Source organism: Aplidium turbinatum, chromosome 3 (assembly GCF_918807975.1).
Source record: "Aplidium turbinatum chromosome 3, kaAplTurb1.1, whole genome shotgun sequence".
NCBI lineage: Eukaryota > Metazoa > Chordata > Ascidiacea > Aplousobranchia > Polyclinidae > Aplidium > Aplidium turbinatum.
In genome coordinates this window covers 5,335,677-5,442,207 of record NC_137474.1, presented here as the reverse complement: position 1 = coordinate 5,442,207, position 106,531 = coordinate 5,335,677, and the positions used below count along the sequence as shown (strand labels likewise).

Here is a 106,531-nt window from a genome sequence, read left to right as displayed (position 1 = left end):
AACAGAATCCAGAGAATCATGTGACGTCACATAAAAATCATGCAGAAGAAAATAGTGTTTCCTATCGTTGTTAGGCCCACACTTACGACAGTTATTTGCATGAACGCAATCCCTAACCATATGCTGGCGCAAACAATTCAAGCATTTGCCAGCTTTCACAATGACATCTCTCCGATCTTTAGGTGTCAAGCGCAAAAATTCTTTACAATTAGACAAAAAATGATATTCAACTTGACCACGTGACGAACAACAAAGGCATGCCGGTAGGTTTTTACGTCTGGCTTCACCACCGCGCGGTGCGCCAACAACAGTCGAGTACTGCGAACTCCCTGACATCACATCATCGTGGGGTTTTACGGACGTCTGCCTAACCGGACATGAAGGCAATTTTCCTTTGCCAAACTTTTTAAATTGCTGCGACTCACCAGAATCGCCCATTAGCATAATGCTAAAATCAGTCGACTTACGCGTTTCCTCCCGTACTACAAATTCAAACAAACTCTGAAAAGTAGGCTCATCAGTGCCACCATACTGATCACCTAAAAAGTCAAGATAACGCTGCTTAGCGTCAAACGGGAGTCGCTTAGCCAAATCCAAAACAAAATGTCCTTCCAATTTGTCACGCTGACCATAAGCTTGCGCGTAAAGCAAACACTGCGATAATTCATCTTTAAACTCTTTCAGATCACTGGAAGAGGTCGAAGTCAATTTGCTACCATAGCGATACTTTCTAATTTCCGGTTCTGCAAAAAGACCTCCACGAACCCCAAAACGCTGGGACAAGCGAGCTAACGACATTTCTATCCTGTCTTCCTCTGACAAGCCAGGGGTGTCAGAAACCAAATTAGCAATCGTTTGCGCAGCTGTTCTAACACAAGCTGCTTGTAACAAAGTCAAACAAGTCCCCTTAAAGGGCGAAGCTGCCATTAAGGCCGTAACACGATTTTTAAAGAAGATAAATGGCATATTATTACCATCGTAACCAATCAAAGCCGCCTTATCGAAAAACGTCCTACTATTTTGGTATTCAAAAAAGCAATCCTGCTGTTGAGAACTCGATTTAGCGGGAGAAGACAAGCTATATCCCTTAAGGGGCTGAGTGGGCTCAGTCACATGCACAGCCCGATCAGACGCGATACGCCTCTCACAACCACCCAAATTACGTGTAGCTGGGCGATCAAAACCTAGCGGCGCAGAGAACTGTGAAGGGGGCAAAGCATTACTACTAATGGCGGCCCCGTGACCTGTACGCTCTGGGGGAGAAGTTCGGTTGTAATTCGCAGACCTTGGCTCTACAGCATTCGGAAGACCCTTAGCCGCGGCCCCGAGACCTCCTGAAACAGCTGGAAAACGTGTGGATTGCCCTGGTCCACTCACAGGTTGAACGGGTGTTTGGAAAAGGTTATGTAAATTAAACTGCGATTGATGTTCATTTCTGGAATGCCTAGAAGAGCCCTTCTTAGAGCTACGCCGAGAGCCCACCTCTGATCGATATTCAGCTAAAACTACCTCTTTACGTTGTTCAGCCCTCAACTGAGCGTCTTTGAATGCGAACTCAGCAGCTCTCGCTTCGGCTCTCGCGGCGGCCTCAGCTGCTCTCGCTTCAGCCTCAGCTCTCGCGGCAGCCTCAGCTCGAATGGCCTCAGCAGCTCTCGCTTCGGCCTCAGCTCTCGCGGCGGCCTCAGCAGCTCTCACGGCAGCCTCAGCTCGTATGGCCTCAGCTCTCGCGGCAGCCTCAGCAGCTCTTGCTTCGGCCTCAGCTTGGATCTGGAGCTCCTCTCGTCTTAGCTGTAGGTTAATTTGTGCAACTACCCGAGACGAACTCTTAGACATCCTAGTGCTTACATTTGAGGCGCTATCCTCAGGATGTGTGTCAGCATCCAACATATCTGAGAGCTCACTTTCTTTTTGTTCAAAGTTATTTTTTAACGAGTTAAATTCGGGATCTACCCTATCACGAAGTTCTGCCAAGATTGCAGAGTTAAAGATTGTAGTCAAAAGAGCATGGAAATGCCGTAATTCCTCTTCTAAAGTAGATAAGTTAGATCGAAAAATTAACAGTTCCTGCTTATCACTCAAAGAACCTAGGGCTACAGAAAGTTCCCCAATTTGAGTCAAAATATCCCGTCTAAGATGCCGGGCCTCTCGAACTGACTTAGCCTCATCGTTATTGGGTCCCTCCCCAGAATGGCCTGCCCGACCGCAAAGAACATCATCAGGCTTAAACTCAGTCGAGTCTACGGCGGTCGAGTCCTTGTCGCCACCGAGTGTAGACATATTAAATGTTGGGGCTAAATTTAACAATTAAAAAAATTAAGTTACACAAACACACAAAATTATTAGGCTACAGTAGTTATAAAAAACTTAACTGCAAAGACCGTAAAAAATACAAAAAAGAATTTAAATGCACGATACCGTAGCTGTACGAGTATGAAGTCCTAAAGTCCACAAAACTTGCTTGGATTCTTCCACTTGAATCTACAAGCACAGATGGATTGTCTTTTAATCTTCTTTCTTGCCAATGATTGTCAAAGTTATTTTTCTTCTGTACCAAACTGAGAAGAAATGTCTTTACTTTTCTTTGCTTCTGTAAGAGTGTAGACTACCAACCAACAAATCTTCTTTTATTATTTCTTGTACTTCTAATTAGTTCTTCTGCACTAGCTGACAACAAACACGTCGTTTATTTTTATGCCTTCAAGTGCTTCTTGGCCTACCAGCTAACAAATTCGTTTTTTATTTTTCTTGCTTTAATTTCTTCTTGACCTACCAACTGACAAGAACTCGTCTTTTATTTTTATTTTTTGCTTTAATTTCTTCTTGACCTATGTTAGAAACGATTCCCCGCCCATTTAATATTATTGTTGTATCTCTGCTCCATTCTATTTTCATGCTTGAGTGACCCGGCCATGCATTAACAATTTTTGCTAGTTGATCTTCCTTTTTACGTTTTGGCATGGACTGGAGTGGTCATTGTTTTATAAAACTGGAGAACTGGAGATTTGGAGTGACTAGGGAATATGTAAGAATTCGGTAAGCAACTGTTTGTTTCGTTTTATTATTGTCGTTTTCAATACACCATTTCTTCTAATAAGTAAGGCCTGCACTTTATCCAGTCTAGGCAAAAAACGTTTTAGACAACATTTATAAAACATACCTTTGCTTGGTGCAAGGTTATGCCTGTCTAGTTAACTCTAGCTAGTTGTGTAATTTGTTTGTTATCCTAGGGTAGTCTTTTCAGGTCTGCCAAGGATTCATTTATGGTATGTGCCTTTGTCTAGCTCACTTTAGCTAGTTGTGTAATTTGTTTTGTTATCCTAGGGTAGTCTTGTCAGGTCTGCCAAGGATTCACTATTGGTTTGTGCCTTTGAGCCTGCCATGCTGTAAAGTTTGTTTGAATTTTGTAATTTGTTTGTTATCCTAGGGTAGTCTTTTCAGGTCTGCCTAGGATTCATTTTGTTGGTGTGTGCCTTTGAGCCTGCCATGCTGTAAAGTTTCTTTGAACTTTGTAACTAGTTGTTTGTTATCCTAGGGTAGTCTTTTCAGGTCTGCCAAGGATTCATTTTTTGGTTTGTGCCTTTGAGCCCGCCACGTTGTAAACTTTGTTTAAATTTTGTAAATAGATCTTCACTTTGGGCAGTCTTGTCAGGTCTGCCAAAGATTGAAGCTTCTAAGCCTGTACTCTGTCAGGCCATTGTTCTAGTCAGGTAGAACTGGTTACCGTTAAACCCTGTAATTTTAGTAGGTTGCTTACTGACATTCTCCGTAACATCGTGAAGGTCAATTGTCACCTCACCAAAGGTAAGTACCATACAGATTTTGTTTTTTGTAGCTTGTATATTGCTGTGTGTTAATTATGGCTCGTAAAAAGCCCAAGCAAACTCCAAGACGGAGTAAGCCAAATGGTTATGCTAGTGGCTCAACAGAGCAGCATGAGGCCGCCTCTAATATTAGTGGTCAACATGACAGTAGCGAAGAGCTGCCAGGTCTTGTTGTGTTAGAACAAGAGCTGGTTGAAATCGAGCTTGGCATAACTTCCATCGACATGGAGCTATGCTCAAGTGATGATTTCCTGAGTTCTTCTGAAGTTTTGGAGGTAAAGAAAAGATGCCTTGAACTTCAAAGGAAGCTCTCCCTTAAACGTTTAGATTTACTCAAATGCAAACCACAGCAATCAGGCTCAATAGAATCTAGGATGAACCGTATGGGGGAAAGCATTTATGGTTTGCTTGAAGCATGCTCTACCCTCATTCGAAGCTGTCGAGAGCAATCCAAGCAAGTGTCACATCAAACATCATCTGTAGTTATGGATGCAGGCAGTGACACAGGCAAAGCTGCTGAGTCTAGCAGTCACGTGACACCCCGTGAGAGTGGTGTAAAGATACCACCTGTAAAAGCAGAACAGGGTATCCTTCAGGGCAGCAGTAGTGCTAGTAATATTCTTAATCCTTACACATCTCCCTTTCGCACTGAAGCTAATAATAGTAGTGAATTTCCCATCGTCGTGCCTCAACCCCAGCTCAGTGCAGGGTTTCAAAATGTTCATGGTCCTCGATTATCGCTTGAGAAATTTGACGGCAATGTGTTAAAGTTCTTTAACTTTAAAAGGCGTTTTGAGCGATACATTGAGTCAAATTATCTAAGTTTTGAAGATCGCATCGCCTTTTTGGAGGACAATTGTGTAGGCCAGGCCTTGGAAGTAATATCTGGCCTGAGTTGCTTGCAAAATAGTGAAAGAGCATATGGAATGGCATGGGATAGATTGAGAAAAAGGTTTGGCAACCCTGGAAAACTCATGGCCAAAGTGAAGGAAGATTTGCTGCAAGGACCCCCTATTTCAGAGTGGGATGCGCCGGGCCTCACAAAGCTTTGCGACAAGATGTATAAGTGTGAAGTCAGTTTCGATGGCTGGGGTAAGTCCCATCTTTTAAACAGTGATGAGGTGCTTCAACGGCTGTTCCTGCGACTTCCTTATAAGTTAAAGGAGCAGTTTGTTAATGTTAATCACTTGGGATCGGACTGTGCCACGTTTGGCGATTTAAGAGTCTTGGTCGAGGATGCAGCCTCTCGAGCCGACAGCCAATATGGCCATCTTATGCAACCAGGCAAAGATGTTAAAAGAGCTCTACAACCAACGATGGCTCGATCTAATCCGCAAGGTGGCTACAAGCGTGCTTCGGTTTGCACAACCCAAGAGCAGATTTCCCAATCTGCTAACCATAAGCAAGAGTCCTGTTGTTTGTGTGCAGAGTCGCATGCCCTATGGAAGTGTGAGATGTTTAAACAAAAGCCTGTTGCAGAAAGAAGAACCCTGGTGCAAAAGCATAGACTGTGTTTTTGTTGCTTGAGAGCAGGCCACAGAGTGGTTGATTGCAGATTTAAGAAATCTTGTGCAACGTGTGGATCGAGGCATAATTCACTTCTGCATGTAAACCGTGTGGAAGAGGAAAGCCCCTCTGCTCTGAAGAAGGGCATCTCAGCAACAACGTCCGCAACTGTGCCAGCAACATCTGGGACAACAATTTTTAAGGTTTTGCCAGTTAAGGTATGGGCTGGGGACCCCTCCAACTATACCTATACTTATGCTTTTATCGATGAAGGTTCTAGCGTCAGTCTATGCTCCTCAAGCCTCGTATCTCGCTTAGGGGTTGCTGCGACAAAAAGCAATGTGGAGTTGCTGACCACCAATGCTGTCTCCTTTCATGACAAGAAAATTGATTTTTTGGCTGTGCAGGGAATGGAAGAGCAGGCTGTGTTTTCCGTTGCAGATGCTCTGGTGATGGACCAGATTGTGGATGTCAGCCACAGTATTCCCACCGAAGCACTTAGTAGTGCATATAGTCATTTGGAGGACTTAAAGTTCCCTGAACTAAAAGATAGGAAGGTTGAGTTGTTATTGGGCAGCGATCTTCACCAGGCTTATCTTTTGCAGGAAGTTCGTACTGGCGCACCAGGAGAACCATGTGGACTGCACACTCTTCTGGGTTGGACCATTTATGGGAAAGATGGTGGCGATAGGCAACTCAACTCACCAGTAATGGTAAACTTTCTTAGCGTAAAGGAGTCTTGCGATAGAATGTTAAATGTATTGTTGCAGGATTTTAATGACATCGATGAGCCACAGGCCCCCTGTCCTTCAATTGAGGATAAACGTGCGCTGCAGATCATGCAGGACACGGTGAAGAAGGTGGATGGACACTATTCTGTAGGGCTGTTGTGGAAGGATGAAGACCCGGACTTGTGCAATAATCGCTCTATGGCACTCAAGCGCCTAGAGGGAATGAAGCGCCGATTTATTACTGACCCGGTGTTATTCAATAAGTATCGTGATAAAATGCAGGAATATGTTAAATGTGGCTATGCTGTGCCACTTGAAACTGGTGTGGTAGACACACCAGGGAAGACGTGCTATGTGCCCCATCACTGCACGACCAATGCGGCCAAGTTTAGAGTCGTTTTCGACTGCAGCGCGAAGTTTAAAGGCGTGTCATTAAATGACAAGCTGCTTCATGGCCCAGATCTCACCAATAACCTTGTAGGAACATTGTTTCGCTTCAGGCAACATCCGATCGCTGTTGTGGGCGATATTAAGGCCATGTTTTCCCAAGTACGTGTAGACGAAGGAGACAGGGATGCCTTTCGATTCTTATGGTATCCGGACGATGATCTCAAGCGGGAACCTGTCGACTACCGTATGCAAACTCATGTGTTTTGAGCAAAGTCGTCGCCATGCTGTGCTGCCTTCGCACTTCGGATGACTGCCAAAGACAATGAAGCAGGTGCTGATCAAAACACTGTTAACACAGTTTTAAAAAATGTTTATGTTGACGATATTTGTCATTCATGTGAATCGCCGGATCAGGCTATCGAACTAATACAACAACTGCGTGAACTATTACAAAGTGGCGGCTTCCATTTAACTAAATTCCTGTCTAACAGTGCAGAGGTCTTGAGTTCTGTGTTGCAGGAAGACTTGGCGTCGAAGGTCGATTTGCCTCAGTGCCAGCTTCCAACGCAGAAAACCCTTGGTGTTGTGTGGAATGCTGCGAGCGATTGCATGGAGGTGAGGGTGAGTATCCAACAAAAGCCTAACACCCGGAGAGGCGTTCTCTCCATGATTTCGCAAACATACGACCCACTAGGTCTAATACAACCCTTCATTTTACCTGCTAGGCAACTCCTGCAGCAGGCATGTGACGCTCAACTTGATTGGGATGAACCCCTTAATGGCCTTGGGCCAGTAAACATTAATTGGGAAGCTTGGTTAAAGGCCCTTCCAGAGCTTGAATGTGTTTCCATCGCTAGAAGCCTGACTCCTTTTGGTAAATGTGCTATCCGCTTTGAATTGCATGGTTTTTGTGATGCCAGTACCAGTGGCTATGGGGTCGTGTTTTATGTTAAAGTGTTTTATGATGATTCTGTAGTAATTTGTAATTTTCTATTTGGCAAGTCTCGAGTGGCTCCATTAAAGCCTGTTAGCGTACCTCGCCTGGAGCTCACTGCTGCTGTGCTCGCTGCCAAAGTCTGCAATTTTATTCTGACAGAGTGTGATTTTAAATTCAATAGTGTTGTCTTATGGACAGACTCAACTGTTGTGCTGCGTTACATTAATAATACTTCGACTCGTTTCCACACCTTTGTGGCTAATAGGCTGAGCACTATTCACATGCTTACCAGTGTCAATCAATGGCATTATGTACCGACTACCTTAAACCCCGCTGATCTCGCGTCTCGGGGAGTTTGGCCTGATAAAGTTAATACCGCTAAGCTTTGGTTCAATGGGCCTAAGTTTTTGCATGATGTCACGAGCAATTGGCCAAACCAGCCCGACTTTGTTGGCGGAATTTCGTCAGACGATCCAGAGGTTAAAAACATTGAACATTGCTCAGCCCAACAACACGCGATTACGGACTCGGACTCTCTCTGTCGGTTGTTTACCCGCTACTCGAACTCCCACGATCTACAAAGAACGGATGTTTGTATTTTTAATTGTTTGGCGACCCGTGCTGTGCACTTTGAGGTCGTGCAATCCCTGGAGGCAAGTGCATTCATTCAAGCCTACCGAAGATTCTGCAGCCGTAGAAACGTTTGTCCTACTGATCTGTACAGTGACAACGGAGGAAACTTTGTTGCTGCAGACCGCGAACTTCGGCAAGGACTCAAGAACCTCCATCAAACGAAAGTCACCGATGCCTTACTTCGGCATGAAACGAACTGGCACTTCAACCCTCCGCGTGCTTCACATCAAGGCGGCTTCTACGAAATATTTTTTCGTTTATTAAGAAAATTGATGCGGTCGCTGGTAGGAAACGCTACGTTGGATGAGTTCGACCTTCTAACGCTGGTAGCAGAGATTGAAAGAATTTTAAACGATCGTCCCATCACTTCGCTCCCATCGTCACCAGATGATCTGCAAGCCCTGACTCCAAGTATGATATTCACCGGATCAGCTTGTGACACCCTACCGCCAGATGTTTTTATGAAGGCTGACGGTTATCGACGCTCTTGGAGAAAGACCCAATACCTCACAAACAAGTTTTGGGAACAATGGCTGTTGCAATATCTCCCTCTGTTGCAGCCCCGACAAAAGTGGTTTGGCACATCTCCAAGCTTGAAACCAGGCGATTTGGTACTGGTAGCGGACGAGGCAACTAAACGTGGGCACTGGCCCAAGGCTATTGTAAAGGAAGTTATGCCGGACACTAACAAACTTGTCAGACGCGTGCGAGTAAAGGTTGCTGACGGTACAGAGTTTGTTCGCGACATCAGAAAGATCTGCCTGCTAGAGGGCAGTATGGACTTTTAAAATGACAATTTTGTTTTCTAGGCTGGCTGGTTGGCACGATTGCACAACTGACATTGCTCATGCTGCTTAGGTTTCATATTTGAATTGTATTGCGTGTTTGTGTTTATTTTACTATTATTATTCTTGTGCTCCTCACTACCGCAGCTAGCGCGGCGTCGTCGATGCATTTGCATCCAGCAGTTCTGCCATAACTGTGTTATTGACTCCCATTAATAGTGTTGTTTCTATTTGCATCCTGCAGTTATTTACACTGTAGCAGTCTAGCTCTGTTTTTGGTCTGACTATTTCACACACCTGTCTCACTACTAATGCTTTTGCTATGTGCGATATTATTTTTTGTGTTTTGTCAATTCATTGTTTAATTATCACGACTCGACTTAACAGTCGCGTGTTTTTTTTTTTTCTGGTAGCCTACTTTTTCTCTGACGTTAATGTCACTTGCGCTGGTCATAGCATTGTGCAGTATTAGGTTGTATGTGTGCTTTTGTTTATGCCATATCCCCACTTCTGCCACTGGTACCATGTATGCTATCATTTGTTTTTCGTGTATCCGTTTATGCTGACTTCCAGTTGTCGGTAGACTTATGTTTTTGTGCTTAATTTTAGCAATCGCTAAGCATGTTGGTCAAAAGGGTTTTTTAACTCCTCTTGGGCGTGTCTTCGATGTCCTTCTGTAGGCTACTGTTATGCATGTTCTATTAAGTTTGTGTGTAATGCAAGCCAGCCTTTGTGTTGCAATTGTGATCCTTGCTAACCGCGAATATTTTTGATTCTGGTCGACATTTGCATAATTCATGTTAATTGTCGTTTATGTGGCCACCTTGTGGCAATTAATTGGTTTGTGTTTTGCTTCGTTTTAATCGTTTTACATTGGTAAAACCCTCATTTGTTAAACTCTGGTTTTGGGGGTGGGTATGTTAGAAACGATTCCCCGCCCATTTAATATTATTGTTGTATCTCTGCTCCATTCTATTTTCATGCTTGAGTGACCCGGCCATGCATTAACAATTTTTGCTAGTTGATCTTCCTTTTTACGTTTTGGCATGGACTGGAGTGGTCATTGTTTTATAAAACTGGAGAACTGGAGATTTGGAGTGACTAGGGAATATGTAAGAATTCGGTAAGCAACTGTTTGTTTCGTTTTATTATTGTCGTTTTCAATACACCATTTCTTCTAATAAGTAAGGCCTGCACTTTATCCAGTCTAGGCAAAAAACGTTTTAGACAACCTACCAACTGACAAAAATCGTCGTTTATTTTTTATGGTCACAGCGGTAAACCATAATCTCTTCGTGGGAAAATTGTAACATAAAGTTCCCGAATCCGTTTGTCTGCATATAGTGACCGAAGAAACACACACTTGAACTTCTTTTCAAACAGTGTATTTCTGTAAAATTAGCCCGCGGCTATCGAAATGGGTATGCAATGCCGTACACCTCTAAAACTGTCACTACGATACAGATTACTTGGATAAAAGACGGAGAATTTGTCCAGCTAGCAAGCACCAAATAAACCAGTTAAATGTGCGACCGACTTCCAACAAACAACTTCGAGAATGAATCAGAAAAATTTGTGATAACTCAAAGGCACGAGAGCAGTTCGTGACGCAATATTTCATGTCCAAACAGGTCTCAAACTGAAACAGGTTTAAACCGGTCTGACACGAGTCTTACGGACGATGGTGCAATTTTGGCTCATGTTTTAGGAATTTCCATGACGTAATATTCAGTAGACCCGAACGGTTTCTACATGACGTTTGACCAGGCGAACAACCGTCTGTAACAATATGGGATAATAAAGCTATTGCCTGAATGTGTGTTGTTGCTTTTGTTTTTGTTTGTAATTTTTTCTTGTTTTATTTCCTTTTCTATCTTAAATTTTTCTGAAGGCGTTGCGCCCGTGCCGAATTTCTTTCAACTTAATAATTTATTTCGGTCAAAAGCACGTTTTAGCATTCGCGTTTTGTCACTTCTACTTTTTTCTCGACCTTTTCTATGTTGACGTTTATTGTTTTTGCTGTGGTGGTCAGAAATAGAAACAACTGAATTGAAACCCCTTTCAAAATGACTGTGTTTCTTTCAAGCTTTTGATGTTTCCGTCGCATAGCAACGCAGTGTTGACTTCAGGAAAATTAGAGACAGTGTGAGTCGTTATATCCACAGTTGTTGTTTGTAAAAATACGATTTTGTCGCTTTTTCCAACTGGATAGCTGCAAAGAAGCAAGCATGGTTAGTGATATTTGCATATGTAATGGTAATGAAATAATTTTATAATGTTTTTTCATACTTGATAACCTTAGTCGGTAGCCTACTGTAATCTCCAGGCTCCAATCAACGTTTTTACAAGAACGCCTTCAATCAGAAATTCTTCTTCTCAAAGAACAAGAAAATGTTGATAAACATATCTTTCAATCATATTTTTAATTTTGAAACTTTTTACCAAACATTATGTGGCTATGGTGGAAACATTTACTTAATATTACTTTGCCTATTGGTGTGTTTAACATAATATTCATTCGTTCATTCTCATTTGAATCAACAAAGTCATTTTTGTAGTATTGTCAAACATATTTTGCAATAACTATGTATGTTGATAATTGATGCTATAAAATAAAAGCTTTTCAATGGTTGGCTTATTGTTTAGTCTGTGCAAATAACTCAATTTACTCAGATATAATAAAATGGTAAGCTAGAATGACAAAGTTCCCCTTCTGAGGTCGCTTCGCACGCTATTGCGCCATCTCTTTTTTGGCTGTCCACATAGTAGATTATGCACTTCCACTAACTGAACCTTCTTAGGCCAAGAGTCCTTTTCGATTTGTTGTATGTGGCCGTACCAACAGAGTTATCTCCAAGAGTGACAAAGAAGTACAAAGTGGCTATTTTTCCCAGCGATCAAAAAGCATTTTTTTGTGACAGGTGTTGCCAGAGTTAAGGTTAGGGTACGAGGTCTTTGTTTTTTGCAGGGATATCTAGAGAAGGGGATATGAAGGCTCGCCTTATTCTCATGACACTACCAGGGCGGTAGTTTGTAGTGCTTTAAACATGTGGTTCTTTTTAAAATCGTAGAAAGTTTTATAGTGCAGCTGGTACAACGAGCTACAGAAGACCGTTAGCAAATGTTACGTAGAGTATATTTAAAGAATACTTGTTTACAAGACAGTTGAAAAGTTGCTAGTAAGCTGTTTTTATAACAAAGCCTTTGCAGGAGGCTAGATGTAAAGCAAATATACGGATAGTTGAATTAACAAGCAACCACGAGTAGCCTATGCTGTGAATATCCAGGCCTGATGTTAATAGCGCAATGCAAGTTATTATAACAAGATTTATTAAATTACTATCGGTGCCAAGTGTCATTTTACGATAAACACCTTATATATTATAAAAGCCTTCGTATCCCCTTCTTTAAATATCCCTGGTTTTTGCCCAGGACTTCAACATTTTTGAAATTACAAATTTTGTATTCAATGGCTTTAAATTTTTTTTAAATTAGGACAAAGTTTCTTTTTAGCAACAGTGATAGCGTATAGTGATAAGATAACAAATTGATACGTTTAACCAATTTGTTCAAAAAGAGAGGTTCATTGTGCTCAGTCGTTATTGTTAGGAATGTGTGTATGCTAACTCGGTTGCATTCGGCTTCACAAAGTTCTGTGTGGTTTATTCCTACAACGGTTTGAAAGTCTAATTAAACTCAAAGGAGTTTATTAGTGCTTTGTTACACAACACAATACATTCAGTTGTACAATTAAAGCATTTTTCGCAAATTGTGGCAATCACACTCTTTTTTATCTTTAACGATCTCTGTGACGTCACAAGACAAACTTTGACCACCTGCGTCTTTGTTTCAAGTTTGTAAGCAAAGACAATGATACGATTAAGTGAATAAATTATACAAACAAGAAGCGAATGCTGACACCCTTATCCAATATATATTCCTTTAAGTGTGATACTTTAAACCAATACTTTTTCTTAACGTTAGATAGAATTTGGTTTGAGATTTCAGATTTTGATACCATAAAATGATTGATATGTTTAAGCAGTATGCACTTAACCGATTTCGTCTGTATATCAGAATTATACAAAAAAATAGAGTGATCTCAGTTTAAGTTCCTATGGTGCAAGTTAAATTAAATTATGCATTTGGTTTAGCTATATTCTTACATTAATTTTGTTGCTTTCATTATAATATTGTATTTACAGTTCCTTGAATAAACTGTTTCTTGTCTTTCTAGCCTGGCAGCCGTGTTCAATCTGTATCTTCAGCTGGAAGTCTTGGCTCACGCTATTCTAAAAGATATCGTACAAAATCAAAACAGTCAAATGTGGATGAAACTTTATTTGCAAGTCCAACTAAGGCACCGGTGTGTAAGGTTTTGTTTTGTGCATCATTTTCATACCTCAAAAGTGTGCTACCTTGTATGTTTTTTGCATAGTTTAAAATTTGATTGTAGGTTACTTAAGCAGTAACACACGTGATAATATGTAGGTAAATAATGCTTGGTATATCCTTGTACCGTACAGATTTAATGCCCAACTAAGGAATTTATCTCATTACCAAACTAACATATCGTCACCCTCATAACAAAACTGCCTAACTCACTTTTTGACAATTTTGAGATTTTCAGCCCAAGTCACTGGTTTTAACTTTAGTGATGCCTGGAAAAATGCTCAAGACGCTTCACACTCACTAAAGTACTGTAGGCTACTTTTTTTGCAAAAATTCATTAATAAAAACATTATCTTTGCTGAAGTTTTTTGTGTTTTTCTCAAAAGCTAAAAAATGAGTTAGGCAGTTTTGTTATGAGGGTGACGATATGTTATTGTTTTAACTTCTGTTATGGTAATTTGCTCATTTGAAGACATTAAAATACGTGCAGATTCTTATAAATGTGAGATGACACTAAATATATTTTGAATTGAATAAAAAGCAATCACGATTAGTAACTTGAATACATATATAATTTAATGCAATTAAAGTTATAGCCTGATCAGTAATGATATATGAATAGAGTAGGGTAATTTTATTTGACGTATGACAAAATAAAAATTGTATAAGATTGTACTGACTAGTCCACTTTTACAGTTACTGAACTTCCCTGCTTTATTTACTTCATATTTTTTTGAATTTTGAAGTGAGTTTCTGACAGCTTGTGCAATATGAGCATTCCAATTAAGTTTGATGTGACTAGTTTATTTCTTGTTGTATTATTTTTTCAAGCATTGTGTGTGTGTTACATGTTTGTGATCAAAGGTTTACAAATACAGTTACACTTAACAAAAAATGTTGATGTCAAATCGTATGTTTTTTAAATGTTGTTATATTTTTGCTTTGTGTGAAGGCCAAGGTAGAAGAAAAACTTGTTTTGCCTGAACGACCCCTACCTGGCCCTCGTCGTAATGGACTGAGGTCTAAAGCTCAAAAACATGAAACAATTCAAGTTATTACAAAAGATCTTATAAGAAATGTTATGTAAGTTTTATGTTGTTAGTTCCAAGCTGTACACTGGTTCTGAGATGTACATTTAGTAGACAACATAATTAAAACAACTATATATATATACACTGAAGAGAAAAATGGTTGGAACGCCTGGTCTATCCAAGCCCAAAATGTATATACTAAACAGATGTTTAGCAAACATGTCGAAAACTAAACTATTTTCTTGTGCTAAAGAGGAAAACAGTTTAGTTTTTGAAAGTTTTGTTTTCTGCTTGCACAGGAAACTATTATTTTATTTTGCCGAGAAACAGTATTCTACTTTCATTGGATGTCAGATCAGCCAAGTGTTTGTCCGTACCACACTGCCTTCTTGCAATTATCTGATTGTATCCTAAAAGGAAAAGTGTTTTATTTGTCTTTCTTATTACCATAAACTTACTAAAAAAGTTTGACTGAATAATAGTCATTTTACAAAAGGCTCTGGGGAAAGACAACTTCATGGTTTTCTAGTCTAGATGATGTCACATACCAAGTCTCTTTCTCTTCAATAATTAATTGATTCACCTTTGATGTTCTTGTGTGTATAAGTGTTGCTTGTTTGTAGTATTCATGTGGTATAAAATGAATTTGTTTCTTGCAGTGTTCCTAATGATGATCCTTCTGGCCTAACAGTGGTTTTAGATCCGTCTAAATTTTCACGCATCTCTAAAGCAGCCAAGGTTCGCACAAAGGAAGAGATTCAGAGGGAATACGAGATGACCAAACTTGAAAAAGAACAAGCAATGGTACGTATGCGAAATTTGAGTAATAATATTTTTAGTGTAAGAAATGTAAGCAGAAAAAAAACAGAAAATGCCAATGAACCACGAAGAGCAAGATATCGTTTATACAGATATACCGTATAGTGAATGTTAGTTATGAGTTTGTCGAGAGAGAGAAAACTCTAGGAAAAATTTGTGTCGATGCTGTGAAAACGAGTGACATTAAATACAGTATAAATCTACATAAAAACGTTAAAGTATGAAAACACATATTGTGTTGGTGTAATAGCTGCAATCTGTTATTGTCACATTGTGTGTCAGTGATTCATTATGTTTCATTTCCAAATTTTAACAGTCACACCTTTTCTTTCAATGTAAAACTCCCATGTGCATTACCCATTTTTACCCAGATCACAAAGCAGTCGATATTTACATTGATTCAACGAAAAACGACTGATTTGCTGTCTGGGTAGTTACTTTTACTATCCTTTCCAGGAAGCTGCACAGAAACGCAAGGAAGACATGAAACAAAGAGAGTTGATGCGGAAGCAAAATGTAAAACTTAATGATTTAGAAATGGAGGCAAAGCAGCAAGCAGAATATTTGCTTGAAAATGCATCGAACCAACGTTTGGAACAGGAAGACGAAGTGAAACACTTGAATGAGGTGAGAACCTAATGTTACGTTGCTCAAAATCCAACAAGGCCTAAATGTCAGACATCCTACATGCTTTATAATTTGCCACTTACCACAATATAAGAATGTAAATCAGTCTTCCAGCATCTAGCTACGACTCTCATTCAGAATTGGCCATGACTGAGACATTGCTGTGATGATGTTTTTGGTCTTCTCCGATAAATGTTAGCTTATCCCACCATAAGTGGTGTGCATGAACTGGATGACGAATCTATTCAGTGGCTGCTCGACACCTGCCCAAACATCTAGATTCTAGATGGAGCTGCCGTCACTGCCCAAGGGTGGTTGAAGCCAGAGCCCCTCGACCCCTGGAGTGCCGAGGAAGGTTCAAACGAAGAAGAAGTAGGCTATGTTAGCTTTTTAACTTTTGTTTCTTTTTTTTCAGTTGATCCTAAATGCCAAGTGCCATGCCATTCGTGATGCTCAAATACTGGAGAAGAAATCCATACAAACAGAAATGGAGACCGAAGAAAAGCGACTGGACACCATGATGGAGATAGATCGAATTAATGCGATAAAAACTCAAGAAGAAATTGAAGACTTACGCAAAAAGCAAAGATACGCGTATGTGATGTTTTTATATAATCATTAATCATACTGTTGAAACGATGAGATAGCCGCATTTTTTTGCATTCATCTATTATTTCTCTAGCTCTGTAAAGCGACAAAAGCATATATAAATTTTTTTTCCTCAAAAAATGACTTTATAATCCTTTACTGCATTTACACTACTGTATTTCCAAACACGTCGTGTAGCTAAAATTAAACAGTTTTTATTGCAACACTTCAGGGGAGCCATACAAATCATGACACAGATTGACAAGAATGCCCAGGATAAGATGTTGGAGCAGGAAAAGAAGGATCAAGAGACACAACAGATGCTGAAGTATCTTGAAAAGTTGCAGATGGAAGACATGGCGTAAGTTGGGATCAAACACACAAAAGAAACAAAAGATTTCTGTAATCATGTTATTTGAATGTAATTCTAACGCACTTATAGTGACAGTAAAAATTGTACTCGCACTAAACCTCGCGAAACTTGGTTGATTTTATTGTCGTCGTGTGAGCCTCTGGGTCCGAGGGTCTATCCTTTTACCACCCCAGATTCACGATCTTCCAGTACTTCACTGGTAGGCTCATCGAGAGCAGCCAGTCTTTGCTTTTATCAACACACGCGGACCTTCCACTCCCTTTGGTGGTTTGAACATGGTACAGTTACTTTTTATGTAATTTATTAACGCTCAACAGCATTTTCCATCTTATTGTTTCCTGTATATTTTAATTGTTTTTTGATGGGGAGGGTAAAAACAGTCGGCGTAGGTTGTGTGGTGTAGTATTCCTTCTCCGAATCGAGTTCAACAGACACCATCATTTCCAACTTTGTTTCATCACAAACTGAAGTGTCTGTGTCAAAATCTCGATATTTCGATAGCTCAGTTGGCTGAGCGTCCGACTTTCTGCATGAGGAGACTGCAAGTTCAAGCAGCGATGGTCCATCTTTCGTGGTGTGCGTTTGAGCAACGCACTCCAAGGACAGCTTTCCATTCAGTGTCACTTATTAGAATGATTAGTTCAGACAACTACACTTCAACAAGCAGAAACTCCATTTTGTCAAGCTTGGTGACTGGGCCTGCGTCAGTGGTTCAAAGCCTCTGCAACCATGCGTAACTGCCAGAATAAAGCTTCTTCCCAGTCCGAAGATAAGGATTCTTGAACCAATCAATCAAAAAAAGACACGTAAATTGCTAAGTTGTCTTGTTTGCACGATGTTTTTAACTTTTTAGTTTGGTTCACAAAAAATATATTTACCACTAGACACAGCACGAATCATTGGTAAGCTCAGGCTTTATCAAACAAAAATATAACTCATCCATTCAACACTAAAACAATTACCGTACTTGATAACATTAACTTGCTAGGCCTGAAAATATTAATAGTCCTATTATGTTGCTTTTGTTGGCGGTTCATCATATAATCTAACATTGAAGTGCCTTGGAGAAAAAAATCGACGATCAAAAGAACATGCAGCATGAAATTGACGAAATCAACCAAGAGCATCAACGCCAGAAGGAACTCCGCAGTGATCAGGAGAAGTTGGCAGACCATAAAGTCCTTGAATACATGCAAAAGAAAGCGGTACGTTATCTTCAGCTGGTTTAACACTTAAAGCATGTACCTTTATCATCATCATGTGCCGTCTCCGAGCCGAAGGTTGGCTGTTAATTGCTCCATACGTCACGTTCTTCTTCTATTCTTTTGCTTCTGCGACACTTGACAAGTCGGGCCACTGTTTTAAACCACCCTCCCCCCAAGTTTGTCTTCCTCTTCCCCTGCACCTCTTTCCTTCCACCGTACCTTCACAAGTTTATACCTTTATACGTAAAATATATTCTTTTTATGAAGTATATGAAAAATTGAAAACTGCTGAAACGAACTTTCTTTTGCTTGGGCAATATTTTGATGACAATTCCCACCCAAGGTTCGAACAACCGGCTTTGTTGTTTGTGCTTAGGAGCGAGAGGCGGAGTTTGAAGGTGAGCAAGAGCGCTTGAAGAAAGAAAAGGAGAAGGAAGTTGCTCGCCTTCGCGCCATGCAGGAGAGAGCACGTGACCACCAAGCCGAGCAAGATGCCCTCCGAGCGAAGAGAAATCAAGTAAATACGTAACTATGTAGTAGGGACTTTACTATGTAGGCCTACAATGTGCATGTTAAGCAACGAACTCCCACAAGCGTTGGAAATCCCATATCTAAGATTTCACCGGCGTGGAGACAAACCTGCCTAGAAGAATGCAAAAAATAATGATTATTCTCTTATATGTTGTATTGAAAATGCAGTCAATGGCCCTTTTTCAATTACGTTTACCTTTTCCGGCCCAAACTTGACCCTGGTAGCAAAATACCCCTTTGCATATCGCATTAACATCTGCAGATTCAACATCTTGGGTTATGTGCTTCTCTTTTAGAATTTTCCATAACAACAACTATTTGCTAAACATGTTAACCTGTGTGACGTCAGGCGCAAGTTAGTCTAAAACTTGGCGATTGCTTTCCTTCAATAGAATTAAAAATAAAAACAGTTTAGTTGTCGAAATGTTTGCTGAACATTAGTTTAGCATCCACGCTTTGGGTTCTTTATTTTTTGGGATAAAGACGAGGCTTTTTGAAGCAAAATATATGGTGATGATGATGATTTAAGCGTACTAACTTTGCAACATGTCGGCAGCAGTTGCCGAGTGGTTAGCGCGTTGGGCTCGCAGTCGAGAGCCTGCATGTTCGACTCCAGCCACCTGCACTTGCTGTTGTTTCTCTGGGCAAGAAACTTTACGATAATTGCCTTTACCCAGCGATCGATTTCGAGTAATGGGTAGTACCAAATTTCAGTAATAAGTAGAGTAGACAACCGGAAACAGACATTGCCGTCGGCTGCAGCGTGGGTCAGGTGTACGTCGGAAGGCGTACACCGATGCATAGCGTTCAAGTCCGCTTTCCCGCAATGCAGGATAAAGATATGAAACAAACAAACAAAACCAACTAAACAACAAATGCAAGAATCCTTTCTAAGCATTTCTTTTTAAAATAAACTTTTCCGCAGGAACAAGCGGAAAGGGAGTGGCGGCGCAAGGAACAGATGGAAGCGGAAAAGAAGGCCAGAATCGATGAGATTATGAAACAGGCGCGAACCGAACAAATCCAGTCTAAGGAACATTTCATGGCTGTTCAGGCCCAGCGAGAACGAATGGAGTTTGAGAGAGTTCTTGCGTAAGTTTTGTCTTGTTCTTAATTATTTCAGCAAAATCAAAGCTTGATGATAACCAGCTTCCAACGATTCCTTTCCAATTTATCCTTTCCATTGCTTTTGATGTTTTTTATTTTTTGTGGTGAACATTTCATTGTTGGAAAAGAAAGTAGAAGTTACAATAAGCAATACACCAGCATCACACCAATGAGTGGGAAAAGATGGCATAACTAATGTGTGGTTTTAAAGCTTGCCGGAACAATTGTGTAGCAAGGCAATGCTTTCGGTTAGCAAATTTACTACTGCCACAAAATCTAAAACCAAATATTTAGATATGTCCAGTAGCCTTGACAGGGTGTACTTTTGGACCCGGGCTCGGGATTGTTTTAGGGGCCCGGAACCTTTCCAAAGGGGCCGGGAACTTGAAAACACCATCGCATGTTCTTTGTTTCTCATGCGCTTTTTTCTCGAAGTGTCTTGATTTAGGAAATCTCATTTTAGGAATCTATTTCTATTTTAATCAAAAAATAAAGAGCCCAAAATGTAGATACCAAACTCATGTTCAGCAAACAAACGCTTCGAAAACTATACTGTCTTCATCTTCAGTGTTATAAATGATTTTATATTATGAGTTTGGTATCTAACATGAGTTTGGTATCTACATTTTGGGCTCTTTATTTTTTGATTAGATTAACCAGGCGTTCCAACCAATTTGCTCATATATTTCTATTTTATTTTTAAAGAATCTATTTTAAGAAAGTTTTAAGATCTCATGGGTACCGGGCCCAAATTATGCTCTGAACCGCCCTGAATATGTCTGCCACAGTTCAAGGCTGCGTTGACACGACGTGTTTTGACGTTTACCATCTCACAACCTATTGCTTTGAAACAGAGAGCAGCAACGCGTTCTTGAAAAAGAAAGACTCAAGGACACAGTGGCTTGGAAGGAGCGACGCTGCCACGCCGATGACGTCAGACAACAGATCGTGGACAAGGAAACTTTGAAACTGAGCGAGAGGAAAGCGTTCTTTGAAGAAGGCATCAAAATGGAAGAGGAAGCGAGACAGAGACGAGCTAAACTTGACGAGGTACCGCTTCAATCCAGTTTGTACCAGTTTGTCACAGCCAGATCTTTGTGTCATGATTTCATAAGCATCAAAAGGATCTATTCCCTGACATTGATTCACTGTCTGCAGACGTTTAATTAATGTAAAAAATGGTTGCTTTGCTCTCTTGGTTCCAATTGCTCTCACCAATGACAAAGCAGTTTTGTGCCACAGCAAGACCTCTATAACCATTTTCAGTATTTTTGAGAGTTTATAATTTATTAGCATAAAAGATACAAGACTCACTCTAACAATAAACATTTTACAATCTATCTCACATCAAGTTACGCACAGAAACATAGTTTGCACTGTGAATATGGCGCTATATAAATGCTGTTACTATCATTATTAAGTTATGATTCATATTAATTTCTAATCATCTAAAGTAAATATCAATAATATCATAAAAAGGAATATTTTCATGTTGTAATGTTAATTATAAAATTACTCATTTAGTTTGCAAACTTTGTTTTAAAAATTAATGCTTTGTGTTAGCTTTAAAATCTATCACCTATTTTTTCTTTCTAAAGGTTAAAAAGAAGAAGCTCGACGCCTTGCGCAAGGCTGGGGTTCCTGCTAAATACTGTGCTGAGGTGGAACGCCAGATTGGCCAGCCAGAAGGAATTGCGTTTTAAATATTTTCCGAGTATCTCTGTCAAACTTTCGACGTAATTATTCATAGGGCACACTGACAACACTATGGTCCACTTCATACAGCGTCTGCAGACGTTGGATTAATATAAAAACCGATTGATTTGCTGTCTGGGTGGCGGCATCTACTTTTTTACATTCATCCAACATTTTAAAACGATTAATTAAAGTTAGATGGAGGACGTTGTCAGCAATGGCCGTTGTTTTCTTATTTTTTATTATCTTTGCTTCGATAGGCTACAGAATAGGCGGCACTAAGATACCGACCTTTGTATGACGATATTTCATACAACTTATGTTGTAGTTATTGCGTGTGACTTGCGCACTTTTTATTGTTGTTCCAGGAGTGCCTTGGCAACATGCACAGTATTTTCGTGAAAGTCTTTCATTACAACTTACGTCATTGGATATCGTTTATTTTTATTTGTTTGCTGTTTGTTTTATTCAGAGATGCTCTGACTTGAGAGGAAATGGTGAAATTAAGTCCATGGGTTGGAAAGCCGTGTCAATCTAATAAAAAAAGCCCAAAATGAATGCTGAATATTAGTGTAATATCTACGCTACATTTTGAACTTTATTTTTTAATCAGCTGTGACTTGGTTTATCACATGCCTATACTGGCATATGATGAGAATTTACCAACCATCAAAATGAAAAATTTCTTGAACGTAGCGTACTATGAAACATGTGAACAGATTTACTGTGCCTTGTTTATAGCTTTATCATTAGGCCCAAGTGAAATACAGATTACTTTACATATTTGAAAAACGGGATTTTTCTTTCAGAAATCAGTATAAATGTGAGCAAAGATTGGTAGCGAAAGCTGGCGAGGCAAAATTACTTGAATCCTCCGCTTTCAACACAGTTGTTGAACGGTAGCCTGGCAATAGTTTGCAGCAATCCAAAATCTTTATCCCTGCATGAGTTAGTTCAAAGCAACTTCTCATCAATTTATCAGTGCAATGGTATTTGTAACTTTACTCATAGAATTTTAACTTGAAAAGGTATTAGGTTATGCAATACCACATAACGCACTTCTTTAATATGGCTAGGAGAGATTTTTTCGTTGCTCCTAAAGTTTTTGAAATATCTTACAAAACTACATCTAAAAATGCGAAGAATCAATTGTTATATTCGCTTACGGTGCGTTTTGGGTACTTACGTTCCACAATGCACTTTGGGATAAAATTTAAACATCTGACTACAATGCTGCGCTGGCATCCGGCTGTCAGTCTCAAATGTGCCATGTCATGTGTCTTTTTCTTTCAAGCTTCTGGATTATAATCTGGAAGTTGAGCAAAAGCAATCTATGCTGGAGGTGAACTTGATAACCAAAGTTCCGCTGTCAGTAGTTTTGTACTAATCGAAAATCATGCCATTTCGCCAACAGCCATGTCCAAACTCGACAAAATCCTCACCGTAGCACCAGAGAGTTAACACTCCGGTTGTTGGATGCAATTTTTTTTTCCAAAAAAACATAATTTGAAATAACAATAACATAATGAAACATAATTCTATTTGAATAAGGACCTTCTGATGATCCCCCTTTGAGGGTGAAACATGCTGCCAAGGGTTTAGAGAGTAATAACTATATTTGATTTAATTTCAAATAAAAACTAAGAAATTTGTCTGAAAACAAAACAATTTGATTGGAGGTGCAGCTATTCCAGATTCTTTTCTTAGAGACTTAGAAACTACTTTTTTATTGAAAAATTACCTCTTCTCTTGAGCTAACCATAGTAGTCTAACGTTGACAAGGGGGTCCAGAGGGTACTTTTGGACTCAGGCCTAGGATGATTTTAAGGGCCTGGGAACTTGAAAAAACGACCGCGCATTTATTCGATATAGTGCGTTTTTTGGAAGTGTCTTGTTTTGAGCCCGAAGATCTTATTGGTACGGGTACCTGGCACAAATTATCCTCTCAACAGCCCTGAAGATCACGTCTTGTGTTTGTTTTTTTCAGAAATAGCCTATCTTGTTTTGGGTATCATATCTCTATTGGGCCCACAGTTTCTCCTTGGCTATCACTGGATCTTTCTCTTGTGGCCTACCATGGGCCAGAACAATAGGAGTTTCAAGATATAGCCCGATTTTCTCACCAAGACGCTATCACTACCGGTAACGTTTTTATAAAACAGAAATTAAAGTATAGAAATGAAGCCAACTAATTTGTTCGGCGCGTAATCACAATAAACTAATGATACGATTATGTACGCCGAGACAACAACTCAAGGATTTGAATCATTTCAGAAATTATCTTCATTCTATTTTAAACTAAGCCTTTCGTGCGCCCAAACAAAAGAAGCCTATGCTGCAGCTAGCCTATATGGAAGGAAAGCTTCTACTACCTAATTGGATTTTAATTTGGTCCTACAAAGTAGGTAGCCTAGGCCAATTGTAACTTACGTAAGCCTATTTTGTGTTGCATCACTGGCAGCTCGTGGTCAGTTATAATGGAGGGGCTGCGATGTAGATAGACCAATAACAGTAGGCCTACCTTAATGTATATAGCTCTCTAAGTAGGCTAATCACCCACTATATCAAAAACTCACAAATCTCAGTACCAACATCACCTCCTAATCAACATAAGTTAAATACACTCTAGTCTACCATATAACTCTTCCCTACTATCAATGCCATCTAGTTTTTCATTTTCTAACGCTCAGCAAGACATAGCTAGCCTACCTGTTTTTCATTAGCCTTAAAACAAACCGACAAAATGACACATCCGAAATCGGTCGAGTGACTTTCACAGTCAGCCACAACCTAGAAACAGCAAAATGGACAAGTTTCTTGAATCAAAATTTAGAATTTGGAAATAAAAAGAAATCGAAAAGAATTTTTTTTGTTTTACAATCCAGGGGGGCTGCAGCCCCTCCGCACGAGCCTCCACTGTGTTGCATCGTTATAATTTAGAATCGAATTGGAATATTTTTTGGAAGTTTAGAAAAATCTGTGATGTCACTTTCTATTTCATTTCAGTGTGTCATAAACCATATATTATTCAATGTGGATCTTATTTCGAGTCTGAAGCAAGCTACTTCAAATTACAATGGTAAAGATCTATATAGGTTCAAAAGCGTTTTTAAAGTTTAAATCGTGTTCAAATACTGTCGCATGGCGCCATTTTCTTGCTTTAATAGCTCCATCTCACATATCAAATCTTGCCAAACTAAGCAATAAATGCTTTATGACGTTTCTGGAAAACCCTACCCAGTTTGAACAGTCTCTGAAACAAATCATTCCCAAACTGAGCATGTGTAAGATTTATTCATCGCAAGGATCAAAATCCGCTGAGTGGCGTTCTGACTTTAACATGTAGGCTACTGAATCTAATTCACTTTCCTAACAAAACCATCTCAGTATTCATCTTCGCCTTCTTCACCCTCTCCTTCGACAGAATCAACGCCAACTTCTTCGTAATCCTTCTCGAGAGCTGCCAAATCTTCACGTGCTTCAGAGAATTCACCTTCTTCCATTCCTTCTCCGACGTACCTGCGCGAATGGGAAAATTCATTTGCCATCACTTTTTATAGTATTCTGTACTTTCAAAATAAACTTTGCAGTGCACTTGAACTTACCAATGCACGAAAGCTCGCTTGGCGTACATCAGATCAAACTTGTGGTCCAGACGAGCCCAAGCTTCAGCAATGGCGGTTGTGTTGCTCAACATGCAAACTGCACGTTGCACTTTAGCGAGATCTCCACCAGGAACCACAGTTGGTGGTTGGTAGTTGATTCCGACCTTGAAACCAGTTGGGCACCAATCCACAAACTAAACAGCAAATAGATTTTTAACAGCGGCGATAACCACCAATCAGGGACGTGGCCACAGAGGGCAGGGCAATCGCTCTCCCAAAATTTTATCTTGCTTCCCACCCAAAAAAAATGTTTTAATACTATCCTATTACAATGTTGTAATGCTATTGTCATTCATGTTGAATGACGATTGCCTACCAAACAGTTGCTTTTTTTCCCTTAACACTTTCCTTCTGTTCTAGCTACGTTACTGCCATTAATCATTCTATTAATCGACATTGTGTTTACCTGAATTGTACGTTTAGTCTTGATCGTCGCGATTGCAGCATTCACGTCCTTGGGTACAACGTCACCTCGATACAACATGCAACAAGCCATGTATTTCCCATGGCGAGGGTCGCACTTCACCATCTGGTTGGCTGGCTCGAAGCAAGCGTTAGTGATTTCGGCAACGGAGAGTTGCTCGTGGTAAGCCTTCTCAGCTGAAATAACTGGAGCGTATGTCACCAAGGGGAAATGGATTCGAGGATAAGGCACCAAGTTGGTTTGAAACTCAGTCAAATCGACATTCAAAGCACCGTCGAATCGCAATGAAGCGGTGATCGATGAAACGATTTGACCGATGAGGCGATTCAGATTTGTGTAGGTTGGTCGTTCGATGTCGAGATTCCTGCGGCAAATATCATAGATAGCTTCGTTGTCTACCATGAACGCACAATCCGAGTGCTCGAGAGTGGTGTGGGTGGTCAAGATGGAATTGTATGGTTCCACCACTGCTGTGGAGATCTAAAGAAAAAGATGCAGCGTTAAATTGCAGTTTGAATTCTGCTTTAAAAGCTATACAGGCGATAACGCCAATCACTAAATAAATCAGAAACCCTGAATTAAATAGCGAGGCAGCAGCTTAGCCTACACACCACTGTCGCCAACATATCTATAGGGTATACTAACTTACAACTTACAGACTACAGTAGATTGGAATTCAAATAATCTGTAATATTTCACAATATTTTGAGAGGAAAACAAACATTCGCACCTGAGGAGCTGGATAAATGGCAAATTCCAGTTTTGATTTCTTGCCGTAGTCAACAGAAAGGCGTTCCATCAGAAGTGAAGCAAACCCGGATCCAGTGCCGCCTCCGAAAGAATGAAATATGAGGAAGCCTTGGAGGCCAGTGCATTGATCGGCAAGCTTACGTATGCGATCGAGAACTAAGTCAACGATTTCCTTTCCTGTAAGAAAATACATTGTTTCTGTTGCTACATGTTGGTAACCTTTCCTAACTAGAACGAATAATAAATATTTTGCAAAGGATGCCTGAAGGTTTGGGTGACGTCCAAAAGATTTAAAGCTCATTCCTGATAGTCAATCAACGTTCTACTTAAGAAACGATGGTAACGTTAGATCAAACAAAATGGTTTAATCTTTAATATACTGTTACTTGACTGCCATCAGTAGTGCAAAACGTTAACAATCTTACAAATGTTCCAATCTTGGGAAGAGACCACATCATTTTGCGAATTAATGTTAGGCTACAACAATTCACAGAGTAAACCGTCAGTTGGCGATAAGTCCGCCACGTTAGCTCAGTGATTAGCCTACGCGCCCGACTCAAGATAAGCGGCCCTGGTTAGACGTTTGGGGTGTGCGCTTGAGCAACACATTTCAAGACTGCTCTCCATTCAGCGGCACCAAGTAGATGGAATAATTCCCCGGCAACAACAAGCAGAAACTTCACTCTATCAATCTCGGTGACCGGGCCTGCGTCAGTGGTTCACAGTCTCTACAAGTATGCGAAACTGCCAGAATTAAGTTCCTTAGAAATCTTTCCCAGTCCGAGGATAAAGATCAAATCAATCGAATCACAAAATGATGTTGACAATATTAATACAACTACTAAAAAAATGAAAAAGCGATTTTATTCTGTAGAGTGTAGACACTCAAGCAGAATAGATTTCTTTGTTATTGATATGTTTGTTTAAGAACTAATTTAAACGTAAAGAGCGCAGGCGACTACACAAACTGGGAGTCTGGTCGATTGCACTTATGTAACCGGCTGGCTGCGGACCACGAACAAACACATTGTTGGTAAGGACCTCAGCAAATAGTGTTTCGAACATTCGCGAATATGTTAACAACACTTGGCAAACAACTGACCGTCATCAAAGAGCAAACAACCTGAATCGATTTTTTCTTCTAACTTAACCTTTGTAAAGCGTAAAGGTAGTTTATTCAGAAGTTTAAAAAGGGTTTACTCACCGATGGTGTAGTGGCCTCGAGCGTAATTGTTGGCAGCATCCTCTTTACCAGTGATGAGTTGTTCTGGATGGAAAAGTTGGCGATAGGTCCCAGTTCGAACCTCGTCTAAAAATGAAAAGTTTCGTATATGTTCATAAACGTAAGGTTAACAAACAAACATTTAAAGCGATAAACATTATACTTTAAAGTGTACCAGCAAGATGCTCCGATGTTTCGGGATAAAGATCAAATTGGAGAGGGAGAGAGACAGAAACAAGATGGACTACTTACCAACAACAGTTGGTTCCAAGTCTACAAATACCGCTCTTGGGACATGTTTTCCAGCTCCAGTCTCACTAAAGAAAGTGTTAAAGGAATCATCTCCCCCTCCAATGGTCTTGTCACTCGGCATCTGTCCATCTGGTTGGATGCCATGCTCGAGACAATACAACTCCCAGCAAGCGTTTCCAATCTGAACTCCGGCTTGGCCGACGTGGATAGAGATACATTCACGCTGAAAAGAAAATAATTTATTCCAAAGCATAGTACATAAAAAGGCCACAAATAATCTAAACTTTTCGTCTCGTTGTAGTTACAAAACCAGCATCAAATTTAAACAATGTAAGCACTCCACCAAAAGAACAAATTAAACTTGAGCAATTTGAATTATTATTGGTTGTAGGCCCGTTGAAATTATTGTTTGGTCGAAAAATTTTTTTCACAAACGTTAAATTGGAAATGCTTTTGTGCTGGACGCACCTAGACTAGGCCTGAATAATTGCGAAAACTTTGTTTTAAATTTGCAACAAAAGGAAATTTCTCGAAACGAAAGAAAAAGAACTGCAATATTATTTTGAATACCTTTTCTTTAAGTTTAAAGAAATAAACTCATAGGCTTCACGCAACTTTTAGGATACATTTCTCTTACATTTTCACCAAACGTTTAGTCGTAACCCACTGCTCATATTTTGCATGGAAATGTATAGTCGTAAACTTTTAGCTATGTTTTCCCGTGTAACAAACGTCTTCAGAACCGTTACGAAAGCTCCCTTTTTCATGAAAAAGTTGGTCCGTAACTAGGCAACCCCGCTGAGCACTAGTTCAAACAGAATCTTTAAAAAAAAATGTTGAAACAAACTAAATCCACCAATTTAAATCTTTGTAACAAGAAACTAGGCATGCATTGACACATTGTTTGGTGATCTTTTACTAAAAATGCGCTGAACTCACCATATTGAAAGATTGAAGAACTGAGTAAGAAAATAACAGTGATTTACCACACAGGGCTTGCAGCAACTTTACGTAGCTTCTATACCGTTGAACTGATAAAGCGAGTTACTCTTCGCGGCTTTATATTCCATGAAAATTCCAGAAGAGGAGATAAAGTGCGTGACGTCACAAGTCCTTGTAACTCGCGCCAATTTTATGAAAGTTGAAATCATTCCGCGCTTTGACAAGCCAATCAGATAAAAGACGCGCTTCAGCATTCAAACCCGGCAAAATGTCTCCTTGCGCGTAGCTAATTATTATTTACAAATTCATCATAATCGTGTTTGACGTTTTTCTTTTCAAAATGTGCCGTAATAATGGAAAATAGAGTGAAGCGCTATGGCAACAACTAAAGTTGAGCAGGTTGCTTGAAAACTGCCAATTACAGTAGTAGGCTACTTATATCTGAAAAGTAATTCAGAAAACAACTTTTGTCGACATGAAATTTTACTCTAAAAAAATCGTTTGCAAGGAAATTAAACTGTTCACAATAACAATAATTAGAAACGAAATTACAGTATACCAAAAACTTTCTGCTCGCTGTACTAGTGAGTGCTCAGCCTTGTGCTGATAGCCGGGAAGAACGCCCCTTTCTTCACAATGTCCTCTGCCCTGGCGCCTGCTGGTTTTGTTGGCTCTTTTCTTTCCACAGGGATGGGAGTTAAACTGACTGGTAAAGCGGTGGTCGAATAAATTTGTGGCTAGAATACGATGCGATACTGATGAGCCCAGCCTCATGGGCGAAACACGTGTCTATCGCTGTCAATTCTTGCTACAAATCGGCTGCCGAGAAACAAAAACTTTATATTGAAACAAAAATATTTTTTTCGTATTTAGAAGCGTTTTATGTCACATTTTAAAAGAACAATTTTGCAAAGTGGTATAAATTTGTTTCGATCACTCACCAACCTTAACACAGTCTTCTGCGATTAGCTAAAATTAAGGTAAGCCACTTTAATTGCAGTTCTAATGAATGTACTTTTCGCGCTTGGAAATTTTGGTACATTTCGTTTTTGTTTCGAGCTAACAAAAAAAAAACGAATTCTCGAGCTATCAAAAAAAAAGGAAGTCTTCACTAACAAACTTGAATATTATGGCAAAAAAGTAGCTATAAATGAAAAGTATATTTGTTTCAACAGTCCTACTCAGTAGCCTACATGGCAATTTTAAAGCACAAGTTTTGTAATTCATGCGGCTGAGAACTATGAGTGTTTGAATAGAAGTAAGAAGTAACAAAAATTTCTTGAAGATATTTAGTTTTGCTTTGACCATCCACGGCTAATTTTGGACACAAAAGTTGTTTTTTCGATTTTACTTCAACAGTTTGGTTTTACAATACAGTAGCCTACTTCGTTTGGACAATTAAAATGTTCGGAAAGATTCTTGTTAGCTCAAGATGTTTTTACAAATTTGTAGGACTTGATATATGAATTGTACAGTAGCCTACATTCGTTGTGTTTGAACAATTTATGTAAAACTTATAGTTTATTCAATTGAATAACCACACTTTCTCGGACGGTTTCCACTCTGAGCATGACGTTGAATGTCAGTCTGCAGACATTGAATAAATGTAAAAGTGACGAATTTTGCTGTCTGGGTGATTGTTGCTGCATAATGAATGAATCTCGTTAAAACAGAACAAAGCACAGTTGTACGATAACGAATTCAATTATGCCACAGTTGGCTGTTGACATCTACTTCAATTTTTGCCCAAAGCACATGGAAAGTGCATTTAGTGCTACGTAAGCACTTCTCCAACCAAAGCAATCAAACAGGATAAATGGAATTTAGCGGTAGAATTTGTGTAAGGTTTCCAAACGTTCAATCAACGTAAACAGTTTGAACTTAGCAAACCTTGTATCATGAAAACATGTTGCTTAACTGAAAGTTTTGGCAGGTTAGGTTTGTGAGTTCTAGACTGTTACTTCAGTCTGACACAAGAACTTTAGCTTTGTGAATCAAAAGTTCCGTCACAAACCTACGTAGAGACACGACCAAGGTCACCGCTTGTGGCAATCAGGGAATGGGGTGGAATGGAATGGAATGGAATGGAAGATGGAATGGAATGGAAAACAGATTTTGGGATGGAAGATGGAAAATGCCAAGGATGGAAAGAAACGATAGTGCTTGATAGTGCTTCAAATTATACGGTAACATTGTAGTATAAAATGCTGGTATGCCCTTTGCTCGCACAGCAGAGGGCAACACACTATTCTAAGAAAAGACAAACCGCTTTTGAACGCCATTTAATTTGTTTTAATCACGCACAATGAATGAAGAAGAATCAAAAATGGAATTTTAATTTGCCGTTGTCACTATGAAACTAAATGAAGCGTCGTCTTGTTTGCCCACTTTCGCTGAGATTGTAGGCAACTGTATTGTGATATGAAAGTGGCGTTTCTTTCTCAAATAATGGCATCTCCAAAGGTGAATACATATTTATAAAATGCCAATTTGGCATAGTTGCTATGGCAACGGGAAATCATGTGTTTTCGGATCATAAATTGTCTATTCAGGCCTAAAATTGCTAGCGTGGTGCTGTGTAGTAAATCCACCTATTCATAGAACAAGTTTGATTAAACCGTTGTCATGTTGTTTTCGTTTTGTTTAACAAGACCTTCAACTGTTTTCAACAAGTATTGTCCATTTGCCAAGCTTAGTTTGGCACTCAAACGCAATTTTCTTATCATCAGTTCACACACATTTGTAATTACTTTGATAGACAAAAGTAAGACACTGTCGCAGGTTTGGTTGTTTGACTTTGAATCTTTACCCTCGGACTGACAAAGCCTTGATAGGTTATTCCTGGTAGTTTAGCATACTTTTTGTAGAGGCTTTTGACACTGTTGTTGCCGGGGAATTATTCCATCCATTAGGTACCGCTGAATGGAGAGCAGTCCATAGAATGTATTGCTCAAGCGCACAACCCGAGAGTCGAACCAACGCCGCTTGATCTTGAAGCTTCTTCGTTCAGGAAGTCACGCGCTAACCAACTGAGCTATCGGGGCGAACCGGAGAACAACGAACATAGAAAACGGAGAAACGACATTCATGTAACTATGAAAAATTTCATTGCAACAAAAGGTCAATGACGATAAAGTAGGCACTATCGAATTTCAAATCAAACAATCGGTATTGTTGGCACGGGAATCCAGGGGGTACTTTTCGGCTCTGGACCAGCATGATATTGGAGGTCGTAATCTTTCAAAGAGCCGAGAACTTGAAGAAACCACCGCGTATTGATTGGATAGCTTATAGTGCGATTTTCTGAAAAGTGTGTTGATTTGGGGCCCGAAAATCCCATTGGTACCGGGCCCTCTCTCAACTGCCCTGCAAACAACATTCTCTAGTCAAAAAATTTAAAAAACACAATATAGCAAAAATTTTGTGTAAAGATGATCAATAGAACAAAATAGACAAAATTAAATTATAAAAGTGCAGTACGAATAACCCATGATTCTGGATAGCGACGCAATACCTCGAACTTTCCACAAGACAAAGAGACATATTGATGATGAGTGAGAGGACACAACAGAATTAAATATCATTGATTTAAGCTAAAGCTAGCAAAATTGATTTTAAAAGAAGTTTTTTTTTCGACCTGTATTTTTCTCAAAAAGTTAGACGATTATTTTATTATGTTTGGTGTAGGCTACCGGTAGCCTACAGTATAGAAGGTTTTGTACTTGACCTATTATGGCCCCCCTTTGGTGACTGCTACAGAGAACATCAAAACATAGCTTACCGCTGTGATACCTTTGTTTGGTACGTTAAAGGTGTACAGTACGGTATTGTATTTATTTTGCATTTGTGTTTATTCTTAATACAACTTTTTGAATGGTCGCCATCAATGATTTAGACTTGTAGCCATGGGCCATAGGTTTAAAATCCTATTCACTTATGCGTCGAGCCAAAATAAGTTTTAGAGTGTTAAGAGTCTGGGGCAGGCTTGTGTATCATTCAACGACTTTCAAGGCGTCAAGACAAAAATTAAACTTATAGCAAGAATCGAATTTGATAGCCACACTATAGCCCTATTCGCGGTAGACCGCTCCCCCGTATGCTTTGTTCCATTGTTTTTAATACATTGCATTTTTACAAGTTTCGTGTCCAAATCAACTCGAATTACAATTCCATCTGTAATTCACAAAAGATAATTTGTTTTCATATTATTACATCTTCATCTTTCAGACAGCTTCATGTAAACATAATTTTTCTTTGTCACACTGTGTTTAGTTTTGACACTAAATGTTATGTTGTGAATTAGATCTGACTGTCCTTCAAAAACGTAAATATATTGGTCACTCAAATGACAAAAAGAAACTTTTTTGAAAGCTTCAACAGTTAAAGGGCACACGTAAGCAGGGACGGATTTAGCTGATGGGAAGCCCGGAGCATTATTAGATCAGGGGGCCCTTGTGCAAAAAAAATTTTCGCGCCTTCGGCGCGAAAACCACTTCTACGTCTACTGTAGCATTAATCCACCACTGCACAACATTTTGCAGAAACTTCAAGGGCTGAAAGAAAAAAAATAACACAAAATCACATTTTTTCCAGGTAGGGGGCTTTTTAAAAGTTGGGGGGGGGAGCCGGGGCACCTGCCCCCCCTAAATCTGGGCCTGCACGTAGGTTAGGCTACCAATTGCCTACTAGCCTACTAGCCAAGTCAAAGACACACTAATATCAAATTTGGAAGTATGAAAAAGAAACTTTACTTTGATCGTTGCCTACCTAGGCTAATTGATTTTACAACATTTTTATCACAAAACTTTATCAATGATAATAGCCTACACTGCTTTAATAAAACACATGGTAGGTAATAGGGGTGACAAGGGGTCCAGGGGGTACTTTGAGACGTTGGCTCGAGATGATTTTAGGGCCCGGAAACTTAAGAAACCACCGCGTATTTTTGGATATAAAGTGACCGTACCAACTTATTACAATTTACAACTACTGAGATGTGACATCAGAAAAGCTGGCCTGGGATCCCTAAGTTTGCAAAGAAAATATTGGGCTTGTTCTGTTCAACATATTTGTTTGAGCATAGGCCGGCTGCATAGACGAGTGGCGAGAGCCCCGGTTCGACATTCGATATGGCGTCGGTTTAACACCGCTCAATAGCATGCGGCCGTGTGTTTGACAAGACGCTTAATGACATGTCGTCGATTGCGGTGTAGTGCCCCTTTTGACTATAGCGCTAAATTTCTCTAATGATTATGAACAGTAGCCTAGACCCTATAGACTGCTCCATAGAGAAATGTGGTCACAACGGTAAACCATAATCTCTTCGTGGGAAAATTGTAACATAAGATTCGCGGATCCGTTCGTCTGTATGCAATGACCGAAAAGAAACACTCTTTTGAAACGGCTATTCAAGAATTGTATTTCTGTAAAAAATAGCCCACTGGCCGTCGAAACTGGGATGCAACGCGATACACCACTAAACTTGTCACTACAAAACAAATTACTTGGATAAAGACGGAAATTCGTCCAGCTGGCAAGCACTAAGCAAACAGTTAAATATTCGACCAATCTTCAAGCAACAATTTAAAAAATGACGAGAATAAATTACGATATTTCAAACGCACGTAAGCAGTTACTGTGACGTAATAATGATAAGCAATGATAAGCTATTCAAGCACCTGATCAAGTTTGGCTCATGCCTGTTCAAGCCTGGCTCACACCTGCTTAAGTTTGGCTTACACCTGTTCAAGTAATTAAAGATTTAACGATGATGTAATGTTATGCTGCAGCTGCAAACGGTTGTGCAATTCAAGATTTAACGATGATGTAATCTTTGCTATTTTCTAGCAACAGTCCATGACGTAAGACGTCAGGTTTAGTAGACAACGGTTCTATGTGACGTTTGATATGGAAAGTGTCCGTAACAAATGCCTACGGCCCTTCTTAGGGCTATGACCTGCTGAACTAGACTGTGTAAGCATACCTTCTCGGGCAGGCATATAAACTTGAACTGCAACCGCTTGAAATCAAAGCTGAGTGACTCCTGCCTTCGTGATGTGTTACGCTTGTCTATCACTAACCTCGAAGTCGAACCAGACCTGACCTGGGTAGAGAAATCAAGGCGTCAGTTTCATCCTTCACATCAACACGGCTGTATTTTACAAAGTTGCTGGATGTGTTAATTTCTGATAGAAAAGCAGATAACTTATACAGCCTAACTTAGCCTATCATATCCCGTGATATGTAGGCTACAGGCTACAACAATACACTTAAACCTGCATATTATATTTATTGAGTTCCATTAAGGATAGGGGATCTCCTGACTACGAAGCAGCAGGCCAGCGATTCTCCATCAAGTATCAGTTCAGCATTTTTTATTAAAAATACTGAACCTGCATATTTGTATACGGTACCTTCATATTAACCTTGCTTTGTTGTATGAAAATGACATTAGAGAGAGAGAGAGAGAAACCTTTTATTTTGTCTGCTGCGAAAAATAGTATACGGTACAAATATAAACCGGTACATATATATTCAACAACAGACAGGAAGCAGCGAAAGACCATAGTCATCGAGTCAGCTACTTCCCGTGTTTTTAATGTGACAAATGTAAAGCATCGGCGTTACGTTGCAAACAAGATAAACATAAGTTCCGCAAAAATGTAAACAAAAAAGTGGATTCCTGTGGTTTCATTGTAACATCAAAAAATATCATGCCCTACAAAAGTAAGTTAGTATGAGAAAAAAAACACCTATGCAAAAACAACAACTGTTAACTGCTAGCATAAAGGACGAAGCAAAGACACTAAATGTAGGCCTATCTATATAAATTCATACTTTAACAAAATCAGTCAGTTTATAGGCCGACTTGAGTACAGTACATTGCAGTCGTTAATAAGTAGTACCGTACGTAGCACAAGTTTGTGAGAAGTAAGCCTATACGTATAGTACTAACAATGTTCAATCCGAAATAATCGTCAATGTTGTGACAATAAAAACAGTCACGGACCAAGTTCATTCATATAATACAATATTCATATAATATACAATATACATTAAATAATACAATATTGCTGTTATGCATCTTTCTTCACGCCAAACAAGATTATCAGAGGCTGTTGGCCTGAGGGCACTTCCACGTTATCAAATATGGCCCGCCTCATAAAAAGTTTGGACACCCCTTCACTAGCGGATCAAAATCGGTTTTTCAGATGCTTTAAAATTGAACTGATTCAGTGAAAATAAACTTTACGGTTTGAAATTATTCTAGAAAACAAAGAAGCCAATCACATTGTGTGATTTGTTTCGTCATAGTAAATACAAGACAGAAAAACGAATAATGATAAAAACGTCGTATCATTTAGGTAGAAGTTTGCAACGTAAAAGCTGCTGGCCTTCGATTGTAAGTAACAAACCATCGAGTTATCTATTTCAACTATTTTCCGAACAACTAAAAAATGGTAAGTGGTTGCGATTGAAAAAGTTTTAATTAGCATTATGTTTGATAGGTAGGCTGCGGTACTGCAGGCCCAGTGATTTAATGCAAGTAAAATTAAACCGATTCGGTTTTGGTCAAAATAAAGTCAAGGTGGAAGAACTTTGCACCAAATCTAAATTTCGTTTCGAAACATTGTTGTATTGAACACTCCAAAGGCTGAATATCGTAATTGGTATCTTTGAAGAAAACTACACAAGGCCGACTAGCCTATTTTAAATTAGCACTTTCTGTGATACTCGCGTTTGTTCAAGCGATTCAATTCAAAATTTGTCAAGAAACTTCGGTTTCAAAGCAAACAAAAAAAATTGCGTCAAAACAAAAGATTTCAAATGTTCTTGGTTGGAGCAACCTACTGATCACCTCTTTTTAAGAAGCCTAGGTTAACATTACATCTAGCTGAAAATACAATTACTTTCATGCAGTGGCGGCTGGTGGTGTTTGTGAGCAGCGGAACTGCAATAGATAGTCCCGGGGGGGGCGAAGCCCGTCGCTGAGTTTGCCGAAGGCGAACGACTTCCCGGGGGGTCTGGCCCCCCCTAGAAAATTTTGAAAAATTAAATTAAATTTAGAGCGTTCTGAGCATGTTTTTACCCCAAATTTTAAATGCATTCAAACTTTGTTAAAAAGTTGATGTATTCCTAAGCTATAATTTGAAAAAACTAACAGTAGGCTATTGCTTTGGAGACAAACTTTACTAGTATTGAGCTTAGTCTTGACTAGCCTAGCCGTTGCAAACAAAGTTTAAGTGGTTTTGAGATGCCCTAGGCTGGACTAGGTCCAGCACTTCCTATAACCTGTTGAATACCCTAACTCTACAGCTAACACTTCAACACTCATGGCTCATCGCTACTCTGCGAAATAAAAGCTAACTTTAAAAAGTCTGTTAAGTTATTCGGTTAGGTGGGGCTGTTTTCCATGCAGCCCCAACAGATTCAAAAATTGCTGTAAAATACCAAAAGAGGTGGAGTTTCAAAGATAATTTTTAGCCAATTAGTGCGCTTGAAATCCAGAATCTCGGGCTGCAGAGCAGTTTGCCCAATACCGGTGTAACTTTTAAGATTTTAATTTTCTATCTGCAATTCTTAAGTGAAAAAAGCAATCGGGTCGGACAAACACAGAGCAAAACATATTTTCCCTCTTCTCGTTCTTTCAGGTGGGGCTGCAGCCCCATGGCACGAGCCGCCACTGCTTCCATGCATTTGTTAAGTTGTCAGTAAAAAGAACGGATTTTGCTGTCTGGTGTAAGAATTTGCAAATTGTTGATATGGAAACTATCTTTTTGAACCCTAAGCAAACTAACTTGTGAGAAATGCTCTTTGATGTGCTTTGCAAATAGGAGGGCTCAAAAGTTTTATGACTTTTTGTATTTTTTTGGTTTAAATTAATTAGGCTATAGTTTTTGCAACCTACTTAGAAATAGTGTCGTTTTTTTCTCAGCGTGAATGTATCTCTATCCACATTGGCCAAGCCGGAGTTCAGATAGGAAACGCTTGCTGGGAGTTGTATTGTCTGGAGCATGGTATTCAACCAGATGGACAAATGCCAAGTGACAAGACCATTGGAGGAGGGGACGATTCCTTTAACACTTTCTTTAGTGAGACTGGAGCTGGAAAACATGTCCCAAGAGCCGTATTTGTAGACTTGGAACCAACTGTTGTTGGTGAGTACTGCGTCTTGTTCATACCTAGAAGTATGAACTTTATCGATTTTAAGGTTTGTTTGGATGGGATGGTGCAGCGGATAAGGTGTTGGCTTTCCAGTGAAGCAATCCTGGTTCGACACCCGGCTTAAACTGGTTTTTGATAAGCATGGCTCATCTCTACCTAGTCCTAGAGTGTAGTAAATAGGATGGACAGAGTTGCTGAAGCAAAGGCGTCGAGAGAAAAGAACTGACCGTCCTACTTTCGTTAGTGCCGAAGGCCCAGTGGCATAGAAACTCGTAGAATTCGCCTATAACGGCTTCGTTTATAACGTCAATTCGCCTATTACGTCACATTTCGCTCTGTCCCGGCAGAATTCCTATCTTTTACATACATTGTAGTTCGGCTACAACAGCATCGCATATATCGTCAATTCGCATGTAACAGCACCTTTTATTGATCCAAAGACGTCTTTTTTTCGTTTATAACGTCACTTTAAACTATCACCTTCACCACGAACGGTCAGTCTTTTAATCCAGTTAGCGCTGCTGCTTGCAAAATGTCTTCCTTTTATTTCGCTACGTCGTTCTCAGTAGGGACTTTAACTGAATTAACTTTTTTCCCGCGTGAAAAACTATCACGTGTAAAAAAGCAGCTTTACAGGTGACCTTTAAACAACCCAAAGCAACAGTTGTACAATGTAGCCTACGTGCAGTAGGCTACTGTATAAACTAATTAACTTTTTTTTCCGCGTGGAAAACTATCACGTGTAAAAAACAGCTCTACAGCTGTGTCAAATCCGTGTCAAAACCGAAACAGCTCAAGATCAATGCCTTTTTTGCTAATAAACAATGAACTTTTCTACTACTGTATGTAACGAGCTGTATTGCGCAAATTTCCTGTACCTTTCGCTGTAGGTTATTTTTTTTAAACAATTTTTTTGTTTACTGTATTTTCTGCGTGCCCTTTGTCAGTTTAGTAGTACACAGTAACCCTGATTGGATTATACACCTCTTTCTTTAATCAAAAAACAGTAGTGGAATAGTTTGCGGTAGTTCGTCTATAACGTCAATTCGGCTATAACGTCAGTTTTTGCAAATCCCCTAGAGGTGCTGTTATAGGCGAATTCTACTGTATTTTCATTCCCCAAAACTGAGTATTTGAATTAACCTTTTTATTATAAGCATTCAAGAAACTTTTTGTTTTTAGACGAGGTTCGAACTGGGACCTATCGCCAACTTTTCCATCCAGAGCAACTCATCACTGGTAAAGAAGATGCTGCCAACAATTACGCTCGAGGCCACTATACCATCGGTAAGTGAATCACTTTTAAACTTCGAAATAGAAAAAATACCTCAATAAATATAAAGTTCCTTGCTTTGTTTTATTGAATTCATCTTAAATTACTTTGTTACTAACCTATTACATTTAAATGATTTCTAATATAAAGTTTGCTATTTCGCAGGAAAGGAAATCGTTGACTTAGTTCTCGATCGCTTACGTAAGCTTGCCGATCAATGCACTGGCCTCCAAGGCTTCCTCATATTTCACTCTTTCGGAGGCGGCACTGGATCCGGGTTCGCTTCACTTCTCATGGAACGCCTTTCTGTTGACTACGGCAAGAAATCAAAACTGGAATTTGCCATTTATCCGTCACCACAGGTATCAACATGAAATATATTATCTTGATGCGGCATTTTGTTTAAATTCATTTGATAAATTAGTTACAGGTTAAAAAACGATGTGTCCAGTGAATTCGGCTCAGCAGCTTTTAAGGTAGACATCAAACTGCAATTTAGCGCTGCGTCTGTTCTAGGTCTCCACAGCAGTGGTGGAACCATACAATTCCATCTTGACCACCCACACCACTCTCGAGCACTCGGATTGTGCGTTCATGGTAGACAACGAAGCTATCTACGATATTTGCCGCAGGAATCTCGACATCGAACGACCAACCTACACAAATCTGAATCGCCTCATCGGTCAAATCGTTTCATCGATCACCGCTTCATTGCGATTCGACGGTGCTTTGAATGTCGATTTGACTGAGTTTCAAACCAACTTGGTGCCTTATCCTCGAATTCATTTCCCCTTGGTGACATACGCTCCAGTTATTTCAGCTGAGAAGGCTTACCACGAGCAACTCTCCGTTGCCGAAATCACTAACGCTTGCTTCGAGCCAGCCAACCAGATGGTGAAGTGCGACCCTCGCCATGGGAAATACATGGCTTGTTGCATGTTGTATCGTGGTGACGTTGTACCCAAGGACGTGAATGCTGCAATCGCGACGATCAAGACTAAACGTACAATTCAGGTAAACACAATGGCGATCGATAGGTAAATGATTGGTGATTATCGCCACTGTTTAATAATCCATTTGCTTTTTAGTTTGTGGATTGGTGCCCAACTGGTTTCAAGGTCGGAATCAACTACCAACCACCAACTGTGGTTCCTGGTGGAGATCTCGCTAAAGTGCAACGTGCAGTTTGTATGTTGAGCAACACAACCGCCATTGCTGAAGCTTGGGCTCGTCTGGACCATAAGTTTGATCTGATGTACTCCAAGCGAGCTTTCGTACATTGGTAAGTTCAAGTGCACTGCAAAGTTTATTTTGAAAGTACTATAGAATACTATAAAAAGTGATGGCTAAAGATTTTTTTGATTCGCGCAGGTACGTCGGAGAAGGAATGGAAGAAGGTGAATTCTCTGAAGCACGTGAAGATTTGGCAGCTCTCGAGAAGGATTACGAAGAAGTTGGCGTTGATTCTGTCGAAGAAGAGGCTGATGAAGTCGAGGATGAATATTGAACATCGTTGGCAATTTTTTTCTAAACATGGTACCGGAAAGCCTTGCAGTGTAGGGAAATACTAAACAAATTATTGGTGGTCCTGCTGATGAAATGAATAATTTTTTATCAGTATGAAAATAAAATTTCCAAAAATTTGTTTGTGACTCTTGAAATACAGTAAAGACGTGTGCGTAGTTATGCAGTGGAATAGCAAAGGTAATACAATAATACATATTACATAGCCTACATGGTGTAGGGTGGGCTACTGGTAATAGGCTACTCTTATGGAAGGTGGTGGTTTAAACAAGTTGGAAGTGGACAGCGTGCTATCTGATACATAGTTGAACAACTTGATGTGCTTCTTTGGTAAGCCTTGTCATGGAATGGAAGACAGATTTATCAAGACATGCAAATTGCAAAATATTAAGTTGTTTGCTGAAATGATTCGAACGGTAGGCCTACGTTCAAACGGTACGTAATCCTTAGGAAAATGCTGCTGTTAAATTTTTAGCTTAAATTTGGCCTATGGTGTTTAGGTTTATTTATGGCATATTCAACGCGGAGATCACAAAATGTTAAGATGGAATGGAAGAAAATCTCGATGGAAAAAACGTCTTCCATCTCATACCCTGAGCCGGGGTCTGCTACTATTCGGTGAGTTCCTAACCCTGAAACGGCAATGATAATTAGGCTACGGTACCAGATAGTTAAAAAAAAAAATTGAAAAAATCCCCCGTTAAGGGATCGGACTCACCGAAACGGGCCATTCCGCCTGAGCCGTGTGTTGACGTTTTGACAAGAAGATAGCAAAAAGCTTTAGCACTTTTTGAAAGATGCAATTGCATATGTCAAAGCTTAAGTAATGAAGTGACGCTTTGTGTTTCGGTCTCAAAATGTTCAGAAGTTTATATATCGGATCCATCAAGGCACAACTAGAATCAGGATGCAAACGAATGAAAGCTCAGTCAATAAAACCAGCAAGAAGCAGTAGGTAAAGGTAAGTCCCATACTTGATCGGAGGATTAGAAGATAAGGTTGTCATTGTACTAACCCTTCGGCACTAATTAGAGTAGGATGGCCAGTTTCTTCCTTTCAGCAACTATACCCACCCAATTTATTACTCCCTGGGGTAGAGGTGAGCGGTGTTTTCAACAACCAGCTGAAACCCGGAGTCGAACCAGGATTGCATGATTGGAAAGCAAACGCCTCATCTGTTGTGCCATCCCAAGAATCAATAACTTGTATAATTTATTAATAAAGCTTTCGCCACCGTATAGGCGGCTTCAATATTTTTATTCTAACAAAACTATAATTAATATTTCCATTTGAATAATCTACCGTGTATCAGTTTTGGACGTCAACGTCACTGCTGTGATATTCAGAATTACAGAGTACCCGTGAGAAGTCAGTTTTTAGTCGCCTTTTTAACGTTTTGATAAGTCGAATCTGCAATGCAGTTGAGAGCCTTATCCAAACATCGGGAAGACTCCAATGTACAAGAATAGTGATTTATTCGTACGTTGAAAAACAAACTTAGTGAAAACCGTATAGGCAAAAACAACATCAACACTATTCACTAAAACTTAAAGCAAATACACATCAGATTCTATCGCAGTTTGCATATTTTGGATCTTCGTCGTCAAATGGATAATCTGGTACACGATTCAGTAGTGCCTGAAAAAGGGCATGCGTGTTATGAAAAAAAATAACAAGAACAGTATTTCCAAATATTTATTGACGTAGAAAAAGTATGGCTAAGAAATTGCTTTGTAGAACCATAAGAAGACAACACCAATCAAAAAAAGCATGAATCTTGATAGCCTACAATAAAGCAAACATAAATGCAAGAAGGTCTTCAGCTATTCTATGTGTCTAACTCTTGCAAAGCATGATTTACATTACACTGGCAACAAATAAAGGTAGGCTACAGCAAATTTTGATAAACAGCGTTTCAAAATTTTTTATACAAAACTTGATTATCTAATTGCGAACCTTATGATTCTTAGCAAGGGGAAGAGCTGCTAAAGTGCTAAATACCTACCTACAACCAAAAATGTTTAGGCTACATACTTTTTTGGTTTGAATTGAATTTCCCGTTACTGTTCGGGTTCGTATAGCCTACTTATTCATATTTCAGCTACCATTTAATACGTTTTTTGTGATACCAAATTATAAATATACTCTAATATAACAAGTGAAATAATATGTTTTTATAATACCGATTTACTAAATATGCAGGCACACGCGTGTTCAACTCACAAGTAATGGAAAAATTGTCTATGGGGCCATACGAAAGACTGCTTCAACCCAATATCGCTTTATCTTGTTCTAAATTACGTTTCTTGATGAATTTTATTACGAATCGCCGTTTGCTGAATAAAATTTTGACAATAAAGAAAATGTTTCGAACAACTCAACTTTAAAGCAATAATAATTAATTAATTATAGGCTACCTGCTGCAATTTTTTTTAGATGCACATAAAAGCTAGATAACGATTTGTATCATTGAAAAAACAAAACAGAAGACAATCTAACCATTTAACACCAAAGCATTTTTTCTTACCATTAACAAAAAAGCGAGTGTGCCGAACACAAAAGTAAGCAAAAAAAAGATGAAACAAAGTCGGTCCCAAACGTTGGCCACAAAATGCCAATCCTCAAGCGTCTGAAAAATAAAAAACACAACTCTTTACGGCTGTTGAGATATTATGAAACGTAGCCTAATTCTTTTGTTTGTTTACCAAACCTTATGAAAGCCAAATCAGGCAGCTCCAACAACTTCTTTTCTAAGGTTAGTAGCGTTGACAGGGGTGTTTTTGGATCCGGGAACGGGGTGATTTTCGGGGCCGGTAATTTTTCTAAGGGGCCTGGGAACTTAAAAAAGCCACCTTGTATTTTCTAGGTCCGCTACGTTTTTTTACACAGGTGTCTTGATTTGGCGTCCGAAAATGTCATTGTTACCGGGCCCTAATCTCAACCATGCTGCCTAAGGGTGATGCCAAATAAGATATTTGAATATGACCAGCTAATATTTTCCCAACTGCCAGCACACTACTTTTAATGCACAAATTTCCTTATAATGTGGGCTCTGCGAAGAGTCGTATAGCAGTTGAAGTGTTGAAATTTAGACCATGCATGGCCAGAAGCTTAGCTTAACTTATCTGTTGACTGGGTGGTAGACAAAAAAGAAGCACTTCTTTAAATTGGAAATACAATCACACCCGAATTGCTGTTCAAGAAATGCTTAGTATGCTGGGTTCATCAGCAAACGTCCTTGCAATAGGGCGCGATCGGTGCGATCGCTCCCCTAAAAAACAAAAAGTAACGTTATTTACGGTGTGTTTGTAAGGTCGGATTAATGTAGACACATACATATCATGGTGTTTTATTGAAATTCTCCCCTACTCGCTGGATCTACTCCTACGTCCTTACGCAGCCTCATTGAATTCACTGAGACTATAACGGTAAGGTAGCAATTTAATAGCAGAATAGCATCGCTTACAACATCTTTTTCATCGGCTGATCGCATCGCATCGGAAATATATTTGACAGACTCCATTGCAACAGCAACGGCCTGTGAGAAGTTTAATGGATCTCCAGCACTCGTTAGGTCAAAATGGTTTTGATCCAGAGCATGGCTTGAGCTGTGAGAGAAAACATACTTTCAATTAATAAATCAAGCATTTAAAAAAAAGTTATCAACTGTTTTTAAAGTAATATCATTTTACGAATTAAAATAAACGCAATTAATGAACACCCAATTCTAACAAACCACAGTTTAAAACAGTCTAATGAGTTGTGAACCATAATTTCACAACTTGGACAAGATCGATTAATGGATTGGTTTTTGTGTTATTCAGACTTCCACTCAATATGTGGAAGTCTGTGAAGTGTCAAAACATATGAACTGTGTCAAAACATATGAAGGTTTTAGGATCTGTAATTGAAGATTTAGAGTAAACGTAAAGACAAGGAAGTCAATTTTTATGTCCACATTCAGGGACGTCATTTAAATCCTGCCAAAGACACAGTCACATGGCCTTCAGCGGTGTCGAACTGGCGTCCTTTTCTCATCAATCGTCTATGCCGCCGACAGAGTTTGTTAATGTGGACAGAAGGCAAGTAAGCCATTTTAGTTATTGCCTTTAAACTGTCAATAAATCCACTTCTGAATGGAGAGCTGCCATGGAAGAGAACAGCACACGCCGAGATTCAAACATTTTGTTGCTTGATTTTACCGTTTCTTTGATCGCAAACTGCAGAGTCAGAAGAACGAGATTTGAAGCAAAAACGTTTTCATTGAATCAAATCGGACATGTCGGACAGTGTGAGCACAGAATAAGTTCGATTTATAAATGTCCCTGTGATAGGGCTACAATTAACCAGTGTTGTACGCGTCAATGAAATAAATTGACGGCGTCAGCGCGAATTGCCTAAAAACTTTACGACGTAAAGTATTGCGTAAGCTCTTAAAGAAATTGACGGCGTCAGCGCTAATTTTTAGCGCTATTTTAGCCAGGGTCTCACAAAACCAGGGCCGGATTAAGGTTTTGATGGACCTGGGGCTATATGATAATCTGAGGCCTATATTTCATTTCCCTCATTGAATAAAATAACAAAAATTATACCCAAAGTAGGCCTACAGTATTTACTGATAAAACACATTCAAATGACATGTTTTCTAGATTTAGACAAAGAAAAGCTGTGAATAACATTATCGGTGTCTATTTTTCCAAAATTTCGTTTTCAATGCAGAGTAGAGCAAAGAAATGCATCCTTTTCTGGCCCATGAATGAACGCAGTTGATTCTTTACTCTTTTAAGCACTGAAAATGAGCGCTCGCCTGAACAATTCGAAATCATCAGACAAAGATATATTCCTAGTAGCCTACCCTACAACATATACGTTAGAAAATGCATGCATAAACTCATTTTCATTGATGAATCTAAACATTTGAGTTTCTTTGCTGCATTCGCTATTAAAATGGTGTTGTTTTAGCAGTGCAGAAAAATGAAGCATATCTTCATAGGCAGTGATTCTTCTAGATCATCTGGCTGGATAATAGTGAAGCCATGTTTTAGCACTCTCTTCAATTTTACATTTAGACATGGTGTTTAATTTTGCCAGAAACGAAAATCTTATTTGAAGACGATCGTATGCTGCAATTCGGGATTTCATACGCAGAATAATTTAGTCAATGATTGGAAAATATGAGTCTACTTTAAGTCTGCTCGATTGATCAAGTGATGTGTCTTCAGATCCACCTTCGCTATCCAAGCATACTTTTCTTCTCTTCCTTCTTGAAATTTCGTCAATATAATGATGACAGCCACTTAACTCTACCCTTTTCTTCGAATTCTTGAAATTGGGATCTTAATGTATGAACAAAGTCATGTAGACCCTGAAGCAAATTTGTTGCCTTATTTGAATTAATTTTGCTATCTTGCAGCGCCCGACTAGTTTTATGAAACCGTTCCATTGTGCACGACCATAACTCAATTAAAATAACGGTTTCAAGCTTTTCCATTGACAATGATAAACCCCTTGGCTGTTTCTTTAGTCTGTGATTGTTGGTCATTGTTATCGGTGGGCCTTTTTTTTGGTGGGCCTGGGGCTGCAGCCCCATCAGCCTCCGCCCTAATCCGGCCCTGCACAAAACGGAAGTATTGCAACCAAGTTTAGGCGAACAATGGCTATAAATAAAGAGCAGGTTTTATGTTTTGAGACGGTATTGTAATTAGTTGCTTAGCTTATTAGTTATTTCCTTGTAGAAACACAAGCATTTCAAAACGTTTGTCTGACGATCTGCTGCGTTTGGGACGCATGATGTCCTTTCCAAGTGAAAACATGCGTTCCACAGTAGCGCTGAATGGTATTGGTGTGTTGTATTACAAGAACAAGTCTTGAAAACGTTTACTCGGAAAGGGATCATTGTTCCAAGCGTGCTGTGATGGTTTAGCATATATAAATTTTTTAACGAGGTCCACTGCACCAACATCGCTGTTTTCAAGGTTATAGAGCTCTTGAAATAATGTATCTTCAACCTACGCGATGACATTCATTGATTTTCTTCTTTCTCTCTTTGATCCCTCCTTCTCGATACTGCTCACGATATGAGTGATCACCATTTGGCGAACTTCTTTCGCTTGTATTTTCCAGGTAGCCATTCCAACCAACGCGAAAACGGGTAATTCGGATGAGCCGCGATGGCCAGAATACATCGTGATACTCTGATTGTGAAACCAGATTTTCCATGAAAACAAAAAATGGCGCGTAGCGCTTGACGCTTAAAATCAGCCAAATAGTTGATGGCGCTATCACTTCCGTCAACTAAAAAATAAATTGACGGCGCTAGCCTCAGCGTCAACAAAAAGTTGACGCCGTCAAATGACGCCGTCAAATTGACGGCGTCAACGTACAACACTGCAATTAACCTAATGGTTTTTGAACACTGAGGCATGAAAACACAAATAGAAACATAAAATGAATCTACTACCTTGTTATTGTTTCTGTCGATTTGGAGGATTCTTGAACAAAGCTTGACCGTCCGTTACTTCTACATAACGTGGGTGGGGATTTTTGCTTCAATCTAAACTTGGGTGTGAAAGATTTATTCAGGGCAGCTTCACAAGAAACACATTCAGTTTTTGCGGATGAATGTCGCTTTCTCGACAAAGTTAAATTTGATAGTCTGCCGCTACAAGAAGCGGTTTTGTGATTACTGATGCATAGATTGATATTTCCGGTTGATATCATTTGGTTTTGCCTTGAACAGCAAAATTTATGAGCAACTTCCCTTTTTTTGGAGATTTTAGAATTACAATCTTCAAAAGAAGTTGAAAAGGAAGACCGGGAGAAATTAAATTTTCCATTGTCGAGTGTTTGTGCCACACTCAAAAGGCTGCCAATCTTGTTTTTGTTTTGAAGCTCATTTTTTACACTTCGGTTATTTTTGAACTGGCCCCAAGGGTTGTTATTCGTTTGTAAATGTTCCGCGTGGTGGTGACAAAGAGAAGGTATTCCTGACACTGTTGCACATCGTTTTATGGACGGTTGCAAAAGAGGTTCCAGATGTCTTTTGTTAAATTTCTTCTTATCGCACAAGCAGGAAAGTTCAGAAGCATCGCTTTGCTCTGCTTTTTCTAAAGTGCTCCTTGCTTCCAAAGATTGCTGGTTTTTGGAAAACGTTTTTTGGCTTTTGCCTCTGTTTTTGTGATATCGTTCAATAACTGGTAAAAGAGTTTCGTTATTAGGAATTTGAAGATATTTTTTGAAGTTTTTGTCATAGTTTTTATACAGAGTGTTAACTACACAATTTTTTTCTTCATCTTTTGGGAAAGGTCCATTTCTTTTTTTTGTTTTCAGTAAATTTTTCTGGTCTGAATTTCGGACAACACGTTGAAAATGTGGCATGCGTTGCTTTCTGCTATATCTCTTCTTTTTCAAACAGTCAGACTTCGAAAGGGTTTCTTTTTTCAAAACACAGTTACTTTGGCTTGATAATGAATGTTTAGGCTCTGCTTTATATCTGCAAACCTTTATTTCATCCGTCTTGCTGTCATAACGATCGTCGCATTCGTTCTAAAATCATCACAAAAGTAAAGTTACAGCCTAAAACTAATCAATGTGACAACCTCAGAATTTAAGTTTGATTTTGTATACGGAGTATACAGTAGTAGTAGCTTAATTGCAATAAAAATGGAAGGTGTCCGTATACTCAAGCCTAGGGTGCCACAGGCGCCCTCATGTGGCCGAAATCACCTGAACTTTTTTTCTGGTGTGACATTTCACATATTAAGGCACTTTGCAAAGTTTGATTGAGATTGGACAAAAATTGGATGTGCAGATTGAAAACGAAAGTCTAAACTGAAATGCAGTAAAATTAGGGGATTTCCCTAGTTTGAACATCAGTTTTTTTGCTATTTCTCATCTTTTTCTCAACATTGAAACAAGGTAAATTCAAAAATTAGGTTAGGAGACCAGTGCCAGTATGTCAAGATCTCAATTGAGGTCACGCATGACAGCTCCGCCCCTGTTACATTGATTCACCATCTTGCAACATTGAATCAACATAGCTGGTTTGACCTCACTCAGGGTCTTGGAATAAAGGCTTCCGATATTACTATCAGGTATTGGAGGCTCAAAACTGCTTGGTGTTCCTTATTTGCCTGCACAAACATCCGATCCAAACGGAAAGCAAATAGCCAATGCAAGCATGGAATTGTTAAACAATTGGAACTGTACTGCATGTCTTGCTGCAATGGTGTTTGACACCACAAGTAGCAATACGGGCCACAAAACTGCGGCCTGTATCCAGTGCTGTATTCGTAAAAAAAAGCACAGGGTATACTGTCAGATTTTCCAAAATGATAAATAATACACAACTTACAAAATAGTCTTTATTCTACCATAACATGAATTATAAACATCAAAATTATACTAGTACGGAATTAAGTTCATGGTACACCCAGGTACCATTGGTCCTCAAATGGTTAAGTAGTTAGTTAGTAGTTGTCAACAATCAGTAAGGATAGCATAAGCACTCTCTTTGGAAAACCAGAGGGTATACCATAATTGCTCGAAAAAGCAGAGAGTATACTGTGTATACCGCCGTATACCCTCGAACACAGCACTGCCTGTATCCAAATACAAGATCATCTTGGAAAAGGCCTACTTTGGGCAGCATGCAGGCATCATATTGGGGAGATAATAGGCTACTGACGCATGTTTGGGAAGAACTCAAAATAGAAAGCAGCAGTGGACCCAACATTTCCATATTTCAGCGCTTTAAAAGCAATTTTCAAACTCTTTCTGATAGCGCATCAGGTTGTTTTCATACATCAAAATCGCACGAGGAAATTGATCTGCTTGCCAGCAAGCGGGAAGAATTGTCTGAGCTGATAAATCAGATGAAGCTCAATCCAGAATCATCCAAATTTTTAAGAAGCGACTAATTAAAACTTTTGAATTTGTATCAATTGTACTTGAACATTGAGCCACCTACCAGTAAAGATATGTCTCTCTAAAGACCTGGTGCATTACACAGAGCCAGGTGGATGAGCAAACTTATATATTCACTGAAAATTGTGCTCTTACAAGACGAAATTCATAAATTGCCCCAAAAAAATGCCATCATGAAAGCATCTCAACTCAAAAAGTTAAAGAGGTTTCTACAATTTACAGTTTATTTCTATGTAGGCTATTATGGTGGTTTACATGTTGAGGCGAAAAAGAAAGTTGAGGCTTTCAGAGTCGTTAATGATGCCGCTGAGCTAGGCGTCAAGTTGGCCCATGACTTCTTGTCAACTTCAAACCTTGAAGAACGCTACCAAAACATTCTCCAAGTAGTCGAAAATGCGAGGAAGGTATTACCTAATCAACGCACTCGACAACTACAGTCTGAGGGCACATAGTTTTTAACCATGTAATTGTCAAAGTACTGACTGTATAACTCCATAAAGTGTTGTCAGCTTACACAACGTTGCAATCAGCATTATTTGCAGACTGTCATAGCATACCAGTAGCCTATTATGCTGCATTTTACTTCGTAATTAGATACTAGATAGTTGTGTGTTATTAATTGCCATTTTACCTTTCCATTTCAGTATTATTGCGAGACTTAAAATAAATGTAGGCCTCCATAAATTTTACGCTATTGTGATTTTGTTGTTAAGTAGTGGATGTCTGGACTTTAAGCATTGTGCTTCGTGTTTATCTTTCTGTGTTACGTTTTTACTGACTATGTTTAGCGCGTAAAGATCCAAATTTTTGTTTTTGAGTCCAAGTTCCGTACAAACATAGCTGAGATTTGATCTTCAAAGACCAAAAAGTTTTCAATAAACACAAACGATTAGTTAATGAATGTACTTTTGATTCTTCAAATGCTGTAGTAATTTCATCTCAATAGGCATTTTCTTTACATGGATCCTTTTTTATAATGCATGAAACCTCATATTTTTAGGCATTTTTCATAAATTGTTGAACATATACAATTGACACATGGTCTGTACGATTGTAAATTAGTAAGTAAGTTCACCAGAAAGTGTTCGAAGTTCAAATACTCCGTAACTGAGAAGAAATATCTGAGTTTTGATGATCTAGAGAGGGTTTTACTATTGAAATTGTGAAAATTTACCTTTAAAAACTTTAAACTTAATCTGCACGTCCAAATTTTATCAAAACTTATTGAAACTTCTCACATATGCTTTTTTTACCAAGTATCACATATAAAAAAAAGTTCAGGTGTATCGGACGCAATTTTAATTTTTGAGGGGCGCCTGTGTCACCCTAATGGCCATGTTTGTAAACAGCAGTTAAAAATTTGCGTAGAAAATTCATATGTTTGCTTTGTACAAATTCTTCCACCAGAGTCTGACATCGAACTTGTAGATTTGATAGTTTGGCAACACTTTAAAATATAGTTTCGGGAGAGAGTTTGCTTTTTTTATACCAAAGACAGGCAAGACACAACAATACCACAGGGTTGAGCATTACAACAGTATATATTTTACATATTTACAAAATAGTTTAACATTCGAACGTTTTCGGCTTAACCTAAGCCCTCATCAGGAATCTGAAAATATTAATAAAATGCAATAAATTTCAACTTCTTGAAGGTAACTAGCTAACTAATTGTAAGCATCAAGAAATACGCAGCGGTTAAAAGCAATAGTGTGGAAAACAAACAGACGGACGGAAAACAAAATTACATTAGAAAAAGGCAACCACATGACTACAAAAGAATTAGCACCACAGGGTATGTGATCCATCTAACTTAGTAAATGTTTAGTAGAATGGCCGCGCCGCCAGCAAATAATTGTTTGTTTAAATTTGGGTTGTAGCGTTTGATTAATAGTGCTTCCTGAATTTTTGTGTCAAATTGGGATTTGCCTTTGCGTAAAATTTTAAATGAGTTAGCAGAGAATTTTCGATTTGTGCAAAAGGAACGCTCCATAATATGGTCTTTGATGGCACTTTTCTTTAAGTCTTTAAAGTTCAAATGCTCCCGTACTCTCGTGGTCAAATGTCTGGTGGACATACCGATGTACGTCAATGCCGAATCACACGGACATGTAAAACTGTATACGACATTTGAACAGAGAGGCGAAGGCGTCTGGGACTTTAGTTGAAAATACGAACTAATTTTGAATGTTTTATAAACAGGAAAAACGTCCACATCAAATTTACTTTTCATAAACTGTCCGATTTTACGAGCAAACGTTTTAGAATCTTTTCCCACAAACGGAATGGACAAACAATGCTTCATATTTAACTCATTTTCAGCCTTTTCTTGTTGGTCGGAATTCGTGGAGATAAAGCGATTCAATATTTTTTCAAAGTATAATTTTGGATAACCATTATTATAGAACATTTGTTTTAATTTCTCTGTTTCAATATTAAAAAGAGCATCATTACAGCAAATCATTTTAGCCCGAGCTAATAGGCACATGATCAGACCAGATTTCCATTTCGATGGGCATAGTGCATCAAAATTCAAAAACAAACCAGTATGGGTTGGTTTGCGCCAAACCCAAGTATCAAATTCGGTGGCATTAATTTTAATTTCAACGTCCAAAAAGGCAAAGTTTTGCGTGCTTTTTCAATTGTAAATTTGATGTTTTTTTTTTTAAATATCCAAAACAAAACTTCGAATTCGATACTAAGCTTTTCATCACATTTTTCTTATGATCGTACTGATAATGATCCAATAGGATGCGTAGTGTGATAAAATATTTAAAACAAAGTAGACAGTATCACAATAAATCTGAAAAATCAACTTTATTGAATAAAACTTTCGCCACATGAGTGTGGCTTCGTTAGTTACCGTCTTACAGTACTTTGTAATCTTATAGTACTTACTTTCAAATATCTTTATTTTCTTTCTGCATACACCCAAAAATTATTAATTTGTACCATCGACGACTGCACTAACTAAATCAGGGGTTCCAACCTTTTTTACACCGTGGCCTCTTTCGAAATTTTTGAAAAATCAATGGCCCCCCTATTTTTTCAACCCAATAAAAAAATTAAGAAACGTCATTTTAATTAAAAAATTTGTTTATACAGCAACTGGTAGGCTAATTAGAATCATAAAATGATATACATACAACACACTATCATAATTATTCAATCATTTATAATTATTAAATTTTAATTTATTTATTTTGTTATATATTGTTGGAGTGGACATAGAGATGATAAATTAAAAAAATTTGCATTTTTTAAATTTTTCCATGGCCCCCTTGAAAAAGGCGCATGGCCCACTAGGGGGACATGCCCCGCAGGTTGGGAACCCTGAACTAAATTGTACTTTTGTTTAAGATTTGATCACCTGAAAAAGATTTGCTTTTGATTGTTCAACCAGCAACCGCCTCGCGCTTTTTGGCTTTTCCATTCCAAGTATTCGAGGAAGAACCACGATGAACACATAATAGAACAATGGCGACATTTTGCAGGAGGATTTTGAGCGGTGGTGAAGCTTCAACACAAATACACTGCAGCAACAAAAAGTGTTTCTGTGTTTGCCTTACTGCTGACCAAGATAAATATGATAAAAGTTACATAATAGATTGAGTTGCGCTTTTAGCAGCATGATTGCTGTTTACTTCACAAATGTAGATACTAAAAACGAGCTGTTTTAGCCTGACGAGGCCCGTTTGCTGTGTTGGTAGCGGTTTGTCGCTAGATTTCGGAACACAGTTCCCTAGTCCCTATAGTCATATGCAATGTAATGACGAACGTGTTCCAAAAACTAGCAACAAACCGCTACTACCACAGCAAACCTGCAGCATCTGGCTAAAACAGTTCGTTTGTATCTACACTTGTAAAATATTTAAAACAAGTTTAAAAAATCCGATAGAGAACTGTTGGTCGTACTTTAACTATGAAAATTAGCAAGCAAAACTGCATGAAACAGGATTCTAGAACAAACTTAGCAAGTTGTTTACGATGACATTGAGCTCACTGTTTTCGCTCTTCACGTAACAAGTTTGTTAACACATAGAAATCAAGTTCGGAAAAACACTTTTTCTGTCTTTTTTTTAAAACATTTTTGACAGTAAAAACCGCTAAAGAGTCCATCTTCATAAAAAGCACTTTTTATGAAACTTTTGTGATAATTAAGTATCAAAAAAATAACAATTGTTTTTTCATTTAAAATTTCTACATCTAACAGAAACACGCTCACACCAACTGACCTGAACACAATTGAAAGAGTAACGGTAACCATGGTGAACAATAGGTATGCTCCGATAAGGGGAATTCCCAATGAGGTTTCAGGAACTCTTCTTGCCAAGAGGAGAAGGTAGACAGTTAGATCTAGAGAAGATGCAAAGTCATTGACTAAGATTTCGTCGCTTAATTTTACGTATGATAATTTTTTTAGCATTTTTAACATTAACATTTTTTTGGTCCCGATGAAGTAATGGTCAGTAAATCTAAGCTAGCTATGACAACTTGGTTGTAGGAATATTCATTCTCGGATTGGGAAAGCTTCTTTGAGAATTAAACTTGGCAGTTTTGCATCCTTGTAGAGGCTTTGAATCACTGAAGCAGGCGCGGCCATTGAGCCTGACTGTAAAGTTTCCGATTTTAGGTGTGTTGTTGTCTGTGAATTATTCTACCACCTAAATGCCGTTGCATGGAGAGCAGTCTTTGAAATGCGTTGCTCAAGCACCCAAGCCAACAGTCGAACTAGCAACACTTGATCTTGCCGTGTCTTTGTGCACAAAGTCGACGCTTAACCAACTGAGTTAACCTTCACTAAAAAAAAGATATCATAGTTAGTAATATAGGGATATTATTTGTTTCGCGAGGCGAACTAGCTTCTTTGTATGACTGTCCGAGTTTAGCTTATCATTTACTTTTCTTGATGTGTAAATTTATTGCATTTTTTTTCAGTTCGTTTTCTGGTGTGACATCTGTAACTTTTGTATGATAATGAAGCGAGAAGTTACTGGAGAGTAAGTAGCCTACTTCAGAAAGATTTTGATAAGTTTGACCGTATGTTCAGGCCTCCAGAATGTTCACATAATTATTTTTCACATCATTAGAAAAACATAACAAAGTTTGGAAGACATTAACGTTTGCTTACAGCCTATTTGAATTTTTTATTGTAAGGTACTCTGAATCGGATTCTTTTCATCGAGACATAAAACGTTTGACGTCTTTTTGGTTTACATCAAAAATACTAAACTTTGTTATGTTGCTGAGTTTTATATGTTTGCGGTGCAGTCACTTCAGTGAGGGTTACGCAAACGGAAACTAGGAGTGATAAACGTTCGACGAAACCACTCAAGAGTAAAGCGCTTCCGCCTTAATGGGTTTGATGCATGTTTTGAGAGCACAGTTTTATCTTTATATTTCATTCAAGTATCAAAGATATTGATCTGTGTTTGCGATTTTAGTTGTAATTGCGTCTTAATAATCCATTTGACGTCATGGGACTGTTGTGCAAAAGCGAACGCGGAAGTAATTTACAGAACCAAACACCTTTTACATTCTTAGGCACAACAAATCAAAGTATCAACCAAAATTCTATTTTACAACTTTTTTAAGAATAGAAAACCGAGAAGTTTAAACATTTTTGTCATACAAACAGGGGGTTTAAGACAATATTGTGCCATACTTTTTTGTATGATGATTGGGATACGTGGCGTACGACGGTACGATGACCATTCTTTTGTATGTTCACTTTTTTCAACAGACCTTGAACATTGTTTAAACACACACTAGGTTTGCAATTTCTTAATAGCTGCTGTTCAGATCCTATCAAAATCAACTGATGTGATATGATATAAAGTGTCACTGTGCAAATCAAACACGTGTAGGTGACCAATCAGTATGTGTATGGGATCCTATCAAGCATGTGTTTGAAACTTTCTATAAAATGTAACCACACAAAAAATAGTCACTGTAAGCCACTGGAGGATACTAACCAAGCAAAACAGAAATTCCCATTGTCATCTTTTCACTTGACGCGCTGGGAAGAATGAACACTAGGACAGCCAACCAAGATATGAGCACACATGGACATATGATCTGATTGACGTAGAACAAAGGCCTTCTCTTCAAGATGAAATTCACTGTAATGTCTTGATACTTATCGTTAGAAGGATCTTCAACTGTCTTTATGGGACAATGTACGATGGTCCATTCGCCTGTATGCAGTGATGGGCATTATCGGCGATAATTTATCGGCGATAAATTTTTATCGCTTATCGTTATCGCTTAATTATTTTTTCAGTTATCGTTTATCGTTATCGCCAAAGGCAATATTTGATTATCGCCGATAATTAATCGCCGATAAATTTTATTTCGGATCAACACAAGTGGAAAGACCATGAAAAGTAATATTTTTACTAGCCACCTAATTCATGAAACTAAAATTAAAACCAGTTCTTCTTCAGTGCCTGAAGTGTGTGTGCACAGGTCGTTGTCATGGGAGGGGCACGCCCCGTGTAGCGACGGCCCTGACAACACAATAATTTTTAGAGTTGCAAATTGCAATGCAATGAAATGCATGCAACAAGTCTCTTGTTGTTTTGCTGCAATCTGCAATCGCGAGTGAGTTTTACAATTAAAATGTAAGCGCACAGGCGGTACAGATTCCTTTGAAGCGAAGCGAAAGAAATTGGCAAGTGGTTTATGAAAGCGTCGCAATACGACTCCGCTTTTACATCGGAAACATGGTCTTTCGCGCCACCATCACTGAAACAAGTCATTGCAAAATATGATATTGCTTGAAGCATTTGACATGCAGACCGACATCACACTTTTTTGCATCTTGTAGTAGTTTTTGCATGACAACAGGCGCATCGAGTTGCGTGGTAAAATTATGCTAAATACAGTATAACCTTTCTCATTTACCTATACTGCATAGCCGAGTGGTGAGAGCTCTTGAACGGCAATCGAAAGGGCGCCGGTTCGACACCGCTCATGAGCATACAGCTGTGTCTTTAGCAGGACACTTAAAGGCATACCTGAAGGTGGACATGAAGATTGGCTTCCTTGCCTTCCCGTCCACTTAATCTAAATCTTCAACCACCGGGCGTAAGCCTGGATACGACGACGATTTACCTATGCGACATAGCCTACCTCAATCAAATATTTTTATTCCCACTAATAATACAGTGCCTATATTGTAATTCTTATCTCAACAACTCAGCGTTCTGCAATTGCTTTAATGATGGTGTTCACGAAGAAAACAGAAAAATTTATCTGGAATTATCAGTAAATTACGATAATTATGTTATTGTTCTTAAACAAACACGACTAATTTGACAAGCTTGATGGATTTCACAGTATGCACATTTTTACTACCAATAATGCTTAAGATTACTGATAAATTTTCAAGCATTTTGCGTTTTTTGGAATTTTTTCAATTATTGCTGACTTTGCTGTAAACAGCTCGCAGAAAGCAAAATACAAAGTTTGGAATTTTTTATGGTATTTTCATTTGATTTAATTATTTTGCCTACTGCACGTAAGCGATAAGCACGGCGGTTACCTCAGTGGTTTGATTCTGGATCAAGAGGTTGAAGATTCGATACCTACTGCCGCTGTTGCGATTCTATTCATGCATAACTTACAAAAAGTTTTGTCCCTTTACAGTATATTATGTTCGATTTTTCGTCATGTTGATGAAAACAGTTTGTGCTGCATGGGATAGGGCAGCGATAATCAAGAAAAAAAAATTATCGTTATCGGACATTATCGGCGATAATTTATCGTTTATCGTTATCGCTTAACTTTTTTTTGATTTATCGTTTATCGTTATCGCTTTAGGCATTTTTCGTTTATCGATTATCGTTATCGCTTAACTGAAAAATGAGTTATCGCGCCCAACACTGCCTGTATGACATCACAAAACTGCAATCAATCAACTGGAGGATTTTGATGCTTAAGAGAAGTTTATTTCAATTATTACAAACAAAGGTTTTCGAAAAATCTTTTTTCTTGTTACCTTCACTCAAGTAGCTGGTAACGAGAAAGGAACATTCAGCCTATTTGAGAATACAAACTGTTTCTGTAGCTTGTAGCACGGGTCTTTGAACTTGTTTCAGTGGAGCGCTAGGTGAAGTTTGCACAAAAACACATATTGGCAATTTACGACAGTCCGTATGTCCATGGACTTCTAAATAGTAGCACCTGGACTTGACACGCAGTGACCAACATGTGGCCAAACAGTTGGTACAACAGTTGGCCAACAGTGGGCCAACAGCCAAGTAACTAACCCTGTTGGCCCACTGTTGGCCAACTGTTGTACCAACTGTTTGGCCTCATGTTGGCCACTGCGTGTCCAGTCCAGGTGCTACTATTTAGAAGTCCATGGTATGTCACTGCGACCTAACTTAATCCATTTCTTTTAATTTGTTTAAAAATTGTTCAGGACAAGTTACAATTGCTGTACTTTCACAAGAAAAATAAAAATCGATTTATTTTCCCTTGACTTAGTTTTAATCGTCTTTTGCGCAAAATCGATTTCAACCTATTCGAAGAGAGATTTTTTAGCCAAGCATAAAGCAGATAATTATCCATCGACCATCACTATGATAAAGGCACATAAAAGCTGAAGTGGTAAAACACCCAGTATAAACTTTTGGTTTCCTAAATTAAACTGATATTTGTAAGTAGGCTATTTGCTTTCCGCTTGACTGAATTGAATTCTGAATGAAAATCGAATTTCAGCTAAATAAAGTTGAATTGATCCGAGACAAAATAAATCTAATTATAATACAAGACATTTTTAGCTGAGTACTTTGTAACAGGCCTTCGACACCTTTCAGAAGAGTAGCCTTTTCTTAAAAGAATAATCTTTTTTTTTTAATTACGTTTGATACAACGCCATTGCAAAATCAAAACGATAGTTTTGAGCGTCTACATACGCACAACTTGAAAAGCACTCTTGGTTTTGAGAAGGTTATATGTTAGCGAAAAGTATCGAATTATAAAAGCTATTTGTCGGTTTGCAACCAAAAATAAGTTGAAATGTTGCTGTAATACAAAGAACGATAAAGAAAATGATCAAGTTATGGAAATCGTTCTTCTACTACTTCTAAAAAGTTAATGTCAATCTTTCTTTGCCCGATTTTGATATTGAATGGTAGAATAACAACGTTTGCAAGCTCACACTCATATCAAATCGTCACTGTAACTGCTTGATATTATAAACTATAACTTACATTATATGTAAAAACAGTGGAAACACGTTCATGCTTTGGTGGTGCAAGCATTTATTACTTGCAAGACAATTACCAGCATGCGCTGCACATTTTAAAATGAAGACACAAATTTATAGTTAATGAGTTGTTGATTTAAGTAAGATTCATGCAGTTTTGAAAACTTTATGTTGCGATTACAATGAATAAATGTGGAGTTATATGATGGTTAAAATGCTCAGTTTTAATAAAATATAGAGCTTCATTGAAATATATAAAAAAGTTGTTTGAAGTAGGAATTATAAAAGAAATGTTAGCCCCGTTAGCTCAGCTGGTTAGCGCGTGACTTTGTGACCGAAGAAGCTTCAAGATCAAGTGACGCTGGTTCGACTCTCGGGGTGTGCGCTTGAGCAGCGGACGTTAAGAACTGCTCTCCATTCAGCGGCATCTAATGGATGGAATAATTATCCGGCAACGAGACTTCAACAATCGGAATTTTCACTTTGTCAATCTCGGTAACCGACTGTGCTTTAAAAGCCTCTGCAAGTAGGCTATGCGAAACTACCAGGATTACCCTATCAAGGCTTTGTTAGTCCGATGATAAAGATTCAAAACCAAACCAACCATGTTCTCTAAAATCTAAATAACGTTGTGCTTTGTACCGTCAGCTGAGCTCGGAAGATTCAATAAAGCGGTTATAAATTATCATCATTTTTAAAATAAAATAAAACAAGTTTCTTTTCATTCCAAAGCCTTTCATGCTCTGTATAATTAGGCCCGTTACGTTTTCATGAAACAACAATTTACAAATTATGTTTTCGATCTCCGTGGCACGCAAAGTCGTCAGAGACTCTCATCAAAACAGCATTGCGATTTCAGGTGAAAAATAATATGTGATCAAATGCAAAAGTATATTTTCTGAAAGGCAAGATGAAAAAATAGTAGATAGTTGTGATAAAAGATTTCTTTCCATCGATCGCCCATTCGTTGATCTGTTTCAATCGATACAATCTTATAAGGATTGATTAGCTTGGTGAACTAAAACCACATCACAATGCAGCTAAAAAGAGAAATTCAAAAAGCCACCGTTTTAGATCTAATCTCTACAGATTCCTAAAATCTTTGAAAGCTCACTTTTGCATTGGATGTGCTGATATCTTTATTTAAATTTCACAATTTCAATAAAGCCGTAACGCGCATCAGCCCCGACAGCAAATTAGTCGTTTTCTACATTGAATCAACGTCTGCAGACGTTGATTCAGTGCACAAAGCGACTGATTTGCTGTTTGGGAGAGTTCTGCTCTAACTGTTGTTCACACAATGGTTTCCTTGAAAAAGTTCCACAGCCATTGGAAAACCAATGTAAAATTTAAAACGTCGTTTAGAAATTAGTTAAAAAAATAATTTTTATTTTTTCAACACACAAGTAGGCTATGGCAAAGAAAATATTTATATTTTTTAGGGGTTTCGAACACTCTGAACGTGAATTCATAACGCTCGAGTTGGAGTCTTAAATTTCTCAAGCTTTTGTGACCATGTCAAACCTTGTATTTAGAGAATTAGTTTGGTCTCGAGCACGTTACGTTTTACGTTATTTTTTACGGTTTTGTTAAATGTTATGGCAAGAAATAGTTTTCGCTCTTCTGGTCGGAAGCCAAACATGTAATTGAAACAGAGTAGGCCTACCAGAAAATGAATGCAATTTAATTGCTATGAATTGAAATCGAAACTATGTCTAAGATAGTTTTACAAAGAATTCAACATTATAACATAAAGATTCGTTGTATAAGTGTAGATGAAATAGCAATCTCTCATGCACGAGCTGCATAAACGTTACCGTTATCCATGTATGCTTCTTTGTCCAGCACGACTTTATTGTAAGCGCTTTTTATGAACAGTTCAGACTTGTCATAAGCAAAACTCTTAAACCTGAAATATTTACCAGAATTCAAAAAGTTGTACAACATTATAATAGTGCATGTATTGTACAATGCTATAATAATAGCATACTTTTGAAGTCCACGAAAGAACGGGAAAGTGAAGCTAGTCTCCGTGTACACTCGCCACAAAAACTAACTAAAATAAACTAAGCTTGATCAAGAAGTGGTACGCATTGATACGGGCTGCCCAAGGTGTGTGATCGTAAAAGGTTGGGAACCACTTAAAACATATCGTTAAACTAAAACAGCCTATTTTTGGAAAGCATGTTGTTTATTAGTCGTATGCTACTAATGGACACCGAACTGATTCTCTGTCAAACTTCTGATATTCTCTCTTACCAATCAACTAGTCAGCACAAAGTTGCTGTTGCACGACAAATGTAGGGCACACAGTCATTTTCGTAAAGTATTTTGTCTCCTGTATGGAGAACATAATTGCTTTCCTCCATTTAAAAGTGCAAGACCACACTTCTATACGTAGTGCTACAAAAACTGTGTTGTTCAAATCTTCTTTTTTGTTCACTCTAAAACAACGAAAAGTGGTTCCTCAAAATCAAAGGATTTAAAAATCATACTGCCCAAACAGGGCCTGATTAAAGCTCACGAGGGCCCGAGGCACAGCTAATTTTAGGGGCCCCTATTGGCAATCGCTTTCGATGCAGAGCAGCAGTGATCAACTGAAGCCTAGCATAACAAGTAACTTTCCAAGTAGCAAATCTGCCCAAGACCATGAAAGCATTAATAATGATAGAATATAGGTGCAATCTATTTCGTACCCTGAACACTTCGTACCCCCATTTCGTACCATGAAAAGACCGAGAGAATAATAGAACAAAGCCGAAGTCGCTGATCGGAGTTTCCGCAAACATTCAAAACTAACTGAACTACACTTTCTTCCTCTCAATGCTAGACTGCAGTTTTATTATTGTTGTTTGGCTTACTCTAACCATGTTTTCCTTCTTTTTGCTATTCGAAAATGCGTTGTTTCAATAAAAACGTGAATCCTGGGCCGTATTGCATGACAGCCCCCATGAACGACTTTTGCTCATTGTGACGTCACCTACCCTAACAGGAAAGAAGCAAGACAGTGGGGTGCATTGGCATTGGAATTTTCTAGCTGTAGGCTAGTATAGCATTGGTAACACAACGTAAGCTAATGACAGTGTTAAAATGTTTGCGGAAACTCCGATCAGCTACTTCGGCTTAATTCTATTATTTCTCTCGATCTTTTCAGGGTACGAAATCGGGGGACAAAGTGTTCAGGGGACGAAATAGGCTGCATCCATATAATATTATGCCTCGATGGACATCTCAGTGGATGATAACATGAAATTCTACATTAAAAGTGAAATAACAGAAATATTGTGTACAATGTAGGCTACAACATTTTAACACCAAAAATTGGGGGCCCCCAAAAGCAGGGGGCCTGAGGCCTGTGCCTTGTGTGTCTCATGGTTAATCGGGCCCTGTGCCCAAAGTAGGTTTAAACTTTTATTAACTTTGAAAAGGTTGCAGAAGTAGCTACAATAATTTTGTTATTTTTTTTTTAATATCAAAATGAAAATTTTTAAGTAAATTTTTTTCAAATGCATCAACAAAGAGAAAAAAATTTTAATTTCAAAAACAAAATTACGAAAAAGCCTGGAAGTAGCCTACTGGATAAAACTTATATGTTCAAAGATCTCAAAAAGGTCGTTTTTGCATAGGCACTATGATTCTTTTCATTGTTTTGGTAAGCCTTATGCAAATCCAAAACGACGATGGATCAGTCAAGTGATATCAAACCGAAAGAAAATAATCTCAAATGGGAATCACAAAGCAAGTGTGAAGCCAAAACGAATTTCTTTGATGCTTCAGTTTAATGAAAAACCAGCAGCTGAGAAGTATTTTGTCTTGATCGATAAAAGCTAAAACAAAAAGACAAGGCAATGTCTTGAAATAGCGGGAAGATTATTATTGATCCTATGAAAAAAAAAAACGTTTTTATGGTGTTAAAAAGCAATTATCATGAACAGATCAATTCAGCCATGAACCAAACTCTGATTAAGCCAAAGACGAGGAAAATGATTGAACGGCATGCTACTACTGATAGCCTAGTTCACTCAAGTTCATTTTAAACCTTTATTTAAAAAAAACAACTCTCCTGCTTATTTCTACCCCAATTACAAAGAAGTGCAGGTGTGAAAACGCTTGGTCCCATACCTAGTAAGGTAACTGAGGGTCTCAGAAATTCAATAAGGCCAATCACCAGCTAATGAATTTTTTATGATTCAAAAGTAGATTATTTAGGTGTGACAAAGAAACTTCTAAAAAGTTGTAATCTCCAGCTGAAAAGATCGTCATGTAACACGTGAGATTTTGATTTTAAAAATGCTTTGTTGCATAGGAGGTGGGGATTTAGTCCAATTTTATTTTTAAAACAGTTTCACAAAAGAGTAACACCAATCTTATACTTACAACAATAATTAATATTTATATAAAGGCATGTCGCCTAAAATATGGTGAACAGTCGTATGCTAAGTCCAATACACTTAAGCTATACGGTATTGAACTTATGACAATTCAACACATTAGTAACAATTTCATTGTTTTTTTATTAGAGGTAAAATAAACTTGGCAATAAACCCACAAATAAAAAATAAAAGCAAGCTTTAGTACAGTGTTTCTCAACCTTTTTTGGCCCAACACCCCCTTTATAAACTGGCGAAAATTTATCGCCCCCCAACAAAAACGATTAATTACGAAAAGCCAATATATATTTGCGAGTAGGAAAACATTATACTGGTAGTAGTGGTTACGTCATAATGGAACTCACCAGATTTTGTGATATACTGAAAAATTACTGAATTTAAATTTTAAACAGATAGCGTTTGTACACAAAACGGTTGGTCAATCAAATACGACGATGGTGTAAGAGAAATTGTTGGCTATCCTGCGAGCATGTAGAGTAGATGCCCAGGCAGCCATGCCACTAATAATCAAAACGCCCCCCTTAGCCGAGGTAATCATACCGCTCCCCTGCTAAAGCAAAACGCCCCCGGGGGGCGGTACCGTCCCCGTTGAGAACCACTGCATTAGTATAACAACTGGGCCATTCGGCCCAAAAGAAAAAGGGATAACCTACTTCAGTGTGCAGTTCTGCCAATCGAAGGGAAATAATCCAACTTTAATTTTACAGGCACTTCTGTACAAAGCAGCAGGAAGCCATTCTATCTTTCCAGTGTAGTTCAAAAGAGCATTCACTGGCACTGATGTGTCGTAATTCCCATCGTTGCTAAGTAAAGTGATAATATTAATTGCGACTGAAGCATAAAGTATATTTTTCTCTTCAAGACTGTTGTTTTTAAGATAAAGTGCAGCAATCGATCATCACTGGAGTTGATATTAAAACAACAATGTGATTTAAACTTCTTACATCTATTAAATTACAATTAAAAATCGACTAAATTAATTTCTGTATAAATAACTCGTTCAAAGGTAATTCATAAACCTCGGGTAGGAGCCAGAAGAAAGGGTCGAGAAAACTAAAAGTGAACCAATAGCCATATTTCTGAAGCAAATGTAATATTTGACAACAAGGAAAAGCTTAACAATTTGTTTTTGTCCTTGATGGAGGTAGTCTTTCTTCTACTTCTTGTCAGCTACACTCCTCCTCTTGAGGTGCAATAGCGCACGATATCTTTTTTTTTAACTTACTTGTTATGTAAAGCAAGATCTGGCTTCCATATTTTATGAGAAGGAACACGAATCTGCGAAATCCCTCCAAACACCTTTGGATTCCAAGTTAACCTGGGATCTTCCCAGCGGATTGTGACGTATTGAGATGTCGTCATTTCCTCTGTTTTTTCAGTTACACTAAACACATACTCAGCTTTAGACACTGCAAGAACGCTTTTAATATGGTTCATGCTAGTACCACAGAGCCATGTTAGTTTCAGCATGGGTAACAAGTGTAGTCTATGAAGCTACCACACACGATCATCATGACAAGAAACAGCTTGACAGCAAAAGTAAGGTAAAGGACCCACGCGGCCTTTGCTTGTGGCCCGAACCAATGGGAAATAGATAAATCATCGCGACAAAAAATGACAGACATCAAGCATACAGTAATGATGAGCATACAGTAATTTGTTTAAATAAATTTAGACGTTTTTTTTTTTTTATTTAAATGCAAACAGTCAACAGATTCCATGTTAGAGTAAGAAAGATGCTAAAGTTTGTCTGATAAACAATGATTTTATTATTTGCAGACTACTGCATAGTTATGAATAGTTGCCACATCCTTGCCAACCTGAAGACCCAGTATGTAGTAGGCTCTTGATATTATTTCTTTTTCCAGACATACAATTGAACGGACAAAACAAAATGTGAACAAAGTAGGTCTACAACGCCGAAACAAATTGTCCTTCTATTTCTATTTTGGTTCTTAATTAAAATAATATCATTGAGCTAAAGTACATTGTGTTGTTGAAGATCTGGTTAAGTTTTTGAAACAGGTTAGATTGTGCTTCCAACCTGATAAGTTGTAGAAGTGTCAGATAGAAGGTTACGTTGGTCACATCTCCAAGATGACGTACAGGTCGGATGTGTTTGTTGTAATTACGAAACAACCGATGAAACAATTGCTCTCCGTCTGTAGAGGCAGAAGACATTCCTGAAATTGTGCAAGTAGATAAGTCTATCACCTACTAGTTTAAGAAATGGTAGGGCCTACGCATGGGAGAGGATAACACCCATCATCAGTACGGAAACTATCGAAATGGGCCTCACGACTATGGGTCAGTCAAGCGGCCAGTATTTTGTACAAGAGATGGTAAAAGTATGTTTTGAGACGAGAATACTTTCAACTGAAGTATACAAACTTTCATATCCTAAGGAAGTGAATGTTTTTCAGTACTTTAATAAAAATCCGGATTCATAATAAAGAGACAGTTTTTTATTTCCAAATTCTTCTGTTGATTCACTTTCTTATTGCGCAATCGATAATTGTGCATTTTTACCACACGGTTAAGTGATTTTTGAAGGACAAAAAACTACCAAGGAAAAAACGTAGCATTCGCATCTTGATGTTGTTATTTAGTTACAACAAAAAATAACAATTTTTTCTTCATCCATTTCGACCCCCAGTCTCTGCTTCATCTCTCATCATCTATTTTCACAGCTCCCTATCCCTTGCAAAAAAAAAAAAAAATGGAAAAGTCTACAGCCTATTGCAAAATACTGGCGTCTGTTGGCCACAAACCATTTATATATTTGTCTGATCAACCAATTGTTTTACGTCCATTGCTCTTTCAAATAACTGGAGCAGCGTTCTTCAACCTGGGCAGTCGATACGTCACAGGGGTGTTTGAGTACGAAGGGGGCATGGGGATTAAAAAAAAAAGATGTAGTGCATCGGAGTCACAAAGGTTGTGAGCATGCACCAGTTGTACTATTGTTGCATAAACTGAAATCATATATTGCTTGATTGAGAGAGTGCTTTATAAAGGCCGGAGGGACAAAAAGTCTTATTGTTATATTGCAATAAGTAGGCTAATAACCACAATTTTGCAAGGGTGCATCATGGAATAGCAGCATTAGTTCTGAAGGGTGCGTGAAAGGAAAAGATAGGTTGAAGGTCACTAGACTGGAAGACCGCAAATTGTTTGGTGCAATAATAAAGGTGTCGTATAAAGCCAATGACTTTAAAACATAAACATTACCTCCTCTTGATAAGAAAAATAAACCGCCACCGACAATCGATACGGAAAACCACGACCATTTCTTCATAGTGCTGTCAATCGCAATTTAAAAGAGAAAGTATGGAAGAGTTGCAAAAATAATCAAAGCTGTAACACCTGAAATCCAACTTGTTAAAAAAGGTGTGAATATAAAAACGAAGTAGGCTTTCTGATAGCATACCTAGTTTTGAAGCAATAAGTTACTTTTATAAATTTGTAGGTTAGGCCCACAGTCTGGACGTCTACTATTACCAGCGCGGGTCAATATTTTAAAAGCTCGCACAAACAAGGTTTTGAGCGGCATAACTTGCCAGTATACGAATTATAATGATACCGGTATACGACGTCTTTAGTAATCTAATCGGTAAAAATACATACGCAAAAAGTCCATACAAAAAATATCTAGCCTACATACCTACGGATAATTTCCCCACTGGAAAATATTTCCTCTCTTGAAAAATAAGAACATTTTCTGGTCTGAATATTTTCTGTAAGGATATTTTCCTTTTGTATACTTTCTGTATGGATTTTTACCTAAATTCGATTTTTTTTATCTTCAAATATAGTGGAAATTTTCTAAACCTTAACCCTGACAGTAGCGCTGCCAAGTGGTTTGGAAAATTTCCAACCTGGCCCAAAAGTAAATTTTAGCATGTTAACACAAGCCCAAAATCAAAAAAAAATTACGCAAGGAAAAGAAACTGTCTATCAACTAATTAACACGTTCGGTAAATAATAAAGTTTTATCACAAAGAATTCCATTCGAAATGAAAGCAAAAGAAAGAGTTTTGTGTTGTTTCGATTCGATTCACAAGAATTTTTTTTTACTGTAGCCTACTTACAAAAAGCGAGACCGAAAAAAAGAATTTTGCACCTAAATAAAGAAAACCTTTTCATTTCTTTTACGTTGAAAATACTTTAAAGTATTTTTGTTTGAACGGTCCTACTATAAGAGTGATGAAAGAACACTTTTGTTAGGCTTGGAAGCCTAAGAGTGTTGGAAATGAAATTTCTTTGGCCTAAGGGAGATTTTAGGTAGGTTAATTGGTAAAATCTACACGGACACAATCCATACAGAAAATATCAATAAGTAAAATATCTTGACTGGAAAATATCTACATAGAAAATATTTCGATTAGAAAATACCCATAGCCTACGGAAAAATATCTACCAAGAAAATATCCCCTCTCTCAAAAAGTAGGCTAAGGATATTTTCAGTAGGCTATAGACTTTACCTATAGCAGGGGTTCTTAACCTTTTTTACACCGTGGCCACCATTTGAAAAATCAATGGCCCACCTATTTTTTTCAACCTTTTGAAAAAATTAAGAAAGGTCATTTTAATTAAAAAACTTGTTTACACAATATACAATAAAGTACAGTAAAATGTACCAGTATTTTTTATAAAATTTTAATTTAATTCTTTTGTTATATAGTGTTGGAGTGGACTTAGCCTAGAGATGATAAATTAAAAAAATTAATATTATTCAAATTTTTCCATGGCCCCCAGGTTAGGAACCCCTGACCTATAGGCTACATGTAAAATTTCATTCTCTATTCCAGGGGTTCTTAACCTTTTTTCCCTTATTACCCATTTCTGTCCAGATCAAAGTCCCATTACCCAAAATCTAATTTTATCTATTTTACCATATTAAAAATATAAAACAGCGTTATTCAACAAAAACAACATTTAATGTAAAGAACGGCATCAATAGTTTCAGTGAGACATTTGCGCTTTTTTTTGTGTACAATTGATGCAATATTGGGTGCGATTTTGGATACTGCACAAAGCAAATCTGACTTCAGATCTAACAGCTTGTTTCGAAATTTTGACTTCAAAGCAACAACACTTGGAAATGCTGATTCACAGAGATAAGTGGAAGGGAACATAGTCAACAATGTTAGTGGTTTTGCACAACTTTTGGATATGCTTTCCCTATCATTTTCCCAAGCTTTCACCTTCAAAAGAATATAGCTCGCTCGTCTCAACACTAACTCTAAATGTACACTTAGCTATATAAACTACTTCAAACAACTGCTAACAGCAACGCAGCCATCAAGCTTGCTTATAAAACAACTGTAACTGAACTGATTATACAAGAAAAATCTTACTATTATGTCACAAAAATGAAATACATAAAACCGTAGCTAACTGCTCTAGGCTGCTCCTGAGCTGAGTCGGAGTCTGCCTCGCTTTCTGACCTAGTCTTGTTCTGAAACGATCCCTGTTCCATATCTAGAAAGCTAAAACCTCAATTGCTAAGGTAACAGGGATCAGTAGTCAGTAGATGTAACAGAAAATATATTTCGCACTTGTTAGTGCATCGTCAGTTCTGATAAGGGCAGTTAAAACCTACAAGTAATGTTTTAAATAACAACTTAACTGCCCTTTATCAGAACTGACGATGCACTAACAAGTGCGAAATATATTTTCTGTTACATCTACTGACTTACTGATCCCTGTTACCTTAGCAATTGAGGTTTTAGCTTACATAAAACCGGCAACAAAAATGATGCGAAAAATAAATCACTATGACGAAACAATTCTAAAAATGATAAAATATCACTGTGCTTGTTTGGTTGTTTTGAACGGACTCAAATAATAAAAAAAGCATAAGTAATAAAGCAACTTTACCACTTACAGCTGTGACATTGTTTGTTACATCTATAATTCTAAATATTCTGGTTCAGCTGATTACCCACCTGCTATCCTGAAATTACCCACATGTGGGTAATTACCCATAGGTTAAGAACCACTGCTCTATTCCAAATGAAAAAAAACGAAATCAAGACAAAGACGTTGACAACACGTTTCAAAACAACTTTGTTAAACATGAAGTCCATGGCATGGACACACAGTCAATCGCCCTACTTTTGTAAAAAATAAAACTTTTTAAAAGTCGTGAGCAAATTTTTTCTACATTGCCAGCTGCTGCTCTGGAGTGAAATAGATAAAAACAGTCAATATTAGTTCACTTACAAACAAACAGTAGCTTAAGCTATCAGTGACTATGCAGTAAAAACCAAATCAAGGAACTGGCAAGTCCGCTCTGAACTATTTCATAATGCTACTAGGAAGTTGTCTGACTGCTGATTTCAGAACTGAACGGCGATCTCATTGATCAACTGCGCACGTGTCTGGAGTTTAAGCAGCTTCGCTTAACCTTGCTCCTTTTTGTTCACAACTTCGAGTGATGGCCGGATTAAAAGCTTTGTGTCCAATCAGTTGGAACTCGCTCATTTGAAACTTAAACAAATTCCAAATTTGTTCAACAGCATTACTGAACACTATGATAGTGAATCATTTTCTTATCACCATCACACTACAACGCCTAAGTACAGCACCGTTGACAGGGGGTACTTTTGGACCAGGGATCATTTTAAAGGCCCGGAATTTTTCAAACGACCCAGAGAACAAATAAAACATTCCGTGATCTTTAGAGTCCTGTTGTTTTCTTTAGAAATATCGTACTAAGGGGCCCCAAGCCTCTCATTGATACGAGATCCAAATTATTCTCACAACGGCTTTGCCTAGGAGCAATGTTTGTAGCCTACAGTAGATGTAGCGCGATATAAATGCTATCTGTATTATTTAATGTGATTGCTCATTGATTAAATGTACAGTATGACAAATAGAGAACAGCCTACATTAGGCCTGCACATATAACAACATAGCAACTTGTTATTCAAAAAGGACTATTATTTTTGTAACAACCTTTATAAAAAGGTACTGCATGGCAGCTTAGGCTTACTAATCTACAAGCTACATAACATCTGATGCGCTGCTGTTTTGTTTTTTATAATACAAAAATAAAGTGAAATAAAATAGCATAGGCGACGAGTAGCCTACGGTAGCTTAAGTGTTAAAACGTATTTTTACACATAAATAGGTTACAATTCTACAAAAATTTTATAGGTACAGTAACTAGGCTACTGCTTCGATAAAAGTTATGCGGTAAATAGCGACACTATTCTTTTAATTTAAACAACTATTGGTGAACTAGTGGTGCGGTACTGATGAGCCCAGCCTCGTGGGCAAAACACGTGTCTATCTCTGAGTTCTTGCTACACTCGTCTGCCGAGAAAGACACTTTGTTTTATCAATTAGGCACACCTTTGACCCCAGTTTTAATAAAAACAGCAGGCTTTAGAAGACTAACTTGGCGAATTAGCCTTTAGTGAAATTACGCTTATCCCCTTGTCAATTTTACTACAGTATTTCAGCAAGCATACAGCACAGTAGCCTACAGGGCTGTTGAAAGAATATTTTGGACCCGGTAGGCCTACCATTGAAATCCTTGGGCCCAAATCAAGATGTTTAAAGAAACGCACTGCATCCAAAGAATACGCTGTTTTTTTATGTTTTCGGGCCCCTAAAATTACCCTGAGCCCTGGTCAAAAAGTACCCCTGTCAATGATACTGGTAGCCTAGGCCAGGGTTTCCCAAACTTTTTTTGCTCGCGACCCCTTTTAATCTCCTAAAATGTTTCGCGACCCCTTACGATTAAAATGAAGAACAGGGCGAAATATACATTTGTGATATTTATTGAAAAGTTTAAATTTAACGAAAACCAAAAACAATTTACCGTTTTCAGTTCAGTTTGTTTTTATTTATTTGTGACCAGAACAACGAAGCCTATGGGCACTGGGTAGCCTACCGGAAACAAAACAAAAAAGCAAACACATTTATTCAGTGTGATGGGTGTGACTGCTTTCCAGTTTGCCACAAAGCAAGTCCAGCCATGACTCAGTATTTGTTAATGCAGGTCTCAAGGCGGTTTCAATGCTGTTTAAAAGTTTAAGCAATTTAAGCTGGAACGGTGGGCTAGTTGTGAGAACATTTCAGATAAATCATTTTGAAATTTTTGTTTCCAGATGTTCAATTTTGTGATGAATGCATCAATTTTAGATTTCAATGCAAAATATTAATGTTTTTTCTCCTTTGTTTTCTGTTGATGTTTTCTAATTCGTTCAGTTTTTCAACCAAATCTGACATTTGGCATAATTCCAAATGCTAGGTGATATTGCGAAAATGGTTGACCAAGACTGAATTTTATTCTGTTGGAAAAATCACAATTTCGGTTTTCAACGTTAATTGGCTAGCCATTTTAAAGCTTTGACTTTTGAAAGCCACATCACTTCACGATGCAGTAAAAGAGTTTTTAACTCCGATTCCATTTCACCTCATAAATTTTCAAAAATACGGACAGCCTATTGAGTGCGCGACTCTTAATACAATTAATAACTGTCATAGCATCTTGCACAGAAGTGTATGCAGTACCTTGTGCAAATTGGTATACTCTCTGCGACCCCCTGAAGTTCGTTACGCGACCCCTTGGGGGGTCGCGACCCCCAGTTTGGGAAGCCCTGGCCTAGGCCATTTTTGATAGGTAGGTTAGTTTGAATCTTTATTCTCGTAGTGAAAATGCTTATTCGTGGCAGTTTTGTGCACACGTAGAGGCTTTGAATCACTAGCGCAGGACTGATTACTGAGATTGGCGGATTAAAGTTTCCGAGTTTTATTGTCTGAGAATTAGCCTCTTCCATCTACTATACGTGCCGCTGAATAGATAGTAGTTCTTAACGCGTTGCTCAAGCGTACATCCCGAAAACCGAACCAGCGCTGCTTGATTGTGAAGTTTCTTTGTGCGTGAGCGCTTAAACCAACTGAGCTATCGGGGCGGAAGTATGTCAAAGAGCTAAACTTCATTCCGTTGAATCGCTGCACTTTTTTTGCCTATAAATAATTAAACATTTAAAGCAATAGCTGAAGACACTCTTTCGTCAAAATATAATTTTACAAAATCAACTTTTACTTTTGTAAAATCCACTCGCCTTTCTCACTGTGAAGAGAGAGATGTTTGTTTTATTTGCTTTCCTAATACGAGTCTAAAAAAAGAAACACAATTACATAAAAATCAAAATATAGCAATAGAAAGGTCTGGCAGCACCGAACAACCTTGCGGTCAACAAGTCAAGGTGGTGTCTAAAGATAGATACAATCATACAGTAGCGTAGCCAGGAATTTTGAAAGGGGGGGTTTTGACAACCCAGCGGCGGGGGGTCTGTGGGGCCTCCCCCAGAAAATTTTGAAAAATTACTTTGAATTTGCTGCATTCTGAGAGCATTTTCAACAAAAATGTGGGTATGAATATTCCTGTAAAATGGTGCTGTCCGGTGGCATAGCAAAAAGATAAGATCATGTTTTTTTCGGCATTTTTCGGAAATAAAGCTAAGTCTCTGTGTTTTCTTGTTGCTAATTCCTGGCTGAGATGTTTAGTATTGGCAAAACTCGCTCTTTTAATGCAGTTTTGTTCAAAATTAGGCAATTTGTTTTAGACTGAAAGCATCATTCTCAATATCGTGACGTCACACGCGTGCCAAAGGGGGGGGGGGGTTGTAACCCCCAAAACCTCCCCCTTGGCTACGCCACTGCTATCATACAAGGCTATACCTTATTAAAAGTTGATAAAAATATTTAATTGGCCTAGACCAGAGATACGGACTGATCCAATGTACCGTAGGACGGCGTAGGTCTAAGATTGATCGCAATAAAAATAATTGAGCCCAAACTGCAGAAGCTGAACTGATGATTCACTGTGCGAAAACCTTTGGTCTTTCAAGCGTTTCGCGTTCAATTACGACTGACGTCACAAAAGGTTACACAAGAGGGTGAATAAAAGAAGCAAAATTTTCGATATAGGTTTCATCCTATCAAGAAAATGAAATCTTCTGTCAGGTGTCAAACCCACAACCATGCTTGATATGAACGACTCGGTTATATGTCGTGTAATACAAACGAATTTATTTTCACACGAATCAGTTCAATCAATAACAGCTAAAAATCTGATCGAAATTTAGCCGTTTATGATAGAGCTGACTCGTTTGAAAATAATTTTGTTTGTAGGTTTGATATATTTTTATTAATATGAAAAAATTTTGATTGCATCCTATTAAAAAATAAAGTAGGCTAGTAGCCTATAGCCGATATGCCACTAAAAATTGCTGGCTCTACGAGTCATTTTGTTTTTAGGCCTACGTCGTTTCTGTTCATCTGCCTTTTTAATTGGTTAAATTGCCCAGTTGGCAGCCCACAATCAACTGATGTACAGTTGACTATAAACTGCAAGGTTGGAAATTAGCTAGACAATGAAGTCATCTTAGCAGGCTACCGTACTTCAAATCGTATTGAGCAGAGAATCTCAAATTGAGCGCCGCAAGGGTTTGCATGAGTCGTGATCGAAATTGAAACGGTGACTTTCACCAAAACAAATTGATTGTATTGATGAGCTTTCTTCGTAGATTTTTAGTTTAGCAATTTTTTTCAGCGAACAACTGGCTCTAAACTGCACTGCAGCAACCAACTAAGCTTAACGTAGGCTACTACCATAGCCACTACAGTTTGTAAGTTGCGTCACACTCCTTTACAAAACGATATTCCGTGTCTCGTAGCTATCCTAAAGCAAATCCATATTTTTGTTTAGGCTTACTCGTTTCACCATAGAAGTGAAGGTAATACTTGAAAACAACTAAGGCTACTGTGTGACGACTGAAGCGTAAGAGGTTAGATTGTTGCGCAAATGCCAGCATTCGATGAATGCAAAATGGCAGTACGACTAAAGTGTAATTCGAATGGCCTTCAATTTTTCTTTATCGCACAACCAGATTGTAAACCAAACACGTTTGCATATAGCCTACAAGCCTTGCTTTTTCATATGCAGCAATGGGAACAACCAGGGGCGCCGAAAGCGGGGGGGCGATCGCCCCCCTGCCCTCAATTTTTCTTTGGATGGGAGGGGCAATGGTGCCTTTTTAAGGTCATGTGAGCTACTGCACATTTTTCAATAGGCTATAACAATTTCTGCTATTCGCTTTTAGCCTAATTATAATCTTTCATTTTTGCCTCAAAATGATATTCAGACACAAAATTCTATATCACACTAGGTTACATGATGCCCTTCCGTGCCATTGTTCTTTGTATACCGGTAGCCTATGTATAGTTCTTGTATCATTACTCGATAATGAGCTATTGTGTAGGTCACAAACATAATTTATTGAAATTCTACCACTCCTATGCTTTTTCAAAGACGGTTTTGTCACAACTATGTTTGGTGTAAGATATCTATGGTGCTACCACCAGCTGTGAAAATCAAACGCCAATGATTCGAGGCACTACTAACGACCGTTTTGCATAGAATAGGACCAAAGGTAGGGCCGGGTGGCCGGATATTGTTGATGACTGACTTGTGAGAAAAGAAAACGTTCCTCGTGGTCTTGGTTTTAGTTAGAAAAAAGATCTGAGTGATACAGAATTGTAAGAAAGTTAAGGAATGGTATAAACGCCTTAGCATAGCAAAGAGTGTGAGAACCTGGAAGTTAAAATTTTTTAGAAGGAAAAGTGTAAGTAAGCCGTTATGATATAATAGGGTCAAATTAGGAAAGGTGAATGCTGAACGCAGTTTTAGCGCCATGAGGCGAATAAAAATGTGCCATCGTACCACAATGACAGACAACAATTTAAACAACCGAATGTTTGGGAATACAGTATTCACAAACAGGTGATGGACACCATTGACTTAGAAGCTGTTGCAAATGAGCTCATTCGAGTAACCGACGCGCGTAAAATGTACTTTGGATTGGTTTGATATCTGTCTATACAGTGGAGGCTCGTCATAAGGGACTGCGGGACTGCAGCCCCCCCAACATTTTTGTGCATATGTGAATTATATTACATATAGATAGTTTTGCCATGTTTTTTTTTTAATTTATTTCGCTTGAAGAATTAAAAAAACTCTTAATATTAAAAAAAAAAAATTTGGGTTACAAAAATTAATTGGCAACTCTGGGTCTGCAAATTCTGCAGGTCCGGTGTTGCTTGTTCTTTTTTTTATGACGTAGGTTTTTCAGAAAAAAGTTTTCTAGCGTCACTGAACAAGCGATGTAGGGACTGCAAATAGAACAGACCCTGGTCAGGGATTCCAACTTTGGTTCTCGTAAATCTTTAGGGTAAGCGTGTGGAAACTATCGGTGAAGGGATCGTAAGTTACTTTACTTGATCTGTGTTTTGAGAAGTCACTGAGACCATAGTTAATAAATATACGTATATTTATTAACTATGCTGAGACAGACTAGTTTTGATCAGGGATATCTAAAGGGGATACGAAGGCTTTTATAACGTCTGACAATAGAAGGGCTTTTGTTTATCGAAAATAATCTGTGTTTATCATAAAATGACACTTGGCACCGATAGTAGTTTAATAAATCTTGTTATAATAACTTGCATTGCGCTATTAACATCAGGCCTGGATATTCACAGCATACTCGTGGTTGCTTGTTAATTCAACTACCCGTATACTTGCTTTACATCTAGCCTCCTGCAAAGGCTTTGTTATAAAAAAACAGCTTACTGGTAACTTTTCAACTGTCTTGTAAACAAGTATTCTTATATACTCTACGTAACATTTGCTAACGGTCTTCTGTAGCTCGTTGTACCAGCTGCACTATAAAACTTTCTACGATTTTAAAAAGAACCACATGTTTAAAGCACTACAAACTACTGCCCTGGTAGTGTCATGAGAATAAGGCAATCGCTGCGAGCCTTCATATCCCCTTCTCTAGATATCCCTGGTTTTGATGTGAAGTAAAGCCAATTACTGTAATTATTGGTGCTCTTTCACAATTCGTCCTTTTGGGATGATGGCGTCATAATACGTCACACAGGTTGGAATGGACTGTTATAAAGGAGGAAGTACGGGGTGGAAATGCACTGAAAAACACCTGAAGGAAATTGTCTCTCATTTATTCATTTGTTGTTCAATTTCAACAAATTTGCTATCGTTGGAAAGCACAAGCATAGATCTAACCAACTAAGTTAATACCAAGTCCCAAAATAGTACTAGCTTCATCTGGTGACCACCTAAACTTGACCAAATTCAAGCCATTATCAAAAGTTTACTTTAAAAGTTTAAATGATAAAAACATTAAACGACAGCCAATTAAAAGAACATGTTACTGTGTTACTAACCCTAACTCAGTGCATTTATAACTCAGTCCGGTACAGGTTTATAATTATTTATATTAGGTTAGTGTACTGGTTTATGCAGCCCCCCCCCCATGTTTTCAGACCACGAGCCGCCACTGTGTCTATATACAGTACAGTATGTAAATTATCCCGTAGACACATTTTATACTTTGCAGCAGATTGTGACGTTATGAACGTGAAATTAATTTTTCGTTTCTACTTGTTCAAGCCAGGGTTCAAGCTATTTCAATATATTTCATTCATTTATCTTCATCTGTCTCACATTTCGATTTATATGGTTAATAGGGGAAAAACGATTAACGATCTGCCCAGCATTATTGCTATATTTTATTTTAAAACTTTAAAAAAATTGCCCTTTTTTTATAATCCTGCCCCCCAGTCAAAAATCGTTCCGGCGCCCCTGGGAACAACTAGGCCGGTGTGCGCATTCAGAAAAAAAGTATGATGAGCTACATCAATGCCGCTAATTTATGGACAAAATAAATGGTATCAGTTTTACAACAATGACATGCAGGGCCGGATTTAGCTGATGGGGGCCCGGGGCACTTTTAGATCGGGGGGCCCCGTGCAAAAAAATTTTTCAAGCCTACGGCGCGTAAAAACCATCTCTACGTGTACAGTAGCATCAGTCCAGTACTGCACAGCATTTTGCAGAAACTTTAAAGGTCAAAAGGAATAAAATAACACAAAATCACATTTTTTTCCACATAGGGGCCCTTCAAAAGTCGGGGGGCCCGGGGCAACTGCTCCCTCTGCCCCCCCCTAAATCCGGGCCTGATGACATGTAGGCTAACTGGTGAAAATTGTTTTTTTCTTACCGCGCCCCTTAGGCTAACTGTTGAGCCATGCAGTGTTGCACTACACAAGATTTATAGGCTACATGAAAAAAGGCTGCAGCATAAAAAAGCGAAAATAAGCGTAGTGGGCTTTAAGTTTGTTGAGTAGCCTACCGCACTGGTCTAGTTTCATGAATAGTCTTGATATATATATAACAATATCATTACTTCTGAATTCATAAGATTTATTGAGTAGCGACTAATTTAACGTAGGTTACCTGTAATTCATAACAAATTAAAATGAAAATTTAAATAGTTGTACCACTTCTCTTAACTTATCCGACTGAGCAACTTGCAGTTAAACTAAGTTAGACAGACAAAAGTGGTATGACTAACTAACCGGAGCTAGCTTAGACCTACATAAAAAACTAAATAGCAAAGTAACAAGATCAATCTTCAGTAAAATCTTCAACGTCGCTTCTCAGGTCTTCCATTCTGACGAACAGATCGTCCATCCATTCTGGTTGTTCCCAACCTACGAACCTTTCCGCACCTAAATGGCTGCTATTTGTCAGCTTCTCTCCAGAGAGATTCGAACCTATTCAATCACACTATTTTAGTTTTTCATTGCTTGAGAAACTAGCCTAGGTACGCTAGAAAGTTAAATGATTGCTTGAGGTAGCCTGCTGAAGGAACAAATCGGAACCAAAAAAGGAAAAGGTGGCAAAACCAATGTACTGTAGTTGAAAAATAATTTTAAAAATCAGTGTTAATAGATTTGGCTATACACGTGTCAATTCTTGCTACACTCGATCGCCAGAATAGCCTACATATGTTTTTGGAATAGTATTGATAGCTAGCGTGGAGGCTACACCGGCATAGTTAGCGAAATGCAATGATCGCTGTTCTATAATGAGTGGATAAGTCTTGTGCTGACGCCAGAAAGATTGTTCCTTCTAAACAAACCAACTTACCAATGGAACGAAATGGCCACAAATCGACATGGTCTGGGAGTTCATTATTGATTCTTCTCAATTCACGGCGAAGGTGAACAAGGTAATTATAATGACGCACGAGGGTTAAAGCTAGAGCCTGTTCAAGCTGAAATAAATTAGTGCATTAAAAATTTCAACTATTTATTTATATGGGCTGTAAATATTATACCACGTTATTACTCTCCTGCTTAGGCTACGCAACCTGAGCGTCATATTTGAATAGCTCTGAAGATGGTTTGGTTTTTGAATCTTTATCCTCGTACCGTACTGACAAAGCCTTGATATGTTATTCCTGGTAGTTTCGCATAGCGTAGGCTACCTGTAGAGGCTCTTGACGCAGGGCCGATTACCGAGATTGGCGGAGTGAAGTTTCCGATTGTTGAAGGGTTATTGCCAGGGAAATATTCCATTCATTAGGTGCCGCTGAATGGGGAGCAGTCCTTAGAATGCGTTGCTTAAACGCACAACTCGAGAGTTGAACCTGCGCTGCTTCGTTTACGACATCACGCACTAACCCAGCTATTGGGAAGTCATATGGTATACCATAAACAGACATAACTCAGCAACAACACTACATTTAACATTATAAAAACAAAAAACAAAAAGCGAACGTTTTCGGCTAGTCATATAGCCCTTTTCAAGCCTATAAGAAAATACATTATTAAAAGAAATGCTAAAGAATCATATAGTATCACAGCAAAAATATGGTCAAAGCTAAACATTTGAGAAACTGCCTCGCTCACACAAAATGATAACTGAAAATTACACAGCACAACGGGTCAAGTATTTCAGAGGTAAAATTAATTGATTGTTCAGACAAGGACTCAGGCAAATTACGCAAGAAAGACAGAAGCACAAGAGATAGTGGCACAAAACAAAGTAAATGCGAGAAACACAAGACGTGATAATTCAATCAAAAAACTGCTAAAAGGTAAGAAGCTCCGCAAGCAAATAATTGCCTGTTGAGCCCTGGGTTTAAAGATTTGATGATCAATGCCTCGTGAATCTTGGTGTCGAATTCGGACAAACACTTACGAACAATTTTGAAAGACTGCAAAGACGGTTTATTGTTAGAGCACGATTGGCAGTTTCTAATATGGTCTTTAATTGCACTGTTTTTATTAAAATTAGCTAAATTCAAATGCTCTCCCACTCTCGTCACCAAATGTCGTGTGGTCATACCAACGTATGACGATCTCGCATCATGCGAGCAAGTGAACTTATACACGACGTTAGAACATAAGCGGAAAGGAGTTTTAGACTTCAACTGAAAATAATAACCAGCTTTAAATGTTTTATAAACGGGAAAAATCTTAACGTTAAACTTCAAGGCAATAAATCTGGACAAACTTGTGGCAAAACGTTTGGATTCCTTGCCAACAAACGGGATTGTTAGAAAGTTTTTGAAATCAGGTTCCTCAACTGGAGACGTAGTGGAAACCGAATTCAAAAATCCTCTAAGAACCTTGTTAAAAAACCAAGTCGGATAATGATTAGCACCAAAGTATGAGCGTAATTTATTAATTTCATTGTTGAAACAGTCATTGTTCGAGCAAATGTCGCGAGCTCGCGAGATAAGGCACTTGATCAAAGCAGATTTGTAATTAGACGGGTAATTAGACGGACAATCAATTAATTTTACCTCTGAAATACTTGACCCGTTGTGCTGTGTAATTTTCAGTTATCATTTTGTGTGAGCGAGGCAGTTTCTCAAATGTTTAGCTTTGACCATATTTTTGCTGTGATACTATATGATTCTTTAGCATTTCTTTTAATAATGTATTTTCTTATAGGCTTGAAAAGGGCTATATGACTAGCCGAAAACGTTCGCTTTTTGTTTTTATAATGTTAAATGTAGTGTTGTTGCTGAGTTATGTCTGTTTATGGTTTAAAAGAGTTACCTCTCTACCCAAATTGTATCATATGGTATAGTTGCAACATATCTCTGGTCAGCGTTTTAGTTTTCAAGACTTAAACCAACTTTTAACAATTTTGTGTAATTATTTACTGATGACATCAAAAAGTTGATTTAGAGCCAGCTAAAGTAAACTTTCAGATAAGACCGAAAATGTTGGACACAAAACTAAGATATTGAAAGTAGTCAACAAACCTTTAAATTTGGATGCTTCTTATCTTGACTGGTTTTGTACCAACGAGTTGGAGGTTTATGAGCAAACATGCTATTTTTGTCAAGTTCTGTATTTACGCTTTCCTGCAACATGGAGAACACGTTGCAGCTGTAATTTTGTACAGGCTACTATTGTTACCGCAAGGACTATCGCTAGGCTTTCATATGAAAATGTAGTCTGCTCAGATGTATTTTAACTCACTAAGTAGCCTAACCTACAACGCAACCGAACTTCTTTAACAACTTTTTTCCGAGGTTGCCCCAGGTGTAGGCTATCATAGGCCTATCTGATGAAATCAGATATCAATGGATAGTTGGAATAAAGTTCAGGCAGAACCTTACTTTGGATTCATTTTAAAAGAATTGAAAGGGGTTTTTCAATAAGGGAACGTTCAAATATTACGTAACGCTTTTTTTCCGAATTTTTGACCCCCTCCTCCCCCATGTAACGCTTTTTTCAATCCCCTCCTCCCCCATGTAACGCTTTTTCACTACGAATTCAGCACAAAAAACTACCATTCCGTACTCGAAAGCGTTACGTAACGTTTTGCTTGAACCCCCTCCCCCCCGATGTGACGCTAACGTAACGCTTTGCATAAACCCCCCCCTCGAAGGCGTTACGTAATATTTGAACGTTCCCTAAACGCTCACCGTGACTTGAGTTAAATATTCTTCTGGGGTAACCATTTGCGCCTCTATTTCATCTTCATGAAGAGCTCCAGTGAGAGAGATGCAGAAGACAAACAACCATACAACAAGTAACATAGCGATGAACAAGTATAGCCTACTGTAGAAACTTTTGTGATTTAGGCTAGTGTACCGTACTTCAGTTGCAATACAATTTTCCGGATTTGTTAGAATTTTGAACGCTTAAAGTAACAAAAAACGCACTAGGTAGTCTAATGGGATTTTAGTGACTGCTCATGTGGCACGAAGCAGCTAAATCCGTTTTCATGATTTTGCTCTACAACAAACCCAAGGGTCGACTTGCCTACGCTGAGCAACCCAACATCGAGAGTTCCCACTCTCGTACGTAAAATAACGTCGACCAACTGTGAGAACTAGTTATCCTCTCCCACACTCAAACATCACTTTTGGAGGGCTTTCATTGTGCGGTTTGTTTTCACAGCAAAAAAGCCTAGGCTACGTGACAACACTGATAGAGGGTCTGAGAAGCACTTTTAACGTCAAAAACATTATTTTTTCTTGATTGTGTAAAATAGATGGGACGCAAACGCCCTCGTTAGAGAAACTATTTTTTTTACAATGACTAGACAAGTAGGCTACGGTAGCTTTTTTTTTATAGAAGTGTAACGCATTTAGGCGAAGGGATCTTATTTATACAGGGCCAAAATTTTCACTTAGTCTACTGAAACGGCTACATGCCAACATAGCAAAGGTCGAGAAAAAGGTAAAAGCGACAAAACGCGCGAACGTTAAAAAAAGTGCACTAGCCTACAAGCGACTAACACGAAAATTGTTGCAGCAGTGCGCTTAATCTGTAGTAGGCTAGTCTATTACATACAGGCAGGGCTGTGGACTTGTGGAGTCGGGCAAAAAATATAGCCTACCAGATTTTTTAAAAATGTTGTTTTTTTAAAATCGAATTTCACATAAATTGTGATCGAAATTGAAACAGCAACTTTCACAAAAGTTAACAAACAATTCTATTTTCTGGTAAAGTTTCCGAGCACAAGAAACAATATTTTGAAAAGATTGAAAACAAAAATTTTATCGTTCATCGTTTTGTATCACGCCACAGTCTGCTTTTTTTTTAAACTTTTCCGGATACGCCAAAATCCCTCCGACTCCACAGCCCTGCTATACTGTAAGCAAAGTAAATAAACGACTTTATATTGGCTTACACCGACGGCATCAGACAGTGCTTGTTGTTTAGATTTCCTGCTCACAAACCCAAGAAAAGTTACCAAATCAACTTTAGTTATAGCCTAGTAACATGAAAATCATTTCCGTGTTACACAGCGGACAAGCGTTGCAATAAACTTGATAAACCCGTCTCACATCTGGTTTCAAGCTCCATATACTATTCATCGTGACAAAGTTTTTGTTCACATTTAAAAGCTGGTAGGTAGCCTGGCCAATGTTTGTTTTTCTCCACTTATCTAACCTGCAGATCAGGTACAATAAAGTGTTATCCCCACATGGCAGAACTGCTAGCCATTAGAACACACCAATTTGCGAAACAGGCAAAATGTTACAGTTCACCAATCCAAAAACTTTTTTAAAAACTAGCTAAAAGACGACATTCAAGAGTGAAAATGCCATATGAAACTACCATTACCTGCAGATAACAAACTTCTTTCTATTTCGAAAACCTTTCTACAGGCGTTATAAATACCAATGAGAAGTAGCCTAATGTTGTTCTATCCACAACATAATTAAAAAATCAACATCTCAGTGTGAGGTACAACTGACAGCCAAACCCTATTAGTAAATACCGTCGTTTGGTAATAAGACTTTCATGTACTTATGTCAACTGGAACAAACGTTACTAGATGTCAGGAAACGAATTTTGGTATTATTCTTTGAAGCTACAATCAAGAGAAAGTAAACTGTTTGATGTGCGTTGTCTGCATGTCTGCTAAGCGATGCAGAGTTTTCCACCTGGTAATTTGAAGGCTTGGGCATAAAAACAATGTGGTTAGTAGTCACACGTTGACTCATCAGTTACTTTTAGAGAGCAAACTTCCGCAGTTTATTTAGTCGCTGAACCTTTGTAGACTAATTCTGGGTACGGTATTCGTGAATTTTGATTTAAGAAAAACATTTTTTTCCAGAAACGCTGCCCATGTCGAAATGAATCGGCCAAAGGCCAGCATTAAGTGAGAAGACTATTGTGATGTCCAATATTGAATATATTGCGATTGTCAAATCATTTAGACAACAAGCAATTGAGCAAGCCTCAACAAAACGGTCGTTGACACTTTGTACCTCTTAGGCCTATGGCCACGTTGAAAAAATGCTTTTTTTTCTGAATAGAGAATCCACATCTTAAATTATTGATGCCTTCAAGTAGTCATAGCCTGAATTCATGTAATTTCTTTCAAACATATAGCTGTGTTCTGGGTTTGTTTTGCCTAAACAGTTGCTGTCACGGACCTTTCCAAAGAGGCAAAGAAATCGGCTGCATTTCGATACGAACAACATCAGGCCATGTAATTCAAAATGTGTCTCACTTTGATACAAATTCATGACAGAGGTCTTTTCCAACTTGTGAAAGTTTTAAAGCAGCGCCACGAGAAACAGAATCTCATGTTCTTTTTACATTGCCGGACGTTACTTTATCAAAAAGAAAAGTTTAAGAGACGGTTGTACACTCACAAGGAAGTCTTGATGCCTCGTGGATTTAGCTGATCATTCCACAGAACCGCTGGCGCGTTCCCTGAGAAATGACAGGAAAATTAAACTATCTTATCAATAAGTGGCATTAGCAAGTTGTCCACTAACACCATCCTCACAGATAGATTCAGGTTGATCCATCGGTCAAACCTGGATTGCTCCATTTCACGTCTTGGTGTGCTTCCTGGTGTTTGGTATACTTCATGTCCAAGAATGGTAAACTTACAGAGCTCCATGCAAAATAAAAACAAAGTTTAAATAATTTTGCATTTACCAACAGTGGAGTTCATTCACATTTTGTTCAACGGACAAGACGCTTCATCGAAAAACCCTAAAATATAGTGGACAATGGACGTTTTAAATACTTAACACAAGCAAAGAAATTGAACTATTAATTAGCGTTATGCAAAATCTTTGTAAAATATAAATTCTGGACAAAATCAATGATAAGTTTACACGAACGCTGTAGGTCAAATACAAAAGCAAACTTGAGTTGTAGAAGCAAAACAGTTGGAAGTCATGTTTATTCAAATGCTTTCTGAAAGTGAAAATCCAGAATATTCGAAAAAAAAATCACCGAGACAAAACACTGACAAATTTTCTTTCAAACGATACGATCCTTGACATGCTATGGCCAAGAATAAGCAAACAATCAAATGAAGTAATATACTTCCAATACAAAGCGTGTATTAGTGAATATGGCATGTACCAGTACGAATCGTGGACATCCTTACGGTTGCTGTCTCACTCTTGCAATAACTCTGCTTCCATGGCGTCGTGGAAGAGCAGTGAGCAAAGATTCCGTGCGTGTTTCCAGCCAAAAAAAATAAAAAGATAATATAAATCCAATTCTACAATGTTGGTTTAGCAAAAAACAACATAACTGACACATACGGGTGATGGACAAAATGTTTGCGTGATATCAAGCACAACTCAGAAAAATTGTAATCGTAATATACACTAAAAGAAATGACCAACGCATGGAGGTTTCGTCAAAAGCACATTGCCCTGAAAATATAACTTCTTATCATTCATTCTACCTTCAATAAACATTGCGTCATATTACAAGGAAGATCTCCCGGCCAGTGGTGCCTGCTGCTCGGAGAACACCAAACATTCCTAAAGATGAAGAGAAAACAAGTGATAAAATTTAGTAGTTCTTCACTTCATTACTGGTTTTCCGCTGTTTATTGTCGCGAGAGACGTTAGGTGCAACACATTTGGCACAGGTTGACAAATAATTGCTAGTGCTCACATCATCTTGCCATTGGGAAAACATAAAGTTACATTTAATCTTAGTAGGCTGTCTAAATTTATAATCGCACAGAAGAAACTTTTGTAACTAACGGTTAAAGTTTTGATGAGCATTTGTATCTATTCTTTCACTACATACATTTTGAATTGACTTTCTATGTTTAAAACTATTTAAACTAAAGCTGTTGTGTCGGAATTTAATACCATTGCAGCCGCTCTTTATGGCTCTGAAATGCAGTGAAAAGATCTCTTCTTGTTCATGCACCAACCTATAAGGTTCAAAGATGATTAAAATTATCCGAAAAACTTGACACAAAAATTCAGTTTTATTATAAAACACACAATGCTAAACAAAAGTCGTTTTACTTTCATTACATTTTTACTACTTGCAAAATACATTAAATTACGTCAATTTAACGACTAAAAAGATACTTTACCGTTGAAGCCGTGTAAGTAATTAACATCAGTTTAATAAAACTGTAGAAAATGCATTGAAATATATTGAACATATTCCTGCTGCAAAAAAGTTTTTAGATGAGCTGTAAAATGCATTCGCAGCTCGCATACTGTACAGCACAAGCGATGACTGAGAGTACAAGACAAAGTGTTTGAAAAACCGAAAGCAATGGAAATAATTTGCAAAACACTCTGCAGTGTTTGTCCCTCGCAGATAGTGGTAGTTCAAAGTAGAAGGGAACATGAGTCCAAATGACGCGACAAAATAAAGCGTCGCAAGTGCGTTGTCATAGTTCCGATTTATCTATGCTACCTTTTCTTGAATGAACGGATGAACAAGGGCTTGATTAACAGTCATTCGTTTCGCTGGATCCAAGCAAAGGCATTTGTCCAGGAGATCGATGAATTGGTTTATTTTGCGCAGTTGGTCCTCGGGAATTCGCGACACTGCTTGCCCACCAAGCAGTTCCTTCCGCAGATCGACAGTCGCGTTCACGGTTGACATGACGGTGACTTTCTCCCGTTCGGTGACTTTGTCCACCTCCGTGAGCAAGAAGTTGAGGTTTTGATCGAAGTGTTGGTCTGTGGACAACAAGTAGGGGGGAAAGAGATACAAAGGGAAGCGTGTTTGTAAGAGAACGGTTCGAGAACAAAGAACCATTTGCGAAAAGGAATGGAAGGGAGGAAGAACAAACATGAAGTTAGAAGGGTGTCGCTTGAAAACGTTTAACAAGTCCATCTCACACTACTCACCCTTTAAGGCTCCTTTACGTAGGACTCGATGTGGAATTTTGCCTTTGAGACTCATCATCAACTTCAGCATATGATTGTTCGATTTGCCAGGAAATAATATGCGACCTAAAAAAATAAAACAATGAATTTATTTCAGTCTAACATGAAAAAAACTAAATTCAACAGCAAACAGGAAGACTCTAGTTTCAACTAGGCGAATCAATACCAATCGCGTCCTATAAGAAATAGTGCAACCAATCACATCATCTTTGGATGGCCCATCTATTCACTCTTAACGGAATGACTGGCCTCCCAAAAACTTAAAATAGTTTATTTTTTTGAACATTATGACTGAAAGTATCATATTATTTTATCACCGTTGCCATGTAGTTGTAAAGCGCCCAGGAAGCATAGTTTGCTCTGTGGATGTGGCGCTATATAAATGCTGTTGTTATTATTATTATAAAATGGCTTCGAATCCCAATGTTTTGGTGGTGACAAACGTTTTGCTACAAGCGAACAACGACAACGCGTGGGAAAATACAAACTGGTCGTTGATCAGCTCCAGTGTGTTTGTAATTTCAAGTAGCGATCGCATTCTTGATTCAAACCGTGCCTGTACAGTTACACTGTATTATATCGCTTTAAAGTTGCTTACGAGATTTAATACTGTAATATCATACATTTAGTCACACAAACAAAGTTGGTTTTAATTAAGAAGTTGCATAACTTAAAACACAATAAGGTTAACTCACAAAACTCAACAAACAACACTTCTACTAAAGATTAAACTAAACAAAGCAACAGCAGCTCAGTACACAAGACAGAACTCACCTGTGGCAAACAAAGTAAGCGTACAAAGTAATTAGCGTCAGCGCAAAGCGCTTCAGGAGAGAAACGTCCGAAATCGAGTACCACAGATACCACCAGCCTCCAACACTCATTCAAATCAACTAACAGTTAACTCGCCCTACTGAAGTGTCCGTTTGCAATGCAAAACAAAGGCCACATTGGTTCAACTATAGTTTTAAATCCTGCTCTTCCAAAGAACGAGATCTAGCCTTTCAAGGTTAAGGAAGCGACTTCAGTTTTAGGCAATAGTTTGTCTTTATATTTTCAGAGAACTCACCGTACCAAACCCATTTTTTTAAACAGTTGAATGTGTTCTAATTGCTTAGCTTTGTTCTATTGTTAATTATGCGGAAAAATGAGGTCTAACGTCAAATGACAGTTCGATTTAAGCAAATAAATTGCGTAAATGCGTATCAATTCAACTTAGTTCTTTGAACATACACAGCAAGACCTCTTTAAGAATTTTGCCACATGTGACGAAGCTCAATCAAAAAGCGAATCACGTTATGCTTACACAACCACCCAGACAATAACATCCGTCATTTTCACTTTAATTCAACGTCTGCAGACGTTGAATCAAAGTAAAAATAGCGGATTTTGATGTATGGGGCGTTTGTCTACAAAGCGCTGCATTATACATGTTTCCTGTTACGTTGCCGCATGTATATTTTGACGTCACATCTAGTGATTAACGAGCAATCTGATGTCACTATCAACGAGGGTTTGTGATTGCAATAAAGATAAAAACAAACTTCAAACTGCTCGACATTTGACGAAATCGTACTTTTGTAATTGCTTCGACCGTTCGATGGGCGATTGTCCGTCAGTTGTTAGAACACGAACCATTGCTAACAGTTTTGGTGTAATCACAGATCTAAGGTCTGTGAAACACACCTTTAAAGCGAAAGAAAAATAAGACACTTGAAATTGCATCAGAAATACTTAGTCGGAAACACAAGACGGGTTAGTAAGCCCTACGAAGGGCCTCTAGAACAGCGTACTATTCATAACCATGAGAAAAATCAAGGGCTATAGCCGAGGGCGCGCCACTCCGCAATCGATGGCATGCCTTCAAGTGTCTTGCCAAAGACATAGCCTCATGCTCTTGAGCGGTGTCGAACCGGTGTCCTTTCGAACGCCGAACCAGAGCTCTCACCACAAGGCTACGCAGCCGATGGGTATTACATTCTCAAACAAAGCTCATTGATCTCACCTGTGTAAAGCTCGCACATTGTACAAGCCACAGACCACATGTCTATTCCGTGATCGTACTTCATTCCTATGATGATTTCTGGCGCACGATAAAACCTGAATGAAAATGTTAAAATGAACACGCGAAATTCAAAGTCGCGGTACTATGTCCATTGTCCATAGTTCAGGTAAAAGAAAGAGCACAACTGCTCGGTAACAAAATATCAGTTGTTCGTATTCATATTAACTAAAAGCTTCAGTTTTTGTGCTGGTTTCGTGTGTCATCACAATAATAGAGCTCGTTCAACCATGGATTATGTAAGATTTAAAAAAAGCTTTACTGTCTGGCCAAAAACGCTGATAGTTTGAAATGGGTTCTTTGAAACAAAAAACTTACCAATTGTCTGAATTAAATCAAAAAATAACATGCACCATTTATGTTACACGCGGACATCTCGGCAGCAATAGGCTGTAGAATCCGGAATGGCCCGATTCGGTGAGTCCGATCCTTTAACGGTGGATTTTTTCATTTTTTTTTTAAATTATCGGATACCGTAGCCTAATTATCATTGCCGTTTTAAGGTTAGGGGTTTGGGGTTAGGGGTTAGAGGTTAGGAACTCACCGAATCGGACTCACCGAATAGTAGCAGACCCGTAGAATCAATACACAGGTTTACTTAACGGCAAGAAAAGTCTTTCGCAAACAAATGCTCACTTACTTACACTTGCAACAAAACATACTTATTTCCCAGCAACCACACGTACCTGGACACTAGATAAGGTGTGATTTCCTGATCTGCAATGTGCGAAGCAGATCCGAAGTCACAGAGCTTGAGAACCGCCTTGTTCTCGCTGACGAGGATGTTGTCGGGCTTGATGTCGGCATGGAGAAGGTTGCATTTCTTCAGCAGCTTAAGAGCAAGCAACAACTGCTGGGAATACGACTGGACCTATACAACAGGCGCAAGAAGGTTATGAGTACGATCGATACCATCATCATCGGCCCAGCCTGAATACAGGAAGGCGCTCGCCGGTTACAGTGACTTTCCACAACGATCAATCGTCCATTGTTCTTACTAAATTTACAAAATCCTGGTTTATCCATGCAGAAAGATTTCCAGCAGTTTACGTTCCCGGTGCCTCTAACCACGAAGTCGTCTCGTCATTACTGAATATTCAATTCCACGCTTGCGATAGACATGATCCATAAATGTCATAAATGTCAAAAATACGTCAATAAACCAATACAAAGATCTAGAATTGGAAACAAGCAACAACCTTATTAGCATTCAACTGATCAGATTATTATTGCGTTAGGTGTATAATATTTCGGCTGACAGGTATTTTTGAGGGTGGCAGCTGACTTCGTTGACCCTGTGGTCTTTCGCTGTCATCCTTGCACCAGCACCATGTTCAATGTATTTATTTGTATATCTGTGTAGCTTAACTGATGTATAAGTGCTGTAATAACAAAACAAATAATGAAGAATCTAAATTACATTGGCATAGAGAGACCATAGACAACTGGCAAGGGCAAATGGAGTAAGATGGTATGGACATGTGATAAGGAGGGAGGAAGGAAGTTTTCTTAGAAAGGCACTAGATCTAAAGGTGGATGGGAAGAGGAAACGCGGTCGTCCAAGAAGAACGTGGAAACAACAAGTGAAGGATGAGTTTAAAAAAGTCGGACTGAAGGAGGAAGATGCAAGGGACAGGGTGAAATGGAGAAAAGGGATTAAGACAATTGCTGCGCGGAAACAATCGGCCACCCCACTAGTGGGGAACAAACCGACGATGGATTATGATGATGATAGACCTTCATGGATGCAAGATAAAAGGATAAATTACATTTTGCAACTGAATACGTCTGCGATGACATCACTACGATGGTTTGTCGTGTCAAAATTCTGCTTTTGTGATCATTGAAAACACCCAACTTACGGCTTTTATGTGAAGGCCAATGCTGGCCCCGTACTTTTTCAACAGTTCCCTGAGATTCATGCTGAGGGATTCGAACACAAGACAGAGATGGCTCTTGTGGTTGAACTGGCGATACAAGCGCAAGCAATGATACTTGTCGTCACGGTCCATGTCATTCAACTTCTTCAAATATTCCAGCTCCTTTAACCCTGGAGATGGAGTGCACCGTGAAAATGATGGAATGCAAATCCCACATTTACTTACCACGGTGACGTTTGAACTATTATGATGATTAGCAGAAAAAATAATACATTTTGTATACAAAAAGACAAAGTTATGAAAAGTTTAATCGCTCAATAAATTTCTATCTACGAAGTCCTGAGAAATTGAGTAGCTAGCCGGGATTACATAACTTAATGGAAGAACTAGATACATCAACATCAACTAAAACACATCCTTACCCAGGCAGCAAATCAACCATTCTTCACATTGATTTGCTGCTTGGGTAAGGATGTGTTTTTATAAGATGAAATGCAAATCTACACCATCTCTCTTTCCAGGTTTAAAATATTATTGTACACAAATTCAAGAATTTTATCCAAAACAATGGAAAGAAAATTTCTGAGAAGGTAACTAGTTAGTCGAAATTAAATTATCCTTGATCGCATTAACATAAGAACCGGTTAAAGCCGGTACATACCGGTCTTTTGCATGAGGTCATTCCGACGGATGATCTTGATGGCGACCTCGGCATTGCCACGGACGACGTCTCTCGCTCGTACAACGTTACTGAACACTCCCTGCCCGGTGTACCCGTACACGTTGTACCTCTTGTCTAAGATCTCCCCAATGCTAACGCGGTAGTAACCTTCCGCGTCGGTCCAATTGTCCTGAAAAAAAAAAATAAGAGAAAGGTTAAGAGTGAAAAAACAGAATTAAATTTTGTTCAATCTAAATGCCAAAAGTTGTAGCTCAGTAATGTATGAAAATCACTTTTCATTTCCCATGTTAAACTAAAATGTGTAATGAATAAGAAAACAAATATACAACACATTGTGCTTTAACACTGAAGAAAATACAGTATATGTGTTGCCAACGTGTCCTGTATCCAACTTTGTGGAATAATGTTATTTCTTGGTAGATGACAGCACGTCGTGAAGCGGTAACCTCATGCACACCGGACAACTTACTGTCGTGCACTCAGGCAAAAATTACTTTAAAGCAGCTCCATATACAGTACAAAACGTTTTAAAAAACTGTGCAGGTACTTTCTTTGACTGATATTTTCAACTCGTGTTCGAATTTTTCTTAAGACTAGAGCCGAGTTAATAATATACTGTGAAAAAGAAGGAGCAATGTTGAAGAAAAATACGGACGATTGTGATCTCTGAAGAAGAATGATTAGAAGCAAAGCCAGTTACCTACCGTAATAAAAGTCAAAAAGAGTTAAAGGAACCTGTAAATTTGGATCTTGTGAATCGGAGCCTCTGCTGTGTAGCTTTGTAGCCATAGAGGGAGTAAACTCATCAGAGAACATGTCACTTGCCGCTTTTTTCTCTTCCTGGTCTTGTTTCTCTTTCTCATCTTGTATGGTCCTAAACAAAAGTTCCAAGCGGTTGAAGAAATTAAACTCCTGGTAGATGGCACAATCTAACACCAACACATTGCTCGGTGTAGATCTTCACAATATCCGGGACGAAAAAGAAAGCACCAACCACAGTATGCGATATACCAGCAAGTCAATGAACAGGAAAGGTGGTGAAACTTTGTAAAGTTAAAAACGTTTATGAACAATTGTTTGAGCCAAAAGGCGTGCCGTATAGGTGTCTTATAGTAAAGGCGTATAGTAAAGGTGAGTCCCATACTTGATCCAAGCATCGGGGGACGAGAAGATAAGGTTCTCATTATACTAAGCCCTCGGCATTAACGAGAGTAGGGTGGCCAGTTCCTTTCTCTCGGCCGTCTTTCCTTCAGCAACTACGCCCACCCAATTTATTACACCCTGGCCTGGGTAGTGAGCGGTGATTTTCAACAACGAGCTTAAGCCAGGAGTCGAACCAAGATTGCATGATTAGAAATCGAGCACCTTATCCGCTGCGCCATCCCACCGCTACAAGTAGTAAAACATATAACAGCACAACAAACAAAACATATATTAATGATATATGTGGAATTTGTACTTTTGTGGTCGTTCCCCTTAGGCCTATTACACTGATGAGGCCGTGTGCTACTGTCTGCAGTTATTTATGATACACGTATCCTTGAACATGGGCAAGTTAGCCTCCTGCACAAAACACATATTCCAAAAATCAACAATCGCATGGGAAAAATATAATAAAGCCTGCAAAAGGTTTATCCTAGAAAAACATTTAAAGAACTAACTTGTTCAGCTGTTCGATCTTGTCTTTGATCGCCGATTCGAAATCTGCGTTGGTAAGGTTTTGGAGGTTGTCTGTTAAGTTTTGAGTGAGCATTGCATTCACATCCGGAGATTCAGATCTGCAACATACGAACGTTAAAAATCAAAATTATCTCTTTGTCGTAAATACGATTGTAAAGATCGACGTGAAGAGCAATTATGAGTCGTTGTAAAGACTTGATTTCATGCAAGGGTACGAAATTTTATCCGCCCTTAGAAACTCGGACATCGGTGTACTTTATTAAGTACAATCATGCCCAAAAATTACGTCGTTACGCGGGGAGACTGCACCTTTGAATCCCTGCTCCAATTCGGTGAGTCCGATCTCTATTCGGTGATTTTTTCAATTTTTTTTTTTAATTATCGGGTACCGCAGCCTAATTATCATTGCCGTTTTAGGGTTAGGGGTTAGGAGTTAGGGGTTAGATGTTAGGAACTCACCGAATCGGACTCACCGAATAGTAGCAGACCCGGGGTACCAAGTATATTAATTTTAGAGCCATATTTCATAAAGGTTTTTAATATTTACAGCGTTTGCAGCAGTCAACTTGCAAAGTGTGATAAATACTTGTCGTCAGAATGTCATCACAACATCATAGTGTTGTCGCTTGATATGTCCGTCTTATGCATTTCTGCACAAAACCTGGTGTGCAGAAATAATCTTAATCAATCTTCCCTTAGTCTATTCGCTTTTACGGGTCACATTTATCACCCAACCCGGCCAGCAAAAGGGGTCTGCTACTATTCGGTGAGTCCGATTCGGTGAGTTCCTAACTTCTAACCTTAACCCCTAACCCTAAAACGGCAATGATAATTAGGCTACGGTACCCAATGATTTAAAAAAAAAATCCCCCGTTAAGGGATCGGACTCACCGAATCGGACACACCGAAACGGGCCATTCCGCAGCAAAAGACACTTTTTTTCGCTATTTCAACATCTAGCAAAGTTGCTAGCTGATAACATCAGACTTCAAATACTAAACTTATTTTGTTTTGGATATGGACAGCTTTGTCTGACGCAAATAAATGATAATAAACCGCATCTTTCCTTCAACAATTAAACAACTGCTCTACCTTTCTCTTTCTGGAGAGATATGGCTCGCGGGGGTTGAGTTGTCAGTGCTGACACCTATTGCGTTGAATATGTCGTCAGCAATGACGAGATTGGCGTCATCATCGATGTCACGCTCCAGTAAACGTCGTTCGTCAGCAACAGCAGTCATGCCTGAAATATGGCAAAATTATCATAATATAGAAATTATTATCAATCAGTGAAAATAAATGTAAATTGGAAGACATAAATTCTCAATAATTGTAAAATTTAAAACAGCCTTTTAGCAAAGTTGTACGTTGTAGAGCAAATTCCAATCAAAACTGAAAATTTAAATTAATCAAACCAACATCCACACCTGGTATTAAACCTTTCTTTTCCTTTTCTTGATATTTATTGACAATCGAAAGTCGTTGTAGCCTTCTTCTCTCTATGATTGCTTTTTCGTCTTCATCACTGTCGTTCAATGCAATATCTTCCAAAGTCTAGCCAAAACAACAACAAAAACATAACACTTGTTAGGAATATCAATATATCACTTGTTTTCTTATCATGTAACAGTAAATGAAATTGAAACGGCAAAGAAAAATAATTGAGATTCAAGGCCAAGAAAACTCTGCGCTGGAAATATGATAGCAATAGAATGGTACAATTTGACAGTACAGTTTGTTCAAATTACTTTTTATTTCACTTCAGATTGTTGTAATAAAGGGTTAAGTGGTTCGTCCCATACTTAATTCTAAGTGTCGGTGATAAAATAAGGTTCTCATCACACCAACACGATATCAATTTACAAATGCTTGGTCGCCGAAAAAAAAGAGCCTAGAGGTCTGTAGAGGTGTAGTATTCAACAATCAGCTTAAGCCGAACCAGGTTTGCATTATTGGAAAGCCCATTGGTCAATGTTCGTCCACTCACATCACTTTCATCATCACTTGAATGACGTCCCTTCATCCCTTCAGAGAAGCTTCCGACGTATTTATCATCATGGCTGGACTTTCTTCTTCTGCGATAGCGTTCCCGTGAGCTGTCTCTTTTCCTGCTGTCGCGATAAATTTGAGAATATCGGTCTCTTGATCGACTTCTCCTGCGTCTTTCTCGACTAGAAAATTGTACAATTTGTAAATGCACCGAAACATGGCCTCAGTCCTCATTTTAAACTAGCTTAAAATTGCTGCACAGTGCACACTGTAGCAACAGCAAGTATTAATTTTCTTATGCGCAGAAAAGTTTCCTCTTAAAAATACACATTTCCTTCATCAAGCCAAAAGATGAATGCAACCTTGTCAAGCTTTGAGATTTAGAATATGAATATAATATACTACACAAGATTCAACCCACTCAAAAGTCTGTGCAGTCTGGAGATTGGAGAAGAACTCCATATATATACATTGTTTGTATCAAAAGCAGAAATTGCAAAATTAAAGTACGATAGGTAAAAAGTCTTCATACACACAGTGTAAGCTGAAAGTTGTGAAAGCATACGACCAATCGACCATACGTGCTAAACTTTCACGGTAGTAGCTACAGGGCTTAGATAGCAACAATGTCAGTTTCTACTTTTCTTATCAATATTGCTGAACTAAGTTGAAAATTAGAGACTTTGCTGTCTGGGTAATCACCTTATCAAAACCAATGCTTCGTCGTTCGTTCATGACCTGATAATAATCAAGTAAGAAGTGACCAGAATAGTGATTGAATAATAACTTACCTCCGACTTCGTCTCAAATTTCTGCTATTTGCATGTGAATAAATTCTGTTGTCTCGAGCTGATCGATCATGTCGGTCTCTATCACTCTCTCTGTATGCAACATACAAATATTTCAACTACACCATAAATAAATAATATGCTGATCAAAGCATCGAAGACATTAAATTTTTAAACCATATGCTACAAAATCAAATAAATCAAAAGACTGTAGGTGATTAATTAAATTTTGTCACTTTCCTGTGCAGAGAGTAAACAAATAAAACAAAAATTGTCACTTTTATCGAGTTTCTTTTATCGAATATGAATAGTGCAACATTGCAAACAGCGAATGCATCAAAGTCTACGCAAAGGATTTTTAGTGAAATGATTAAGTACAATGGAGAAAACTTTAAAAGCTCGTGTGCTAAGCACAAGAAAACATGTCTTGCAGATACGTACTAAAATTAAAAATGCAAGTGCACAGTGCACATAAAAGAGCCTGCCTACTGTGCCTAGTTGTCAAAATATAGAATGCATTTTGTTGATTTTGTCACAGGTAGTAGAGAAATGCTAACTGCATCAAAATGAGGTTTTTGAGGGTGTTATTGTTTGCACAGTAGCTGTGCAGTGTGCACCTTGAGTTTCAGACAATTAACCACACACTAGTAGGTTTGCCCTGGTAAATGCACTAAATGTAGTAATTTACAGTAAATGTGTTACAAAAAATACATCAAACACTTTACACAAAATAAAGGTTGTGATTTTGCCACAAACTGGATAATTTTGTCAGAGAAAGAAGTACATTTAACATCTGCTAGGGAAAAAAATTACCTCATCCTGGTGCGACTTTCTGAATGTTTGATATAATCAGATCTACTTCTGCTGTCAGATCTTCTGTTGTTTGTCGACCTGCTTTCATGTGGCCTTTTTTCACTTGTACAATGTTGTTCTCTTGGTTCATCTTTTTTCTCTCTCAATTTTTTCTCTTTTGATGAACTGAACACAACAAAAAAATATATATCTTAATTGCGGTGACTAAAACTGAAAGCATGCTAATGCTAATGGGGGCTATAACAATAATACAGATAACTAGAACATAAAAATATTGCTTATTCAAAAACACTCGCCAGAAACATGATGAAAAATCAAACACAGATGATGTGATTCCAAACAGCGAGATGAATTACACTGGTCAACAGCAAGTTTTAATGAGACCCAATTTGGTGATTTTTGAAGGGTTTTTGACGATTTCAAAAGTCCTTATTTTTTCTCCAGCACTCTAGGTTTTTGAGATAATTAAATGTTTGTTGTTTAAATTAGCCCTACAGCGACACATAGTGACAATTTTGACCTCAAGCTTGCACAAAGTGGAGCTCACAATGCAATGTCACTACAAGTTAAATTTTAAAAACAGGGTTCGATCTTAATGCTAGTCCGCTAGCCAATGGCTAGTGAAATTATTCGCCGGTGAAAAGTTTTGGTTTATCTCGAACTACAGATGCACACAATGTAATATTAAAACATAAATAAATATTAAGCACACCGCATGCCACATTTATTTTTTATTGCCACATTTATTGTTTGCGTCTGTAGTACGAGAAGGTGTTTTTGTGCGTATTGTTGCTATCTTGTGCGTACTGAAATCTGAAAGCCTTTACTTTAGTTAGTTTCAGTCTAAGCCAAAACACTTATCTTAATACGTCATCAGACAAGTGAAAAGTCAGTAAACTGGTCGAACTAGTGAAAAATCATGCGAGCTAGTGAAAATGGGGAGCAACTAGTCCAGTGGGCTAGTGAAAAAAAAAGTTAAAATCGACCCCTGAAAAACATCTTTTTATATAACTAAATAAAAAAAACCAAACATATTAAAATGCAAATACAAATGCAAAAACAAGCAGAGATTCTATTTAATTAAAATTTGTTGACCAGGGTTATATGAACATATTTACACATTCAATCAGTCATGCACGTAAAGTGTTAGTGATTAAAACAGTGTTTGTCCATAAAACCCAGAAAAAGCTGTGTGCAGTTGTTTTGCAACATTTTAAGTGATGGATGCAAAAAGCGATTTTTGTTAAAATCATAGAAAACATTTCATCTTAATAAGAAAATATTATTAAGAATTATTCAACATATTCAAAAAGAATGGTAACAATCCTAATTTTAAAAGGCATCAGTTTGACCCTGCTCCGGAGCGTTTCTTTTTTAGAACTTTATTAATAATACGCTTTTTTGCTGCTTTCAGGTGTAACAGTATGAATAATCAAGTTTAGTGGTCAGAATTCTTTCCATTTTGCTAGAGTTGGAGTATTTCTCTTGATAAATTTTCATTTGCCAAAAGGGGTTAACTACGTTTGCCAAACGAGCTTGCACGTAACCTTTTGTGCACAACTGTTTGCTCCGGGTCACTGAGTCAAATTTCTTTTCATGTTATTTGCCAGCCAAGTTTACAAAAATGACTGATTTGACTCATTTGTCAATGAATAAGTTTAGTGGATGCAAAAATTCAAAATACTTACTTTAAGAAAATAATTTTATCACATGTATTGTTTAATGCAGCGTGGTCCAACTACAGGCCCGTGGGCGCATGCGGCCTGCGGATAGAATTTTTGTGGCCGCGAGCTTTCACAGTATTGATTTAATTTGTATTTATGTTACAGAAAGTAACTTCAATTAGAACAAGTAGGCTATAGTTTTCATGTTATGTATCTTTTAAATTGGAACAACTGGCTATTGCGCAACAGTCAGAAATTTGGCATAACCAATGTGTGTTACGTCATAATAGTGGGCATTATAGATGTGAATGGACAAACTCGTTCTACTAGGTAGGCTACTAGTTACTGCAAGAAGCCAGTTGTACTGACGAGACCTGATAGATCGAAACAGTATAGTCCCTTTCGTCTAAAGTTTGAATTAAGTTAAAAATCTTCCAAATTTTGCTAGAAAGGATTGTATAACCTTACCGTATAAAAAGGAAACAAGTAAGAAAAGAAAGCTTGCTGACGAAGGCAGAGCATTTAATGAAGAGTGGTTGAAAGATTATTTTATGATTGAGAATAATGGCAAGCCGTTATGTCTTGTATGCAAGCAAACAATTGCAGTGATGAAGGAATATAACGTCAAACGACATTATCAGACACTGCACAAAATGCAGTATGAAGAATGTTTTGGGAAATCACGAATTGATGTTGCTATCCGTCTTAAGAGAGAATACCAGAAAGAAAAGAAAGTGCTGAGTAATTTCATAAAACCACAAACAACAAGTACAGTAGCATCGTACGAAATCGCTCTGATGATGGTAAAGAAAAATATATCATTTAGAGATGGCGAATTGGTAAAACAAGGTGCAATAAAAGGTGTTTGGGGAAGACAAGGCTGCCAGAAAATTTGAAACTGTATCACTGTCTCATCAGACTATTGCGAGACGAGTATGTGATCTTGGCGAACATGTATCATTAAAACTGAAGAGTGTAATCGAAAGCTGCATATATTTTTCATTGGCACTGGATGAGAGTACGGATATAAGTGACACAAGTCAGCTTCTTATATTCGTACGTACTGTTGATGACAATTTTACTGTGCAAGAAGAACTGGTCAAAATGTGTTCCTTGAATGAAGGTACAAAAGGTTCAAATATTTGGGAGCAAGTCTTTTAGGCACAGACAGTTAGGCGCCAGTCAAATAGGCGCGCACACTGTGGCGTCAGGATATTTAGGTGCGGAGCACTGTGGCGCCCGTTCATTTAGGTGCTATTTCTAGTAAAGTCTGCAGATTGTATCGGCTTGGCAAGTAGGGCAATGGTTGCGAGTACGTGTGAGACAACATATATTTTATATTTATATGTTGTATATTTTATATTGATATTTAGTGTAGTAATTATTTGACTTAACTAAAAGTGAACTCCGTCATGTTCGGAAACTTGAATAATTTATTGATAAAGCTTTCCCCGACGCATTCAACGCAAACCTAGACTAACAACAAATAAATGCCAAACAAGCGCATTAAAAAGCAATATATTTTTCTGTTCAATATAACATTTTGTGTGAAAAGCATTGCCGGTTTAAGCAGCTTCATTAACGGAAGGCGTGACATATTTTTCTGTTCAATAAACATTTTGTGTGAAAAGCACTGTCCTACCTGCCAAGCTGATACAATCTGCAGACTTTAGCCTACTAGGAATAGCACCTAAATGACCGGGCGCCTCAGTGCTCCGCACCTAAATGTCCTGACGCCACAGTGTGCGCACCTATTTGACCGGCACCTAACTGTCTGCGCCTAAAAGACGTGGACCCAAATATTTATGCTGCCCTTGAGTCTGTTATTCATTGCTATGGAGGGTTTGAAAAATGTTCATGCATCGTAACTGATGGCGCGAAAGCTATGACTGGTCATAACAAAGGATTAGTTGGTTTGCTTAAGAAAAATGGTGTGGATTGTATAACACTACATTGTATCATCCACCAGGAAGCACTCTGTGGAAAAATGTTACAAACAAGTGATGTCATGAAGACAGTTGTCGACATAGTAAATTTAGTTAGAGGCGGCAACAAGGCGCACAGACACAGGCGTTTCATTACGTTTCTAGAAGAGTTAAATGCAGAATTCAGTGATTTACCCCTTTATACAAATGTCAGATGGCTTAGTGCTGGAAAAGTACTGCAACATTTCTTTGGTCTTCGGAAGGAAATACTATCATTTCTTCAAACAGAACAATTGGGTGAAACACAAATGTACCAAACTCAGTTGTGACAAAAACTTCTTGTGCAATCTTGCTTTCCTTACAGACATGACAATGCACTTGAATGTGTTAAACCTAAATTTGCAGGGGCGAAAGCAAACTATTTCACCTTTAGTTGGACACATTGAAGCTTTCCAGAAGAAACTGCGCCTGTTTGCTATATGCTTGGAAAATAACGATCTTTCACACTTTGATTCTTTGCATGCACTTGTGGTAGATGATTATGAAGTGGAATGCTCCCGTTTTGTGAAAAATGTTAAGGCTTTATCTTGTGAATTTGAGAATAGATTTGAAGATTTTGACAGATTAAAACCTAATCTCCATTTGTATAGCAATCCTATGGATGTTAATGTTGAAACACAGCTACCAGAACTTCAGCTCAAACTCTGCGAGCTTCAGTGCAACCAATTCTTGCTGTCAAGGAAAAATGAAACCCCAGAGTGCTTCTGGAAAGTAGTCAGCAAGGATAGATTTCCCAAACTGAAAAATTTTGCATTAAAAATGCACTAGAGTACATTTTCTACAATCATAGGCGCCGACTTTTCCAAAAACCTTGGGGGCGAGAAAGGTTATGACGTCATAACCATAACGCTATTTTACTTAATTAAAATAGTATTTGATTAAGCTTATTGTCTTGTTTATATTGACACCGAGGTCGCACTCCGAATTTGTAGAATCGCTGCTTGAGACGATAAGTTTTACTTACGCAAACGCATACGCCCAGTCGTAAAAATTTTGATATTGTTAGCTCATAATTGGAACAGTTGGAAAACAAGTCGATTCATTTCATTTTCGTGCGAGTGAATACTGAATAACAACGATCAAGACAGTGAAGTTATCGAAATAAAACGCAAAAAATCATGATCTCAAGCAGAGTGGAAACCCGCTATCAGTTTTATTAACCTCGTTTTGCTAATTACTTACCTTCAAAGCGTTAACAACGGTGAAGTGTTTTCTCTTCTGTTTATTATCGAAAGCCTTTATAGTCTTTTATCGAATACCGTATATACTCGAGTATAGGTCGAGATGTTCGCAAGTGATTTTCACCTCAAAAAGACAGGTTCAACTTACTCACGGGACAAGCCGTTGTCTCCAGCTCGGTAGTTTTAATAATGAACGCATTTGGCATTTTTACTGTGGCAAAATCATTGCCGACATAGATTACGGAGTGTAAAATGGCATCGGCCGCGAAGCAAAAGTTTTGAATACGTTTATTTGCAGTGATTCAAACTTAATTTTCAAATTTAATGATTTCTTGTCAATTTTAAATTTTATACACTTGTTGAGCAATATGCAAGCTCACGAGACAAAACAGCAGAAAGAGCTGTTTTAAGAGATCAATTTTTTTATTTTTGCGTGTAGGATATAATCGTTCTTATTACGTAACATTCCATGATTGTTGAAGTCGATGTCAAATCTTAGCGGCCGCATAAAACAATGATGTCAGGTTGGCTAGGTGATAATAGCGGTAAGAGACGTCGTTAATGCAGGCAATATCTGCGACAAAGACCATTAAACACCTTTTCTTTTGTCGGTTTTCGATTTAATTCTCACACATTGTGAACAAAACAATGTGTTCTGTTCAATCATAATTGACCTCAAAACGGGAAGACCTCGTTGAAAATAGTGCCTCTAATTTAGCTGGTTTACTTAATATTGCTGTGAATGGTTACGTGACTATTCCAGCAGCGTAAGTTACTCTACACTCAACTTTGAAATTTCCTTACCTTCAACGATCATGGTATGTCAATGCCAATACTTAGAATGAACCATTGAATGGTAGTGTCGGGAATAAGGTGGTCAAACAACTTATACATGAGATCGATCTATCCACGAGTATAAACGGTAGTGCAGGAGTGTATATAGATGAGTGTATATTGATGAGTGTATGAGATGTAAATATTTTCACAATTAGAACTTGAATTGTACTACAATTGTACTTAAAAAAAAAATTGTTGTATTTACATTTTAAAAACAAGGCAGAGGCTATATTACCAATATATGGTAAATATAGCCTCTGCCTTGTTTTTAAAATGTAAATACAACAATTTTTTTTTTAATTGACAGGGAAGATAGGCTAATATAATGATAAAAAAGCTAAAACATATAAATACCGAGATATTAACTTGTGACTGTCAATATCATTGGATTGTGAACGAGAAGATTTTTCTTCTTTTGATGACTGTTTATGACGACGTGATGTTTCATCTTTGGTTTTTGACTTCTCTTTCTTTTTCTTCTTTTTGTGAGATTTGGGTTCTCTTGATTCAGAATTGTCTTTTTCTTCATGTAGTACTGGACTGGTTTCTCCATTTTCTCCTGACTCTGCCAACCCATTATCATTTTTTTCTGCAGGCAAAATTTCACCATCTTCAAACCCATTGTTATCCTCCATGAGTGCTTCTTCTAGTAATGCCTTTTGCTTTTCCAAATCATTTAATGCATTGGCAATTCTGTCATCTTCTTTTTCATTAACAGATTGATCAAAAGGACTTTCAGTTTTTTCATCACCATTACTTGCAGAAACAACCATTTGATCACAATCTTTGTCACTTTCTACTTCAGAGTCCGTTTTTCTTTTCTTTCTGGGCACTTGTACTTCATGATCTGAGCTATTGTCGCTCTCCATTTTTTTATGTTTCATTTTCTTTTGTTTATGTCGCTTTCGAGACTTTTCTTTTGGTTCATCATAGTATTTGCTTTTTTTCTTTTCTTGCTTTGATTTATGTTTTTTATGTTTCTTCTTTAATTTATGAGATTTTTTAACTTTTGGAGCTATTTCTTCAGCTAGTGAATCAGAGTCACTCAAACTGCTATCAGAGTCAGTTAAATTTTTCTTGTGCTTTGCACCCATGGCGATTTACAAAGTACAAATTTCAGCGCAATACAGGTAAGCTATAGGGTAGTTTTCTTACTAAAAAATTGATAGGATATTGGACAAATTTTTACCTTACTTGTACCAAACTATATCTGAAAAATAAGAATACAGTAGTATTGGTATACTTGAAGATGCACTCAATTAAAACAATCAACAACAGTAATAGTAGTCTATTTGTTGGGTTTGGCCTTTTTATCAACTTCTGCCCTGGAAATTAGGCTATTGTTTTCCACCATGATGGCCAAAAATAAAACCCAACTGCACTAACCCAGTTATCTATAAACTACCTTTTTCTAGACCTCTGCTGTTTTTGGCATATATTGTTTTTCGTTGTGATGGTTAAAAATAAAACCAACTAAACCGATCATCCCACTCCCTATTTTTGCCAAGTCTGCTCCATTTTGCTCAACAAATTACAAAATTTCCAAAACGCAAGGCCTTCGTCTTTATGTGTTGTAATCACACTGATTCGGTTTACGAAATTTTATCGAAAACATCGGGTACTCGGTGAAATTATATCAATCAAATGGCTCAAATTGGAATTGATGTTGATGAGAAACGTAAAAAGATTTTGTTACACAATAAATACATTAAACTATCAAAATGATAATAACTGTGCAAATAGGAAAACAAGTTCCGGGCAGCCCAACACAAAGAAAGATACGCAAAACCATTGCTGGTGAGTAGGAATCGTATTTAGGGTAGGTTACGTTAGGCGTAAAAATTAAATTGAGTTATCCTCTAAAAATGGCATGTTTCAACCATTCTTGTTGCTACAGGTTTGGAATACTTATTATTCTCATTTTCTGTAAATAGTGCTAAAAATAGCTATAACCTAATATGGACTAATAAAACTTTTCTGTTTTTGTGAACCAACCCAGCCAACTGTCCACTTGAGCCGGTTGACTGTCTCGAATCATTAGTAGGCTATAATCTTGCTACTCAACGCAACAAACAGTTTACCAGCCTCATTTTGTAATCATAAACCGATTTCGCTAGAACAGCATTCTCAGTATGATCATGTCAAGAGCAAAAATAATAATAAAACTCTTGTAGCCTAAGGCGACGTATTCAAATTCAATTTATTTTTCTTTGTCGGAAAACAACAGCAATGATAAAGTTACCAACAGTTTACGGGAATACAAACCAACAAAAGAAAACGTAGGCGGTAGGTAGGCTAACAATTGCATGTCGTTCCACCACGGAAACAATTACTACTGGTCACTAATTTAGCTAATGCAGTTTAACGTCAGGGGTAAATCTCGAAAATGTCACTGTGCATAGACAGCCATGCTCCTCCAATCGAGATGCATGTATCACGCCCATGGTTGTAGCCTAGCCTAAACCACGTTCCCACTTAACTCTACTGTATAGCCTAGCCCTAGCCCAATGCTGTGTATGCTACAATGTCGTTCATTTCGGCTGCGTTACAGGTAATTGGAATTCAAGCTCTCTTGCTCTTAACGGAATTCAAGCTCTTTTGCTCTTGCTCTTAATTCAAGTTCTTAATGGAGATAGGCTATAAAGTAAAAATAGTAGGCTACCGTATAACTTAGGTAGACTTACCATAATTTCTTGGGCATAATCCGGGACAAACTCAAAACTATGAATGAAATAACTGGACGAAAGGCCGAAGGCCTGAGCTTGGCAAATTTTTATTCCATATTTATATTTATAAGCTTTAATATTGCATAATAAAGTATTCTACTTAGATTGAATAAAAGTTTTTATTAGGCCTACTTTATTTAAAGGAAAATAGCCTAGCCTACATGTTAATTTAAGCAACACTAAGTCACAAATCAGACATTTATAAGAAAAAAAGAAAGAACAAACACTGAGAACAAAGAAATAACACTAACTCACAAATCAAACATTTATAGGGGGATGCAGTAGCGTAGCCAGACATTTTGAAAGGGGGGGGGGGGTTTTGACCACCCAGCGGCGGGGAGTCTGGGGGCCTTCCCCCATAAAATTTTGAAAAATTACTTTGAATTTGGTGCATTCTGAAAGCATTTTCAACAAAAATGTGGGTACGAATATTCCTATAAAATGGTGCTGTCTGGTAGCATAGCAAAAGGATAAGATCATGTTTTCTTCGGCATTTTTCGGAACTAAAGCTAAGTCTCTGTGTTTTCTTGTTGCTAATTCCTGGCTGAGATGTTTGAATGTTTGGTATTGGCAAAACTCGCTCTTTTAATGCAATTTTGTTTAAAACTAGGCAATTTTTTATTAGGCTGAAAGCATCATTCTCAATATCGTGACGTCACACGCGTGCCAAAGGGGGAGGTTGTAACCCTCCCCCCCCCCCCCCCCCAATGGCTACGCCACTGTTTAGAACTAAGTTATAGGAAAAGACCAGAGTTTCAACAAAGCAACATTTCTAAGATAAATGAACAATGCAAAACTTAATAAATGTTCAAATAATAAAGTTTGAAAGTGTGTGTGGTGGGCTTGCTCCCAGGGCCCCAAAAAATTCTTAGCTTTAGTCTCTTTTTTGGCAATGTTTTTTTTTATCAAGATGCACACTTTGTGTGTAACCATTGGTCGTTATGTAGTCTAGGCTATGTAACCAATTTCATCTTATTAAAATTGAATATGGTTAGAAGGTTTGTTTAAAATTTAAGTTAACCTACCATTTCAAACGACTTTTACCAAAAAGGATTTTAGTGGATATTTTTATAGCCTACTGCGGCGTAGCCTATTTCAGCAGGCTAAAACTTCAAAAATCTGTCTGAGGTGTTCTCACCTGGGCTTATAGGCCTATACGTAGACCTACCATACGTCCCGGTTTGGCCGGGACAGTCCAGGTTTAAACGTCTGTCCCGGTGTCCCGTCCCGGTTAGCAAAATGTCCCGGAATTTTACTTTAGTGAAATTTTCAAAATTAACTCCAACCTGATGCAAAATTATGAAATAATTCCGTCCCAAAAGGCATAACTTTGCTTTAACTTGAGGCTTATTTTAATATCTTAAATTTTTTAGCTTACTAGGTTAAGTAAAATTTCGCGCATAGCATGAGAAATCGTTTCGTTAGGGAATAATGTGTGACGTTTATTGCGTCATTGTTCTATTGACTTCAATGAAACGATGAAGCCAATGGTTTCTGAATGCATCCCCCCAGTGGCGTAGCCAAGGGGGGGGGGGGGGGTTGGGCAGTGGCGCGGGAACTATTTTTCTCTAGGGGGGGCTGAAGCTGTCGTAGTGTTATCAGCTTCTGGGGGGCTTCGCCCCCCAGACCCCCCCTTGTGTGCGAGTACATTTATAAAACTGGTAGTGGCCATCCTGGCGCCTTCTGTATAAGATAAACGACGCCAAAACACACACATTAAAATCGAACAAATTAAAAAGTTATATGAAATCGACATTTTGTGGAAATGAGCTCTCACACGCTTCCGAAGATTGATTTTCGCTCAGATGTCGTTTTGTCTATGAACTGTGTCATTAGTTCTTTGACATCGACAGTGTCCAAAATGTTTTGGTGAACATGCATTAACGCAAGATGAGTAGCCTACCGTGAGTCTTTTTTGTGTCATTGAGCTTCTCAACCACGTTTTCAGGCGTCTTAGAGCAGAAAAAGAACGTTGTGATGATGCAGCTGAAACCAAGAGGTAAAGGCAGAGAAAGAATTTTTGCGTTTCTTTGAAAAGATCTAGTGTTTGAGGGTTTAGTTGCAATAATAGCTCAGCAACCTTTCGAACGGTGTTTGCGGTTTCTTCACTTACAACATCGCTGAGCAAAGTAAGTTCCGTTTTTAGGCGATGGCATCGGGTAAGCTGATCTCAGTATCAGATCTTTCCTCACCGTTTACACAGCTCAAAAGGGCCTTTTCTCTGTTGGCTGCTGTAAGCAGATCCGCCTGGCCGAATCTTCGATCAAGCTCA

General features: G+C 38.3%; 8 protein-coding genes and 1 long non-coding RNA gene across 15 annotated transcripts; 5 read left to right on the top strand and 4 right to left on the bottom strand.

The window, feature by feature from the left end:
- Positions 1-3,856: 3,856 nt before the first annotated feature.
- On the top strand, positions 3,857-6,715 carry LOC145766106 (uncharacterized). Its single transcript, XM_082577763.1, has one exon. It carries the CDS (start codon positions 3,857-3,859, stop codon positions 6,713-6,715), a length of 2,859 nt encoding a protein of 952 aa, XP_082433889.1.
- A 39-nt stretch (positions 6,716-6,754) lies between these two features.
- On the top strand, positions 6,755-8,806 carry LOC145766105 (uncharacterized). Its single transcript, XM_082577762.1, has 2 exons — positions 6,755-7,322; positions 7,584-8,806. The coding sequence occupies exons 1-2, from the start codon at positions 6,755-6,757 to the stop codon at positions 8,804-8,806; spliced, it is 1,791 nt and encodes a 596-aa protein (XP_082433888.1).
- A 2,097-nt stretch (positions 8,807-10,903) lies between these two features.
- LOC145766980 (cilia- and flagella-associated protein 45-like) lies at positions 10,904-21,603 on the top strand. The gene is made up of 12 exons (XM_082578702.1): positions 10,904-11,034; positions 13,041-13,169; positions 14,148-14,278; positions 14,886-15,030; positions 15,502-15,672; positions 16,088-16,266; positions 16,493-16,621; positions 17,691-17,838; positions 18,215-18,355; positions 19,295-19,461; positions 20,331-20,526; positions 21,075-21,603. The coding sequence occupies exons 1-12, from the start codon at positions 11,032-11,034 to the stop codon at positions 21,177-21,179; spliced, it is 1,644 nt and encodes a 547-aa protein (XP_082434828.1). The 5' UTR covers positions 10,904-11,031; the 3' UTR covers positions 21,180-21,603.
- A 2,843-nt stretch (positions 21,604-24,446) lies between these two features.
- LOC145767312 (tubulin alpha chain, testis-specific) lies at positions 24,447-28,505 on the bottom strand. The gene is made up of 7 exons (XM_082579110.1): positions 28,424-28,505; positions 27,485-27,707; positions 27,215-27,319; positions 25,991-26,187; positions 25,243-25,740; positions 24,777-24,970; positions 24,447-24,690 (listed from the first exon to the last, which is right to left on the bottom strand). Exons 1-7 carry the CDS (start codon positions 28,424-28,426, stop codon positions 24,555-24,557), a joined length of 1,356 nt encoding a protein of 451 aa, XP_082435236.1. The 5' UTR covers positions 28,427-28,505; the 3' UTR covers positions 24,447-24,554.
- Positions 28,506-35,780: 7,275 nt separating this feature from the next.
- LOC145766276 (tubulin alpha-3 chain-like) lies at positions 35,781-40,509 on the top strand. The gene is made up of 7 exons (XM_082577951.1): positions 35,781-35,886; positions 37,362-37,584; positions 38,774-38,878; positions 39,030-39,226; positions 39,381-39,878; positions 39,953-40,146; positions 40,236-40,509. Exons 1-7 carry the CDS (start codon positions 35,884-35,886, stop codon positions 40,369-40,371), a joined length of 1,356 nt encoding a protein of 451 aa, XP_082434077.1. The 5' UTR covers positions 35,781-35,883; the 3' UTR covers positions 40,372-40,509.
- A 378-nt stretch (positions 40,510-40,887) lies between these two features.
- LOC145766277 (uncharacterized) lies at positions 40,888-42,719 on the top strand. Its single transcript, XR_014288701.1, has 3 exons — positions 40,888-41,006; positions 41,254-41,349; positions 42,591-42,719. It is a non-coding gene; the product is annotated as an uncharacterized LOC145766277 (long non-coding RNA).
- Positions 41,853-66,502, bottom strand: LOC145766275 (uncharacterized). Of its 4 annotated transcripts, none has more exons than XR_014288700.1 (13): positions 66,153-66,502; positions 64,966-65,104; positions 64,147-64,305; positions 63,575-63,724; positions 60,348-60,439; positions 55,289-55,510; positions 53,549-53,669; positions 52,684-52,846; positions 46,849-47,933; positions 43,855-43,996; positions 42,916-43,017; positions 42,612-42,724; positions 41,964-42,026 (listed from the first exon to the last, which is right to left on the bottom strand). XR_014288700.1 is itself a non-coding variant. In XM_082577949.1 (13 exons), the coding sequence occupies exons 1-12, from the start codon at positions 66,217-66,219 to the stop codon at positions 42,630-42,632; spliced, it is 2,493 nt and encodes an 830-aa protein (XP_082434075.1). In that variant the 5' UTR covers positions 66,220-66,502; the 3' UTR covers positions 41,988-42,026; positions 42,612-42,629. The 4 variants fall into 4 exon arrangements, 3 of the variants coding, with proteins under 3 accessions (XP_082434074.1, XP_082434075.1, XP_082434076.1); XM_082577949.1 differs by having other exon boundaries at positions 41,988-42,026; positions 42,612-42,680; XM_082577948.1 differs by lacking the exon at positions 42,612-42,724 and having other exon boundaries at positions 41,853-42,026.
- A 10,719-nt stretch (positions 66,503-77,221) lies between these two features.
- LOC145767223 (uncharacterized) lies at positions 77,222-82,337 on the bottom strand. 2 transcript variants are annotated; one of them, XM_082579008.1, is made up of 4 exons: positions 80,762-82,337; positions 80,093-80,194; positions 77,962-78,088; positions 77,222-77,585 (listed from the first exon to the last, which is right to left on the bottom strand). In XM_082579008.1, the coding sequence occupies exons 1-4, from the start codon at positions 80,873-80,875 to the stop codon at positions 77,437-77,439; spliced, it is 492 nt and encodes a 163-aa protein (XP_082435134.1). In that variant the 5' UTR covers positions 80,876-82,337; the 3' UTR covers positions 77,222-77,436. The 2 variants fall into 2 exon arrangements, with proteins under 2 accessions (XP_082435134.1, XP_082435136.1); XM_082579010.1 differs by having other exon boundaries at positions 77,222-77,540.
- A 137-nt stretch (positions 82,338-82,474) lies between these two features.
- Positions 82,475-102,897, bottom strand: LOC145767222 (serine/threonine-protein kinase PRP4 homolog). 3 transcript variants are annotated; one of them, XM_082579006.1, is made up of 18 exons: positions 101,888-102,897; positions 95,867-96,031; positions 95,057-95,146; positions 94,264-94,447; positions 93,704-93,830; positions 93,369-93,519; positions 92,258-92,374; positions 91,332-91,470; positions 90,576-90,765; positions 89,897-90,084; positions 88,721-88,905; positions 87,978-88,072; positions 85,934-86,038; positions 85,494-85,762; positions 84,929-84,993; positions 84,180-84,589; positions 83,579-83,700; positions 82,475-83,513 (listed from the first exon to the last, which is right to left on the bottom strand). In XM_082579006.1, exons 1-15 carry the CDS (start codon positions 102,625-102,627, stop codon positions 84,982-84,984), a joined length of 2,757 nt encoding a protein of 918 aa, XP_082435132.1. In that variant the 5' UTR covers positions 102,628-102,897; the 3' UTR covers positions 82,475-83,513; positions 83,579-83,700; positions 84,180-84,589; positions 84,929-84,981. The 3 variants fall into 3 exon arrangements, with proteins under 3 accessions (XP_082435132.1, XP_082435131.1, XP_082435133.1); XM_082579005.1 differs by having other exon boundaries at positions 83,590-83,700; XM_082579007.1 differs by lacking the exons at positions 82,475-83,513; positions 83,579-83,700; positions 84,180-84,589; positions 84,929-84,993 and having other exon boundaries at positions 85,025-85,762.
- Between the last annotated feature and the right edge of the window lie 3,634 nt (positions 102,898-106,531).

What these genes read in the sequence shown, in the direction of transcription:
- LOC145766276 (XM_082577951.1), top strand. An exon ending in TCGAGGCCACTATACCATCG is followed by an intron (nt 38,879 to 39,029) that starts GTAAGTGAATCA and finishes GCTATTTCGCAG; the next exon opens with GAAAGGAAATCGTTGACTTA. An exon ending in CCATTTATCCGTCACCACAG is followed by an intron (nt 39,227 to 39,380) that starts GTATCAACATGA and finishes CGTCTGTTCTAG; the next exon opens with GTCTCCACAGCAGTGGTGGA.
- LOC145766106 (XM_082577763.1), top strand. Translation starts at nt 3,857, where the DNA reads ATGGCTCGTAAAAAGCCCAAGCAAACTCCAAGACGGAGTAAGCCAAAT.
- LOC145766980 (XM_082578702.1), top strand. An exon ending in GATCTTATAAGAAATGTTAT is followed by an intron (nt 14,279 to 14,885) that starts GTAAGTTTTATG and finishes TGTTTCTTGCAG; the next exon opens with TGTTCCTAATGATGATCCTT. An exon ending in GAGTTTGAGAGAGTTCTTGC is followed by an intron (nt 19,462 to 20,330) that starts GTAAGTTTTGTC and finishes GCTTTGAAACAG; the next exon opens with AGAGCAGCAACGCGTTCTTG.
- LOC145767223 (XM_082579008.1), bottom strand. Translation starts at nt 80,875, where the DNA reads ATGTTACTTGTTGTATGGTTGTTTGTCTTCTGCATCTCTCTCACTGGA. An exon ending in AGAAGCATCCAAATTTAAAG is followed by an intron (nt 78,089 to 80,092) that starts GTTTGTTGACTA and finishes AATTTATTTCAG; the next exon opens with CTTGAACAGGCTCTAGCTTT. An exon ending in GTGGCCATTTCGTTCCATTG is followed by an intron (nt 77,586 to 77,961) that starts GTAAGTTGGTTT and finishes GTGATTGAATAG; the next exon opens with GTTCGAATCTCTCTGGAGAG.
- LOC145766105 (XM_082577762.1), top strand. Translation starts at nt 6,755, where the DNA reads ATGACTGCCAAAGACAATGAAGCAGGTGCTGATCAAAACACTGTTAAC. An exon ending in TAGAAGCCTGACTCCTTTTG is followed by an intron (nt 7,323 to 7,583) that starts GTAAATGTGCTA and finishes TCTTATGGACAG; the next exon opens with ACTCAACTGTTGTGCTGCGT.
- LOC145767222 (XM_082579006.1), bottom strand. Translation starts at nt 102,627, where the DNA reads ATGGGTGCAAAGCACAAGAAAAATTTAACTGACTCTGATAGCAGTTTG. An exon ending in AGTCACAAGTTAATATCTCG is followed by an intron (nt 96,032 to 101,887) that starts GTATTTATATGT and finishes TGTTGTGTTCAG; the next exon opens with TTCATCAAAAGAGAAAAAAT. An exon ending in AATTTGAGACGAAGTCGGAG is followed by an intron (nt 94,448 to 95,056) that starts GTAAGTTATTAT and finishes ACAATTTTCTAG; the next exon opens with TCGAGAAAGACGCAGGAGAA.
- LOC145767312 (XM_082579110.1), bottom strand. An exon ending in TCGAGGCCACTACACCATCG is followed by an intron (nt 26,188 to 27,214) that starts GTGAGTAAACCC and finishes ATTTTCTTACAG; the next exon opens with GAAAGGAAATCGTTGACTTA. An exon ending in CCATTTATCCAGCTCCTCAG is followed by an intron (nt 25,741 to 25,990) that starts GTGCGAATGTTT and finishes CTTTTTCTTTAG; the next exon opens with ATCTCCACAGCAGTGGTGGA.
- LOC145766275 (XM_082577948.1), bottom strand. Translation starts at nt 66,219, where the DNA reads ATGAAGAAATGGTCGTGGTTTTCCGTATCGATTGTCGGTGGCGGTTTA. An exon ending in AGAAGCATACATGGATAACG is followed by an intron (nt 55,511 to 60,347) that starts GTAACGTTTATG and finishes CACTGCATACAG; the next exon opens with GCGAATGGACCATCGTACAT. An exon ending in CACTCGCTTTTTTGTTAATG is followed by an intron (nt 42,027 to 42,915) that starts GTAAGAAAAAAT and finishes GCCCTTTTTCAG; the next exon opens with GCACTACTGAATCGTGTACC.